This window comes from Phaethon aethereus (assembly GCF_964289735.1).
Source record: "Phaethon aethereus genome assembly, chromosome: 11".
Classification (NCBI taxonomy): domain Eukaryota; kingdom Metazoa; phylum Chordata; class Aves; order Phaethontiformes; family Phaethontidae; genus Phaethon; species Phaethon aethereus.
In genome coordinates this window covers 4,400,036-4,544,214 of record NC_138587.1, presented here as the reverse complement: position 1 = coordinate 4,544,214, position 144,179 = coordinate 4,400,036, and the positions used below count along the sequence as shown (strand labels likewise).

The window sequence follows — 144,179 nt, the reverse complement described above, 5'->3', positions numbered from 1 at the left end:
GCCTCAGCCTGGCCCTCTCCGTACTGCTGTTTTAGCTGGGTGTTAGCAAGAGGAAGCCTTGCCTCTTGCAAACTGGCTATTTTCAACCACCGCCATCAAGTCAAGAAGGTGGCTGCTTTGCTTCGTGAGTTTTGTGAGGGCTATTGCTGGTGTAGCTGTTTGGGAGCAGAGAGACCCAGCAACCACCTGGGTATCTTTTTATCAGTTCTTCTTGGTGTCTTTTCAGGAATAATCTGAAAGAAAACTTGTTGAAGGGTCAGACATACTGAATTAAAGAGATAATACTCTGGTAGGTTGTAGATTACAATCTAGTGTAGAAGTGAAAGCAGCAGCGTATGAAATTATTGTCAGCATTTTGATTCTTTTCCCCAAGGTTTCTCATTAAAGGCAGGCAGATCTTTTCAGTTCATGTACAGTCTTTTCCCTCATGAGTCGCAGCCTCTTGTGCCTGTGCCTGTGGGGGTGTGATCGCAGGGACGTGGCCTGGGTTTGCATCTCGTGGAGGCAGGACTCGGTGCTGCTGTGGGAGGATTAGATGGTAAAGCCAAATCGTCTGTCGGTGTGGAGGATGCTCTCCTACACCTTTTGTATGTGAACAGGTGGGACAATTGGCACACGATAAAGATTTCATATTCTTTCAAAGACAGTTGTTTGAAGGCTTCATAATAATACTCATAGATTTGTGAAGTAAATTGCTTGAAGATGGAGTTTCTATACTTTTATTAAGAGTTATATTTTCCTCCTGCATCTCTACACTCACGTGGCAGGGTGCCCACGGGGAAGAAGTCACAGGATGCCCTGTGTGAGGGTATGGTCCAGAACTAGCTGGAACCTGTAGTCACCAGAAGTCTTACAAGGGAGTGAAGAGTAGCTGCGTTGTGTGAGCTGAAAAGGTTGAGAGAAGCATCAAAACTGTAGGGATTGCTGAGCAAACTGAAACTCCAGCGCTGTAATACTCACTTGTCACTAGAAAAGTAGTTTCTTCTTGTACATAGTGAATTTTTTATACTGGCTTGATAAAATATGTTTCCCCAAAAGTGTTAGCCATGAAAAAAATAAAATTGCAATGTTACACAATAGCAATGCTCTTCCCCGAAGTGCCTTGTGCCTGTTTCTCCAAGAGGCTACGCCTGGTTGTCAGTTTGATACAACTTCATAGCAATATCTAAATCCCTAAATTGTTTACAAGGTCTTTGCTATCATAGAAGCGTAAAGATGAGGGATGAGTTAATCAGCGAGTTGCTAATTTACATTTAATCAGTAACATCCTTAATAAGTACATGTTATCAAAGGAAAACCCATAAATTGCTATGCCATATCCCATTACTACGTACAGCAATCAACATTCACACTGTTAATAAAATAGATTGAAATTTTATTATCATGTCTTGAAATAAGCTTGTATAAACCTCTGGCCTGAGTTATTTCTATTGTCTTCAATTGATATGATAATGTGGACTCTTTTCAAGGCCTTTACATGAGGCTTTTTTTTCAGACTGGAAGGTGAATTTAATTGACACTTTCCTGATACTCAGACTTGCCTCATCCACGTGGCTTACACATGAATTTTCAATTCAATTTCAACTCAAATGGGAACAGCCACAAATCCGAATACCTTGCTGAAGCTGCACAAAATGAATTATGTGGATAACAATATTTCATCGGGCTTGGAACTTGGCTGCGTTTTGTCCAAAGCAGTAAAACTGTGTAAATGAATTGCTAAGTCACTGTAATATTAATGACTTGTATCTCATCCTTTAAAAGCAGGATGACAGGGGACAGAGGAGAGAATTGCCTCTCACCTTGGTGGAATTTTTCCTTTATTTAAGCCTACAAACAAATATTAAAAAGAAAAAAAATTCCTTCACAGGATTAGGTAATTTCAAATATTTTCTGTTAAAGATTTTTGTAAAATACAAGATTTGGGGGAACAACCTCTGCACCTTGGGATCTCTCTCCTTCCTTGCTGTAAGATACTTTTGGATTGGGTTACCACTGGAGCCTGGTTAAGCTCAGATGCAGCGGCAAACCAAAACTCCGTGCGCTGAACTCCCCATCGTTTGCCCATTAAACTGAAACCTGCCAAAAAGCGAAGCGGCGCAGCCAGGATGTTCCCAACGTTGGGTTCAGGTTCACCATGGCTGCTGGAGCTAACTGTAGGGATTGCTGAGCAAACTGAAACTCCAGCGCTGTAATACTCACTTGTCACTAGAAAAGTATTAGCGAGTATTATGGTTTCCAGGGGAGCAGAACTGAGTCCGGACTCTGAGCTTTTGAAATCTGTAGCATGAAAGCCCTCCTTGGGGCACACACACTGGATCTTAGCAGACCGCCTTACCGCAGTCAGCCCGTTCAGTCAGCAGCTTGATGTCTGTGTCTTGTGCAGCCAGCACCCTGCTGTAATAAATACGAGTACTGCTGCAAGTATGGTTTCCTTTAGCTACATGTTTTAAAACCTTGTACCATCAATAATATTTTTTTCCTGCTTTTTCTGATCAGTCCTAAATTCAATAAGGCTTCTATGGGAGCCAGTCTGACCAGCGCGTGATTCTGTATCAGCCAAATTTCCGTTGTTTGTGCATCCCTTTTCCAAACCATTTCCTGGATTAACTGAAATTGTTTCGGTTGAGGTTTATAGACTGCAGCTTCGTATATTTTCCAGAAATTCTCATCAACTTTTTCTTGACGCTTCATGAAAATGTCATCACTAGATTCCCAGCCTGTGTTTCTAAAGAGCGTGTACAACGAGGGCTGTGATGTAACAGCAACATACGGTTTTGAATGTATGATGCAAACTCTGGGCTTGTAGTGGAAAAAAGTGATGTTACTCGTAAATGTTAAACACCGAGTATTTTCAGCTCTCGCTTTATAAACTTAGATTGGCAGCTAAGTGGATTGCAGTTGTGTAAAGGAAGGTGTATTCTAACCGGTTTTGTTTCTGTCCGCCCACTTATCATGCAACCTTAGGGCATAGACCAGAGTATTCAAATATGATGTAGGGGATGTCATTCTAAATCTGGACTTTGCGGTGGGAACCCTGCTGCCACATGCTGTCAGACAAGAAATTGGTTGTTTCTCTTTGTGGCACAAGTGAAATTGTGTTTCTGACCTAGTTTTAAAAAGCTAAAACTTCTAATTTCCGAATTTTTACTTATGCTAACCATCCAATTTCAAGCTCTTTGCATTTTCTCCCTTAAGAAGATGATAGTTTCATAACTTCTATTTCTAATTTGTTTTCTTATCATAACAGGTCTGTTGAACATCTGTTTGGCATTTCATTTTTAATATTTCCATAAAATGCAAGTGTAGGTAAATTGCAGGGTGTTATGATGGCTTGCATTTATTGCAGGCGGGATTCGTGGAATTGGAAGGCGCATCAGCGAGTGAATTTGAGTATATGATTTTGTATCCCAAAGCATTTAAACATGGACTTTAAAACAGACAGCTGTGGATATAGATGGAGGACTTCAAATATGATTCAGAAATGTTTCTGTCTGCAGTTATGTTCTGTGCTGGAGCATTGGCAGAGCAAGCGTTGGGAGCCTCTGGGGTATGAGCTGTCGTTGCAATGGGTGGTGTGTAGTGTCAAGTTTTCAGAAGCACGTAGTTGATATATGAGCCAAAGGGCAAACTCTGGTATCTTTTATTTCAGGCGTCAAGTTAAAGTGTGAATAGGGATCTGTACATACGCAGCTGAGGGCACCTGAGTTGCCCAACTACGGAGGGTGCTAATACAACTTCTATGTCCCACTTTTGAACATGATCGCGATGACTTTGCCTGGTTATAAAGGTCTTGCTGAGTGAATGATACCATTACAGATACCCTTTCAAAACTCTCCTACACTTTGACCAGTTATGCTGCTATAGAAGTTTGTCCAGGAGGCACAGGTTCCCTCAACGGGCATAAGCCATAACAGGGAGAGTGCTCTTACATTGTAAGAAGTTCATGCTAGAACTCTGCTATAGCTTCACTTCTGTGTGGTTACAGACCACATCTTTCTAATCAAAACTGATAGACAGTAGCGGTTCTAAACCTAGACCAAGTCAAGTTATATACAAATTAAGGACTCCTGGATCCTGCTTCACTTATTTTTGAAAATAGAAGTTACGTTACTCAGGCATGTAAGTAATTTTGAAATCGTCACCTGAAGTCAGTAAATCTGCAGAAAAAACATAGCTCTGGGTTTCTTTACAGTCCAGCACTAGCAGGACACAAAGTCAGTTGGAGCTGGTCAGAATTTCTTTCTCTGCCTGCCCTTCTTATGGAAAGGTAATGCTGCCTAAATCCCACGTTCCTGGCAAAATCATGATAAAGAGCACAAGAAAGCTCTGCAGCCTCTTAGGAGGGGGAAAATGTTTAGATAAGCTTTAGGTAATTTTTGTCACTGGTCCAAATACCATGAAAAGCTCCTCAGCATCCCTGATGAAACCTGCGTTCAGTTATCCAGCAGAAGAGGGGTGCTCGAACCTTGATGGCTCTAGAGCGTTTTTTGAGACATGCCAGAACTGGTGGAAGTCTGACAGACTTGAGTCCCATTTGGTCCACTGAAAGTTGCCTTCTTGATGTCCGTCTTGAAATATTTCCATAAATCCTGTGAGGCCTCGTGCTGGAATTGGGGGGATGTTTCATCCCTCAGTTTTCCATCCCTGGCCAGGGCTGATGCTCCTGGCAGGTCATCGTCCATCGGTGGTGCCCGTGAGACGGCTCCTCTCAATGAGCTTCTCAGCAGCAGCCAGCAGCTGCCTGCAAGGTGGGGATTTTTCTTTATTTTTCTTTCTTTGTTTTGTTATGATGCATTAGCAACGTTTGGTCAAATGTCTTCTGTCTAATATTGTTGTTAATCGTTGTTTTCGGAATGGCCTTGCGGCTGTCCTGCCGTGCTGTTGTGGGTGCTGTGGTCCCGCTAATGGCACGGATCACACTGCTGCTGGCGCCGGGTTTCCTACATAATGGCACCAAGGGGCCTCTTCTTACTTATGGGAAAGGAGTCTTTATGGAGGGAAACAAATGTACTGTGATTGCACCCCTGAAGCTCCTCTCTTCAGCGTTCAGTCTCAACCTGCCTGTAGGACTGACTCTGGTTCTTACACACGGGAGCAAAACTGCAGTACCAGTGATCCAAGGAGTAGCACGAGTCAAGGCTGTGAAGTTCAAGTGTGCAATAGTTACCTTTTACTCAATACGGAAATCTCTTGCCACAGCCCTCATTGCCTTCAGATTCAGGCTTTCCTGCCTTTGCCGTGGTACCACCTCGAGTGGCCGTGGGAGTGCACCTTCTGTACCAGCTCGTGTGCAGGACAGCCTGTCTTCGTGTACTGCTTAAAAATAGCCCATTTGCCGTAAGTGATATGTGCTTGCTGTTGGGGTGCTGCTGCTCTAGAAGATAGTACTAATTAGAATTCATCAACATATTTAGCCATGCATTTTCCTGTGACAAGATACCTAAAGGTAGAAAAGGCCTATCTAAAATAAACTAAGGCTTAGCTGAGCGTGGTGGCTTGCAGCGGTACGTAATCTGTGCAGATCCCCGCTGGGCAGACAGGAGCAGTCTCAGAACAGGCCGTGTTTAAGTTTAATACAGCATTACTGCTAATGAGCAGTTACCACCATTAAATGGTCACCTGCTCCCCTTCAGACATTGTGCAGCTGCGGTTAGCTGGCACACGGAGTTTGCTCTCAAGCTGCTTCAGGTTTACATCTAGGTGAAAGCAACATGTGTTTCCTCATGCTTTCCTCATTTTCAATGGTAACAGCAGATCCCTGCACCAAACATCCAGCCGTACGCTCTTCTGGTGCTAAATAGGTTGAGCTCCTCAGGCACACGTTGAGGCTGTAACGTACGTTTTAGTGTTCGTGTGTCTCTGGTCAGACGGTGCCTAAGGCCTGTCGTTTAAAGCTTGGCTTACTTTTATCTTTTAATGCTAATGCCCAATATCAAGGAGCACTTATTCTATCTTTTCAATAAGGAAGTGGTACATAAATCCAGGAGATGAAAAGGGCAGGTGGTAACAAGTGAGATTCAGCATTGGCTTTTTCCACGAGGCTGACGGATGGATGGATGGATGGATGGATGGATGGATGGATGTCCCCTCCTGCTCGTAGCATCAGTTGCTGTCCAAAGCAGGACATCAGCATATACCTATACTGGGGATTTTAAGCTAACGTGAACTGAAAAGTGCTGCAAATATGTATTGAATTAATCTTTTAGGTGGTATTGGCCTGATCTAGAGCTTCTTGAAGCCGTTGAAAAGACTGCCTTTGACTTGAGCAGGTTTGGATGAGACCCTGCAATCTGGAAGAGCTGAGTTCTTTTGTGTAGTTATCCTAACAAATAAAGCTGAAACGAAAGAATACTGTCAGTGTTATAGATGGAAAGTACTATTTAAACAGAAAAAGGATCTTCTTTCTCTTTGCCTTTTTTCTCTGATTTCTCATGGTCACTATAGCAACAGGAACCAAAGAGATGAAGAACTGGAAAACATGCACTTCACTATGACAAGTTCAATTTACAGCCAGCTCAGCAATGTAACAAATCTGTGTCATACTTAATGAGAATCTATGCAGCAGGTAACGGATCGGTGTAAGATTGCGATGTGCTACGAGGTAGGGAAACCTGAGTTTGACTGGATATGTTAATGAGTCTTCCTCATTAAAGAGACGAGGGTGAGTTGAAACATTATAATTAAGCCTGGACTTTTGTCAAGGCGGCCCCAGTCTGTCATGGATAACATGAATTTTACATTTTGGTTTTTTTAACTCGCCTGTTTTTGACACTTTGGGGGGGTCTCTGGGTATGAGAGCAGTGGGGATGCGGCACTGGGCTGCAGCAGGACCGCAGCGCAGCCTTGGCACGAACCTGAACTTGCGCTCGGGGAGGGCTCCGTGTGAGTGGGTCAGCAGCCTGGATTCCGGAGGGATCGTGGGCATTGCAAAAAGCAGTTCATTTGTACAAACAGCTAAACTGTAAAAACGTAGCTCAAAGGCATTGCTTGCTTCCGAGAGGAAGGCAGTTATGGCGTGCACCCATGCGTGTTGGGGCAGCTGCGATCTCCCAGTGCCGGGAACATGGCAGGACTGTCCAAACAGCAGGGTGAAGAGCTTCATCACACTTGAAAAATCTGGCTTAAATTTTTTTTTTTTTTTTTGCATTTGTCAAACTTTGATTTACATTGCAAATTTAAATGGAAAGCTCTTTAGTGTAGGAGCTGTGTCTGTGTCTCACTTCAGTAAATAAACTGTCATTTTGGTACTTGGCCACAGGTAGCCAGCTGGCCCTCGGTTCCCAAGTGGTTTACGAGCGTTTAGGTGCTTTCCCACACCAGGACTGGCAGCAGGGCTGCCCTGGTATTAGGGCTGCTGATGTACAGCAACTATGTGAAGACGTGAAGCGGCACCATCACTGGCAGCGTTCAAAAAACGTGTAGACGTGGCACTTCAGGGTATGGTTTAGTGGGCATGGTGGTGTTGGGTTGATGGTTGGACTTGATGATCTTAAAGGTCCTTTCCAACCTTAATGATTCTGTGCTTCTGTGATCAGAGAGGAGCTCTAAGAACGTGCTGCACGCTCATCCCTTCGCTGTCCTGCAGTGACAGCGACAGGATGCACAGGGAGTCCTGAGTATCTCCTGCTCTGAGCTGAGCCTGGAGCCCTCCTTCCATAGGGCCTGCACGCACGTGGCTTTTAGCTGGCAGTTGTATCAATTTTCTGTACCCAGGTAATAGTAAGGTTGGCCTGGGTAAGCCTATAAAAACACTTGGGGGGGGGGGGGAGAAAAAAAAAAGTTTCTCATTTTGAGTGAGAACCGCTTGGATTTAGGCTTTCTGTGTAGTCCTGTCTGATTCCATGTAATTTTTGTTTAATGCTTTGTTTCAGATGGTGTCTGTAAATTGTATAGTCTGTTCTGGCATCCAGAATAGATAGCAGCAAAGTAATTTGGGTTCTACAGAAAGAGACTGCAGGCCAGTGAAAGGAAAACTAGCTCTTGCAGGGTACCTGCTAAAGAATCACAGCTCACGAGCTTTTAAAAATGCTGTGAAATAATATGCTTGCCTGGTTACTAAAGCTATTTGTGTTGGAATTGCTATTAAAATATTGAGTTAAAGTGTACATAAGCCATTTTTATTTTTTTTATACTAAGCAAGTTGAAGTGATAAAATCGGAATGATTTTTGTTTCCATTTTGCTAACTGCTGAGGTTATGGCGTTTGCAATGCCAGGATATTTATTATTGTATTATTATGCACAGGGCAAAAATGCGCTGGGAAGGCATTGCTTCACGCCGTGCTGGGGGACAGGCTGAAACGGTAGATTGCATGTGATTTTTTGGGCTATCCGTCTTACCCCGTAGAGCTATCGTGGACTTTGGTAGAGAATGGTTCTGTTCAAAGAAAATCAGGCATGTGCGTTGTAGGGGGGACGCGAGCCTCGCCGGAGCCCTGGCTGCACGCAGGTACCTGCGCTGCACCCTTGAGCGTGGGACCCCGCGGCTGTGCCGAGACCGCTCGCCCTGGAGGCTCCTGTTACAGGAGGAGACTATTTCATTAATTATCTGTTTTTCTGCACCCGGCCTTGCTGTCAAGTGCAATTTTTAGCTGTTTCAGCCAATCACTGTGTGCATGTGAATACGTTTCCCTACGGCTTTGCGTGAGAGCCGGCGGGTGAGATTGTGCCCGTCGCACTCGGCCACCCAGGATCGGCCTCCACCGAGAGTCGGTACCTGCAAAAAGTGCTGTGGATGTTCCCTTCACCTTGTGTCCTTCCCTTTGGCGGATAGCTGTGTGGCTGCAGGCGCCGCGCACGTCACCCATCCGTTGGTCTCGTGGTCGAGCGCGCGGGGCTGTGGGAGGGTGTCCATGCGTGCTCCTCTCTCTAGGGTGGCTCAGAAGCCTTACAAAATGCGGACGTCAGCAGGAAAAAGTCAACAGAGTTGTTGGATTGTGGAAGGAAAAAGCACCCTCAGATAGCCAGATTGTCCGAGCTGTTTATTTGCGTGGTATACGAAGGCTTAATTTCATGCTCGTTATTGTATAAAAAAGATTTCGCCCAATAACCCTTTAAAACTTTTTGTTTTCCATTTTTTTTCCCCTCCTGCAAACGCCCTGATTTTCACTTTGCTGATTAGGTCATTTTGTGCATTTTTGACTATTCTCTCCAGCACATCTCTCCTGTCTGTCCAACCCCCTTTTCCTCTCGCTGTCTCTGTGTACTCCCCGTTGCGAATGCGAGCACTACAGATCAAAAGGACAATCAGCTGGAGAACAATATGACAGCAGGTGGGTATTATTCTCTCCCCTCAGCTGTGACTCAAATATGTGTCAGTCGCCAAACAAAAACGTGTTTCAGCTTAGAGGCAAAAATAGATTAGTACGTGGGCAAATCTGCAACAACAGATTTTTTTTTCTCTCCACAAATCTGCATTTTTTTTTTTTTCCTAATGCTGCTTTTATGCATCTGACTTCTAGCAGCTGTAACTTCTGTTCCTGGTGAACGTACATAGATTTTGTTCAGCTTGACCAGGTGTTACTGTTGCAGTAGCGGCTGTGATGGAGCCATTCAATGCTGTCCAGGGTTGTGCGTGCTGTTAACAGTATGGCTTGCTGGTAGGACGGTACTGGGGCAGAGGGTGGTCTCTCTGGGGTAAGGAGTATAATCAGAAGATGAGGAAGGGGATTCTATCAGAGCATGGTTAGACCAAAGGTGGCTTAAAAAGTTTGCCAGGGAAGCAAGCTTGCCCTCAAACTGTCAGTCTATCAGATACGAGGACCTGCGTAAAATGGATCATCCGGATCCCGCACGTAGGGCTGCCTCTCCCGCTGTCCTAACGCTGCCATCAACCGAACGGAACAAACGCTGAACTCTCTCCTTTGGAGCTGCTGTTGGTCGGGAGGTGCGCACCGGCGTGACTATGTGTTTTGGGTTTGACGCTGGATGCGGGAGGAGGCGATAGCGTCCCACCGTCCCTCTGCGGCGTCCATGAACGCTGCTCTCCTTTGCCTGTGCTTTGTAACTTGGCTTCTTTCCGTTTCCGTGCCTTGTCTGTCCATGCAAATGGTACCGCTTCGCCAAAATTCTGGTCTTTTCTTTCTGCCCGTATTTGTGCAAGCTGCTCTTTCCCTTATGTTTGGACGACAGTGACCCCTTCTCAGAAACACCCGCTATCTCAGCCTCCCTGTCCTGCTCCGTGGAGCTGCCAAGGTGTTTTCCACTCCGGCTGACCTCATCGCCTCCTCTCTGCTTACTCGCATTTTCTGCTACAACACACTCGGAGTCCTTACGCTCCCTTTCATTTCTCTTCAAAACTCTTCTCTTTCCTATTTTAATTGCAGAATATATCGCATCTCTGCCTCCCCTTTCTTCCTCTTCATCAGTGCTGCTGCTTTTCCCCCATAGAAGAGTTGACACTTTGCTCAGAAATGCTCCTCTTGCCCGTTGAATTAATAGTTTGATTTCCTTCCTCCTCTTTAGTCCATGCCCTGGTGAATTTTTGTTCATTTTACCTTATCTAATGAGTGTTTGATTTACTTAAACAAGCACTGGAGCATGGACTGGGACCCCATGCCTCCCCTTTCCTGGATGAATGCTCTGAAGAGGGGCCAGACAATCGTGATAAAAAAAGATAGTAAAAATAAAAATCCCTCTGAATGGCACAACAAATCTTCAGTTATCCTGTACAAAGCGCAATAGCTTCAGCACAGTCTGCCGGCTGGCAGCTGGGGCTGTCTTTTGGGAAACGGAAGGTATTTTGAGTCCAGCAGCAGAAAAGAGAGGAGAGAGCCCAAATTGCTGAGCTGTTAGATGAAGGCAGCTCTGCTGTAACACACTGCTGATCCCTCTCCCTCTTCTCATGTTTTAAAGAAAGGTCTTTGCTCCGTGATACGAGGAGTCGGCTCAGACCTGCGTATCCTGAACGAAGCGTTTGGCTCCGCGCGCTCCGCGTCCCACAGCTGACCCCCTTTCCCCACTCGGCAGTTCCTCCTGGCTCAGCAAGGACCTACTGCAGGTCATGTTTTTGGTTCCCAGCTGCCCCAGCACACGGCCTGCGTATTCTCTTGGGCAGGTAACTCGGGCGCAAACCCCCGGGGAGCATCCAGATGGCTAAACGAGTGCTGTGCCACTCCGTCCCGGACCCCGCGAGGGACATTGTGCTACGTTCACGTTCGGGGTTTGAGGGAGGCTTAATACTATCTTGGAGCCTTCTGGCTGCGGATGACGATGTTTCTTGCGTGACAGTAACATTAGCCAAGTTGATTGGCCGGGGAGGGTCCCACCTTCTGGCGCTTGACCCTAAGGAGCCAGCGCAGGGCTGGGCACCCGCAGGCTTGTTCCTTGTCTCCAGCTGTATCATCTGCTCGGTAATGGCGAGAGTACCTCTCCCCACAAACCCAGCCTCGCCTCCGCAGCTCTGCGATCTTTCTGCCTAGTGGCCCCTTCCCCTCCTGGGATCAAACCCCGTTACTACTTCAAATCTGCAAGGGCGTAAGGAAGGCTTCATCGGCGGGGTTTGGGCGTTGAGGCGGAGAGCCTTGTGGCTGGAACCCCACGCAGCGCCTTGAAAATCCCCCTTCCACCATCCTCTGTCCTCTGCTCTTACCTCTGCTTGACGTTTTCGCTTTCCCCCGTTGCGGTCCTCAGCCTAAAATAACTGAAAAGCGATATAAACAGTCTTATTTGTCTTAGTCCGGGACTACCAGCTAGTTCTACCCTTAAATTCTCTGAGGACTTGAAGGCAAATATTTTCACAATATTCCTTTTTTTTAGGTGTGAGCAGGATAAAGTTTTCTAATGTATATAAAACCTTAGATTGCTTTCTACGCTCTCCAAACAGGTGATCACGCAGCCTTCCAATCTTTCACTTCTTTATGGGACATCATCTTGTGCCTCTTCTATTTTAAGGATTTCTTAAAGCAAGTGCTCCTTCTCTGCTGTGCTTTTATCTTGCCAAAAGCTCACTGCGTCTTCTGTATGCCTCAGGACTTGACATACCTTGTTTTTTCTGCAATTACTTTTTTGGTTCAAAGTAGCTTTGTCTTTAAAAATGTAATAGGTACTGAATTTGTTTCATTTTTATTAAGAGAATTAACGAGTAATAATCCCAGCAATAGATGGAACATTGCAGCTGAGTTATGCTAAATGTCAAGATTTTGAATTTTTGTCCCATTTCAGGAAGAAAGAGTCCAAAATGTCAAATTTTCATGGCATAAGCAAAGCTTTTGGATATATGTTTCTTAAAAACACTTTACTAATTACTTGTATGTTTTACTTTCCTTTTTTGTTTATATCAGCAATATCTTAACAAAAGGCCGTGACATTTTTTGCTTGTTCTTGAACCTTGTCTTCTAGTTGCATTTAGTTAGCAAGATACTTATATGTGTCTTGGGATATTTGATGTTCCGTAATAACAGCTTTATAATATTTATCAAAGTAAATTGCCTTCTTACTAAAAATGAAACAAGCAATTTGGGTTATCATACCTCAAGGTTTGTTTGGTTTGTGGTTGGTTTCTTTATTTGCCCCTGGCTTACATTACCCAAAAATACAAAAATCCAGACTGATAGGAGGTGAAGCTGGAGCAGTGGTTACTGTCCTCATCTCTCCCACCAGGTCTGGTGTCCTGGTTTCAGCCAGGATAGAGCTGGTTTTCTTCACAGAAGCTAGTGTGAGACTGTGTTTTGGATTTGGGATGAGGAACTGTTGATAATGTGCTGATGTTTTGGGTTGTTGCTGAGCCGTCAAGGACAGTCCAGCTTCTTGTGCTGGCCTGCCAGCGAGCAGGCTGGGGGTGCACGGGGAGCTGGGAGGGGACACAGCCGGGACAGCTGACCCAGACTGGCCAAAGAGATATTCCCTACCATCCGACGTCATGCCCAGTACATAAACTGGAGTTGGCCGGGGGGCGGAAATCGCTGCTCGGGGACGGGCTGTCGGTCACGGAGTGGTGAGCAATTGCTGTATTGGGCCTCACTTGTTCTTGTACATTCCTTTGTTGGTATTATCATTGTTGTTCCCTTCTTTCTTTCTGTCCTATTAAACCGTGTTTATCTCAACCCACGAGGTTTTTCCTAATTCTCTCCCCCGTCCCACTGTGGGAGGGAGAGTGAGCGAGCGGCTGCGTGGTGCTTAGTTGCCGGCTGGGGCTAAACCACGACATCTGGAAACCTCAGGCAGCCCCCTAAAAATCAAAATAAAAAAATAATCCCAAATAGTACCACTCAAGGAAAAAAAAAAAAGCCTTCTTGACCTTCAGCCTTCTTTTCTCTGTCCAAATCTGTGAAAAGCAGATAAATCTCACGCAATTTCTAGACGCTAAGTTTGATGAAGGAAGGAGCCATCGGAGCCTGCATCCTCACCAACTCCTAAAAGTGTGTGTACACTTCTGATCTTTTATACGTTGCTTTTTTTTTTTTTTCTTTCTTTTCTTGTGGCTTTTTGTTTAGGGATGGCTAAGCAGGATCTTTGCCCCATAAAGAACACATAAAAAAAGAGAAGCTGAAAGTGAGCCAGGGAGCTATGAAGTGGAATAGGAAAATGGTGAGGTTTGTTAATCACAAATAAAAGTACTCAGGAGTGCAGGAAGAAGACAACTGTGTAAAATCAATCATTCAATCAACCAAACTACCATGTGCTTTAATGGCATTCATTCAGAGTCACTTAATAAAACCGTAAAATTAACAACTCAAATAATAAGTCGGCTCAAAGAAGTGAGTTTTCAGCAGGAACGTAGACAGCTAAAATAAGCTCAGCACAACAACGTGTCGCAGCCATGAGCAACCCAGCCGAAGAGGAGCGATGCCTCTAACCCTTGAGTTGCTGAGAACTGGCCACTACGCTGGTCTGCGCAGAGCCTGACAGACCGTCGATGTAGATGTTCTGTGGGCTCGGAAAGGGGAGCAGCTGTGGAAATGGCGTGAGCTGTGAGACGGGGCCCAAAGGAAGGGCTGGAGGTCCCTGGCCACGCCAAGAGCAAAGCCAAGAGGTGCAGAGCCGTGTCTTTGCGGCGCGTTGCCTGGTGCAGGTGTGGTCCCGGTCCCGCGTGGAAATGGGATGCGGGACAAGAATGGGAGAGCACTTGGTGTGTTATGGGAAAAGCAACGGGCACGTAAGATCAGCCCCGTCATCTGGCTTCTCTGGGCTGCACGTTGTGAAGACAGTTTAGAACCAGCTCAAAAAGGGGCTCAAATTCAAGAGAAGAAGAAAAGGTATTTTGGCTGCTCTGCTTGGCATCTGCTCCTGCAAGGGGAGACGAAAAGCCTGGAGGTTTGGCAGAAAGAGGTTGCAGTGTTCTAAAGCAAGCGTTTAAAAAAGAAGAGGGGCAAGAAGGGATGGGTTTTGGCAGAAAGTCAGTGGATTTGGTCAAAGTGCAGCTACTGGTGGAGGCGAGAAGAGGAGGGGTGGCGATAACCTTTGGCGACTTGCCTTTGGTGCGGGGGAGCCTGTGACATCGGCCGTAGCACTGCGCCGCCGGCTTCCGTAATGCGCGTTTGAGCCATGCAATACCTCGCGCTTCCTTCAGGCCCGTGTTCTCCGACTCCTGCGATTGGGTGAGGAGCTCAGTGTTATTCTTAAGCATGTTTCTAATTCTCATAATAGACAAAAACCTGAACAAGGTAGTCTAAAGCCAGGAGGCAAATTTAGAGAAATTGAAAAACATTTAGCTAAAATCCTCATAATTTGGGGGCTTTGTTCATGTTTTTTTAACACTTCTCTCAAGTATTTAATCTCACCCCTCAGTCCTTCTGCAGTCATCCTGGTTTACCCATGTAACATCCATTTGACTGTAATTATAGTCCTGTTGTTCAGCTTTTGAACACCGCCTCAGACATTGTTTTGGCAAGGGGAGTTTAAAATCTAAAGTGAGAGTTAATCAGCAGCCAGCTTGAAGTATTGCGGAAAGATACCAAAACTCCTTGATATTCGTAAGAACTCTGGTGGCTGCTTTATGTGCCTTTTAAACCATGCTGTGCTTGATGACCTTGTAATGATGAAGTCTGCAGGGAAACGGAGACTGAATCATCACTTCTGAGACTGATGGTTTCAGCGGAGGCTGACGCTCTGAGCGCGGTCACGGAAAAATAGCTGTTATTCAAAGGTCAGTATGTGGATTTGGCATGGGGCCCAGATACCTAAAACATCTGCAAAGCTGCTGCGGTCGCTGCCGATCAGCAGGACGCAGGAAGGGGTGGAGATCCGGAGCCAGATGCGCTCCTCAGCAGCCGCTTTGCCCCCGAGTGGCTGCGTTTCGGGGGGCCCTGCTATTCCCACCCGCGGCTCTGAGGATGTCCCAGGAGTGACGTTAACACGAAACCGGTGCCGTTAGCTGATCAGAATCGAGATTACTGCAGAAATTTAAATCAGAGGCGGGGGGGGGGTGTTGTGTTACAGTTGAGGAACTGAGTCCCAAATCCTCGTCAAGGTTCAGGCATCCAACCCCAGCTGATTTACAGGTAGATCCCAGCTCCTCTGCGAGGGCAAAGCGTTGCCTGCAGTTTTCTCCTGAGCACGTGGCATTTAGCATTACCCGTGCGGCAGCATAATGAGACGCTAAGGTACCAAATGGGGCTCAATCTCGTAAACCAACCCTTGATTCTGGCATCTTTGGGAAGAGAAACGGCTGCTTTATCCTGGACCACAGGCGGCAGCCTTGACCTTTCCTGGCATCTAGCACGTTCCTGGCGTTCTTCAAATCTCTCCCTTGAGCTGCCAAAATTGCCTGATGACACGCCGCCGCCACCGAGCTCTCTGCCGTGCAGATGAGTCGCCAGCCTCCCAGGTGCCTGCCTAAAGGCTGTACTGTCCCTCCCGGTGCCAACTCCTCCATCCCGCATCCCTGAAGTCCAAACCCCCTGGAGCTGCCTAAAGCCCCACGCAGGGAGAGCTTTGGGCATGCTGACCCTCCGTCTCTGAGCCCGGACCCAACGGGAGCAGCAGGGGAATGAGTTGCTGGTGTGGCAGGGCTGGACCTGGCAGCATCCCAGGGGGAAAGTGAGGGCAGGGAATTGGGAGCAGAGTCCCCACCGCTGCCAGCAACACGCCCAGAGGGAGACCAGCTGCTCCGACGTGCAGCCGCCCGCCGGCGCCTCCGGGGAGGGAGTCCGGGTCCCAGACAGCCACCGGGGAAGGCCAAGATGTGTTACCATGAAGGCTTGTTTTTGGCAGTGCTGACTACTTTCTGGTCTTGAAATTAAACAGCCTGGGTTTTTTTCTGTTTTTCAAAAGAGAGCTGAAATATTTTGGATACTTGCTTATATGATTAGCTTTTAGCTGCTCTGGATGCTGTGGCTTAATTATTCTGCGTTCCACTATTAAATAATTAGAGCTGTCTTCTTTACTAGCAAATTTTCTGTTCGCTGCTCCAGGGTGATTTGTTTGATATTAAATTAAGTACCCAGGGAAAGTAGCATCCAAGTGTCCCAAATGCCAGCAAAGAATTGGTTTTGTTTGTTTTGCCTGGGCAGTCTGGAGATGTTTCCAGGATGGACACTAACTGTCTCTTGGTTTAAAATCCCTCTTTTTCCCCAAACAAAAGCTTTCTTCTGTTTTTTGGGTAGTTTGTGGTGGATTTTTTAAAATATGTTTTCTCTTTAATTCTGTGGTGCCTGAACTGTACTTAGAGTTACTTCCAAGCTGAAGCTTGACTTTTGCTTTTTTTTTCTTTTGTCTTTGGCCCTGCAGTACTTGGATAAGCTGCGGTGAGATTTGCTTCCCTCTTGGGACGTGTGTTGTCAGCTCTTCTGTCAATTCATTGAGTTGACTGTTTCGTCGTGTTTTGGGATCACTGTTGCAGCCACAGCTGCTCAGAAACGCTTTGATGAGATTTGTAGGGAAAAGGGGAAGGTAAAAGGAGGGCCAGGATTCAAATCATGAGGGTCAAAATCATATTTTACGAAGGTTGTGGGCGGAGAGGAGAGTCCTTGTCCCACCTCGCTGCCCTTGCGGGCTGGTCTCTGTCTGCGCCGTTGGGCTGGTCTTGCTTTGTGTTAGTAGTCGATTGTGGGGAATGGATGAGTTGGGGGCACAGGGAGGTAATGACGTGGTAGAGCAATTCTGAATCCCTGCCCTGGTAGGGGAAGCGGTTTTGTGGAACCCTGCGTGCGCCTCCTCTCCGGGCTGGGGCCACGAACCTCTGCCTTCACCTCCCTGCCGGGTGCCAGCTCCTTCGGCCTCTTCCCATCCTCATGCAGAATTAGACCCATCATTAAAATATGAATATTTTTTGAAAAACCCAATTTTTTGTCGCTCATCCGGCAACTATAGCTCTCTGTTGACAGAAACCATACAAATAAATTTGGTCAAGCACGTTTTTTATTTTAGATGAAGAGAAAAACAAAGCAAGAAAAGGAGTCTTCTCTAGAAAGGCTTGTGCCCTTCATTTATAAGGGTCTGTGCAGAAAACAACATGAGAATAATGTGGCCGCCCTTTTCTGCTAAGGTCAGAAGCTGGGCTTTTATACCAGGTGCAGTAAATGAATCAAAGACATAATATTGACATAGTGGAATAGGAACAAAAACATTGCAATACCATGTAAGACCTCCTTTCCCTCGCAGTGGCCAGCGATAGCTGCTTCTAAGAAAAATACAGGGAAATATATAGGGGATTTTTTTTTCTCCTCCCACGTAGAAATTTGTTACCTTCCTCTTTTTTTTTCAAAAAGAAATCTTTTGCAGTATCTGTTTAGATGCCTGGGAAGGGGGAGGCACTCATGTCCTACTCCAGTAAGACTTGGCAGGGAGTTCAGAGTTTTATAAGCAATGTGCTTACGCAATTATTTTTAGCACATTATTACCAGGCTGCTTTGGTTTATTTAATATACGATACTGACTCCTTCCCCATCCAGCTGCGAAGCCGCTCTCGCCGCCGGCCATGCAGGCTGGGCTCGCACGGCTGTCCCGGTGCGGGGCTGCCTGCTCCGGGCTGCCGCCGAACGGCACCGATCTCTCCCTTGCCGTGCGCTGAGCCCAGTGTCGGGCTCCAGTGCTGACTGTTCCTTGGTCTCTTGAAAGAATCTTCCCACTCCCAGGTATAGCTTTCTGGTTTCTGGATCCCACTGATGTAGCTGTCAGAGCTCCCAAGCAAAGTCCTGGAGAGTTACGGGGCGCCGCTGAGCCGGGATAACGGATTGCCTGTGTCCTCTGCCCGTGACAAATACAGGCTTGTACCCCAGTGAAATACGTTTATGTTAACACATTTTTCTTAATTTGCATTGGGCTAAAAGCGTCGGTACAGGCAGCTTAGTGAAATGTGGTTGCTTGTTAATCCATGGCAACTTGATCATGTGTCTGGGCACTAGCTGTGCTGGTCGGGTAATTTACCGTGGCAGATATTTGTTGCATTTATGGTTTTCAGACAACTGATACTGTTTAGCTGGAAGATAAACATTTCAACCCCAGACAATGATTTAGGAGCTGTGGGCAAAATTTATGGGAGTTGGGTATCTAAACTCGTTTAAAGATCTTGCTGCATATTCCTATTTCTAAAATGTGGCAGTGGGCCAGTTTTCATATATATAAAAATCTATCTATCTATATATATACACCTAGAATTTAAAGGCTTAATTTTCTAGTCCCATTTGTTTGAAATCATTTAAAGAGTCCACATTGCTTTTAGCAACTTAAGATCTTAGTTCCTACAGCTACTTCCGAAAAAAGGTTAAGTACGGTAATCATCCGGAAAAGACCCAGAATTGAATTTATTTGAATGGGCTCTTTGAAAACAGCTCCCCTTTCTGTAGCAGAGAAATTTTTAAAAGTACAGCTGTATGGAGTGATACTGATAAATAAAGAACTTTTCTGTGAACTGTGTGGCAAAATGAACAAGTTCTGCTTTTTCCCTAGAGATAAAGAGCTTGGGTAGGGATGCACGAGCTTGGGCGCTCTCTTAGGGGTCTCCAGTGCCTTGGATCCATCCCCAGCAAGTTGCCGTGGACAGAACTGGGATGAGGGTGATGGAGGCTGCTGGGTGCTCGTGGTGGAGCCCCACCACACCCTGGCACCGTCCAGAGCTGCTGAAATTGCCATGGCCAGACTTGCTCTTCCAAAAAGTTTTCTTTGAGTTTGGTGCCAAGAGGAGGATTTGCCCCAGAGGGGGGGGGGGAAGCTAAAGTTGAAGAAAACCAAGTCTCTTGGGCTAGATGGTTTTACATGTCCTTTCTGATCCGTGGGGTTGGGAAAGGGCTCTCTTTGACTGCATGCCATCGACCTCTGCACAGTCGTGTCTGTGAATTGCGAGAGATTGCTGCCGACACTAAGTAGAGAGAAATGTGACTTTTTTATTGTTGTTTATTTCTTAATCAACCCTGTGTTAAGCCTGTGCATACATCTGTCGTCAGAGACCCTCTTCCTTTTGCACTTAATGGCATTTCTGCCGCCAACCCAAAGATTGACTGTACAGGACTGGCATTTTTCCAGTGTCAAGTTTTTCTTCTTGTCAGCTTATTCTCTTCTTTCTGTCCTTTTATTTTTTTTTCTCTCTTTGGTGACGGTATTTCTCTGTTTAGCTTCTTCCCATGCTGGACTCCTCCACACTGAAAACTCTGCGCAGGGACTTTGCTGCGCATGGTAAGGAGAGATAACAAAGCGTGGTTGAGAGTGGCTTTAAATACTCAAACACATGGGAGACATTAGCTAGCAAAGGAAACTTTTTACGGTAAAATAATCTACAGTTCAGTGAATTTATGGAAATAAACTTGACTGCAAGTTAGGCTGGAAAGGTGTAAAAGTGTGCTGGAAGGAGGGGTTTGCCAGAGGAAAACTGCATAAAATGGCTACTCCAGAGAAGGAAGAGGGCAAGGTAGCGGCACAGTAGGACGGGGTGGAGGAAATACACGTCCGTGCCCCTCTTAAGTAGGGTCTATTAGATGTATCTTTATCACCCTTTTGTTTAGTCCTCTAGGCTAGGTCATGCAAAGACCTCTGCTGGGCGGACTGGGAGCTGTGGGTCCGTACCAGCACTTCCCGTTGCAGGTGTGCTGGTAGAGAGTCGGAGGTGATGCACAGGCTAGCCCAGGTAACGACAGACGTGAGGACACGTGGCATGGATTTTGTGCTTTATTTCATTGCGTATTCATACATCAGTGCCTTTCATTCATACATGAGGGTCCAGGAACTCTTTTTTCCCTTTATAACAGCTACAGCAGCGTTTGCTGCTGGCCTGGTAGCCCTTGCAGCTCAGGTCTTCACTACTTCTGATGCCTGTACCAGTAGGCTGAAGTATGCTTGCGTGTCCTGCTGTCCTACCTGCTTCCTGCTGTGCTGTCTATATGGCAAGCCTCGGACTTGGACAGGGTCTGGACAGAGGATCTGTCTCCTGTGCAGACCCTGGATGGGGGAGGCTTTTGGGGTCTCTTGAGTCTGCAGGGCTGGAGTATGTGTATCTGGCTTTTCTGCAGCCCGAGTCTTTGCTGCCATGTCCTGGCACGGGCCATGGGTTTTGCAGCCTCCACGTCATCGGCTGGAACAGAAGCCTGATGTCCTTGCCGCGTGGAGCCCACCGATCATGAGGACAGCAGCTCAAAATGGTAAGAAGGTGTCTAGGGGAAATGGAAGAGGGGAGCACCTTTCAGGTTTTAAAGATGAAACATCCAAATACCACTTGTACCCAAGTTTTTCTGTCCGCTTCAGATAACGTAGCGAGCAGGCTGACAGCGTGAGCTCAGAAGACACCATGTCAGTATGTTAATTCACTCAGACAAAAAAAAAAAGTCTGGCTTCGACTTTTTTGTCAGACCTTTTCTGACTTCGCTTTATTCCGCGGGGCAGCCTGTCCGGAGCCGCACGGATCCAGCACCGCCTGTGCTGGTTCAGGCTCAGCGTGAGCTGCTGTGGCTCTACTGCCTTGACAGAACTGGTGTTTTCCTGTGACGAGATTTGGCCCCATCTCCCCCGGCTCCGCGCCGTACGAAAGCTGCCGGCAGGAGACGCGCTGTTTAGATGACACTGAGTTGTTTTCTGGGAAAGGCGCTGTCGTAAGTGCTAGCAGCTTTATTGGATGAAGTTAAATGTATATCATCCTAAATGATGGCGGTTTGTAGATCTTTACTTTGGCACATTATGGAATTTATGGGGTGTGAACCAATTTCGGAATCGACAGCGCAGAGATCAGAAAACGCTGTTGTACGTTTGGAAATGCAAAGCAACGTGCGAGGGTTGTGCTGGGAGAGGTGCTGTCGGCTCCTTCCCCGGCTGTGAGGGAAAGCGGAATTGTTGTGGCAAACGGCGACAGACCGGCTGCTCTGCCAGCTGGCGAGCGGAGCGGCTCGGTCAGTGCCTGTGAATTACCCGGTGAATGATTCAGCTTTTAATTGGGTGCAAGTGCTTATCAGCCCTATATGGTTATGTAAATATCATCTAAACAGAAACAAACGCTAATAACTGGAGGTGGCAGCAGCAGCTATGATTAGATCACATTTACATCAAAACGACTAATTGCCTGAGCGCGGGGTTAGTGAGTTCGCACCCGGCTCGGCGGATTTGCACCTACGATGGGTTACGGTGTTTTCAGCCGCGGCGGCTGATGGCGGCTGTGTTCTCTCCCAGGTCCTCCCTCTCCGTCGGGTTCCCCTTCTCACACAGCCAGCGCGGGCGGTAGCGAGCCGCCGTCAGAGACACGCGGCCCCACTCTGGGCCCACACGCCGGAAACATGGGCTTGGCAGCCCTGGGGAGATCCTGGTCGTCTCCTCCGTAGTGCCGCTCGCAGGGAGGGGGCTGCCCGTAGCGGGGAGCTGAGGGGTCGTACCCGGGACGCTGATGTGCCATGTGTCGGCGCCAAAGCCAGCTGGCTGCCAGGTCTACTGTTAACTCCTATTCAGTCAATTCTTGCCTTTGTGGGTTCCTTCCTGGCCTTGTCCCAGTAATGTGGGGGAGAAAAACGACTATGCACTGACGGAGATGGTTTGAGTTTGGCCTTTGGGGGATGAGATCTCTGCTGCAGGTGCTCCTGACGGTGGGAATATCTCTCTTGTGCTTGTTTGGGTTGAGATGGTGAAGCAATGATTCCCTCTGGTACTGCATGGGTGACCTTTTTCTTAACAATGGGAGCTTTCCGTTTCCAAAAATGGCGATGAAGTATTTGAAGTGTGGCAATTTATGTAAAAATGAGAGTGTTTAATCCAGACAATGAGGACTGGCAGCAGTATATTGAAATATTGGGCTGGTATTTTCTTGCAGATAAGGCTATAGATAAGAACAGAGATAAATTGATTTTCCTTAATGTCTGTGGCAGTAAAAGCTCTCTCCTCCGAAAGACTTTCTTACACTCTGAGAAACTTGGAGACGAAAGAAGGCTTGCAAAATAACTCGGCAGAGTCCTTACTGCACCTCGGACCCAGCAGACGGGAATGGCTCCTGGTGGGGCGAGGAGGAAGGGCGAAACCAGTGGTGTGTATGCACCAAGATTAAATAAACTACTGATTTGGGAACGTCTGTGGAGTTATGATGTGGACAGTTTGGTATTAATAGTGAATTCAGAGACAGTTGCTAGCAGAAAAACTTAAAATCGCCCAAACCGGTAAAATTAGCAACAGTAGAGGAAGCAGCAGAGATTTTAAAAGCAGGCACTTGGGAAGCAGGGACAATAAAACTCAGTAAACAAAACGCAAAGCTGTTTGGAAGGTGGTTAGGCTCTTGAGAGGTGTTTCCACAGTGGAAAGCCTCATTCTGCATCTGTTTGTGCATTTAAAATGGCCCAGGGCAAGATTCAGAGGAGGATTTAAGCGTTGCAGCTTAGTTGAGTGCAACAGAATTTAAGCCTTTGTAGAAAGCACATCCTCACGTTGAGCCTGCAACTGCCTGCTGTATGCAGGTGTGTGAGTTTTCTTTAGTTTTATTACATTTAATTACAATTAAATGAATGAATAGAGCTCATGTTTTCCATGGCTGTGCTATAGGCCACCTCCAGTCTTCCGCTCTCAGTAGAAGAGAGTCTGGAAACATGGAAATACTGCATTTATTGTTCAGCTTTACCTTGGCTTCAACACAGCACCTGTAGCTGACAGCCGGCCCGGCAGGAGCTTTGCCCGAGTGAAATCTCAGCTCAAAGCTTTCTTTTCTCAGAATGCTCCAATACTGCAAGGATTTACCTTGAAGAAGCAGCTGAAGAACAGCTTCTTTCAATTTTTGGCAGTAAATAGGTTGCAGATTTTTCAATGAGAATAAATTATTCTAGTAAAAAATTCTACAAGAAACTAAGTTGCTGTTAAACGTGGATTAATTTTTTTTTTTTTGGCCCCTGTTTACGCTATGTAAGGAAGCAGCTACCACCTAAACGTGCAAATTAAAATGCTTTTCACGTATATTTTTCATGGTGGGCCTTAGTTGCTGTTTCCTTTTCTAGAGTGAATGCTTTCACCTCTTCTCCACCCCAATACCTGTATTGTATTTGATTTTCCCAGGGCCAGCTGCCCAAGCCGTATCCCAGACCTTGCTACCCTCGGTCACGCAGAACAGAGTCTGAATTCCTGAACTGTCCCATCCATTCCACTGAGGCAGTTTATAGAGGAATCGTTGCAAGAAAAATCTATATTTTCCCTGTCCATCCAATTACCTTTGTGAAGAAAACAGCTTTTTTCTAAAGTCTTTAAAATAAATTAGTGTAATGCTTTGGTTTTTAAAGCCATCAGGCTTTAAGATTTATAAAGGAACCCAGAGCTTATTCTTTTCCAACAAATTGTCCCAGTGACAAACCAGCAGTGACTGCCCATAATGAATTTTTCTCCAAGAAATCATGGACATAGTCTCATTGCTTGACTGTAGGTGGTAAATACAGAGTTTAATGGCTCAATTGTTTAAAATTATTTGCATGGATACACAACTGTGCGCATATGGCAGTTGCATCAGGGCAGGCTTAACAAGGATTGCCAGGCGTTTCTGTAGGCGCTTGCAGCGTGCGCTGGCTGCTCTTGGGTGCTGGACAGCAAGGTTGTTCCTCTCGTTGCCTTCATCCGTCGTTACTTTAACGTGTTTGCTTCTGATTGCCAACATATTGCAGAACGTTAGCTCTAAATCTAGCACTTTCTCTGAATTCCTGCTGCTGCCTGGAGCCCCTTTCAAGGCTCCTCAAGCCTCACCCTCCACATCTCCGCACACCGGCACGCTTAAAGAGGACTTTTACGAGCGCGTTGCATCGACCCCTGAGCGCGCGGCGGGGAGGGTAAATATTGCGTGCTGGCCTTTGGTTCGAGGTGCGTTTCTGTAAGGTCGCGGCTGTGGTTATCGCTGCGGTCTCCAGCCAGCACATCACGCGTCTGAGCGTTTCCTTAAGAACGTTCTTCACCTACGGGTACAAAAGTCTAAATTTATTAATTTCTAAGACTTCGCTTCCAAGAGCAGGAGACCTCACTTCACTCTCTGAGTGTCCGGCTGTAAGACCAGCTGAAGTCCAAGGGGTTCCATCGCTACGTTGAAAGTGGCTGAACCAATCCAGGTTACAGATGGCTCCAGTGAACTTCGCGGCAATTCTGCTGTGGTAAATGTAAATCCATAGTTGCTCACATTTACAATTTAATTACTCGTTGTTATTCTTATGTTAAAGAATTAGTTAGGTTGCTTGAGAATAATGTACTTAAGTCGCATTACATACATGCGAGCACGGTTTTGGCACTGATTCTGAGGTCGCTATGTAGCTGAGTAGTTGCCTTGAATTTAATCAACAGTTTGCCTGCAGACTCAAACCCCATATTTTTGTTGTAGGCTTCGGAACTGTGACATTGCTGTGTGTCGCATGACAGCTGTCATTTTTATATTAATAGTATAATCTATTGAGAGCTTTGATACAAGCACTGTAATTGATGTGTTTATGACAAAGAACTGTAGCATTCAGCGCCGGAGGGTTTAGCGCTGCGTCTGAGCAGCAGTTCCCTAACATTCCCATTTATTTCTCTCACACGCCTTTACCTTGTTTATTCACATCCCGAAATGTCAAGAGCAGCACACCTCGGTGCAGGCCACTGTGCCTAACAAGACGAGATGCAACTAAAATGACTAAACTCAAGTTCCTGGGCGGAGGGGAAGTCTGCGCTGGTGCGACTATTTTTCTTCTGAACCAAGTGGTTTTAACGCGGGTTGTTCTGATGCTGTGTCAAAGGATATTTCAACAGGCCTTTGAACAAAGCGTAGCTGGCTGGTGTCTTGGCGTGGGCGCTGGAGTGACTTAGCAGAGCTGTGGAGCTGCGGTGTCCCACTGAACCGTTGGTGTTTTAGTGGAATGGCAGGAAGGCAAGATCCAGGCAGGACGCAACACACCGATCCCCTTTTAAGTGCCGTTGGGAGGGGACGTGTGGGGAAAGCGGGGTCAGGAAGGAGAACACCGCATTTGCTGCAGTTACTGCTCACGCCTGACCTGGATCTAGGCTCAGGCTTGCTTCCCAAGTCGTCACTTGCCGTGCCCATTAAACACGGGCGGGTCTGTGGGCCACTTCTCCAGAGCCTCCAGGTTCTGGGTGAGGGGCAAGCCAGCCTGATGGGCAGCGGGCGCAGCATGGCAACCCTGAGGTGATTTAGGAAGCTGCTTCTGACCATCCCTTAGCGGAGAGTTGCCATTTTGCAGTTCAGGCCACAGTCTTAACTACTCGAGGGACGCAATAGCCAGCAGCAGCAGCCGGCGGCATTGCTGGTGGAGCCCAGGATGGCAGCCGAGGCAAAGCGCTTCTACTGTTAATCTGAATTCTTCATACAAAGCGGCAGTTCAGAAGCAATTAGCATCCCTGCCAGAGCTTGGCTGCAGCGGTGCGGAGGGCACTGCCGGGGACGTGGAGGGTCTGCTCTCCGTCTGTGCCCCACCAAGCAGTCACCAGGCTCACGGGGAGGAACCGTGGCCCACTGCCACCGTCCTTGGCTAACCAGACCCCCATTACGGAGCGCTTCTGCCGTGCTTGATCCCAGCATCCTTGCGTGGGCAGATAGTGGGGGTGTCCCCCTCTCCCTCGCCGGGAGCGGGAAGGCGGCCAAGCCGGGCAGAGAAACGTGTACAGATTTGGCAGTACGTGGCTTCCCAAACGCACCAGGCGACGTAGCCGCGCTCGGTTCTCCTAATGTGTGTGTGGTTTCTGGCACTCCCTCCAAAGGAGCGTGCTTCCAAGGAGGGGCTCTCGGTCAGGGGTACCATCTGTTGACAAGGGTATTCGCTCCACTTCATGCCCTCAGGCCTAATTTGCACATGCAAAATCGTGACCCCGTCGCACGTACGCTACTGCAGGCGAGACTCTGCCTCGAACTTTCTGAAAACGAAGCCAGAAATGTTGCTGGTTCTCCAAACGATGCGTGTTGGTGCCCTCTCGGTGCTGGGCCGGGGGAGCGCTCGGGGTTCAGAGGCAGTGCTGCCGTACAGCCAGCCGGCATTACGCAGCGTCGCGCCCGCGCCCGACCCCACGCGTGCGATTCCTGTTGAAAGCGACGTCAATCAAAATCGCTAGTTTCTGCAATGTTATGACACCTGCAGATCTATTTGGAAATAATCTGACATGCAAGTATAGGTTCCTAACTCAGAAGGGAGCAAAGGAAGGAACAGAAGATTGCCTTTGTGCTGGATTTAATATTTACATCTCAGACTTTGCTAAATAGGTTTGTTATTTATAGCAATAGCAGCAGTAATATTCATCAGTTGCCATGGACATACTAAGCTCACCAAATACAACGGTGAACCACAGTCTGCACTGGAGTCATTGTAAAATGCTTTCATGCTGAGTGAAATAGTTTGTATTAGATTTAAGAGTAAAATGCTAGGTTTCTCTAGTGCCATTTCTGGGATTTCAGATATAAAAATGGAAATACTTTATTGGAAATTTAATGGGAAGAGCAGTGCTGTGTACAAGAACCCTAAAGAACTTATTGTCACTAGGCAGTGTTCAGGTTCACAATTTACAGTGCTTAAAATGCAGAATATATAATGAGAACATCTTGAATTCCATTAATAAGGATCTATTTTTGCAGAGCTGAAAAACTACATGGAAAATAAAATTTCTAGGTTAACTCTTCATGGAAGCACATTTGGGGGCCAGCTCCTGCTTTCTGCGTCCTTGGCATCCTCATTCGGAGCGGTCGGTCAGTGTGTCTGACGTGGCAGAGGAATCGCGCATGCAGACCGCTGCTCTGATCAAATCCTCCTGTTCTGCATGTGGGGAAGCAATCCTCATTTCTGAAACGCCAGACCTCCAAAATAGGGCTAGAGATGCAAATTTTTCTTGGCTGGGATAATTTGGGGAAAGAGAAGACAGAGAGAAAGAGAAGACAATTATCCAAGACTTTGTAGACAGAGCCTGTGAAAATGGTTAAATCTGGGCAGGGAGGTCTCAGTAGATATCTACTGGTTATCCACTGAACCTGGCCTTCCCCTTCCCCTGCCCAAAGAACAAATCCAGCAGTAAAAGAACAACTGAAAGCTGTCAGGCTTTAATACCTATAGATAAGGTCATTCCTTAGGGGAGACTTGCTCAAACGCATAGTAATATAACCAGGAACTGTAAAAGACACTGAGATATATTAGAAGATAAAATAAACCAGACTGAAGTTCAAACACAGAAAAATCTAAGCTTTATATAGGGAAAGGTAAAATGTTTCCACAGATGAGTAGAGGCTCTGGAGTGAGGAACTGTTAGAAAGACCTGGGAGGCTGGTTAAATCTCTGGGGATGAGAGTTTCAAGATTTACATGATACAGATGATGGAAGAGGCGGGTTGTGAGAGGGGACCCATCCGAGGTGAAAAATCACCCGCAGGAGCAGATCTGAAGCTGAGCTCACCCGCTGCAGTAGTCGTGGGGCCTGAAAGGGCAGGAGGGACCGAAGCATCGCTTCGGCCAAGTGGCGGAGCTGCAGGCGACGGGAGCTTCCCAAGAGTAAACCTTAAAAAAGAGCCGCTTACTGAAGTGGAGACTCAGTCATGGTGTGGCACAAGCGCTGAAAGACAAGGCTGTCTCTGGGGCTCTGGGACTTTTTCCCAGTTTGCAATATTTTATGCTAAAATTGAGAAAGTTTGAACTGGATTGTGGATAAAAGCATCTATTTTGACGGCATTGCTCTACTGAGCCTTTTTGGATTAATGTTGTTCCTCTGTTGTTGTTGCTGTTTGTCTTTAACTTGCATGTTTTTTATAATGCAGCATCATACTGCAAATCCCCTCAGTGGGACCGTGGTTTGGTGTGAGCCTGGTCTGAAAGCTGCAGCTGAGAACGGCACATGGTTTGCTAACGTGCCGATACATCCATCTCCACTGGGAAATGAGCCTAGCGCGCGCTGGTTTTAGCTGGCCAGCCTTACCCCCCTTCACCACTGTGCGTGTGTCTGAAGCAAGCTCTAGCGCTGGATTTCCATACCATCTCAGTGGGTTCATCCTCTCTCGGGGCTCAGATCAGATCATGTTAGTACTCTCCCAAGTTTTGCAAGGCTGTGTTTTTGAGTGCATCCAACAGCCTTTTGCATTTAATCCAGTATTTGTGTGGGAGCCAAGAAACTACAACCCATGGTGGTGGGAACGGGGCTCGGCATTGCTGGCTGCGCTGGGAGCGTCCGGTTGCTCGGGGGCGGTGGGTGGGAGTGCCAGCAGTTTGTAGTCGGGACATAAGTACTGTTTTTGTGGGAGAATCTGCTGATTTCTGAGAGAGCTGAAGGCTGCCAGGACCTCTCAGCACTGGCATCAGGGCGGGTTATGCTTTGGGAACATAGTAAAGGAAGAATTCAAGGATCAGTCTTGCCCGTGAAATACCTGTATGTAGTCTAATATTGTAAAATTTTAGCAGTTCTATGGTTCAAGACACAAAAATGATTATGAGCTTGACTTGGTGAAAATGAGCTTCTTAAATGTAATATTGCAGATGCGATTGCAGAGTAGGGACTGTTACAGCCTGTTAATAAAACTTTTGGTACGGCTAAGCGATGGACTGGCCTTTGCAGGTTGCATATTGCTCATATTCCTATCCGAGCTCTTTCCTGCTGCCAGAACAGCCTGGGAGCCCGTCCTTCTGTAATAGTTTTCTTTTTTCTTCTTCTTCTTCTTCTTTACCTGAATGGAGGCATGACAGTTCTCAAATAGACTTAGATATACTGCGAATATTTTATAGTTTTAGCATGTATTGTTGTGCACAATGTGTAATTGTATTTACTTGCCGGCAGTAAAGAAGTTCTAGGAATGAAAAAGCCCCACAACACTGCTGTATTCTCTTCCTTTTCGTACAGTGCGGTGAGGGAGAGATTACTTTCCTGAGATAAAATTGCAACATATGAAATCCCACAGTGAGCACTTCAATGCGTTTTTCTTACGGGAAGACAGGTATGAACAAGAGTGGGAAGAAAACTCACTGTTGCCTTTATTCACTTTGCTTTTTCTTTGCGTGTTTTTCATTTACAAACTTTTGCCAAGCGAAAGGGATGTGTGAAGTGGAAATGGAGGGAGAACTGTTAAAAATAATTACTTCTATGCCCTTAAAAGCTGTTCTGGTTTTAGTTTATTTAGGCACGTTGCCCTACACTTCAAGCAGGAGGAACAGTATTTGAAGGACCGGCAGGATTATTTCTAATCATCAGAGCTGTGGGATTAGCAAAACAAGGAGAAGACACAGTGCGAGCGATCCCTCCTTCGCTCCGCTTGCTGCACCTCGTTGAAATGTCCTACTGCACTTCAGGGTGTCTTCGTGCAGCAGAGGACTCCAGCAGGACACGTTTCCCTCCCTTGAGGCTGTCTGTAGCTGTTCTTTCCAAATACAAGTACATTTTAGCTAGACAAAGCACGCTTTTGACTCCAGTTTTAGAGCTCGCCTAATTTCAACTATCCTGCAATATTTAGTTTAGCTTTCCGAAGGCAAGGAAATGCCAGCGGTGTGGAATTTAGTAAAAATTGCTCCTGTATAAGCAGGGATGCTGTGACTCTGAAAAAGAGACTTACTGAAACCTCTCTGGAAGTAGTGGAGACATCGGTGAGGTCCGTGTGTGTGCTGCTGTTTTAGCCTAGCACGATGTTTCGTATTCAGAAAGCTTAGCTCCAGCTATTGCAGAAAAGTTGGGGAATTATCATTTTCAGATAAATCTGTATCTAAATTGTATTTCTTGGTTGCTAATTTTACTAATTAAAAGATCTGTCACCCATGCACGGCCTCAGACAGATTTAGAGTGGGAGGATGACTCTGTTTAATTTAACGAGGAATTGTAGATGAACCGCAGGTTCTTGTCGGAGTGGCCGTGCTGTGGTTTGTTGCTGTGCTAGGGCCAGAGTGTTCCAGTGGTGAGGGATGCTACGTGCGTGCTGATGTATTCGGGCAATAATGCAGATTCTTACCAAAGTGTTTGGTGATGCCGTCGCTGAGCTATAGGGTGCCGTTGTACACTGGAGGAACCTACGTCGATAGGACAAGGGGTAATGGCTTTAAGCTAAAAGAGGGCAGATTCAGACTAGATATATAAGGAAGAAATGTTCTAATGAGGGTGGTGAAGCAGCGGCACAGGTTGCCCAGAGAGGTGGTGGATGCCGCATCCCTGGAAACATTCCAGGCCAGGTTGGACAAGGCTCTGAGCAACCTGGTTGAGTTGAAGATGTCCCTGCTTACCGCAGGAGAGGTTGGATTAGATGACCATTAAAGATCCCTTCCAACCCAAACCATTCTATGATTCTAATTCATACATTTGCTTTGGAGCTTCGGTGCGACCATAAAATGTACAAAGCAGCGTTTGCCTACAGCATTGCAGTTTAAGTATCGTGTTTTTCATGCAACTTCTCACCAGTTTTCTGTTTGTGCATCTCCTTGGGGAGGAGGGAGCGGAGGAGAGGGGCTGTCGGGAGCGGAGCAGCAGAAGAGGTTGCAGATGTCCGTGGGAGATGCGGCTTTGTAGGAAGCACACCGCCGCTTTCCCTGCGCAGGAGCGGGGCAGAGGCGTATGATGCCCTTCGTCTCGGGAGCAGGACGTCGCTGGCACTGCGGGGAGGGGGCCGCCCCGTCTCCCGGGGGTTTTTCCAGGCGGGATGCTCTCCTTCATGCCCTTGCTGGTGTTAGGCACGCAGAGATCTGTGTTTTCTGCTCTGCCTCTGCATTTGAATGGGAAACAGCATTCCCTGTTCACTAATGTGCATCATCGATCTTTCAAAGATGCTTGATTTCTGTTTGATTCTTAATTATTATAATAGTTAAGGCACTTAACATGCTTTAGTGATTTACTTCATTTAATTGGATGTAGTGATTAGAATATCTTTTATATTACCCTCACTGCAGTTTTAATTTAAGATTATAATCTTGTGGTTCTTTTCAGCTCCTCTAGCTTTCATTTAGATATTGCTTTTTCTTTTCTGATTTCATTTTGTTTATTCGTTTTTTTCCTGCTGATTCGGTAAACATGCTGCTAGAATGATTTCTTAGGAAACCTGAGTGTGGTTATAAATTCTTTCATTTAGTGCCGACACTAATGAATTAAAAAAAAAATATGAAAATGATCCATGAGACTGTACTCAGCCTCTGGAGTTCTCTGTTGCTTTTTGCAGTCATTTATTAGAATTAAAAAAAAAAAAAAAGAAATTATCCTCTTGATGAGGCCTAGAGGGAACATATGAAATAAGGAGATGGAAAATGATAGTGTAACATCCTCTTTGCGTGTGTCGTGTCCTGCCTTAGTAGATGGTTGATACACAGATTAAGATTTTGGTTTTATGACCCAGCGTGGGAGATTTTGGTGTTACTACCCGGTGTAGGAATCGCTCTGCTGAAGGGAATTGAAGTCCAAGGCTGTAGGTTCAGTCCCTGTTGCCCTATGCTGGGGGCACCAGCACAGGCACTGGGGAGGAGGATGGAGAGGAAAGGGTGCTGGGAGCTGGGCTGAAAAACCTAATTCTGTGTAATTTGGGAAATGAGCAAGCGCTCCTCCTGGAGAGACAGTGGTGGATTCTCCAAATTAGTTGGAAGTGTTAGAGTAGCATGTTCTCGTTTCCTCTTGGTGCTGCACAAAATCACACAGGTAATCCAGCTGGCTTGTCTCTGTAGAAATATATAGTATTTGTATTTTGTTTGTGCTACAGTGCCAAGTCCTAAGCGTCCTCCGTATGACTATCAGTGCCTCTTTCAAAGGGAAAGGGCTAACGCAGCTACAGGCACGCACATGTCTCTTGGAGGATTTACAGCAGGAAAGAAGCGGATGCTTTGTAAGAAATTCCCATTTGCAATTAGGTTAAGAGGTTTGGCCATCTGAAATACATGGAAGTAGTAAAGCATTTTATCTGCTTTCTCTTCTCTTCTCTGGCACAGATACTGCTATTACAGCACCAGGAATATGTTTTTTTGCTTGAATTCCAAAAAAGAACTACCGTTACAAAAAAAAAAAGAAAAAATCCTTATCATTAAAACGTAAGAGTGATCCTGCTCAAACAGAATAAAGGATTAGGTCCCCAGGGCGGTGCTCCTGATCCTGCCCAAGCGGCCGCTCAGGGAAGGGACATGGGGCTCGTCCCCCTCCGTGCCCCCCAGCTCCTGTGCGGTGGTGCCTGGGGCTGGAGACCAGCTCGAAACAAAGGGCCTCTGCCTTCTTCCGTCCAAGACAACTAATTAGGTGAAAGCCATGGGTACATGCAGGGCTTCAGAAACAGGATTTGATGAATTAGTTATTTAGCTTGTCTCATTGCACTCGTATCACCTTCCTGGACCATGTGAATGCACCTCCCGAGCCAGATCCTGGTGACTTTAATCACTGTGAATTGAACTTTATTCTGGGAAGTGTCCCGGTGAAATCAATTAAGTTTTGTGCAGAGCAAGGAGCCACTGAACACGACTGCGGGTACCAGAGCCTGGCCCCGGGTGACGACCGCATCTGCTCTGGGCGTACCGGCGCACCACAGCGCCCGGCGCGGGGAGCGGAGGCTGTCACTACGTTAACGTGGAATATTAAAATGGCTCCAGTGCTTGGATCTGCCCAGTATCAGGCCTATAATACATGTCCTAAAGCAGTCAAACTGTTGTTATGAGTGAAAAAATATTAACAAATCATTGGTTATTTAAACAGCGTCGTTCAGGGCTCATCTGGCTAATGAGGAAGAAAAAACTGAACTGAACATTTCTTTTCAGTTTTACGAAGACATGTGAGATCAGCTGTTCATAGGAAGCTATCAGTGTACATACCTCGTTAGCTCCCTTGTGTAAAATTCCTTATCTGCGTCTTATTAGTCTTTCATTAATTAAAGCTACAGGATTCGCTATTTTTTTGTTAGCTGTTCTCTCAGCATGAAATCTAGCTAATTCTTCTACTATTGGAAACAAAGCTCAAAGATTGAAGTTTATTCTTATTGTGTTCTTTCAGTTATTTATTTCATATTGCTGTCATGCATGGATGAATTTATATGGTGCTCTGGTGACCTTTAGAAATTCTTCTGATTAAATGCTGTTCTACTTCATTATGACATTTCTGTACTTGTACTACCAGATTTGATGTGTACAGCTTAATAACACAACCAGACATGAATGCTAATAACTTTACAATTCATTGCATTGCTATTTTTTAATGTAGATGAATTCTAAAACAAGTTTCTCTTGCTGCAGGCTTACATGAATCATATAAATTAGAAGGTAACAAAAGAACATATTAGCATTTGTTAGCCTGGATGCACAAATTTTGTAGTAACCGTTTTAATATGTACTACAACTTTTCCAGCCTCAAGTTTAATACGTACTACAACTTTTCACCCGCGATTTTTCAACAAGCATCATAATTTAATTGGTTTCCTTCTTGCCTAAGGATAATGATTTTATACTGATGGAATCGTTTATTAGATTCTAAGGATTATACCGATGTTGCCTGTTTTATATAGAGCTAAAAAAAAAATTTAAAGCTATTCAACTGTAAAATACTTTTACACAAAGGCTACTGTAAGTCTGAGATAGATGAACTAATTATTATGTTTAGAGTTGTTGTTAATATCCAGCATCCATAACTGGAGCTAACTTTGACGTAGCTCTGTGCAGTGGGTCTAGAGCGCTTTTGAAAACCCAAGAAGCCCCATTGCATGTCCTTGAAGGCTGGCAGATGGTAACGTGGCGCTGCTGCCGCGGCGGCGGTGCCGCGAAGGCACGCGTTCGTCGAGGTCGGACGTGGCTCCCTACAGCTATTCGCAGAAGTTACTCAGAAACCTCCTCATCTAGAGACACATCCTCTGGCAGCGGGACGAGAAGCAGAGGAAAGGTGGAAGAGGAAGGCATTACCTTGGGGTTCAAGTGCCTTTGCTGGTAGGGACCTGGTTATCATTTCAGTCTGTGTTTGGAAGGGCTGTCCGTGCTCTGCCACACCTTCCTACGTGTTAAAACAGTTTTTTAACTGGTCCAGAATAGGTGAGAACCAGCTCACCTACACCTGCCATTTTCTGTTGGCATGTCCAAGCGCTGCTTCCTGCATGAATGGAGGGGAAAGATGGTCCAGGTTAAGCATAAATGATGAATTTCTGCTATCCTGGGAAACATCAACGTTTCCCAGGTAATTACACTTCAAGCTGCAGACGTAGCTGTTGAATTAATTGATTTTGCACTTAGGTCCTGATGTGCAAAGTGGGTGCTGGTTGGAGTGGATGTGTCAAAATAACATCTTCAAAAGTCTCAGTGATAAAAGACATTTATCTATATGCATTGAGTAATCAGCATTAGAATACAATATAAATATCCACAACCTTTAATCAGACAAAAGAGGAGGAAAAACTTTATTATTGCCTTTAAACATATTAAACATTTTTGCAATTTTTACTTGTCAAATATAGAACCGTCTGGAACTGAAATTGAGCAAGTTGTCACTCCAACTTCCTTAAAGCTGGAGGTTAACCTCAATTAAAAAAAAATTAAAATCATGTTTCTTTAAGCATCCATTTAAAATAATTTTAAGTCATAGGTGAGAGACCAGTCAGCATAACTCCAATGGACTGCTCTACTGCATGATTTTAAAAAGCCTTCATGCTTCACTACTGTGGATGGATGTCACTTCTAAGGTCATGAAACATGATTGCTTGCCTACACTCATGCTTCAGTCAGTTTTATTCACTACAGGAAACAAGAGTATGGAGCAGCACCAATTGTAAACTTGTACTTACTCAACTAATTGTATACAGAGTGATCAATATATGAAATCAAATGCTATGTCCATGGTGCATTAAGACATTAGCAAACTACTGCGCTTCTTGGCTACTTTAATATGCCTCGAGGTGTAGCACACCACTGCAGTTATGTGCGGTTTCTTACTAAGCTGAGATGTAAACATGTCTTTAAAAAAAAAAAAGAAGCAGACCTAAAGCTAACAGAGCTGCATTGAATTCATCTCAAATACATGTTAAATTTTCTTGACACCATTACCCTTTGCTTTGGAAACTTCAGAGTATTCTTTGCTAATAATTACAATAAGGAAAAAAAGCCCTGTAAAAGAAACAAAGAAAACTCCGTGGCGCATCTACTTTCAACCTTTTGCTCTTTGTCCTGGGTATTCTCGGCAAAGGAGACAAAATCCCATCAAGCTTTCTTTTCAGCATTGCACAGCACTTTATACTATTTCCTATGCTCGAGTTTTTTTCTGTAACAACAAAACAAAGTAATTAAGATGGTTCTAGCAAAGTTACATCAAGACCACAGCAGGAGACGAGATGTCTGGATTCCAACCCAGGCTCTGCCACTGATTTATTGAACAACCTATGCTAAATTGTTTAACCTATTTTCTGCTGATTCCCCCTCTTTAAAGTGAAGGGGTTAAGCCTTACCTACCTGTAGCATCAGTCACGATGCTTGTTGGCTTGTATTTGTGCGGTGCTCTTGAAACGCAGCGCTCCATAACGCTGCAATGACGCACGGCTGTGCCGAGACACGAGAGTGCACAGCGGGGAGTCGGTCCTGGCTTGGCTTTGCAGATGGTGCTGGCAAGTCGTCCTTCTCACCCCATCATGGGAACAGGGGACTTGGACTCCCCGTTGGTGTGTGCCCATAGCGGTATGACGTGGTGTGAGCTGCCGCGTTCCTCAGCAAGGAGACAGCCTCGGGTGAGCACCTCCTCTCGTCTTGGCTGAAGGTGATGTGCTCGTGCAACCCAAGGGAAATGTGTCCTCCTGCCACAGACAGAAGCGTCCCTAGCAAATCCTGGGGCTATTTCCAGCTGCTTGCTGGTGTTGATATGGACCTGGCTCATCCTCTATGAGGGCAGAGTGACACCACGGTGCCGAGTCAGTGGTGAGGCGCCAGTGAGCTTCAGCAGGGTGTCAATTCACCCACTGTCTTTTAGCTCAAGTTCTAAATCTGCGTGGATGCTTGGGTGCAGAGCAGGCGAGAGGGCACGGCCCCCCGGCCCTGGTGTGTCTGCTGCTTGTATCACGTTCATGATTGGCATCAACTTTGGGGTTTTGCTCCCCAAAGCTTGACTTCTAAAAATTGACCAGATTTCCGCAGATCTCTAGAGGAGTAGAGGAGTAGAATCTGTTGTTGTTGCAGTAAAACCTTGTTATAGACTTGGTGTTACCTTTCACGAGGGATCAGTTTGTGAAGCATCTGTTATTGCTGTGTCGGAGAAGGTGGAAAGCAGAACTGAAGAGAAGCTTTCAGTTGAGTTTGGGGGGTCAGGTATAACTGGCAAGTTGCTGAAGACTTGCCATGTGCTGTAATTAAAGGGCTGCTGTCAAAGGCCAAGCAAGCATGAAAGTGTACCTCCCTCAGCTGCTATCCCCTCTGGTGAGCTGATCTTAATTTTCAATGTTTGATGGAGAATTGAATTTTGAGATGGAAAAGGGAATGTCTTATTTTAGCGAGACCTCGGTATCTCGTTTGCGGGTACCCAGTCTGCGCAGGCATGGGAGGAAAGAAGCCGGGTCCTTGATGTGTCGCTCAATCTCCCAGATCATCATAAGGCCTCTCAGGCTGGGGAAGTGACCGTGCCCTTGGTTTTCGACATCAACCAAACGTGCTGTACCACTGGGTTCACCTATGGCCGCGACTGGGATTTCCACTGGGATGGAAGCTCAGCTAGGTGGGGATAATCCAGGTAAATATAGAGGTTTCCAGGACTGATTTCCTTGGCAGATGTCAGAAAATTTCTAGGAAGGGAGCGCTTGAGTTTCTTCTGCCTTTGGTAGCTATAAAGCCTCATAAATGTAAGGAAACTTGGACCACAACCTTGGAGATGACCTTGTCCTCAGCACAAATTATCCCGCTGGGGAGAGGTATCAAGTATGTCTAATGGGCAGATGTGCTCCTAAGGACACACGTCAACTTTTGGCAGACACAAGCTCTAAAGGTGTTTCTGTGTTGCTGTGCCTGTAGTTCAAACACGCATTAGCTTTGAGGGAGCTGGCTGGCATCCTGTGAGCGGTTCCGCTGCCACAGGGCTGAGCTCGGCGCAGTTGCAAAGTCCATCTGAGAAGCTGAGAGGAACAATAGCGGTTGAGCAATTTCTCCATCCTACAGCTGTGTGCTTGGGCAGGGAGCACGCTGTTGCTAGCCAAAACGGATCTAAACCTGTGCAGAGCTGAGACAGATCGCTCTCACGGGAGTGACTACAAGATCGGTGTATCCTGTGGCCATCTACCCAGCGGGTCAGACCATGCCTTAAATAATATGGATGCATTCACGTGGACTTGGTGGTCTCTCTCTCTCCAAAGCATAGGAATAGGGATCAGCAGTTACAAAATGACAGCTAGAAGAAAAGGTTTATTTTTCCGTTGTTTTCTTTCTAAACAACATTTCGTTTGGTGCAAGTGTTAATATTGACAAGCGTATTTTATAATTTGCAAATGCACATTAGGCTGAGATGGTGCATTATTTTTTAATGTTTAATGCACATAGTTTAGATGGCGCGCATTAATCATATTCCTATTGCCTTTGTTATGTTAATGGGAGAAATAAACTCCTTTTTTTTATTTAAAAAAAAGCGGGTTAGACATTTTTTAAAGATGCATTATATATCAGCAGCTAATGAAGAGGAAATAATGATGACTCTGCACTGTAATATGTATTAGAACACTAATTAGAGTATAGCAGAACTGCTTACGGATGTCTTTTAAACACCTGCTTGGTAATTTTCAGCCCCACGCGTTACTCCATTTAACAATGCATGCATGATGAGAAGACAGAATTAAGACTGAAATATGAAACACAGTACACATCAGCCTTCATTTTTGCCTTTTGTTTGTCCAGCTTTACGTATGTCTAAGAGAGGGTAATGTGGATGGTCACGGAACAGCCCTTTTCCTGGGCTGGGCTTTCCAGAGCCCGGGGCAGGTATAGGGAAAGGAGGCGGGTGCGTTGTTTTCCAACTTCTTTGTGCCCATGCCAAGACATTATGGTTTTTATGAATTCCCGATTCAGACTGTTGTCTTGCATGCATATTAGTCCAGAATGTTATGTATTGTATCTCCAACATCTGCTTATTGTTGATTTAGTTTTGAGTGTGTGTTTTCGAGACCATTAAAAGCTGTGCATCTAGAAATAATGTTGGCCTTCATTCTTTAAAGCTATGTTTTGAAGTAGTCTTCTTTTACTGCAATAAGAAACCATAAATATTTCTACTCTAGATCTTATTTGCTTTTATCTTTTTGTCCATTATGTAAATAATTGAATTATAAACATGAATAACAAACGCGGAGCCCTCGACTTAATAGCCTACAATGAGAATAATAAAAAATTCTAATTATAAAAGTAGTTCCCATATTTCTGTGATGGGCCAAGGCTTCATTTGTGGGCTTTGAACTTGCACTGAAAGAACTACATATTGTCAATAACTTGTTCATAAGAACGTTAGTCCTAAGATAGCAAGCGCTAGCTTTGCATTTTCATACACAAAACATTTCTAAGCTGCTCCCATATTACAGTACTCTGCAGTGAAAACTGTGGGCATAAAAGCATTTACGGTTCTGCACATTTTGTACCATGTAATTTTAAACTTCATGTGCACGGTGGTACCCTGTAGCGAAGCCCCCTTAGGGACGTGGCCACCCTTTCCTTCCCTGTTTTCAGAATGAAGCCTACTCGCAGGAAATGTTTGCGTGGGACAACTTCATTTCTTGAGGCTGGAGCGCGTTGGCTAAGGTTTGGATGGTCCCTGCCTTTCCAACTGCAGGACAGCCCATGTGCAGTTATTTTCAGCCTAAGGCTTAGTGGGTCCTTTGTTAAGGGCTATCGAATTTTGGTGGTTTCATTCCAAATGATGAATGGGGGTTTAAGCTGGTGATATAAAATTGCCATAGAAAATCAAGGATGTGCAAAAATTTTAGTGGTCTCAGACTGATGTACAAGAGCACTGTTTCGGGGGGGGGGCGGTTTAAGCTTCTGTAATAGATTAATAATTCCTGGTGAAGTTTTGTTTGCTGGTTATAGAGTGTTGAGCCTTATTGACAGTGATTCCTCAGTATTCCCCAAATACTGAGTCTCTGTGGTGCTTCAGCTTCTTTTTTCTCACTTCTCTTTCCAAAGGCAATTTTCCCTGACCGAGCCGTTAACGTGTTGTAAGATATGGAGCTGTTTGTGCCTGAAAGCCTGGGCAGACCCCAAATGAGCATGCTAAAGGTGAGCAACTCTAATTCAAAGCTTTTTTTTTTTTTTTATCTTGACCAAGAAAATTTTCAACCGATGCACTAATTCCTGAGATAGTTACACATTTAAATGCAGTACGACCACATTTCTCATAAAGTAATGCATTTAAAAGCAATATGCATTATTTCCATTTTATAGGTGTGTCAGAGAGAATTTTTTCTCTATTTTGGTACTATCTGCCATTTTATGCAACCCCATTTCAGGTGGCCATTGTGGCCAAACGTTTCTATCCCGTAGGTAAGATCAGTTTTGCCTTACAGACGGGGATGCTCTGTACTCTAAACGTAGCAGTAAAGCCTGGGTAACTTAATGCAACACGCGTAGAGAGGATGTAGCTGAGGAGGAGAAGAGTGCTGGGGAAGTTCAGTGGAATGCATGGGTAGCATTTGAGCTCCAGAACGGTAACAAATTCACGACCTGTGCGAGTGTTGCGTTAAGAGGCAGAGCAATTTGGCAGAAACTAAACCCAGTTGCGTTCCAGTCGATCCTCAGATATCAGAGGGACTGGGGGCGGCTGAGCTTAGGTTCTGAGTGATGCCCAAAGTCAGCGTTAGTAGTCCGGTCGCGCCCAACACCTTTGTTGGACTCTCATGGGTCCGCATGCACTACTAACATCACACGACCTGCTCAGCCGGACCCCTCCTGAACTCACATGGCCGCACTCAGAGGTACGGTCGCGTTCAGGGACAACACACTCGGCCGAGTCGAGCAATAGTGCGATTTATTGAAGCAACAGCTGCACAAGTTCTTTGGATCGCCGGTGAGAAATTCACTGTTTGCAAAGCACGTGCAATTAATTACGGTCGGGTTACACACGCGTGGGGTGATATAACAACTCTATAGAGAGATCCCTAAAGTTCCCAGGGATCCACTCGGGATAGCCGAGTGTTCGAATCTTACCCAAAGGCGTCCCAATGCGGGGGAAGAGAGGGTCAGCCCGTCAGCGGATCCTGAAGGTCAGGAGTGATGGTGTCTTCCCTGACATCCAGCTCTTTTCACACTCTTTTATAGTGTTTTGCTTTGCAGGTGGAGCTCGAGTGACTCTCGTCATACATACCTTTATCAGGAGTGGTTCAAAATTCTCTCGCTTCGCGTTTAAAGGCACAGAGTAGGAAAAATTCAGTGCGCACGCTCGTTGAGGGGTGGTGGCACCTTGGGAGGTGGGTAACTTTGAGAGGGGTGTGCGTTTTAGTATTATAATGCTATTCAGTAAGCAAAGTTCACTCCAAGTACAGCATTTCATCAAAGTTGACAGGTCGCTGGCCCAGGGCATCGCGTGTGCAGCTTATTAATGTACACGCTGTGTACCTTTACATTCCCGTGTTCACAGAGCGTGGCCGCGACGTCTCCACTCCGCTCCACCCTCCATGCAGTTTCTCCCAGGGTCAGCACACCAAGTGCCCCTGATGTTGCCAACATCTGGGGTTGCTTAGGGAATTGCCACGGTACGGACTTGTTGTGCATTAGCTGCGTTCCAGCCTGTCTCAATGCTGTTCTTAGAGGGTAAATTTCTGAATTGCCCCTCAGCGATTATTCCACGGCGAGGACCGGGTAAGAGCTGAATGCGAAGGGGTGCGACGTAGCATCAGATGCCATAAGCCGGCGTGATAACCCGGTGTGGATTTTTTGAAGGGAGAGAGGGAAAATGAGAATCCTTCCTCCTCCACCTCCTCCCTCCTCAGCGTGTGGTCTGGTCCTGTGCTATATGGCAGATGTATAGCGGGGCTTCTGGAGGCAGACGTGTGGAATCTTTCAGGGTGCTTTGGGGCTGGGAGAGCTCTCTGGTGCTGGGTGACAGAGCAAACCTCTGAGACTTCGCAGTATCAAATATTATCATGAACGGATGCCCCAGGGACTGCAATAATGGAAGAAGATGCCTCTGGGTAGGAGGTGTACGGGCAGAAAATAACAGAAAACTTACTCCAAGTGTAAGACAAGGGACTTACCTGCATACAGACAAACAAGCAGCTAAAAACCCCCAAAACCCCAAGCAATTTTGTCATGTTCATCGTCAGGATAAGTAGTGGTCTCGGCACAGCAGGTGCCTCACCACTGTCAGCATTTGTGGAGGCAACGGAGCAGAGCATAAAGGCACTCGCGCGAGGGAGCCGGGAGGCCAGAACCCGAGTCTCCCAAAGCCCCAGGTGGATGTTTTGCCTTGCTGAGCGAGTCTGCTCGCTTGGTGACACCGGCTTTACCTACCCCCTGCCGCTGCGTAACGCCGGCGGTGCCCCTGAGAGTCGCGGCAGTCGGTCCCGAACTCGCCCTTCGGCGAAGCGCTGAACAAGTATGGCTGGGACTTCTGAGTAAGGCATGCTCATCTTTACAACAGTGTTCTTCTGAGGTTAGGCTCTTTGCTTCAGCTAGGTGAGAAACTGGCTCTCGGTACCGTGAGAGGAAGAAGAGGGAGGGGAAGGAAGGAATCTTGAAATAGGTCTTCTGAGGTCCCACGACCCGCAGTTGTGCTGGGAAGCCTGAGGGGGTTCTGCCTTGGCTCTCGGTATTGGTTTGTGTCAGGGATGAGTGTGGGTGAGGCGAGAGCTGTCCCCCCCTCTGTCTGCTCCCTCCCTTGTGGCTTCAGAAGTTGTGCTCCACCTCCAGAGGAGATGGGGCCACGTGCCATCTCGCCAGGGCATGTAAGATAAATGACCAGTGCAGAAAAACTGGAGGGTATCCACTCCTTTCTGGGGTTGTATCAGTCTCCCCAGGGGTCCTTCCCTACCAGCTCCCCAGTGCATTTCAGGTGAATCCAAAGATCTTCTATTGCTATTTGATTGCTCATCGGTATCAGCAGTATAATTAGGCGTAAGCCATATTAGCCTAATCACAAACCCTAAACAAACGAACAGTTATTCGAGTTCTTTATGTATCAGCAGGCAAAAGCAAGCCCTCGCCTCTTACCCGTTCTGCATACATAGAGTTTTTCTGCAACTGTCATCAGCACCAGGAATTCGATAGCTGAGACCGACATTTATGTCAGTAAACCCAGTGTGTAGGTCTGCCCCTTTCCTGAGCATTCAGATATGCTGCCACGTTAGTGTTTCTCATTTGAAAGACAATGACAAGGGTAATAATTTTATTCTTTATCTCCTGCTTCACCTGCTCCTGAATGCCGAAGGAAAGGAGGGAATGGCATATTCGGGAGCTCGGTGGTGGTGGTGACAACCTTGCAATGCTCGACCGTTTGTCGCGTGTCATGGGAGGATGAGGAGGAGCGAGAAGCACAGCTGAGCGTCCGTGCCCTGCAGCCCTGCCTGCCAGTGGTGCTGGCAGGGAGGTGGTGGGCGTCAGCCCTGCCAGCCCCTCCAGCCGCACGGCGCAACGCTGCGGGGCGGAATGGCCATGTCAGGTAGGAAACCTTCAGCCTGGTCAAAAGTAAGTTTGATTTCTGAAGATGAGAAAGGTTAAAATTGAATTTAAATGTCTTGAACTTCCCTCAGGGCTGTGTTTTGTGAAAAGGACGGTGGGTTTCGTTCAGTTGCTTTCTGCTCGCGCTCCATTTACATGCCTAAAAAGATTCAGCTGTCGTAGCCCTGACAAGTGCTAAAAAGCTCTTGTTAAGGTCACCGATACCAGAGAAGTGTCTCTCATACAACATCCCAGTGTATTGGGGCCACCGTCACTGGGAACGGGGCCGATGCCAGACACCGTTTGCTACAGACGGGACTGTGACCCCCAACGTCCCGGCACCGCTGAGCCGCTGCCTTGCTCGCTGCTTTTCCCGAGGAGAGCCGCGTAGCGCTGCTCCAGCTAAACACAGAAAGCTCTAAACATGCATGACCTTTAGATTCAGGCTGAAGCGAAAAGATTTGCTGCTAACTAAAAATCTGGGGTTGCTTTCATGTTTCTGAGCAGCCGGGGGATAGATGTAGCTTAACATGCAAATGCAGGGCTTCCTGCAGAACCGCGCTGCTTTTTAAGATCCCTCATTTCACGCTGTTACCGCTCCATGCCCTGCTGCTTCCATGAAAAGAGCCTCTCTGAGGAAAAGTTTCCCACAGACAGAAATCCAACTGATGTGGTAAAAAAAAAAAAACAAAAACAACCCAACAACTTAGAGTTTAATTTCTAAAATGTGTGGTGTTCATCTGCAACCTGGCAATCGGCGTCTTTGCTGCTGGTGTTTAGAAAACAGCCGGTCACTCCCTCAGTTTTCTGTGTGTGTGCTTTGTTGGTCCTCATCTATTTAAGTGGGTTGACCCTGAAGTCAGGAGCCGGGAGCCCTGCCCTGCCCTGGGTGAGCAGAGGAAGATTTTCCCTCTGTGAACGATCCGGCGCCTTTTGGCACGTTTGTTCGTGCATCTGTTTTCTCTGTGTACGAATTACCGCGCTCGCGCAACTTAGGTGTTCTGCACGTGCCGAGAAAGAGGCGTCCAAACGCTCTTTCTCTTACCACTAATGAGAAATGCCTGAAAAGCCCAGGTACAGCAGCTGTCTGGTAGGTCCCTTCCCTGCAGGTTACAGGTGCGACATGCCACCAGCGGAGTCCACCTGCGGCCGTAATGCTTATTTGGCACTTCAAGTATCTTCCTTGAGCCACCCGGACATCATCATCTTCTGTCTTTAAAGCAATGTTTGATGCATTATTGATGGGTGAAATACAGAAAATGGTTGGCGTTTCTCTAGTACCTTACATTTTTATTCTCTTCTAATTTCAAGTATTTCCCATTCTATGCCACTACCATATAATTCAACATTTTAAGCATATTGTTCCTCATGGTGTCTGCTTACGTTTTTAAGCTTGTCTGGTTATTTTGACAACAAGAGACATCACAAATTATGTAAGCAATCTCTCTCCTTACAAGTTGGTCCCAGCCCTGCGCTGCCCCAATAAGAGCAGCGAGACAGAAACTGCTTTAGTAACGGCAGGACGTGTGTGACTGCGCTTCAGCTGCGCTGCGGCCAGAGAACAGAGCACGCGGCACGTTGGAAATGAATTGAAACTGCGTAGAACAGGGGGGCAAAAGCCAGATCCAAGCCTGGCTGTGGTGAGAGACTCCTCTGCGATTTGGGAAGTGCGGTTTGAGGCAATTTAGTCTTGAAGCTGTGGCTGTGCCCGTGGCTGTATGTAGCGGAGCCTAGTTAGCATGCTATCACGGTACCTTCATCTCTAAATGCTGGGCTTTCATCCCAAACATGCAGCTGGGAGTTCAGGTAGGTGTAAGGGAGGGTTCTAAGCCACAAGGCTTCATGAAAATCAGAGATACTGGGTTAAAACCCCTTGGGCAGGGGAAGGACCTGAACCTGTCCCACACTTTCTAGGGCATACTCCAATTAAGTAGGACGTTGGCCACAAGCAGCAGCATCAGGACATGGTTTAGGGGACGCGGTGGCGTTAACAGTTGGACTTGATGATCTTAACGGTCCTTTCCAACCTTAGTGATTCTGTGATTTTGGTTCTTTCTTGAACTCGAAGAGCAAGAGTCCTGCTATTTCCCTTTCCCCTAAAGAAAAAGGAGGTGCTGGGAAGCAATGCCCTGCTCCTCATCTCAGAACCGGGACTTCAACTAGACTCCACCATGACGTTCATATTCAGAGGTCAGCCTCCTGACCCTTCAGTCGCCTTTTTCATATGAACAATCATTACGGACTAATTGATAATCTTGAGGACTGGCAGCAGTTATCTGGGACAGATGGCCTCAGCTGGGAAACCTCTGCCTCTGATAGCTCCAAAATATGACATAAGTCGCATCTTTTCAAGAAAGCCTTTACCAGATGGGTCTAATTTAAAGCACGGCCCTGCTCATTTCTTCCTAGAGGATAGCTAATTAACTGCAGAACGGATAGCTTTGCTCCTCTGAGGGCAGGCAGAAGTGGGTGTTTGATATTGAAACATTTATGGTTTGGTTCCAGCGCATCAGTGAGGAGAGATGATGAACTCATTAGAATAAATATCGACACGTGTATTGAACTTCCCATTATTCTGGATTTACTACAGCTGGCCAAAAAGAGGCCAATTCTTGAGAAATACGTTGTGAAAAAATGTCTCTCATCTCGTTTTTATTATTGCTCTGCAATGGCCGACCCTAAGTCAATTTGTATTATCTCTCATCAGTCCTATTAGTAGACTGCTGCCAAAATTTGTGGTCACAGCTGAGGAGCTCAGAGAGCAGCTCAGAAGAGGAGGTTAAAATAAAGCTCTTGTCTTGCTTTCTGAGGGCTGCCTGCACCAATCTGATCGTTTCTGGCAGTCGTTCCCCAATCAATAGTCAGCTTTGGCATTTGATGTTTGAAGCTTTGGCTTATTTAGCCGGGCGCCTCGCAGTCCTTGGTTTGCTGCTTGGAGGCGTCAGCCCCGGGCTGTGGTGGAATACTTTATTCTCTTTTCCTCTTGTGCATCAAAATGGCTGCGAGAGATTCTTCTCCTTCAGGCAGAAAACCCTGAAAACTCTGGATCTTTTCAATTAGATGCAGTACAAACTGTGTTGATTGCCAGCCTTGTCTCTCTTCTTTTACATGAGCTCTAAAATACCTCTCCTCCTCACTTGAATTAAAATGGCCTATTTTTATATGCTTCTTACGAGCGTGTCTACATGGTAGAAATGATGAGTTCTAGCTTATCTTGTGTTATGTAAATATTTCTGTGCTTTTAGAATAAAGTTTTTCTTTCCCTTTGATCCAGCTTTCTTCTAGTCAGTTTAGCCTTCAGAAAGAGTCAAAAGAGATCATGGAGATTGCCAATGGCGTTATTCCTGAGGAAAATTGGAGAGAGAAGAGAAAACTCAAAATTACCGATATAAACGGCTCATTTAGAAAATGGATGGCTAACTAAAGGAAAAGGTTGTCTTTTGGTTTCTTTTTAAGCAAATTTTTTGCTTAAAATAGCTGGGACCAAATGTAAAAATAGTATCTGCCACGTTCGCATAGTGTTACAAGATGAAAGCGGTGCTTTTCCAGCAGCCTGGGAGGTGGCTGTGCCCCATCCCTGTGCTGTGGGCAAGATCTCCAAATCCCATCCCTTGGGCTGTGGTGGAGGGACAGGTACACCAGAACACGCACACGAAACCGTAGGGACCACCACCAGTGTCCGATACGATCCCTTTCAGCTGTAGTTGGTGAACAGTGTCAATGGAGAAAAGGAACAGTTTGAGTCTGGTTATAGATGTTTTTCTCAACGAACGGGTGTTCCTGATGGATTACTTTTCTTAAAATGTTAATTATGCTTCTTTAGAAGTATGCGGAGAGGCAAAGCAGCTCAGGTGGGGAGGAGGCAGCGAGAGACCCGGGAGAAGCCGCAGCCTGCAGCAAGTTTTTCTCAGTTTGAAATGGTGCTGACACGTTTTGCCTACAAGCACTGAAAAGGGTCTTGAACTTCATATATGCTAATGCCACCAGTCATGGGGCAGAGTACCTTACTGGGACATGGTTTAGTGGTGGACTTGGCAGCGTTAGGTTAACGGTTGGACTCGATGACCTTAAAGGTCTTTTCCAACCTAAATGATTCTATGACTCTGTGGTTCTATAGGAGTGTATACATACGATGGAAAAGCTGTAGGTATGGCTGGAATTAGATGAGTCGGGCTCCTGGAGTTAAGTGGTGAAGCCAGCTTTGGGTTTGTGGCTGAACTGTGCTCTTTTTAGTACCAACTGCTGTGAAGGCGAGGCCGGAGCTTGGTCACGCCCATGGAGACAAGAAGGGGTCGGTGTGGTCAGAGGGGACGAGGTGTGTGCGTCACACGGTTGCGGGGAGCTGTGTGCCGGTACGGCTTCGCTGTACCCCCTGCTACGCCCCAGGGAGGCGGCCGGGCACCGCCGCAAGGTCCCCTCGGCGCAGGAGCCTCCATCTGCTCCGCGCTTGTCCGGGCTGCGCCGCGGACTCGTGGTCTGCCCGCTGCACGGGGTTACCACCGCAGCTGCAAATGCCGGAGTCTCGGGCTCCTCGTTTCTCCAGCTCATCGGTGCGTGTCCGTCTTTGAACAGGCTGTGCGGCACGCAGGACGTCACCCCCTTCCAGCACGTATTTAATGACATTCTTTCAGTGGTGTCAAGTAACGGTGCGTTAAAACCCGGCCCAAATCCACGACCAGATAGTCAAAGTTCTTCGGTCGTGATGGTCAACCATGTGAATATGAATGAGTGGAAAATAGTCTAAAATTGTGCTTGGGTCGATAGAGAAAGAAAGTTGTAAATGACAGAGAAGGGACATGTTGCGTAGCTCACAACTATGAAGGATTCCTGGAGAAAATTAAGAAGATGTACTGGTATTATTTTTATCCTTCCATACCTTTGTGGCTGGAGTTTTAGCTCATTGCTTTGGGCTGTGCTGGCAGGGGGGTGAATAGTCTTTCCAAAGGAAAATTGTAGAACAACTTCAAACTCCCACACGAAAAGGTTGATTCTAGTCTTAACCTGTTTCATAGAGATTTTTAATTGGGAATAAAGCACCACTACTCATGGGAGGAAAAGCAGCAAGCAGTCTGTAGTTAAAAAACGTTCAATTAACAGTTAAAAACGATTATACAGAAGATATAATAGTAGAGGCTTTGTTATTTGGCAATATTTTGGGCAGAAAGAATGATAGCAGAAGGTCTGGCTGAACTCATTCTTCTGTGCCGATGACCGTGACTATTAACACAATTTCCTATCCGGAGGAAAAGTATATGTGGGATTTATATAGGTCTCCTCTGTGTGTTTGCGTGGATATTTATCAGGTCAGCTGCTCTACCGCTTTGAGAAGAGAGGGCGTATATTTTAAAAATGTAAAACAGATGGCAATGTTAAGAAAGGCACGGATGTGAGGGCCAGAAGGAACCGCTGCGAACCACCACTTTGAGTGCGCCTGAAGCCTTCTCTTAGCTCTTCTGGAAACACGGTCAGAAGTAAAACTTGGCTGAGCTTTATGTGCCTCGCTCCTCTCCTTGTTTACAAGGGCTGATCGATCAGTCAAAGTCTGCTGAAATTGGGGTAAGGGTTTCATTAGCCTTGGATCAGGCCCTCAGCATTGGATACTCTGGTTGCTTGAAAATAGGTAATTAATGGCACTTTATTTTTCACGTTTCCAAGGCAACACAAAACCCCAAGGCGTTGTTTTCCGGTACGTGAGCAGAAGCTTTTGGCTGCTGCAGAAGAGTTCCCCTCTGTCTCATACGAAGCTGCTGCAAAGGTACCAAAGCCGTATTTTCTGTCATTATAGTGGATTTAGTAATGACGATCAGATGCAGCTGATGAAATGATCTGTTCTCACTGCAGAAGAACTCATTCAATCAGCTGAGAGCTCTGCTGTTCAAATAGCTAATTAGTGTTGTGACAAGTGTAACTTTAAATGCTTCGGTTTGTTGGCAATGTTAGGAAGTGTGACAAAAATGAAATTATTTGTCTGCTTTAACCATGGCCCTCCTTGGTTTGCTAATGAGAGAAATTCTTGTTAAACACATGTCCTTTTTGATAGACTGCTTTACAGGTCCTCAGTTGGGAAAATGATTTATTATTTGTATCATAAAGTGCATGAAAGAGATGGTTTTCCTTTATTTTCTCTGACTCGTTTCTTTCTATGTCTTTAGCTGATGTAACAGGTCATTGCTTGTGTTCCTGCATAAAATGGAGAGATCCCCTAAAATGAAGTCACCGGGGGGAGCAATCCCAGTGATCGCCTTTCCTGCCTGTCGATATTTCTTCTAGATTAGTGGGCATGGGGAGCGCGTTCAGGTGCTCAAATCTCAGGGGAGTGTTTGCAGCACCTTCTCTGGAGGTGACCAAAAAAAAAAAAAAATCAATCTGCGCTTCTATTCAGGGCTGCAGAGCAGGGAGTTCAGCGTGCCTAAAAATAAGTCCCTGTGTGTGCTTTGAAGTACCTGCCTCGGTGTGCTGTAGCTCTGCGGCAGGGTGGGGAAGACCACCGAGGCCCCCCACGTCCTGGAGCAGGAGGATGCTGCGTTAAGCGCTTGGGCAGAGCGGGGAGTCGCTCCGGAGCACAAGCTGCCAGTCGCTTTCCTTCAAAAGAAGCGTTTTTATGTTTGCATTTTTCTTAACGGCCAGATGTTCGATAGCTGGTTTTAGGTCCCACCTTTGACCGAGGGCATGCAAACCTTCCCTTTGTGCTGCTGGAGGACTCCGATCCTGCACCCTCAGCTGGCAGCGGAGGGGGAAGCGACTCTGCGTCCCTTCTCCACTTGCAGCTGGGTCATTCTGCACCCCGAGGAGTGCGGGATTTGGGAGGCTGGAGGCTGAGCAGGCAGCAAGGAGCTGGACTCTCTCTACAGGGGCTCTTTCCTGATGGACAGTTCTGGGACGTCCCCCTGTCCTAGGAGTTGCTTTGAGTTTAAATTATCGTGGGCTGAATTAATGAACATACTGAAGTTGCATCCTTTCTGTTGGCTCCTAACGGGATGCTTTTGATTCTTCCTTTTTCAGCATTTGCCAATGCCTTGATGTTCTCCCACCCAAAGGGAATTAATTGCCGAGATGGAACGAAGAGCACAGCACAGAGCACAGGCGTGGTCCAGACCTCACAGGACTAATTATGCTCTTAAAGGGTAAGAAAATAATCTTGGGTACATTGGGAAGAAAGTGTCTTAGTAATGCTACGTAGGGTTACTGACATGTCTCCTGTATTTGTGCATTTTAAAAAAAAAAAAAAAAGGAGACTTTCAAACTTTCAAAGTCTTGACCTCAGAAAGGTCAGCAAGGAGCTCAAGAAAAGAAATTTAATACCAAATGAGTTTATCAAGTTTTCTTGACCCTTAGAGATGGGAAAAACCAAAGGCAAGGCGCACATAAAGGTCTTGTGAAACTCTGATACTAAAACAGTCGTGCACGTACTGAAAAGTCCCAAAACACAGAGTTGAAAACCAAAGCAAATGAGGAGCGTGGTATGAATTACAGTAAGCGCCATCGCAGACACCGCAGCATGGCACTTCAAGCTGATGAAGAGGACCTATGGAAGGAAAGGCGAGTGTGACTGTTTGTCAAAATACCAAACTGTTGGGGAGGGGAACTTTTTGATGCACCTAACGAGAGCGCTGTCAGCAAGAGGAAAACACGAAAATAGGCTCAGAACTGGCAACAGGTTAGGGTTGTTTTAGACTGCCGACTACCTGTATTTGTGGAAAGTGTATTTGCACACAGACATACACATGTAGTCCGAGGGTATCTCCCAGACATAGCCGTATTCCTCCGGCGAAGATGAGGCGCTACCTGCTACTCGGGTCGCGCCCGCTGTGCTGGCTGCGGGCGGTGGGAGAGGCGCGCGGGAGCAGAGCAGCTCCCCGCTGGAGGCAGGACAGCGGCCGCGCGGCGCCCGGGAGGACCCGAGGTCTGTCCTGGAGAGGATGTCCAAGGGCAGCGTGGGGGCACGCGCCGGTCTTCGGGAGCGCTGCCACGGGAGCGTCTGTCTGCACCTCCTCATCCCGCAGCCAGCGCTTCCTGGCGGTCTGGCAGTGACCGTCCCACTGACGCTAGCGCGGTGTCCGCAGCCGTAGCTGACCTTGGGGAAAGACTTCCAAGCCGAAGGCGAGACTTCAATAGCACCTCGGAGAAACAGCTCCCGTACACGCAAGGTGCAGGCAGCCTCTGCTCTTCGCTTGCTGGGGCTGTTGAGATGGGTCTTAAGCCTGGAAAAAGACAAATGTCTCTCCCTTCTTCACAGGCTCTACCTTCCGCTTCCCGGCGAGACGCAGGCTGTGCGCGCGCCAGGGAGGCACCGATGAACTGTGAAAAGTCTGCAGGGAAAAGCTCTTTTCTAAGAGGGTAAGACTGATTGCTAGAGATACAGTTAAGTGGTGTACTATCTCCCCCACACCATGTTGTAGCTTGCACAGACCTAAAGAAAAGTAGTGCCTCTCTTTATCAAGCAGGCTTGATGGAACAACAGTAACATACATTCAGTTATATCTCTGCTAAACATATCCTGTTTTATTGCTTTTCAGGAGTTCAGAGCATTAGCATAAAACAATCGAGGAGGTGGTTTTTCCTAAGAGAGCGAGTGCCTGTTTACAAATTCATTTTATTTTCACAATATTCCATTGTTGTTTATTTCAGACGGAAAACTGTCAGATTAATGCACTCCCTCATGCAGGACAGCTTGCTTTATTGCCTGTTATTAAGATATAACATATATAACCTGACAGGCACTGCCCACGTCTGCATTCCACCAGTGAAAGGCAAATTAAGTAGAAAATGGAGATCTCCAGTATTTCTTACAGCTAAAGTGGTATTAGTTTTTAATTCATTTTGTATTCATAGAGGATCCTGCCTTTTCACAATATATCTGACAGAGTAAACTGTCCAGAGAAAAGGGTTTTTTTAATGCTTATACCAGCTACCTAGGAGAAATTCAGACTTTAGAAGTACAGGAGTCATCAGGTCCCCTCTTATAAAGCAGGTGATGCTGCTGCGGGTGCTCGCCCTCCTTGCAGCACCCGCCTCCAGCCTTACGTGCCGTCGGGAGCTGGAGAGGGGCCTGGCTCATCCCACCAGGGGTTCATCTTCCCCGCTCCTCCTCTGCCTCTGCTCTGCTCTTCGGTAGCCTTCAGCATTACTGAACAGCGTGGAGGAACACAGCTACGTTTTTGGATAGGGTATTGAGAAGAATACACTTTACAATAGTGTTTTCCTAAAAACTATGACTCAAGCGTACTACTCTGTCTTACTGGACTTCAAATAACAGCAATTGTAAGTGATAAAGTGCTGGCTATTTTTGGTGCACGTACAAGTAGAAATCTGCAGTTCCAGTCACACAAGCAACATTATTGACATTTTTCATTATCATTGATTTCCGCCCCCCCCCCCGCCCCAGGACCGAATTGCTAAACTTGGTTAGTCACAGAAGCTGCTCTGGAAAAGCCTGCAAGAGGTAGGCTGGCTCAGGGACAGGTCACGTTATGTTTCTTACTGGCTCTTCACCTTTTCCTCCTGTTCTTTCCCAATAGCAACTTTTTTCCAACTCTCTCTGGAGAATCAAGTCAGTTTTATTACCACAAATAAATGTTAACTGAATTAACGTGAGACGAGGAACGAAGTGGGGTCAGTTTAAAGGAAGACTAATCTGAACATTGAGGGAAATGCAGCGCAAGGCAGGTGTCCACCTACAACCATCCGAAAGGGAAAGCCCAGCGGTCTTGCCTCTTATGTATGCGTTTGTAAATGTGTCGGGATTATTAGTAGCCCTTATTGCAGCCCCTGGATCAGCTCTACAGGGGTAGAAACTATGCTTTAAAAGCTGAAAATACGTAGTCCTGTTTTGCCCAGGTTGTCAGTGAGAAGGTTTCACTGCTAGAAGGTCTCTGACTTTATGGGAAGCTACAGTATATACGGAACAGGCAAGCTGCAGGGTGAAAGGCCATGCAATTTAATGGTAAATAAATTATTATAAAGAACTAGCTCTGCTTCAATATAATGACATTATTTATTTGTTTTGCAGTTCAGAGGAGAGGAAACAGCCTAACTGGCTAGACGGGAAACCAAGCCGGGGAAAGGGAGGGGGCTTTTTGTGTCTGGTGCTGCAAAACCTGGGGGCAGAGGTAGAGCCCAGAAGCTTGAGCAGAACCTCGCATCCCTGCCCCACGCATGTCTGAGTCAGCGAGGGCAAGACCGGGACGTGTTCAGGTCCTTACTCCTCTTGTCCCTCCTACCCTGCTTCCTGTAGCAATAGGCCTGGGCATATGGGTTGGAATTTTAGTCTTTTGGTAGCAAAGCTACTGCAAGGGAGACCACTCCTATCCTGCCAAGAAGTGCCAGTTAGCAGAAAGACTGTGGAAAACACAGACAAGGATCTTTACATGCGGCAAATCCCCGTGCGTGCAAATATGTAATATACAGACAAGCAATACTACGTTGAAATAGTCTAGTATCCCTCAATGTAATAAATATTTTATTGGCGTATTAGAAAAAAATGCATACAGATAACCATAGGATACACACACAACTGGAAATTTAAGGATAAATTTAAAACTTTTCAATATGAAACAAGGTACTCGGTACATATCTCATGGAGATATATAACTAGCAATTAAATAATACAATGTAATCGCATGAAAATGGCAATACAGGAACATGGACTAGAATTTTGTGAAACAAGAATAGAAAGATTCACCCTTTGTCGCATGAAACGTAACTATATACTTACTAGTAACACCTGTTTCCATCTCCCACCCACCCTCCCCCTTTGCAAGTGTCTGAAAACATCACTGGTTAGCCACATTGAAAAGCAACTAGCCATTTATAACTATATATGTACAGTATATACAGATCTTGCTTACTTCAACAGTTAGCACATATTTTCATCTGGATGTGATACTAAGAAAGACGCTAATTTTCTATTTGAATGCATATCAAGGTATTTTTTCTACAGTGCTACCATAATTTCATTAATCCTTGTTTTCTCCCTTTATATTTCTGTGTGTTGTAATAATACTGAGATTTAAAAAACCCAGAAGCCCTCTTTATAAGGATAAGCTTTCTGTCACATGAACACTTGCTCTTCCATGTATGTGGGCAGCTCTCTAAAAGGTGTCTAAAAGGCTGAGCTGATTAAACTCACAACCGTAGAAGTCAAATGTACCAGGTTTAATGCATCTTTAATATATTGCTATGAAAGAAAGCATAGATTTCTCTATAATAGCAAGCCTGAAGTGTCTTTGTGTAATTTTTTATTATAACCTATAGCATTGCCATAAACTTAGCAGAATCGTATGACAGCAGTGGGGTGCATTTGAGTGCCAGAACAGGTGAAATAAATAGATTTGAATTGGTTAAAGAGCAGCAGGAAGGAGAGTTAGTTACGAAGGTAACACTGAATCAAGGATGAGTTTACAGTGTGGTAGACAAAAGAGCATGATAGTTTGGGGCTGCATGTTTGAAAGCACCACATCAGAAGGTAGGTCCCTTTTCATAAGGCCGTGGTGCAACTGCATTTCAGTAATGCTGCTTTGCTAGTGAAACACATGGACAGGAGTTCAGAAAAGGGCAATAAAAATTATCCTGAAGAAATTGGTTATGAATAAAGAACCTGGTTAAGAAAGATAAGGTGGGGCTATAAGGAAATTAACTTTGAAGTCTATTGATGGAGAGGAAGGTTAGGTGCTTGGAAAAGGTACATAAATGTACGCTGCAATAAAAGAGAGAGCCGCCTTTGAAACACAGCCATGAAATCATTTCTTAAGAGCAGTAGTGGAAGCCCTGCCTCTTGGTCACCCTGACATGGACTGTGCAAAACAAACATCCCTGCTGTGACTTTTCTTTTACCTCCCAGCTTTGATTTCTTGCTAGATTTAGAATGAAAGGCAGTAAGAAAACTGATCCAATTTACTGGATTATGAACATTGTCTTAAGAATGGCTGCTTAGTCAAGGTGTTACCATCCGATTGAAAGGCCATGTCTCTTGGTTTCATCTTTTGTATGTAGAACAATGTTATCCTAACAATGCAGAACACACCCAAAACAGCTCAGTGTCACTGCAAAAATGGAGCTTCTCACTGGGCTAAGCTCTGCCTCGCAACTCTGACCACAGTACCATTGACTTCCCTCTCTCTTACACTGTATCTGAAGTATGTAATATGTAAACTCCTTTGGTTCAAGTATTAAGGCATTTTTGATTCCTTTTTAAAGGATTCGCTAAACTTTACATGGTATTTCTACTTCAACCTACAGTGAAATATAAAGAATTTAAAAACACGTCAGGATAGAAGAAAAACATGCATTAACCACTGCATTTTTTTTTTTTATAAAAGCACTTTTCTGAAGTAACTGATTCATTTTTTTTTCCCCCAGTAAATGGAAGCTGTATCATCACAACACTGAATGAAGAGTCAAGGAAAATATTGTTGATAGGAAGGTGGACACACTGAAGATACTCAAGACTGATGGACCAGACCCTCTTGCATCCATACCTGTGACAAATGAAAAAGGTCAGGATTAAATGAAAGCATGAGTATCTGCTCTGTCAAATTATTACTCATCCTAGATGCTAAGCAAAAATTATTGTAAATTTTTACTTCTGACAAGCAATTAAATTTCACAAAAATACACTCAATATTTTTAAACTACAGAAATGTATTGCAAAATGCTGACACTATACAAACGGTCTTCACTTTGAAGGTAAGAATAAAAAAAAAGGAGGAAAGTAAAGAATTGTAACATTTTTAATACCAATTTACATGGTAATTTACCAGGTCAATGGAATTAAGTTTGTCATGCATAAGGGCATGAAGATTGTTCATTGCTTTTCTTTTTATTACCTTATTACCGTACAACATACAAGCATTAATTCTTTTTTTCTCCTCAGCAATAAGGACTCAATTCCTCCAAAGACAAGCTGTGACAACTAATGGGTGTCAACTGCAAATTTAGCAGTGGTTCAGTACAGGAAGGCAGAGACGTGTCTCTCTGTACCGTGGCTTGTATAAAGGAGGTTCTGATATTGGCTGGGGACCCTACGTAAGCATGTGAGCAGTAATAGTGATTTAGCTTAAACCTACTAGCTAGTCTGGGAATCAGGATCTGATCGCTGCTAGCGCCATCTCCGCCATCACTTGTTGCTTTAACTTCTATAATGTAATCTTCATTAAACTGGAGCAGAAGTTCTGCTGTTGTCTTGTCCGTGTTCAGCACATTCATATGGGTCTGACTGCTGGTCCTGTACAAAACCTGCAACACAAACCAATCCCTGTAGCACATCATTTCATTTCAGAAACATGTGTGTTTCTTGGAAACAAGGTTTCAGTCTTTAAAAGGATGGGATGAGAGAAAAGATCTGATTTTTGGTTAATATTATAGGGCAGGAATTACGTTTAAAGAAAGACGGTAACATCAATCAAGGTCTTTTATTCCACCTTTAATCTAAAGTGGCAAAATGTATAATGATAACAAATGAATAATATATTCCGTTGAGTATCTTAATAATGTATTGTTCTATAAATTATCCCACCATTTGGAATCTGTCATTATCTAGATCAGCTTCGTATGCCAATACGTAGTTTGGGAAGGAGAGAACTAAGCAACACTACAGACTATGTTGGAAGATGTTCTGCAAGTGCTGAGTGATTGATTCTTCTGTCATGGAACTTAACTGCGTTCGGTGTCCTATGTTTTAAAGAACAGGAGCTACATCTGAACGTCACAGCCCACTGCTCAATACGATCAGGCAAGAGGAGGGATTTAAGAGCAACATCAGCCTCTCTTCGGCCCCGAAGGGTCCCTAGCGCCAAGGCACAGAGAGAGGTATGTCCTGGCAGAGTTAAAAAAATACGTGGATCCAGTGCATTCACCTAGCAGAGTTTCACAAATGTGACAAGCCGGGAAGCTTGGCAATTTCCCATTGCAAAAAAACCAGCAATCCCAACTTCCCCAAAATAACAGCAATAGTGATGAAATGGGGGGGAGGGGGGCAGGATCCAAGCCACTGGAGTTACACCCACCCACTGCCACCCTGGAGCCATGCTCCCTAAGGCCGTGCCTTGCTCTAAAACGCTCTCGGAAGGACACGGGCGTATGGCTCACTTCCACAGCAGCCGCACTACGGCCGGTGCTGGTACTGTCGATGGCATTTGTTGGTTCTTCTCTTCCTGGCAAACCAACCTTTGTTAACTGTACTGCCCTTGCGTTCTGGGATGAAAATGACCCAAGTGCTTTACTTCAGGAAAATTAACCAGCTTTATCAAAATTCAGCTTACCCTTGTGTACTTAGCAATGTTTGTTATCCACAGGGGAACCTGAAATGGTTGTGGGAGACAGAGTACGCAGTTTGAAACTAGATCTACATGGTACGTTTTTAGGTCAGCTGCCGTCTGTGAAAGTAGGTGGCTCAGCTAAGCCGCAAACAGGTATTTCTTGCCAACACAACTCACAACACTGCACAGTCAGATCTTCAGAATAAATCTTTTATGCAAGAATATATCATGTGGGATCCAGCTGTACACAGCTCATCAAGAACATCCTCAGCTATTCTCTTAAATACAGTTAAGATATAACATATTTAAATACCTGTACTTTTGTGCCCAGATCAGATTTAGAGTAGATGTAGCAATGTAATTTCTATCAAGGCAATGATCATGTCTCACAGTAAGTAAGAAGAAAAACGTTTAAGAATATCAGTTTGATACATGCGGTATTAATAAATATACCTGGCCAGCACTGGAAACTATACCCATCAGCTAAAGCTTGGATTATTTGGTTTCTTTCAAAATGTTATACTTATTATATTTGGATAAGCATTATATACATGTTAGAACATCCAATGTTAGAACATCCAAGCGATACAACCTGGATAAGAGGGATCCCAAGAGCTGTCAGTAATGCCCGCAGCTCCTGGCTTTGTTTGCATGAGGAGGAGAAGGCATTTTGTGTACCATTAATGGTAAAAGTACCGCGGTTTATGAGGCATTCTTAGAATACGATTTAAAATCTATAAAGAGGAGACACTACTGAAATGGTCTAGATGTGGTATTGTGCATCCTCTGAACTTACCGCCTTGTGAACAGACAAGAAAAAGCAAACTGTGGATTGCTTTCAGGTATTTTTCTGGTCTGTTTTCACTTACCTTATACCCAGTCACCTCGGACTCGTTCTCCATAGCTCTTACTTCCTCCCAGCTGAGGATTACCCTGGAGTCGGTGACATTCCACATAACGTTTCCTGGCGGTTGGCTGGGTGCTTCAAATATATAACAAAAGCATGACTTTAATTTAATTGGCATTAGTGATTTATTCTACAGTAGGAAATAATAGTTCAGGTAATTGAGTGTCATTACATGTCAGATGCAAAAGCAACTCAAATGCAGCCTCGTCGTTTGTACATTTTATGGCTCATGAGACTGAACTGGAAAAACGGAAGGAAAAATAGAACAGCACATAAATGTTATTTCTGAAGTTGCATTATCTGTTGATGATCCTTCATTAAATATAGCCAGACAAAAGCATATGTCTTGGGACATGGGTCATCAATGAGAACAAACTCTAATGGAACCAATGATGGTAAGAGACAATTTCTCATTTTAGTATATTGCCAAAAATAAGCAAATACTTGACAATAGATTATTTGTTAGACAAATTTAGTCTTAGTGAATATTCAAATCTACATGCTGCGCTGATTTACTTTAACATGTTTATAATGTAAAAATATTTGACACATTTTCTTTGTTGTTCTTTTAAGTCCAGGCGTGATTTTTGAAATGCAGTCAGCACCATTTCTGTATCTGCAGCTAGAACAACAATGGGCTCTGGCCAAGTAAATCTATTGAGGTTTTTTTTTTGTTCATTAACAATCTGAGACTGTTATTGTCAAAAGGACTAGTGCGCTTTTGGCTGTACGCTTTAATGTATCTTGAAACTGCCAAGCTTTCACGGAAGGCGAAGGTAAGTACAAACCTATTAAGATGCCTCAAGTTGGTTTCCCAGAAAATGGGTCATGCAGTGACACAATCGACAATTAAAATCTTTTCTAAATGTGTTAAGGAAAACAATTTACTGTTGCTGTCACCTAGTGGAGGCAACTGCTGCTTAGGTGGACTGTGCTACGCTTAGATGCTGAAGGTTCCGGTATTAAACACTGACAGTGGTTTTAAACACTCCTATGCATATGCTTATGGGGTTTTTTCTCTTTTTTTTTTTTTCTTCTCTTATTTTTAAAATCTTTCACAGAGGTAGCTCCCTGCCTTCTTTCCATGAGCAGTCAGACCAAAACCCACCTGATTATACTTCTTAAAGTAAACACAAAAATGTAAGAGTGAGACTTAAAAGAATTATTCCAAAGTCAAAGTCAAACCACCACTCACAGGTATTTTTTTGCCTTGTTCTGTATACTAAATAGAATTTAACCTGATGCACTAATAGCCACTTTTTGTAAATTAAGAGGAGACTGTTTTATTCCTGAGGCTCAAGTATTACAGCATATATGAATAGTTTTCACAGAGATATTAAAGCTGAATTTCAAAAGAAATGCATTGTTCTTTTAAATCCCAAACAAAATATTAATATGACATCTGAAAAAATGAAGAGTAAGTATATATGGAAACTGTAAGCCTCTATCTAGCACTTGACTTATGGAAGTGATTCAGAAGGCTGCAGTTCGCTTTAGACACCAAAATCTCCATCGCTCAGGGCTGCAGAACTTAGGTCAGATCCTGAACCACCACATCACAGAAATACACGTCCAGTGCTAAGCGTGCAAATAGCTACACGGATTTCTTCGAGACCCCTCAGATGCTTAAGGCTGGTCATATACACCAGTGCTGCTGACAGAACATTTGGTTGTATTTTAAGACTTTCTAAATACGAAATGCTTGTAACATCTCGCTTTATAAGCTTAGGCAAGTCTTTTCCGATTACTTGCCAGTTTATATAGCAATACTTTATAAAACAAAACTACACTTGTTATTTTGGGCTACGAACATAAATATTTCAAATATAAAAGCAAAGACACTTTAATGGTCCAAGACAAAAGACTGAATTTTCAATCTTGAAATATACTGCCAATTAAATGTAAGTATTTGTGTTTCTTGATGTGGCTAATATGTTACTGGGAAGTATCTTGTAGGTCATGTGGGTGAATATAAATGCACTGTGCACAGAAATCCTTCACAGTGAAAAATGCATCAATCACAAATATTCACGTTAAAGTAGAAATTGGGATTGATCAAAAAACATCACACAAATGAAAAATCAGTTTCTACTGCAGCAGTATAGAGAATTATTTGCCTTAGTCAATTCAAATAGTAGTTAGTTAGCAAAATCCTTCAGAACTGACATTATCCTGTACCGCACTGTTTTTGTTTTCTTCATTCGCCAGCAAGATACAGGGACATAATGCAACTAATTTTCCTTTTTAATTATTCTAGATCACAGTGATCTTCACTAAGGGCCTGATCCAGATCAGTGGGATCAGGTGCTCGTCCAACTGTCAGTCACACATTCCAAAGGCAGACGATCACTTAAAAAAAGGACTGAAAAATCACTGAGCTGACCAGGCTGGCACAACCTCTAGTGAGCAGCCAGTAGCCACCAAGATGATTAATTAGAGAAAACTACTCATCGCATGTGTCCTGGTTTCAGCCAGGGTAGAGTTAATTTTCTTCATAGAAGCTAGCATGAGGCTATGTTTTGGATTTGGGATGAAAAAATGTTGATAAGGTGCTGATGTTCTGAGTTGTTGCTAAGTACTCAAGGACAGTCCAGCTTCTCGTGCTGGCCTGCAGCGAGCAGGCTGGGGGTGCACGGGAAGCTGGGAGGGGACACAGCCGGGACAGCTGCCCCAGGCTGGCCAAAGAGATATTCCCTACCAGATAACGTCATGCTCGGTATATAAAGCTGGGACGAAGAAGAAGGAAGGGGTGGAGGGACGTTCGGAGTGATGGCGTCTGTCTTCCCAAGAAACCATTACACGTGACAGAGCCCTGCTTCCCTGGAGATGGCTGAACTCCTGCCTGCCCATGGGGAGTGGTGAACAAATTCCTTGTTTTGCTTTGCTTGCGTGCGCGGCTTTTGCTTTACCTATTAAACTGTCTTTATCTCAAACCATGAGTTTCCTCACTTTCACTCTTCCGATTCTCTCCCCCGTCCCACCGTGGGGGAGTGAGCGAGCGGCTGCGTGGTGCGTAGTTGCTGGCTGGGGCTAAACCACGACAGCATGTCAGGTACAAGCTACAGGCAGTGAGTTACTTCAGCCAATTCATGGTAACTATGCATATAAGATATTTAAACTCTAGCAAATGTAAGTTAATCTGAATTGGTTTAGTCCTCAGTGACAGTGACACTTGTTTTTTGCGTGTAATCATTTCTGATAAGCTAGCTTATTTCGTAATATTGATGATGCGACTACTTTTGGTGGAAGGACGTTAATGATTATTCCAGGGAATTTGACCTTTCAGACAGATTTAATTGTATGTTCTTGCAAGTCTGACAGAAACACTTCAAGATTGATGACCCTGATTCTGAGTTGTATCACAATGCAACAGCACACTAAAAATATTTGTACAAAAGTTAGTGCAGCCTCTGACAATCTGTTCTCCAGCTTAATTTTGCCTTTTCAATAGTAAAGTGGTCTCTTACGCAATTTGTTCAAGGGGAAACAATGGACAGGAAGGATTGTTTTGCATGAACTGTATGAGGATTATTGCATTTCAAAAGCCATGCCCTAGAGAACTTACTTATAAATATGTTATAAAACCCTGAAAAATTCAACAAGTCTCCTTTTCATTCCTTCAAATAACAGAAGTTTTTCTTTTAAAATTCTTCCAGTCACTTAGAAGAATAATAAAGGTTCCATGCAGAAATCATGTATCTTTCTGCAGCTCCACTGGCATAGTTGAGTTTCACCTACTCATCCTGCTAAAGTAGCAGAGGGTAGAAAATGGAAGATCTGTGCTCAATTTAATTGTGTAACAACTCCTCTAGTCTGTATGAAAATTCAGGTCACTTACTTACACATATTGTGAGGCCCAGTAATGCACCTATTTTTCATTTCCCTGCAAGTGCTAACACACCATTATGTGTCTCCCCACTTTAAATTCAAGATACTTACGTGTCTTTTTTGTGGTAGCATTTACTGTGGCACTAAAGGGACCTGCTCCTGCACTGTTATAAGCACGGACAGCTGTGTAGTATGCTAAGTTGCTCTTCAAACCTGTTATTCTTATTGATGTCTCATTCCCTGCAGCTTTTACTCTGTTTGAAGAGTCTTCTTTTCCACCATTATTCCAGTACCTAACCTAGCAGATGTAAAACAAAACCTTTTAAAATCTTGCATGGAATGGACTGCTCACCCACCCAAATGCATTGCATTTGACTCCTCTAAGTGCATTTTTTTTCCTCAGCTGAAAAAGGTAGAAATACATTAAAAATGTCAAAAATATATTTACTATGTAAAAAAATTCTTATCCATCTGTCTTTCATGCTTGATGCTCTTTTTAGTATGACTGTAGGAAAAAGGAAACTGAAATATTAGATCTTGCTTGAATTAAAAAATGACAAGAGGAAAATCATTACTTCATCTACAAAGTAAACAAGTTGACCTCAGAAAACTATCTTACCAAATAGTTTCTTTGGAAGTAAATGTAATTCTGAAAAAAATATGTCACTTTGAAAATACTGTTAGACACATGATTATCAGCACAGGAAGCAAAAAACACAATTTCATTCTGTGTTGTTTTCAGATACTTAGAAGAAAATATCCTTCTTCGAGGTGTAGGTGGGGCAGGAAGAAAGCAAGGTAACGCAGTAATCTTTTGTCAATTTGTGCTGCTGGCCTGCAGCCTGCATGGCTCTTCTGGCCTTTTACAAATGGGAGTGTATTTTAAATGAGCTTACTTCGTAGCCCAGTAACGTTCCACTACTCATCTTCCAGGGGATGGCCGTCCAGGACACCTCGATGACCGAGGACGACAGACTCGTCGCAGATACACCGGAGGGGGCTATGCTAGGCTCTGTATTTGGAAATCAATAAATGAGAGAAGATTAGCAGCACTGGTGACTGTGGAAATGAACATGCTCATATTCAAAGTGATCTCATTTACATTAACTGTTGCTATATTCTCTGATGAAACATCTCATGTTAAATATCTGGAGGTAGCTTGGTCAATCTGGAGATAACTCCATCACATACCTTCTTCAGCTGAAAAAACTGTCGTTACTGAACTAAATGGCCCTTCTCCTTTATTGTTATAGACACCAACTTTGACTTCGTATGGTGAAAAGGGCAAGATGCTTTCGTTCCTAAAGACGTATCTCGGTGTGTCAGGAGACGTGACTACAGTCTGTATCCATGTTGTGGTGCCAAAGGGGCGGAAAGCAACAACATAGCCAAACCCTTCTCCATTTTGCAATTCTTCAGGAATAGGCTGTGAGAAAAGCCACAGATGACAGAAGTCTGTGATGTTACATACAGCACTGGACACGTTGGAAGAAAATAGCGACAGACTAATGTACATCATTATAACCAGGTTCTGGAAGTGCATTTGGGATCATTCCATCAGCATATTAACTCTGGTACAGCAGAGCAAAACGTGTTCCTTTGACCCTATTTTAAGGCTTGCACTTCAAGAAGAGAACAACTTTTAGGTATATTTCTTGTTTTCCAGTAAGTATACTGTTTCAAGACACTCTTTAATATTTTTTTTTTCCCCAATTTCTGGTCACAATCCATAGTTCATAAAAAACCCAGTATTTTCTTAGCCAATTACTATAGAATCCAATACTTTGTACAGTGGCTCATACCGTCCTCTGATGTGATTATGAGTAGGTAACCACACAGAGTAGTATATGTTACTAATAGTATGCCAACATTTTTTTAACTCGTTAAAAACAGGCCACGTAATATAAAGTAGTAGCTGATGGTTCGTATTGGCTAGCACAGGCATCCAGAGTTAACGGTAAGAAAGCAAGAACTGCAAAGCTCCACTGAAAAACATAATTCTTTGGCTCAACCTTTGAACAATACTCCTTCCTTTTCCCCTGCCCTCCTGCCCCGTTTAGCTTAACATTTGTTTGAGAACAGAAGCGAATCTCAGACAAACGAACCGAATTTCCTACTGATTGCCACCTAGCACAGTAACGCACGAAAGCACAAGAGGGAAGGCAAACGTGCACATTACAGAATGTTACTGAGCACTTATACATCCTAGATGAGAAGCTGCTGCAGCCAGGGAAATTCATCTTTTAAGAAGAGTTTGAATGAAAACAATCATTCTCTGAAGAAAATTGCTTGCCAGAAAACTTACATCCCATGTTATGACCAGTTCAGACCTGCTGCCTCCTCCCCCACTGACTTCAGACGGGGGAATTTCGGGAACTGTGAAAAGGAAACGCAGAGTTGTCTATGCAGTGTAGGCACAACAGTCGACATCATGCAACGTTAACCCGGCTGTATGCATATCGCTTTTGCAAATCAAGGTAAATGCTCCCGAGGCAGGGGGGAAAGCCCCAGCCCCATCCTGCGTTCGCCGTGCTGCTTTCCATCACTGGGGCAGGCTGATGTTTTTCTGAGCTCTTTAAGAACCTCGCTAGCTGGCAGACTGAACCCTGTAATGCAAATGCTTATGAACTTCTACAAATTGGAGGCATGCTTCCCTTTTTTTAATAGGGTTAACTTATGCAAACGTATTGGGCAATGGCCTTCTGCCAAGTAAGCTCCTGGGCTTTTAATTGATGTGTTCTTCTGAGCCACATGCTTAGTACATGGAAGGTGTACACTGATCTAACACTAGGAATGAAAAAAACCCATCAAAATTAACCTCTTTCCATCCATTAATACCTTCAGACTCTGCAGCACTGCCTGAACTGACAGACTTTGGCATACTAAATACAGTGTAGATATATTCAGATGTTATGCTTCTGTGATGTTCAGTATTGCAACACAAACTGTCCCACGGCTAAATGGAACAACAACGAACAAACTAGTTACAGGCTTTTATATTCAATGGCAATTCCAAACTTGTTTGCAGAGGGCCAAGGATATAAATGCTCCTGGCTTATTTATTAATATTAAAGATTCTTGAATTAAAAACAAATAGAAGAACCCACTAACCTGCCTCTTCAGTTCTTACTTTTTCTGAGGGTAAACTAGGTTCTCCACCTCCTATTTTGTTACTGGCAACTACACGAAATTCATATTCAACCCAAGGATTTAAATCCACCACTGTGGTGGTGAATGTTTTTCCATCGATCACATCTGGAACTATTAAAAACAAAAAGAAAGAAAAAAGAAACTAAGAACATGATGTCCCTGGTCGAAAACATTTTAACGGAACCCGTAACAAGAATTGTGTTTTTACCTGTTGTAACTCGCTGCCAGCCAACTGAGAAAGGTGTCCTTGCTTGTATGGTATAAGTGGTTACTGGGCTGTGATTATCCGTGCCTTCTTGCCAGGAGATCTGAGCCGTGGTATCAGTTATTTCATCCACTTTCACATGTTCAGGGGGCCCAGGTGAGCCTAGAATCAGATTGAAAAACAGACAGTGTTTTGTAAAGCCAGTACCCTGGAAACCACTAACACAGCAGTACGGATTCCCATTTTATCAGCGCTGTGGGAGGAAGAAAACAATTCAGATTGGAATAAGAATGCTTGTAATTATTATTTTACAGCCACTAAACTTCACTCTGATAATCTAATTCTTAAAATACTCTGAACTGCAGCACAGATGACAGGGTTTTGTTTTTTTCGAGAACCTTTGTTCAAGACGATCCCTCTATCTTTCCAACGTCTTTTACTTCAGTCCTCCATGTCCTCTTTTAATCTGCTAATACATCTCTGTAGTCTGCCGATTTCTTATCTACAGCTATTTTACTGTATGATGCACTGTAGCAATTTTTCAGCACAACATCTGATCAGCACCCTGAGCAGCCATTCAGTCAGGCAAGCTTTCTGCTGCCTTCTGGAAAAGCCTGATTCCAGGCATCCTGGCAATAATGCTGTTTTTTGTTTCATCTGCACTAGCAAAGGGCGTTGAAATAACTCTTATTCCCCCTCGTCAGTGACTTGAAGGACTGTCAGTGAGAAAAGATGTAAAGTCAAGATTTATTATATCCTTCAGCTCTTAATTTCTCTGGGAAAAATTAAGCTCCATCCAAAAATTGAGCTAAAATTCTCCCTAGCTGCAAGGCAGAATCACATAATTCACGTCGTAGATGAACTGGGCTTTGTAATCTACAATATCCGTTGTTTCTGTAATCTACAATATACAAAAGTTAGAAAAAATAAGTCATGGTAACTGGAGCTGCGATTTACCTCGTACGATAAGGTCTGCTGCAGATGCTACGCTATCCACTTCTGTCTTCACCATACAAACATATTTTCCACTATGTTTCAGCTGGATGTTTCTAATCATTAAATCTCCTGATGCACTCTGTCGAAATACAAAGTTCTTATTAATTTAAATGTACTACCTTGTAATTTAATATTAAGATTGTATTTGTAAATGGGAAAGAAATCAACCAAAAATGTTGAAGATAAAGTTGCTCAAAAATTGCATTGGCAGACAGCCTGCAGGATAGCAAGTTATTACGCATCAGCTGCTCCGCAGTAATTGTCTGTAAGCGTTTTCCTAATAAACATGAGGTAGTGTCCCTCTTTTACAGGAGAAGCAAGCTACAACATGGTTAGCTTGTACTGGGAATGTACTTCCTGACTGCTGTTGGGAACCATGAAGAAAGTCAGTGCCCTGTGACCACCCACTTGTCTCAATGCCCTAAAAAAAAAAAAAAAAAAAGGAAAGCACGGTTTCGATGGCCATTACCCAGTCTGACTTGTAGACAGAAATTGTAAGAGTAGTTATCACAGATTCTTAAGTTCAAATCTGCAACTGACAAAGCTGAATTTGGTCCATTTTACAGACTATTGCGAGCACATTTTTATTTAAAAGTTGCACATTTTGGGCTAAATTCCCCAATTTTACAAGTCTAAGTCCTATTCTTTATTCTTCATTGAGTATTTAATCTTTGGTAATTTTTTTCCCCCCATTGGTCTCTCTCATGCCATAGCATGTGGTTGATCTCCTGAATCAAGGGAAACATACATAAAACTTGAGTGATAACTGTAACTTCATATCACAGTAGGGCTCTTTGTATAGCATTTTTTTTCTACATCACTAAACCTTTGGTAGCCAGTGTCACTTCAAAAAATCTCCCCTTTGTGTCAGCTGAACTAGTGCTTTATCCCAGTTCACACTGTATTTTCCAGGTGAAAAAATCTCAGTCAGATTTAAAATTTCAAAAGCTTTTTCTTTTTTTTTTTTTTTTTAATTCAGTGTTTCATTTGAGGACAGAACCCTGTTTTGTGGGTATTTTTAGCTACTCTGGCCACATGACTGATTCTTGGGCACACAGCAGTTTGGGAGAATGGGGAAGACATGATTCTGGAGTTTATTTTAGTCTTAGAAAAAAAATTTAACAACCTTTCCAACCATTTGATTATTTTTCTTTGTATCATGCTCACACCCATTATTTTGGCATTACGATGTCTCACTTCTTTATTCAGCACGAGCTGAAAACAATTCTGCCTGATTCCCTTCCACATGTGTATAAACACCATGCCTGGTCTTCTATGAAAGCACAGATGTAAGCACTTGCAGGACAATTCAGTGCTGATTGCCTACAATGCATTAGAAGTTGAGTTGAAGGCAATTTAAAATCCATCTGCTTGTTTGGAAGTGGACATTCAGGGAATGACCGACAGTAGCAATGCATACTCACAAGCAAATCATGTTCTTTATGAACTTATTTTAGCAAACTGAATTTAAAACATCTCAACAAAGGGGACTGTCAAATTGTGTAATTTTACTTGAAATAAAACGCACCAAAAATTAACACTGCATTTAAATTATTTGTGGATATTGTGGGGAAGAATCCCAAAGCACTGGGGAAAACACAGAAACCCACAGCAGCAAAAAGCTACAGTTAGAAGGCACCCTCACCTCCCATGGCCGCAGGCCATCAGCGGTATCCACATTCTTGCCTAGCCAGATTAAATCTTTGTCAGCGTGGACGAGTCCAGGTGACACAGTAAGGTCACCTTTCTTTCTCCATGCTACACAGAATACAAATAAAGAGTAGTCCATGCAGTATGAACAGCTGCTGAAATTGCTTTCGCTTCTCCTGACTGCGTAACGCTCTCAGCCATTGCTGGGCTCTATAAGCAGGTGATACCCGAAACAGTTTAGAGGCAATCTGTTCAAAATTTTGGAATCTGCTTGGTTTGCCATACTCTTTGTATAAATCATCTGCCTAACAAACAAAAAGAGCAGTAAGACAGTGTTACATCCTATATTTTCCTAACCATCTGGAAGACCAGGTGGTGGTCCCATAACATTCCCACTAACTACTACATGTCGGAGACCTCTGGCACGCGTGACAGGGACTTCCAAGACATCATTACACAGAATCTATCCATTGAAAAATTATGTTCCTTTTGCCATGTTTATGACCAAGAAAGCTGAAGCTATTTTTACACAGATATTTTCCTTTAACAAATATACACTACAACTATTAGAAGGCTTAGAATGTATTTATGCTTATTTACTTACCACGGCCTGCATATAACTCCGGATGAAATTATTCCAGTGACTTTAATGTGATACAAAGCCCATAAAATATTTCTATGGATTTCTTGGTAACCTATGAAGTTTTCTACTAACAAGCTTCAACCCCTCTCTCGACAAATAGGAGTTTAAAAAAAACAAACCATAAATGTCTATATTCCATAAACCCCCCTAATTTTGTCCCTTATGACAAATTTCCAAGTAAAACGTTCTAGATTCAGAGTTCTGAGTTAGTACTCACCCTGGATTTTTCTTCAGCACTGACTGAGAATTTTTTGTGGAAAAACTACTTTTTGATGCTTTTTCCCCTCAAAGACACCTAAACATGGCTTTGATTTGGAATTATGCCTGTGTTTGTTTTAGGAAAAAGCTGGAATTTTTAGTGAGAAAAAATACTGCATTTCCTAATCTGCTTACAAAACCTTAATTGAGCCAGTAAAACTGACAGATTCAGATTTTGGAGTGTTTTTAACCTTTCCTTTCTAATATTGCTATTTGTATATACAACCAGCTGGGCGGAAATATTACTAAATAAATAAAGTCCATATAGCAATACTGGAAGGTAACGGGCTATGAAATCGGAGCATTCCCATTACAGCTTGACAGATGGTCAGTTTGTAATTCTCAAAACATTTCTGGGAAAATGTACATGATATATGAATATCTCATGGCTCCTACAAGGAAATCTCATCATCTCCACATGCACTTGTATTTAATCAATTGCAAACTGCAGAACAATCTGTGTGTTTTGTGCCTACTGATTAAATGCTAAATCTTTTGTGGTTTTACAGGCCAAAAGAAGAAAGTTAGGCACTGAAGTGTCACGGTTTCACAGGCAGTAGCGTCTAACCCACAACTACTCCTCTAGAGCAGGAGATCTGTCAAGAATATGTGAAAGGAAACTTTATGGAGGTTTATAATGGCCACTTTCATGCTGATGCTCAGCTGTTTGTTTTGTTATCGCTGGGCCATGGCTTGCACTGTAATAAGACCTTTTGTTGTAATTGATTTCATTCTCTTGATACATCCTTTCTCCGTCGTAATGCTTTACTTTTCATGTTTTGATTAGAAGGCTAAATTCTAAAAAACATGAATGTCACTCCTGCCTCCAGCATCACCTCTGCGTCCTGCATAGGAAATATTTCATGAGATACATGGCTTGAGTTGTAGCGAGGTGGGTGTTGGTCTCTTCTACCAAGTAACAAGTGATAGGACGAGGGGAAATGGCCTCAAGTTGCGCCAGGGGAGGTTTAGACTGGATATTAGGAAAAATGTCTTTACTGAAAGAGTGGTCAAGCATTGGAACAAGCTGCCCAGGGAGGTGGTGGAGTCACCATCACTGGAGGTGTTCAAAAAACGTGTAGATGTGGTGTGTCGGGACATGGTTTAGTGGGCATGGTGGCGCTGAGCTGATGGTTGGACTTGATGATCTTAGAGGTCTTTTTCCAACATTAATGATTCTGTGATTCTAAGTTCCTCAATCTGTCACGCTGTGTTTCATGTGATCTTGGGGAAGATCGTGTAGGGCCAAATGCAGAAACACAGGTAGGAACTTACAGTACTTCAGATCTAAAATACAAGGTGTCTGTACAACGGGTTACGGGCAGCAAGCTAGCTGAGTGAATGATTTCTCTCCTACACAAAAGAAAATGCTACATGCTCAAAAGAGAGGAAACATCCTGATTTTACCATGTTGAAAAAAGAAGTAAGCCTGCCTGTGCTGCACACACCTGTAAGGCAAATGAAAAGGTGGTGTTTTTGCAACTTACCCCTCCAACCTTCTCAAAATGAGAAGCGTCTTTCTTGAAGTCAGTGAGCGTTCCATTGAAATACCAGGTAAAGCTGATGTCCAGCACAGGATCATGCTGAACCTGGCAAGGCAAGACGACGCTTTCCCCGACAGTGACATCCATGTTGGAAGGTGCCAAAGTAATCCTTGTTGGCTCTGTTGAGAGCAGAAATACCAGTTATTGTATTCCTGTATTGCTGAGCTTTGCTTGCTGGTAATGTTCTACCGCGTTCTTCAAATCTGATTAATGACAGTCACTTCAAATTATGCAGCTGGACTATAAATGCTACTGCCTGACCCCTCTTTTGGGAGCATTGTGTCCTTGCACATTTACCAGTGGGAGCTACTCGACACTGAAAAGGTAAATTTTAACCTGCTGTGTACAGGCCAATACACTTTACAGAGCTAAATGCAATGCAATGAAATTACCATTCAAGAGTGTGTGTGGTTCTCGGCAGTTACATTCATGTTTTGGAGCAGGAAGCTGTAGTAGCAGCCACTGGAAGATTAAGAGGTAGGAGCGAGAGAAGGAGCTAATAAAATCTGAAAACTAAAGGACATCCACATAGGGTAGAATGCATTGGATATTTGGGTCCATATATCATGTAGAACATAAACAGTGTCATTAAGAATAGCTGCTTGCTATTCGAGAATCACACTAATAGAGAAAAATTTCACATATTGTAAATAATGGAAAAATAAAATTTCATTCTAGAAATCCTTTGTATATAATTCTATTATTTGTGTATAAAGGGGCATGAATCATTTAGGAGCACAGACTGAAAATCTGAAGCTGTTAATTCACTGAACAAAATAATTCTGTTTGGATCTATGAGATATATAGGAAATGGAATGCAGTAGGATATTAGATAATTCTGAGTTTGGAAAATCTTTCAGCTATTCCAATCTTTATAAAAAGAACATAATGAGAAAAGACAGTCTTCAGCTAAACTTCACAGACCACTTGTCCTTTTAACCCAGTATCTCAGAAAGCAGTTAAGGAACAGATGACTTAGAGGAAGGGGCAAGAACCCTTTTAATAGCAATTATGTTTACAGTTTGCTTTTGAAAGACTTTAGATTTTATTGCCCCTGGAGTCCCTGAATGCTCCTGCAGCTGGAGTTTCTGCCACATCTTCTTCCGTAAGCAAACAGCATATAGTTCCTTAGGGCTAAACAGACTGTGGATTGGAATATAAAATTACCTCAAGTATTTTTAATTGCCATAATTTTTTTCCCCCACAAATTAAGAAAAACCCAAACTTAAAAGCATAATTGCATTATTTAGTATTTAGATAAGTGAGAGAGAGGAGGAAAGTGTTCAGAACTCCCTCACATCAGAGGAGTATGTTGGTCAATGAGAGCAAACCCCTCAGTCTCTTTCCTCCCAACTAATAAAAAGATCTGTAACAAATAATATCCTTTTATCTTTATATATAAAGTATATAACTTCTTACACTCTTTACTTTCCACCACATTTAGTATTTTTGCAACAAGCAAACTCAGATGCCACATCACTCCAGACTTGTGTTGCAGAGTTTGCAGTTCACCTACCTGTAACTATTAAGTTTGTTGAGCCACTGGCTGTTCCAAACTGGTTTTTTGCCAGGCACGTGTAGCTTCCAGCATCAGCTTTGGTCACATTGGCTATTCTTAGTCCTCCATCCTTTAATAACATGATTCTAAAAAATCACGATGAGATTTTAAAAGTTGCAGCATTGGTCTGTAGACAAAATGCTTTAATACTCACGTTGTTACCTTTGAGACATCAAATTGCATCAATTACCAACCTGATGTTTGAAAATTTTGCAGCCATACCCTGACAATATACAACAAATTTGAACCCATCCATATCTTACTCACCATTTCGGACACCAGTAGAGCCCATGTTTAAGATATGCATATGTGCAGATAGATACATGTTGGTATGTTTGTGTGTGTGAGAGAGAAACCCCACATTAACTCCATCATTTGCAGCTGCACCAATTGGAGCTAGAAAAATTTTCAACAGTATTATGCAGTTTACCTCATGCAGTCTTGCATGGTAACTTTGAAATAACTATATATCATCATCCTGATGATGCAATCGTATTTTTCATAAGCAATCCACATTTGGCACTTTTCAGGGTTCATAGATACAAGCCTAAGACGCTGCATCGAAGTCAATAGCTCATTTGCACAACTGACTCCATAAGGCAGGATTCAGCCTGTGCAAATAGAAACCCAGCACTTCTTTAGAAAGCAAACTGAGACTTCACACTGTTGCAGACTTCTGTCTCAGTTATCTCCTACGCTGAGCAGCAGTGACTTGCAGACATGGTAGAGGTATACTTTGTGGAAGGACTTGAAGGAAAGAAGATTCCCTCCACCCTATACAAACTTCACCAGTGAGAATCATACCTAGTGGACAGATAGCATGGAACAAAACAGAAAGGTGCTTATAAAAGATGTGGACGAAAGACGACTTGCATTACCGATACAGACAGAAGAGCACCAGCATCCCAACAGTAGAGATGACATCCTAGACAACAGCACTGAAGGGATGTAAAGGTAAGGCTAATTTGACTCCCTCTTTCCTTATTCTCGTCCTCCCATCTGTCGTATCCTTAGATGCAAGACCTTCTAACAAGTCTTCCCTAAGATAACCTTGAGCAGCTATATGTAAAGATGTCCAGAATAATTAACAAAAAAGTAAACAACATTTCCTGGTACACCTAAGTCAAAAGAGCTTCAAAGTTTCTCGCTCAGATCCCATCAATCCATTTCAAAGGCACCAAATCAATCACAGCGAGCCTCTTCTGTCATTTCCCCAAGCACCTTAGCTAGAAGGCATTTTGGAAATGCCCCAAACACCCACATCTAGATAAACAGAATCAACAGAACAGCAAACAACATTAACACTCCAGGTGAACCTCTAACCACATTAGTCCTACACAGTTGTCAGAATCAGTAGAAGCTGAGGCAGCAAACGTTAGGAAACTTAACATTGCTGTCTTCCCTTTCTCAGAAGAGTCATGAGGGTTTTGCCTTCTCACTTGCACGTACTTCATTATTAACCTGCTGCTTTATTCAGGAAAAAATTAATACACACCCCTGCTACTCTTTTTAACATACTTGAAGCAAAATAATATCAATGGATCTCCATCATTGGTCCCAACTGAGATTCAGTTCTCTAAACTTAAATACATATTACAAAAAGTTGATGAAGTCCACCGCATTAGGTGGGGATTGGTTTCACTGCCTTTCTTCTCAAAACTTGTCCTACGCATGGGATAAGCGGGATGCTCACTTGAAAGAACAGGTTCCTTGCTCATCTGGCATTCAGGCACTGTATCTAACAGCTCAGTGCGAGCAATCCTCCGTGTGAAACCCCGGCATGTGCTACGGCAGCTGATGAAGGGTAACACAAGCTTGAAATTGCTGGACTGGCTGCAGGGCAAGTCTTGAAGACTTTTAGGGCTGAAGGCAGGGACAGCAAAGACACACCTGGTGAATGCACCACCTCAGATTTAATTACCCTGCTGAAATAAAAGTTGGCCCATAAAAGGTATATGCTTCAGTAAGCTGCACTGTCATTAATTATTTATATTGATTTATATTATAAATAATACAGTGTTACCATTTTGGGGGGTTTTTTTGGTTGCTTGCTTTTTGGGTTTGGGGGGGGGGTGTTTGTTTTGTTTTGTTTGTTTGTTGTTGTTTTTTAAGCAATGTGTCTGAATCCATTATTTCAGAGAATAATTAATTTGGTAAATAAGGGCAGCAGAATGTAACTCTAGACTTCGATGGGTTCAGTGCTTTGACCCTTCACCCTTAACTTTGCTGATCCTCCAAATCCATGTTCACTAACCGCAGAGCATGGCGGTGGGAGTCTGTCGTGGCTCTGTAGCTATGCTGCTCCTTTCCCTTACCAGCAAGTTCACCAAATCCTCAAGGCCCCGTGGGAGACTGCACTTTAAACATCTGAAAGCAGGAGTCTGGATTCCTTCCACAGCTGCACTGATACTACGCAGCCCTTTACAATGCAACATACTCTAGAAATAAGCACACTTTTAACTGATTTTCTTAATTACTCCGAATTGCATTTTGTATTTTCTTAAAAAAGTTGTTGCAATGCCCAACGCTGCAGCTGAAATACATTTCCTTTGGGCAAAGGTGACAAATAATGGAATTAACAGATGCAAACTGTACGTGATAACAGGTCACTTTGTTAGAATGACAGACAAAAGCATCTTATGTGGGGGAGAAGAGAGTTATAAATAGATAGTTTAATCAGTTTAAATCTTTTAACCATCTTTTAATCTTCCAAAGGGTACTGAGGTACCTAAGCCAATGTGCGGCCTTTGAGGTATATTTTTAAGTATATATGAAGCACATATACTGTGCTTCATCAGTGTGAGCACAGCTGACCTTCCTCAGGCTCATTAAGTTGTTTTGGAAAATTCCTGAGCAATATTTGACTGCACTTTATATTAGATAGAACATGTATAAATAAATTAAATCTTACAATATGGCTTATAAGTATTTTAAATGTGTTAAAGACAAGATTAATACCTATTATAGGTAATTAAAATAACATCAATAAAAGGTGTTAAAATATACCAATTATGGTTGCAAGCAAGATATTGCGTTGTTGGACTTTCTAGCTATCTGCATATTTTGCAAAGGCTTGTACTGCATTGTCTATTTCGAAGCAGTTTCCAGTAAAAAAAATGCAAAACCAAATAAAAACCCAACAGTGTTGACAAAGCCTGAGATCAAACAAAGGAAAAAATAGGATTGGGGCGTAAACCAGAAAATGCCTGTTGTTTAATTGAAACGAATCACATTTAGAGTGCTCTGAGCTATCTGCAAGAAGGTTGCTTAGAATTATTAAGGAATAGGCTTATTAAAACCAAGATATAATTAAGAATCACGGGTTTTTTTGAGAATTAAAAAAAACACCACCAACAATAAATCAATTCTAGAAAAAATTGTCAAAGTAAAATATGTACTGGTAAATTAAAAAGATAAATGCTTTACTTTTTCAATTACAAAACAGTAAATGCAGCGCAGCCTATGAAAACACTAAACCCAGAAATAGCTCTACCCCTTGCTGCTGAAACTTTAGACAAACTGAAGCTTCTAGTATACTTAAAATTATTAGATATTCACACACTGTGATAAAATAAATGTACTGTGGCTGGCCTGCTGCCAGGAAGCGATCTAGATCTCTAACACAAAAAAATAACACATCCTTTGGCATTCCCTGTACGTACAAGAGTTTTTCCAATACATTTTGCTGAAGGCCAGCAATTTGCAAAGAGAATTCCATTTTCAACAACCTGCACACTTTTGATGCACTGGCAAATAGCAGAAACTTTTAGCCCTGTAAAATAGAGATATCTGGCAGAATAACGCTTTGGCACATACTCATTTGCACAACTGGAGACCAATTTAGGACCTAACGGGTCATCAGATCAAAGCGTCGTTGACAAGAAATAAAATAATAATCTCATGCTAACTCTTGAGCAAAATTGTAGGAAATGAATCCTTGAGAAGATTCTTTTTTTTTCCAGTAGCCAAAGGAATGGCATAAAAAAATAACCTAGAATGTCTTAACTCATGGCTATGCTTTTATGCTCTTTGACTGATGTCAGCAGAATGGGGAGAGGGATTAATCAACTTCAGGGTTCCTGACTTGAGAGGCCCATGTTGGTAAAACTGTGAGAGTCTTCCTGTCCCACCCAAACTAGGAGCATGTGTTTGGCATTACAGATCTTCCAGACAGCTGAGGGACTTCAGTGGGGTTACATTCTCCATCAATTCCGCCCAGTGTGTCAGATTTTATTCATGAGATCATTTGTTATTAGTTATTTTAGTCCTAACCGACCATGGAGAAATACAACTGTGAAATGAGCGTATGTACTTCTCATACTGATATTTTACTACTATTACAGACTGCATCAAATCTTCATGTTTTCACATGTTGACATAAATATCATCTGGGACTAGAGGGCACGTCATGCTCCAGGATGCCAATCCAAGACCCGTCAACTTCAGGTTCTGTAACGTTAAGAGTATTCAAGCGATTCTGCATTCACTGTCCCCACACCTACTTCTTAGGGAACTGGGACAGTATTATCTACAGGTTTATATAGTATTACCTTACTCACCAAAACCCTGTTAAATTGAACTGTTGGTGCCGTGCAACCACATACACAAGGGCCAGCATATACCTCAGGATCCAAGACCACAAGGCTGCCACCTGAAACTTGGTGTCGCTAATGAAACTGTTAATGAATGCAAATTTGTTCATCTTCCTGTGACAATGCTTTATTACTAAAATAACAGACATAATCAAACTAAGTAATCACTGCCTTTCTATTTGTCAGATTATTTACTGGAAAAGCCAACTATTTGAGATCCTTATTGACATGAATACACACAAACATTGCTTTCCAGTTCATAACACTTTAGTACAAAGGAACAGTGGAAAAGTGGGTCAAAACCGCCTTTGTATACATCAATCAAATTCCAACTGAATTAAACCAGATTAATTAACAAGTCAGCCAGCAAAAAAACCCAAGCTCCTACTGAAGTACTGGTAAGCAAATGCATAACTTTCCACATCACAGCATTTCAAATTGTAATGCAAAAGAAAATAAAAATACTTAACTCAAACTCTAGGGAAGATGAAACTAGTAACTGATACTTCTAAGAATCATCCAAGATTTTAATCAGGAATTACTTCTCCCCTGTCTTTCCCCCTTAATTTGACATCACTTCGCCACACTTAAAGATGTTAAAACTGGAGGGTTTTTTAACAGAATTGTACTGAAATGTCTTCTAGTGAAGATGAAGTTTGCAGCATCTTTTAATCTTTTTCTAGTCTTGGTAAATCTAGAAACATCTTGGAATAAAGGTGGATTTGTTTACAGATGAAATACTATTCCACATGATCTCAAAATCCCTTGTACTAATCTGTTTCCAGTGAGATATTTGAGCCAGGAGCACAAGACCCAATACAACCAACATGCTGCAACTGTCTAGTACTATATATCAATTAAAATCATATACATACATAAAAAAATTAAGGAACTCTTTAAAGGGGTTATCTAAGGTTGCAGCATATTTTGGTACGTCTTCTGTTTCTGATGACTTAAACTAGCATCAAGTGTCTTTTGGAGGATAAAAGAAAAAGAAAAGTTCATCCATCTGGAGACAGAGGTGCCTTTCAAGACAGAAGGTGGTACATGAAGGCAGCTATGGTTTGCATCCTCTGCTCGCTCTACCTGGAGACCCTGGGAAATATGGTCTGCTGTCAGTAGAGGCTGCTCCAGATTCATTTGGCATAAACAAGACCTGGGTGGGGCTTAATGACTGCCGATAAAATATACTTCAGAGAAATTTTTTAAAGGCCTGATGAGATGGTCGGCAAAGAACAGCCTAAATACAAGCTGCTCCCAGTGTGGTGGTACACACTGTAACCGTAACGTGGGGTGAAAACTGGCCTGTGCCAGGTAATTGGGTGCCTTCAGTACTTGATCTGGCAGTCATCAATGACAAGAGAATTCTTGATTATTATGCTCATTATGTCACCCAAAATTATTTATTTCAAAGGTCTAAAACTGCATTCTGGTGGGAAGCATTTCTTCCTTTGGTACCCAATTAATTTAATTCCCATTTTCCGTCTTCCCTTCTGCATGTTCTACAGTGACCCCTATGCTTCCACTTCTCTCTGCATTCCACTGCTCTTCACTGTCTAACTCTCTTTATTCAAGATATTCTAAAACAAACAAAAACCAAAAAACCCCCAGACTGCAAAACTAACAAGAAGCAAGATTGCATTTTTCAATGAGTGATTTCCCAGTCCAGAGCTCATGAATCCATTTTGAATTATATTTTCTTCCCTCCACAAGACATATCATATTCAGCTCATTTGATTAAAATTTACTGAGTCATTATCCAACTCTTCTACATACTGAAAAAGCAGCACCATTTAAAAATAAATTAAGAATGCAAGCAACAGTGCCATCAAAATGAAAATATTTCAGGCTTTACTAAAGTAATGTGGTCAGTACCTCCAGCAAAACATAAGCTCTCTCAACGACAAAATATTAAGAATTCAATGAAATAATGGAGTATTTGTGCTTCATTTTTATTATTCAAGTGAGAGTCTTCTTAAAATATATCAATTCTATCCATGTTACTGCACCTTATGTGACATTTTCACTTTTATAGCTGACACTAAGGACAAGCTCCACCCTTATGCTAAGCCATGTTTGCTCTCTAAGCCTTCCAGGAAGCCTTCCCAGTTCAGGCACAGCCCAAAGTAGCGTGGTCTAACCACGATATCTGTATCAGAGTGCTGGTGGTGGAGTGTGCTGGCACATCCTCGGAAGAGGACACGCTCCAACACTTGTGTACATTTACACGAAAAACAAAACATTACACTGTCCCCGTTCTCTAACAACGCTGAATAACTCCACTACACCACAAGCAGACCTACCAAAACCAACAAGAAGATGATTTTAACTCCTCAAGGGAAAACAGATTTGGGAAACTATATATGTATTTATCCATGTGGGAAATAGTGCAAGAGCTGTTCCCTTGCAGGAACTGACTGCGGGAGATGAAATACCTTGCTGCACTCTCTGAAGACCCTGCTTGCTCTTTATAAGCAAATGGCAATTGTACGGGAGGGGAGTCGCAGTCTCTGTCTCTCCTAAGGAGCCCTCTGAGCCTGAACCCTACCGTAGGTCTGAGCTCCACATGTAATTAAGCTCATTCTGCTGCCCCTACCTCTCCTATGTAAAGAGCGTGCTGGACCTCTGCGGCCAGGATTTCCCCTTTTGGGAACTCATTCCTCCCTTCTTCTGCAATTAAAAAAAGACACCCACAGACTTCTCCCTTAGAAATGTAGTTAATGGGTGAAAAATGTACTGCTAATTGGAAACCCTCTCCTGAAGTGCAAGAATTGTGGAACTGCAAGAAATTCATGAATTGCAATTATTCACAGCAGACAGTAACGAACACCAGTGCTTTCTGCAAAGAATTTCTGCTTTTCTCTGAAGGCAAGTGTACTTCATTTAGGTTAATTCAGGATTATTGGCTCATTATTATGGTTCCTCTGTAAGCCATTTACAGTGTGCTGTGAAAAATATAGTAGGAGACACTTTGGGCCCTATTTTGGAAATACCTGCTCTCTGCAGAACCAAAAGCCGTAATTTATGATAATAAATCTAAGCAGGGAGCATCATGTATGCTCAATACATTTTCAGAAACTGAACATTGCTTTCTTTAGCCTGGTACCATCACCACGTGGGTACTGCTTTTGAAGGGCAAGCCAAAGCAACCATTAAGACCAGATCTGTTGCCTATTCAGACAGAAAGCTCACAAAGCAGTGCAGAAGTGGTGGCTGGAATGCTCTTCTCCTGGACGTGTGTGGAGCCCTGCAAGGTCCAGGCATGCCTGGCAGCTTTGAGTATCATGAATCAAACCTACCTGAAGGCTGATGACAGGTAGCTTCAACAAGAGACAGGCAGGAACGGGACGGATGCCATTCCTGCCTGCCTTTTTATGGAAATAGTACAGGGACAAAAAAATAGGAATTTTCCTAAATTGAGAATATCAAGTGCTACGCACATGTGTACATGCTTTACAAAAGTGACCATAAAAATAAGAACAAATGAGGATCATCAAAAAGTAGCAGGTTTCACATAAATTTTAGAGATAGTTGTGGGCCTGTGCTACAGACTTATTTATGAATGTGATATTATATCCTTACAAGACGATGGGAGGTTTCACATAGAAAGAAAAACCTATTAGGCTTCTTTTGAATGAGATTTTGCTTGCTTGCTTGCAGGCATGCAGCCGGCTAGCGACTCTGTGGTACCGTGTCAAGCTCTATGATGAGAGGTGCCTGATCTTTTGTCAGATTGACAACACTTAACACCTGAACACATGAAAACTATTGTGTTCCCTGTGAAGAAGGAGCCGGAGCTGCACAGATCTAGATGACAGCAAGCGTCCCAACTTTTTGGGTACGAGAAGACAGCTCTAGCCTAACAATGGAGCAAATAACGGTCTCAATCGCAGTTTCTAAAAGTTTTGGTCTGCCAGGTAGCACCTTCTGCGTTTAGAAGTTTCAAAACAAAACCGCTACATGGTGTTTTACTGGAATAGGACTAGAAGAATTTCACCTGGTTCAGAAATACCTTCCCAATGATAGGTTAAGCTTTGTAAAACCTAACACAAAGAGGAGCAGGGGTACGTTCATGAAATCACAACATGCTGCCAAGGCAATTCTTAAAAAACAAAAGTTCAGTTTCCTCAGTCTCGTGTCTGGACTTTTGGACACTTCCGCAACACCACTGTCCCTGAACCATCCTGCTAAGTACATGGTGATACCAGAGTGTTGCAAGAGGAACGCTCGCAGTCACGCTGTCCTCACTGCTCCCAGGCAAACCCTATGCCTTTCTGCAGCTGCTGCTGCGACCACAGTCTGTCACTAACTCAGATATTCCAGCAACTAGCTGCAGAAAGGCTGACCTCAAGGCAAACTAACCTCCCAAATAGTTATTCTGCTCCTAAGAGTTTTTACAGCCTGTACTGAGTGCTGAAGTGCTGCAGCTGGAATAGCCTAAGTATCAAACCGCCTAGTTTCATGCTAAATCAGATATGTAACTATCTTAATTACACCTTTCATCCAAGGGTTTTTTTTCCTGATCCAGTTCGCAACCTGAAACGCCTGGTCTATGCAAATATTGAAACTTAAACCAGAAAGCTTAATCCCTAATGTTGGAGAGATGCAGTAACTGAGGATATAGGTGAAACAGAGAGTCTCCACTGAGAATTACTAACACCAAAACACAGCCACTACCATGTCAGAACTAAAGCAATGGCAATATACATTACCATTGGTAGATAAAGTTCATGGTTGCTTGAAAAGAACCTGAAAGTGTATTCTCATTTTCTTTTCCTGTTTTCATCTGCTATCTGGATCCCCCAATTATTAACTCCCCCCCCCGCCACATTATCACCATGGCTGTAATATGCCTGATCTGCCTCCTTGCCTGCATTTTCAGAGTATCTTGTTGAAAGGCTTTTAGTACTCTTTTATGGGCTTTGTCTTTCCAGTTTTCTATCAGTACCTGGTTCTTTCTACATCAGGCCAAACTCTACATTACACTGCAAATAAAATCTGGCCCTTGACCTTGAAGAAAGCAATACACAGCTACAGTGTTCAGACACAGTAACAATTAAGACCCAACCAAACGACGCGCCTAGGTAGACAGACTTTATAACTATTTAGATCTACAGATGACACTATGCATAAAAACACATAAACAAGCTTTTTGTAAGACTAAAACAAATAAACCAATGTAACTTGATACCTTTCATTTTCGTGTAGCTGCTCACCTCCCTTCTTCCAGGAGCATTTGGCCTTAGGGGAAGCTTTGGGTTTGCATTCCAAATCAACCGTGCTGCCCATTTGAACCTGGATCAGTTTCTTCATTGGATTCTTGGAAAAGTCTGGAGCAGAGGCTAAAACAGAAGGGATAGCAACAGTGAAATAAAGCACCTTTATTTATATTAATGATACTACTATTTAGCACTTATGTGACACTTTGCAGATTCCAAACATAATTAAAACCCTTAACTAGTTAGTTCAAACGGATCTTCTATTGGACAATTACGCGTTTCTCCTCCTATGTTACAAAAGTAAAGGTCTCGGTTGTGCAGAGTATGTCACCTAACGAAGCATGCACAGAAGATCACACCGATTTCATGTGAGCTGAAGCTCACTGAACCCAGTAAGTGCGAAGCACACGCCTAACTTTACGCTTTGCTGAATATAAGCATAGATGACTTGTGTAAGTCCAGGGAGGACGGTCAACACCATCAGCCTCATTAAAACGCAAGGAACTGGTTGTCTTCTAGTTTCATGTGAGAATGCATGTCAGATCAGATATGTTAGATGACACAAAATTACAGTGCAGCTCATCCTGAAGGGGTATAGTTTGCATTAACTAACAGTTAAGAAAAGGCACATAGCTTCTACCTATACTAACAATGAACTTCAAAAGGAAATGCAGTATTTTAGGAGACCAAAGCTGACGGAGCAGTCTGCTGATTGCCTGCAATCTTAACAATAGAAAGGAAATAACTCATGTCCCCAAAACACACTGTTCTTACAGGCTTAGTCTGGAAATCAGTCTATGTTGGAGGTAGAAATCTCACAAGCGTATGAGTGCATAAGGCAGTCACAAGTTCAGCGTCTCCCTCAAACAAATGGCTGTCACCATTCAAGCACACACAGTTTGAATGACCGAATGACAATCCCTTGTCCCCTCGATCCAGAAAGGCTGCACACAAGAGCAGCCTATTGGTTTTAAATGACATGGCTCCCCCAGGAGCACCGGAGCCGCGGTGCAGAAGGCAAGCGCAGCTGAGCAGCAGCCTCCAGACCACGTGAGCCGTTTTCATCTTCAGGCCTGTGTCCAAGCCCCCATCTCTGCTCTTCCCCCTGATTAATAATTTAGCTGTGTTCTGTTTTAAAGCAATGAATGATTGGACTGCAAATCCTCTGGAAGCAGATGAGTCAATTGCTTGGCACTGCAGATAAAGGTATTAGGTTGACAAAAATGCTTATGTCAGTGATAGCACGTGAGTTAAATTTGAGATCATGATGAGGTGGAATACGAAGCAGGTGAAGGGGATGTGGAGAAAGAGGTTTGGGTTTTAGTGAAAAAGGAAAATCTTACCTACAACTCTGAGCTCAGCACTCGAATAGATGACACCATGTTTATTTTCAGCTATACATTGGTATCTGCCAGAATCTGTCAGATTTAGATTTGATACTGTAAGTGCACCATTTTCAATTTGGATCCTTCCCTGAATATTAAGAAAAAAATCTTTATTGATGATATATTTCCTGTGAAAAATTTAAAACTAGTAAGAAATATAAATATGACAGCATAAATACAATAAATGGGATAAATGTAACAGCATAACCACGAGAACAGTTCTAAAATAAGTGATATGACCGCATCATGGTATGGCAACAGTGATCAAAATGGAGACTTGGCAACACAGTGTGTGAAATCGATTCGTCAAACTTGCTCAGTTTCACAGAGGCTTTGCAATCTCAATACGCTTGTAATTTCCCCAGAAATATGGACAAAATCATACTAGGGTCCTCATGACAGACCAGAGTATCCAAACTATACAGATGGCACTGGCATTTCATACTATTTAGAGATTTCACACATGCCATTTGCTAATGAGCTCTCCATAATAGTATGCAGAAAAAATTCTAACAGTCATTAAACGAAAACCACATATTTAAGTGCGCCTTAGAGACAACACAGCTACTGAAGTATAGGGATCTTCTCATCTTGCTTATTCTTGGAAAGCGGTATGAATTACTATAAAAAGTGACTAATTTGAAGGGTGGAGTGGCACGAACTGGTGAGAAAAGGAACAAGCAACAACATAACCAAAGGAGCTTCTCCTTTGGGGAAAATCAGAGAAACAATAAAGAACAAACGAACAAACTATATGCTCAAAAATATTTTCTGTTTGGTGGTTTTTGTTTTTTGGGGTTTTTTTTGGGGGTGGGGTGGGGTGGGGTTTGTTTGTTTGTTTTTTTACATCTGGCCATGGCTCACCAGGCCTAAGGCAATGGTGCTCACTCTCTGCCGTTTCTTAAGGGCGTGTACTTACAGTTGGCCCCACTGCAGGGTGACTCCGGCTATCTATGGGCAGCCAGGACAGCTCAGCTCAGGTCCTTCCTCGACAGGTCCCCTCCCGATTTATTGCAGGGAGCTCAGTCAGTTAGGCAAAGGGCAAAAGCAGCCCCAAAGAGGAACAAGCCTGCGTCTCCATGTCTTCATCCTCTAGCACCCCAAGCTGCTCTTCTTACTCTTCCTTACAAAAGATTTGTTTATGGAGAAGGGGAGCTAAGTGGAGCAACCCCAGAAAGAGATTTTTGTGGAGGGGATACACAATGAAGAAGGATTACTGCAGTGAAGGAGCTGAAGACAACTGATCACGACATACAGAGAACTCCTCTTCTGATGTCTCCTCAGCAGCAGCTTTCAAAGAGTTAATCCTATAGTTTACAGCCCTTAAATAGGGTAAGTCACGCTTATGCCCTTACACAACACCAAAAGGGAGGACACCAATGCTCAAAAGTGGAAAAATGGGAAGATCGAATGACAGAAAGTATTTTTGTACTTACTGAGGTAAAAAGCGCATTACCTTAGTGACATTGTGTGATATGGTAACAATGCTCTTAAATCACTGAGATGAGATTTTGTACTCCCTCACTTAACCTGTCCACAAAACACTGCCATTGCTTTTAGTGAGCATATAACTATAGCACTCTGAATGGTAAGAAATGTTTTTCAGTGCTTGGATCATTTTTCATAGCCATCCACTGAATTCACTTGAGCAGTTGCTCTTTCTTCTTCAACTGTGAGTGCCAACATTGCGTACAACGCACTGTCCAAGGGCAAAATACCTTCCTGCAATGGGATAGTGCCCTTAGTTTATATTCCTGATTACCTGAACTGGGCTGTTTTCCCAATGAAGCAGTGAGAATTAAAATCAATATGGGTATCAGATACTTTTCTGCGTTTGATCTGGGAGACCAAGTATCTCACCTTCTAAGTACAACCTCTTTTCCCTATCACCAAATGCACTACTTTCCATTAAAAACAACTGTATTAAAGCAAATACCTGTGTTACATTGCTGTTACTATTTCACTCTTTACTTCAAGTAGTGGTGTCCTTAAGTTTGAAAATGTTTTCTTACCACCTTTAATGAACTGCTAACGGCAAGTATAACAAAATCATTTTAAGTTCTCTATCCCTCATTTATGGTTGTTAATGTGTAACTTAACTTCCTTCTCCCATCTTTCCTTATACAGTTATTTACAGAACCATAGAACTGTTTAGGCTGGAAAGGACCTTTAAGATCATCAAGTCCAATCGTTAACCTAGCACTGACAAGTCCACCACTAAACCATGTCCCCAGGCACCACATCTACACGTCTTTTAAATACTTCCAGGGATAATGCCTCAACCACTTCCCTGGGCTGCCTTTTCCAGTGCTTGACAACACTTTCAGTGAAGAAATTTTTCTTAATATCCCTTCCAAACCTCCCATGGCTCAACTTGAAGCCATTTCCTCTTGTCCTATTGCTTGTTACTTCGGAGAAGAGACCAACACCCACCTCACTACAACCTCCTTTCAGGTGGTTGTAGAGAGCAATAAGGTCTCCCCTCAGCCTCCTTTTCTCTAGACTGAACAACCCCAGTTCCTTCAGCTGCTCTTCGTAAGACTTGTGCTCCAGACCCCTCACCAGCTTCATTGCCCTTCTCTGGACACGCTCCAGCACCTCAACATCCTTCTTGTAGTGAGGGGCCCAAAACTGAACACAGGATTCAAGGTGCGGCCTCACCAGGGCCGAGTACAGGGGTACAATGACCTCCCTGCTCCTGCTGGCCACACTAGTGCTGATACAGGCCAGGATGCTGTTGGCCTTCTTGGCCACCTGGGCACACTGCTGGCTCACATTCAGCTGGCTGTTAACCAAAAACCCTAGGTCCTTTTCTGCCGGACAGCTTTCTAGCCACGCTTCCCCAAGCCTGTAGTGTTGCATGGGGTTGTTGTGACCCAAGTGCAGGACCCAGCACTTGGCCTTGTTCAACCTCATGTAGTTGACCTCTGCCCATCGATCCAGCCTGTCCAGATCCCTCTGTAAATCCTTCCTACCCTCAAGCAGATCAACACCCCTGCCCAGCTTGGTGTCATCTGCAAACTTCCTAAGCGTGTACACGATCCCGTCATCCAGATCATTGATAAAGATACTTGTATGGTTCTATCACCGCTTTTAAATCTCCATTTAGCTGGAATACTTTTGTACAACATAATTTGTCTTTATGTTTCTGGTATTGCAGCTTTGGAAGTTTTCATCTGGATGCTCTTGACAAACATATGAAAAACAGTTTAAAATATTTCCCGTGACTAATTACATAACTTTTGTGAACTGTTGTAGTTGTATGAGGTACTGTTAATTTTACATATCATCATGTTCTTCAAAACAGAATGTTACCTCTACTGACAGCTGGTCTCCATTCTTCAGCCACCTATACGATGGTTTGGGCTTCCCACTTGCTCTGCAATCCCAGTATAAGGTGTCCTCTACAGCAGCTTCAATGTCTTTTATAGTCTGGATCCAGTGAGGTTTTGCTGCAGATGAAATACACATCAACAACCAAGACCCTAACAAGTTACTGCTCCATATGGGAATCAAATGGTTGATTTGCACGGCACTCATCACTCTTCTGCATGAACTGGTTTGTACCACCAGAGATTCTCACTGGTTCTGCTTCAAGTCACCTAATGAAAGAAATTACTCACTCTTCCTTTTATACATTTTTATTGCAAGCAGTAAACCAAAAGAAAATTGAGATTACAGATCACTAAAGCTGAACTAGTGAAACCGATATTAAAATCGCTAATGATCAAACAACACAACTTTAAAATGGAGGTAAATGTAAGATAAAGAAATCAGTGGTGATACTAGAATTAAATAATTGATACAGCTAAATCATCTAATTAATACTGAAGATAATTCTTTAAGTCCTAAAAAAAATGTAATGGTACGTCAGCCTTTGTTCTGGATACCGCTTGAATTGTTTTCTAATGCTAGTCAGTACTTAACTGGATGAATACATGGATGGATGAGACTGTTTTTGAAAACATTACTATTAGCACAGTATTTGGGTGACGCAAACCAGAATATGGCTTTAAGAAAGTCCAAAAAACTACTTAATTTTTACAGAAATTTTGATGTATTAAGATCATATATCCTTCAGAATTACCTAAAATACAATTAAAACTGTAAAGATAGAGTTTAAAACATCTGTTGCAGCTTTCATTGGGTGAACAAAAAAGCTCACTTGGCAAGTAAACATCCCTGCATGAAAGACAACAGTAGTTTATTCCTTTAGTGCTACTTCACACAACAGCACAACACTGTCTAACAGCTAATTCATGTGAATTTTCTTTGAATTTGTTCAATTTACTAGAAAATTTATAATCTCAATATATGCTATTTCTCCAAGAAAAAATAAATTCTGGACATCGCATATGGAAAAAGCAGATAAAAAGTAGGACGAAACCTGGTTGCAAATATATAACTAAAGGCAAAAGAATTTTTTGGAGTCAATTTGATTACCTTAAAGACTTTCCTGAATTGGTAACTTAGGAAACTCATAACACTCTAATATCAAAACAACTAGGAAAAAAAAAAAAGTCGCTGGTGATACAGGAAAGTATTATTATTTAATAGATGAGTTTTGGAAGCACAGAAGGTCAGATTAATTCCTGTTGAACTTCCCACTACAATGGAGTTACACCAGCAATTAATTCAGACCAGGGAAATTAATGACTCTCCTATGGCCACATGGGAAGTCTGCAGCACAGCTGAGAGCTGAACCTGTTCCATTGCCATAGGCACAAGACCAGCAGACCAACGTTTGGATGAGGGTTGGTATTAATTTCATTTAAAAAGATTCATTCTTTTCTAGTATACAAATTTTCTCTCCAACATATATTCCGCAACACAGCAGTAAAATCTCAACATGATCATGTACAGTACCATACTTTTATGATAAATCATAAATAGTATTAATCATTGTTAAGTATATATACTTAAGGATTAACTTCTCACGGAGGAACTTGCTGAAATGTATTCACTGAGAGATTAACTTGGGAGGTTTTGGAATTCAACCAATATTTGCCGACAGTGAAACCCTCTGTTATTTCTTTCGTTTTGCATGTCCCTTATACCCTACGAGGATTAACACCTTTCACTGATTTGGGGATGATATATTTTTTACAGTCTCTTTATCAAGGTCAGCTCTAAAAGACAGGATAACCTGATCTTTGTGTCAGACAAATGTACTATCTTACTGATATTAATTTTGGTTAAATCTTGAAAGTTAATGCTACAACACTGGAGTTCAAGAGCAAGCCATCTCACATCGTCATTTGATGTATTTGCCCCACATGTGTCAAGGGGATGAAAGCTCAGGACTCCATGTCAGCATACTTCCTGCACTTTGCATACCTAAATATTTATGTAATAAGCAACAGTGATGAATTATTGATGGATCCATAAATGTGCACTATTTCCCATCTGCTGCCTATCTCCACTTGAAAGTAGGTTAAATATAGTCCATTTTGACGTTCAAGATCTTTGATTCAATTCCATTAATAAGAAAAACGTCTATACCATAAGTCTTAATTTTAGGACTCCTCATGTCAGATAGTCTCCACAGGAGGGCTTTCCAAGTCTCTACAGTAGATATGATAAACCAAGTCTTTTTGGAAAGCATGGGAGCAAAACAACCACTCATAACAGAAATGAACAGAACAGAGTTTCCTAAGCCACCATGTGAGAAATCTATGGTGCTTGTTCATTTGTAGGAGTGCTGACATAGACTTTAGTGATTTTCTTGAGGGAGCCTCTTTTTCTGTTCAAATTACTGATGAAGGAATCTGGCAGAAAGAAAAATACTGTTTTCAATCTTCCACATCTCAAAGTCTTTAAAAGTGGCTACAAAAGTATTAGAAACTCTTTGAAAAAGAACACTTCAACTAACCAGTTCAAAATTGAAAAGGCAGTAATTTTAAACAGAGGCTAGCTGGGAATATGCCACTGAATACTCTGAATCTTGGCCAAGGTAAAGATATCCACATTGCAGCAGCTGAGAAAGTGCAGACAGAAGGTCATGTATCAGTAGATCTACATATCCCCTCAAAAGATAAGCGTGAATTTCCAAGTCCAACACCGCCCTTTTTATTGAGCTCTGCCTGACTGTACCTAAATGATTCTGTATATACGGCTTTATTCCTCTTGAGGCCTAGTCAATGTTAGAAAAATGATACCTGTTTAGAACATTTGGTTCTACCACCATGGCCACATCTGTGCTCTTGAAGTAAGACTAATAACTTGGTAACCAAGCCTCATTCTCTCATGGAGCTACTGCATTGGCTTAGTGTATAACTTAGATCTTCCTCAGGAGACATCACTCCTTCTTCCTTAAGCAAGGAATAGGCAAATAGGCAACATACTTTCACTGAGATGAAAAAAATACTATGTCCTGTAAGTTGAGAGTTTGGAAGTTAATTTTAATGGAGTTTGTAGTGCAGGGCTTGAGACTGTGACAGGAATCCATATTGTGTGGCTATATTGAGAATTCTTAGGAACTTGCTGTGTAATCTTCATGAAAGATGCATACAAAGTTCCCTTAGGACGAAATACTTGTAGGTAACTGGTTTTCTAAAGAAGGTTAGCCATCAGCCTCATGGTCAGTCACTTGGAAAAGCACCAGACTATTTTGCTTCAGTTGTTTTTTGCTTAAAATATTCCTTGCAATACTTACGGTCCCACAGGCAAGAAGTGATACAAGTGTGTAACCTCATAAAATTTATCCCAGTGAGAAGACTCAGTCATCTTTTTTTTGGTGGCTACAACCACCCTTTTCTTCCAGCTAATTACTCCAGGTAGGTCTTCCTGAAGAAAACAACTGTTGCTTCATTACACCCTAGGGCATCCCTATAGGCCATAAGGAAAGCAAGAACCAATTTTTTTTAATTGTTTTTAAGAAACCTTTGCAGTGACTGTTCTGGGGTTTGATGTGAATGAAGACCAACTGCAATGAGTGACTGCAATGAAGCTCTTGGAAGCAATGGCTGAGGAATTAGATGCTTTTCAGATGCTGTGCTGAGATCTAACTTGTAAATAATTTGTGCGGTAGCATGCATGTCAACACGTATTTTTATGTATGATTTCCTTCAGAGTAGGAAACTCCAATAAAAATCTCATTCTAATTCTGTAAGCCATAGGAATAGCATAAAGGAAAGGCAGAGCTTCAGGACCATGACTTTTGTCTAGACATTCTGCTCTCTCTCCGAGTACCGAGATCTGCCATGCCTCTGCTTGGAGGCAGAAGACTACGGGAAGCTCTTCCATTACAGTCTCTAATTGGGGCTTGCTCCTAAGCCCCAGTCTGCTTATACACATATCTTTACTTTGAAATTTACAGTCTGAGAGCTGGGCTGGGAATCTCCTTTGAAAATATCTTCGGACAGCTCAGCAGTTCGGCAATAAGTCACAGTCAAAAGGGACTTTCCATAGCTCAAGAAAAAGCAGCTATGAAGCATACTGGGGGAAAAAAAAAAAAAAACAACCGGAAAATGTAACCTTCATTTTTTTAGGTAGTGCATCTGAAAGTCAGGTATGACACTCATACTGATGCCTACAGCACTGATGAACCTTATTTTATCTCAAAACTCCAAGTGACTTTAAGCATGAGTAACTTTTTTATGATAAAACAACTGGGCCTAGAGAAGCATCTAACACATCCCTGAAGATGTCCATTATTTGACTTCCATTCAAAAATAAAAATGCTCTCAAGCAACAGGTAATTGCTACATCGAGGAAAGTTTTACTATGTAAAAAAGATGAACAATTTGTCTCTGTAGCAAGGCAATTAAATTATTAGACAGCATCGACAATTAAACTCCAGGCTGATCAAACTCAGCAACTCCTTGATATTATTTAGTCATTTATAGTTTTGTAGTTATGTTTTGAAGACATGTCCATGAACAAGACAGATTCAGGCTATCAGACAAAAGCTTTAAGCAGTGAGGCCCTTCCACATACATGAATAATGTATTTTCAGTATAATTTTGGTGGTACATTATTACCCAAGTAATTAAACAAATACAGAAGTATTTTTTGAAATACTAAAAATGATCTTGAGTCTATGTATTTCTGTGAGGTTCGCCTTTGCGAACTTGGTACTGTCAAGCCTGAAGTCCATTAAATCAGCATGTGATAATTGAGAATGTATTTTCTTCAATTATACTTTAAATTAATTTCTTTACGTATCTCTACCATGTTACATGTTTAATTGCATCTTAAAATACAAAGATGTTAATTGTTTTATCTCTTCTCATTTTTCCATGCCATGAAATGTGTCTCCATGGATTCTTTATTATTCTATTATCTCTTTATAGAAAGGGCTAGTAGCAATAACAAACAAATATACTAATAAAGTGAAAGCAAATCATTTATATATTCAGGTTTTATATTAAATCAAAGTTAGATAATCTTGTCCTATTTTTAGCACATGCTGAATTCCCCTGAGGAGAAAACTGGCATTAAACAAATGTTGGAACTGTACAAAGGGCAAAAGACTCAACATTTGATGTTCGGCTTTTCTTGATAAAATCCTTCATGAGAAAGAAGGAAGATTAATAGGCTGTTAGTAATGTTATGAAAGAACCCAAAATATCTCTCTTACAGTATCTATTTTAATTATCAACTTATATTTAAAAGCCACAATGAAATTAAAAAAAGACTCATTTTTTATAAAGAGAGTTACAGATGTGCACAGAATTTCTAAGCCAAATTTATAAGCATTCTTGAAAAAATGACTATGGATACAATTAAAGTTAAGCCTATGTTCAAGTGCTTCGTGGTTTTAAGACTATAATTTATTATTGGAAGAAGAGGCAGGATAGCATAGAAAAAATAACTTTTTTTTTTTAATCAAACCATTTAGGGACTGAAAAACCCAATTTTCAGAATTCAAATTTTACAGTTTCAGCTCATAAAACAGATCAGGAGAATAAAGAGTGTTTTGCATCACAGCAGAGCAATTAACTGTTTCAAGCTTTTGTTTAGGACTAGCTTTATGTTTCATTTACAAAGAATCTTTCAAATATGCAAAGAAAGGAAAACCTTCTATTTTCCAGTCAACTGGAAAATTTTTGTCTATTTTTTTCTTCCCCAAGAGATTTATTTTTCACATTGTTTCACTAAGACAACTTGGAAAATGTTAACCCCAATTCTTCTTATATTCTTTCTTGTGTAAGCCAGAAATGTGCTTTGCTCTTTTGAGGAAAAATAAGTATTTTCACTGTTGAAATAAAAAAGGAATTTGACCATTTGTAATGTGTATATTTTTCCGTATATGATTAGCAGACATGTCTTACACATCTACAAATAAAAAGTTTTAACAGCAGCCATCATCCACTAACATTACCACACAGATCTGAGTCATCTTTGCCAGAGTTGGAACTTTCTAGCAGATGGACGTTTTTTATTCTAAGTCATCAGTATATTGCATTAATTTCCCCCAAATCCTCATCTGCTTTTAGAACAACTTCCTTAAATATCGATCTTTTATTTGAAGACTGAGTGGCATATGGTTAGGTTTCTTTACCCGACAGATTTCTAAGCTTTGATATTAGATGCAGTGGCAAGCCATCAGAAAATATTATCTTCAGTTATAGAACATTATTAACCCACAAACAGAATGAAAATCCTTCAGATTATCAAGAAGTGTTAAAATGATCCTATCCTGAACACAGACTTGTTGGCATTCTATTTGTGACAACAAAGCAAGTAACAAATTAAGAAAGATTACTTAAGTCTACTTAATTCTGCAGAATGGGTTTCATTAAGCAGAACAAATGAAATGAAACAGTTGGAGTGCCATTAATGCCATTACAGGTCTCATTATTCTTTTTAGTCTAAGCATCCATATTAGGGATGAATCGAATATGGGCAGATATTTATACTGAAGTATGAACTCTATTTGAGGGTTCAAGTCCCTTTCTGGATTTGTAATGAAAATGTTCACACTGATTTGTCACAAAACAGCAACTCGCTCGCTTTTATTGATCAGCGACATCCTTTGTTTCAGCTCTGTGTCCTTTAATGAGCAAAATCAAACCTGGGAGGCAGGTCAAGTATCTCAAGATTGCCCACTGCTGTAATTACATTACAGGAACTAATGAACAAATCTACTCTATTTTGTATATAGCTTACACTGACGTGTCTTCCAACTGCCCTGATTTAAAACTGGAGTAGGAATACTAAGCCAAACTGATATACAAACCACAAGTTGTTTGAAACTTTCAAGTAGTGAATAAAAGTCACTTTATAAAATCAAATGCCTAGTGCGAAGCTTGGAATGACAGATGACACTGGCAGGTGAAGCATCTTAGCTCGCTGGCCCTATGTTACTCAACTTCCTTATTTCTTAAAAAGTTGTAATTACAACTAGTCTGTGGAAAATTCAGGTTGCTCAAAGTCCCCTGTCCAACCCAACATTGAACATTTCCAATGATGGGGCATTGATTCAGCATAACTATTAATTTGGAAGTTGAGCATGGAAAAGTCTCTTTTCCTTCCTCCTCGTAAAATCTGTTGTGCCTTAAATTAAAATCTTCGTTGCAGCACTTTGTGTTCTAGTAAACAGCAGCTTCCCATACAGCAGTAGTAAATGGAAAGAACATTTGCTAGAAGTTGCACAGTAGCTATGCTCTACACTTTTACACAACTTAAAAAAATAAATCTTTGCTCAAATATTCATACATGAGGAATAGCATTCCAAAGCACAGTCTGAAACACTCTTTAAATTGCCATTTACTTAAAGAAAATTATATTTGCTGAGATCTGGCTTTAACAAAAATTGTCAATTACCACTTTCTTGCAAATCACTCTAGCTTTAAAACACCACCAATGTGCTTTGCCGATACTCATTTCACTCTATAGCCTTAAATGCACAAGAGACTCTCTCTGTTTCCAGTTATTAAATTTCATATTATTTCATTTCCTATGCTGGATTATATTCGCTCATTTATTTACTCATTTGAAAATAAAACTGGCTGTTTTGAAAGCAAAGGATTGACAATATCCATCAGTAATCTTTTCCTAAAGCAAAATAAAATTTCTATTTCTTGCAAATGTGAGGCCTAAATGATCCCCCAAATAAATACAATTGACTGAAAATCTAAGGTTTCACCAATGGACCAATACGAAGTGTTTAAAAAAAACAGTCTTTCCATCATAGATAAATAAGCACAAGCATTTTCTACACTACTCTTAGCAACCCTGGTGCAGAAGTTCCCATTCTCTATGAGTAGTTAAGATGCCACGGCTTTTTAAGTACAAATGCTCGATGGTATTGCAGAAGCTATAAACCCAAAAGTACCCTAGAGTGGTTTATATTTCATGTGGAAAGAAGGGTAGGAGAGAAGAAGAGAGAACGTTTCCTACCATAGTAAGTGAGACGTCCTCTTGCAATGTTTTTTCCTCTCGAGTTTTCTGTAATACATTCATATAGTCCTGCATCCTCCTGCTGGAAATTAGGTATTTCAATCATGCCATTGGATTTCCTCAGCTTTATTTTACTTGGAAATGGCAGACCATCACTTCTTCTCCAGTTAATCTGAGGCACAGGGCTTAAATGAAAATAATGGGATTTTAAACAGCTTTAGTTGAAGTACTTGACTGCCAAAATTAGAAACTTAAAAGTATTTTATAATAAAACTCAGAAGTGACTAAAAAGCTTGTGCTAAAAGTGGTGTTCATACTGTATATGACAGATGGTCAGACACTATGGCAACTGATTTGCATGTACTGTTCTGTTTCATACGCTATAATTTGTGGTACCAAATTTTTTAATTAGTATCTGTGTAAATGTCCAACAATTGTAAAATTTCTTGTAAATCAGTACTAGCTTGCCCTGAAGGCGGGTGATTTTTACCAGTGACTTCCACGGAAGGAGAATCAAGGCAAGTCTTTTGAAATTCCCATCCTACGGCAGCCATTCATTCTTCGATTTTAAAACTTTCACTCACCTAGCTGGGGAACCAAAGCAATAGCATCTGATTAAGTTACCAATCTGGCGCTTAAAATTATGAACACCTGACAAAGTTGTCTGCAAATAAACCGCGAAGTGGTAAGTAAATACATTTACAGAAACATAAATGCACTCTCAGATCATTTGTGAAAGAGAAAAGATATAAACTGTGTGTGAAATATCATTCAGAAGAGGAAAGCATTTTAATCTTTATTTCAGCTATAAAGGAAGAACAATATTATGAAAGCATCAAGTATATTTAACAGTAAAATTGAGACAAAATTTTCACAGGCTTCAACATTTCATTCTACACAGAGAAAGCGGAGCTAGGTCAAAGGATATATGCAAAACTGCACTGATCTTAATTCAAGATACTTGGAAATGAAATATAAATCCCTGTGTTGCCAATGTATACATTTTAATTCTAAACAAACCCCAAAATTACTCCAAGACTCTTTTCCAAGGCAATAATGATGATGATCGAAATAGGGTCTTTAGAAAACACCACCACCGACTGCCAGAACACATCTCTTGTGCAGGTGAACCCTAATGTGCTTCAACATTCAGTATGGGTGAAGTAAGAAACTTACTTTCCTAGTGCAAAGCATTCCAGCTTTACAGTTGAACCTTTAGCTGCAGGAACCGTCTCAGGAAACTGAACTTCTATTTTGGGTTCATATTCTCCCATCACACCTAAACAAGACAATTGAAAAAAGTAATTTTTAATTTTTAAAGCCTTTTTTCTGTCTTTAGCATTACATCACATTAAATGAAAAACGAAGTTTATTTCTCTTGCGCTCCATTTATAAAGAGAAGCATAGGGACTACCAGTGAAATCAGTCAGACTTAGGAGAGGAAGAGGAATCTACAACTCAAAATAGTTTTTCTTATAAAGCAATCAATATTCAGAGAATGCATGAAAGGGTACACTGTAAGAAACAAAAACGTTCACTGACGACTAGATGTGTTATCTATTCATGGTATAGAAGGGAAGTCATACCATCTGTGCGCAGCACTAAGGGAGTTGGTGACCCAAGAACTTGGCTGTTGGTCACAGTGCTGGTTACAACGCAGGTGTAATTTCCTACATCCGACGGCTCGACTTTGGCTATGTAGAGGTGACCGGTCTCTTGAGACACAAATCGCCGACTGTCCTCTTGTACAAACGATGGATATTCATTGACAATCCAAGCAAATGACAATTCTAGTTGTTAATAAAAAAAGAAATAAAGGTATTTGGTAGGGTTTTTCACATTTTTTTCTTCAAAGATCAGTTTATTTTATTACTGTATTCTACAAGATTGTATTATATACAATGCTGTATTATGTAACAAACAGGAACAGAGAGCCAATGACTGAGAAAAATAAATTTTAAAAAGTACCAGAAACAAGCGAAACAAAAGGCGGCAAAACAAGTAATTTTTTCCACCAAAGCCGTATCTCGTCCCGCAGAAGAAAAAGGTGGAAAGAATTCAAAGTGTTTTATGTGAGGATAGATTTTTATCTTTTTTTTTTTTTTTTTAAAGAGATGTAACATGTATGGAAATAGGAGCAGACAGAAAAAAACAAGACCAAACTTAGCTAAAATGGAAACGTTATCCATTCAGTAGCTACTTAACAACCCAGCTATATACTTAGTAGATAGAAACAGTACAGGAACATGCAAGTGAAAGGAATGTCAAAGAATTCCCAGTAGGAGTCACCATATAGCAAAACTATTTAATACAAAAATCCATTAAAATTTCATTTAAATAAAATGTCTGTATTGTACGGCAAAGTAACCCTCACCACCATTCGTTATGGTCATTTGAAAGGAGAATAACACTTCAAAAGGTAAACTAAGAGATTTGGCAAAATCTGTATTAGAATTTGTATTTTTCTGACCACCACTCTGAGTTCTTTGTGTCTAATTTTAATTGGCAAAAGCCCCTTCCTGTGTGAGGCCATGTGCTTGTCTCATTCATATCCTACAGAATCAAAGGAAATTAATTTTTAATAGTTTTCCAGGCAAGAAATAATTTTTCACCCAAGTGCTGCTGAGCTGAAAGTTTATAAAAAGATTACAGCTTCTGCAAGTGCTAATTAGAGACGATTATAGCTTGATTGACCTGCCTTCATGTTAAAATACCTTGTAGCATTCGCACTGCCCCTACAAAATGGAGATCATCCCTTTTTGCACAGGTTTAATTTGAAAGTGCATATATTTGATGCAGTCATGAAATGGAGAGCAGGCATTTTCAGAAGCCTCGCAGTATGAATATGCACTCAGGAAAGTGCTAAACCAACAGGACAATTTAACACAAGGTAAGATTGTGCAGATGAAAAAAACATTCAATAAATGAAATTATTAAAATATTTATGGACTGGCTAATGCAAAAAAGGCATCAAATGAAATGGCTTATCATAATTGCAGTTAATTTTCTTCTATCAATATTTAAACTCCTTCCATTAACGTAATTTTGCAGGAGCAGCGTGTATGAACAATTAACAGTCTCAGGACTTTTCTCAGGAGTTAAACTTTTGTCAATATTTGGAAATATTTATGGTTGACAACAGCCATCTACCATTCTGGACTTGCAGCATGTCTCCCCAGGTGAAACAACGGCTTTCACTAAAAGTTTCTTCTTACATAACATGAGAGGTATAATTAATTTATGGTAAGGAAGGCCAACAAGGATTTTCCAAGAAGATAGGGTAGTTAATGCAGTGGAAAGTAAAACCCTATGATCTAGCGTGACCTCAGTGGCACAAGAGTCTCATACGCAAGCCAAAGAATATTTATACAGTCAACAAAAAAAATTCTCCCATCTTACAACACAAATACCAAAATGTAGTGTCAATGGTTTGCTATTGAATTGAGAGGGCTTGTTGAGTACGCACTGTGTAGCAGGGAGGTGGCATCTGTGCGCTGTTCTGGCTGTGGTCTGATACTATTCAATATCTATCAGACACTTCAACTAGAAAAAAGTTTTTAGGTTTTTTTTTTTTTAAAGGAAGAAAAGAAAGAGTACACCTGAAGAGTTCTAAGGGGACTATGACCTCTTTGAGAGTAAAGATTGTATAGTCTTGCTAAATGGGAAAGACCAAAAACCAAAGCATGATTCCATTTCTATAGAGCAGGTGGGCAGAGAGAGCGATTACAAGGCTGAGGAAGAGGCTGTAGACCAAGTTAGGTATCAATTCAGGAACTGTAAGAAAAAAAAATAATTTACATTTTCAACTCTACACCTAACTCAGACATCCACAAGATACAAAAGTGTGGGAAGCCAGGCTTTATTGGTTCTGGTATTTACCGAGCTACTTGTTTTCCTTAGCTCAAAATATTATTTTATCCTTAAAAAAACAAAAGAAAAAAAGACCTTATTCAAAACATTCAAAGGGGATGGGCAGATCTGGATATGCAGCAGAAAAATAAGCAGTTTGATTTCGTTCCTATTATATTGGGTTAAGTCAAGAGTAAACTCATTGAAATCAGTCATTATGATTATGAAAGCCACACAAAGTGTATTCCAGTTTAATTGGATCCTTCAACAGCGTATGAATAAGCACTCCTGGAAACCTAATTTTCATCCAACATATATTTTCATCGACTCTCTAAAAAAAGGAGCAGGGTATTTCTTTACCAGTGCCCCACAGCCAGCATCTCATTTTATATTTATTGTACTTTACAAAATTATATTCTTATTTTCCAAAAAAATTCATATTAAACAACTTGTTTTGTGATTTATTATGTTTACACCATTTGCCTGTTGCTGATCCTAGGGCACCTCAAGGGACATAAACTCACTCCCTTTCTGTCAATTACAAGTTTTCAGTTGATTTTCTGTTATAAATGGAAGTAATATGTCTCTCCTGGGCTTCCTCCAAGATCTAAGCCTTTGCTTTCCGATGCATTTTTTGCTTTTTTGGCAGCTGTACCTGGATAAGGTATTGGAAATTACAGTTATTACTCAATTTTTATTTGTTTACTGTATCTTGGTTGGCTCCTTCTCTTTATTTTGCATTATTTCATTATTATTTACTGTGCAGCCTACAAGCCACAACACACTTAACATGCTCATACTGTTCTAGGCGCTTTGTGCGCCTAAGTGTTCGATTAAAAATTGCTTATATAATTGCTTGTCATTTTAAAAACAAATTCTTACAATATTCAACAATTAAATCTGCATGGCCTTTGAGGTCTACCATAGTCATTTCCTGCCATCTATGAGCCTTAAAAAAAAATTTTTTTTTTTTTTACATAGAAAATGAAATGTTGCTAAAAGGAATGTAAGGGGGTAAGCCCCACACATTTAGTAGTTTTTAACTGGGTTCAAAGTGAGGCCTTTAAACTCATGTACATGCTTTTGAAAAGATTGCTTTTAATTACATTACACATTTCCTCTAGGAGAGGCTGCAACACATCAGTGGGAGACCACTGAATGGAACGAGGGCAATTAAATTCTGTTTAGAAGAAATAAAAGAGACAACAGTAGTTGTGGATATCCAAAACTATAAATTAATTCAGGAAGTCGGCAAAGCAAATGTTTGGGGGGGGGGGAGGGGGGGGAAGTAGGGCATATAGACTCATGACCAAAAGGAAGACAGCTCACAAAGTTTATTTCATCCACTAAATGTACAAATTCTGAAGGTCATATCTTGGTCCTTTTGTTCTGGACCATCACTCCTATACACCTGCTTAATATATATCCGCTAGCCCCACAATCACACCTAAATGAGATTTCTGAAATAGCCAAAAATAAATGGTATGAACAATATTGTTCTGAAACACATTTAAACTTAGGTTCAAAACTGATTTGATTTCAATTAGTGAAGTGGATGTTTCCATAAATAATCCTGAAACGAAACGACAATACTTGATTTTGAGTGCATCAAGCTGACTGAACAATAGAGGTTTTATATTTTAAAGAGAAGAAGGTTCATGTCAATCATTGATACCCACATCTATATTATTTCATACAGTTCCCCAGTTTAGATTTTACAATATCCTGTAACAGCGATACAAGGGAATCTGCAACATCCTGGTATTTTCTGTCTTCAGCTGGCACTCTGACTAACAGGCAGGATGGTATATGGCTTCTAAAAAACTGTTTGGAGGAAAGTAATCAGAAAATTTAGCAGTGACAGAAACTGCAATTAAAGACATGGAAATTTGTAACAACCAGCTATTTTGAATTATCTACCTTAGAGTTAAAAGTAATGGAAAAAGTAACACTGATTTGGAGAGGATAATGACAGATTCCATAATTAAGGAAGAAACCAATTAGTTCATCATTTGGCCCAGTTTCAGCTCCAACTGTGATGAAATGACCAAAAAAATGGAGAAAAGCCTCTCGCTTTGTGGGTGAGCATCACTCGGGAAGGAGTAAGCTCTCACGGTGCAGACATGAAGCAATGGGGTGTGGTTTTGTGGGGCAGTCACACAGAAATGTCACTTTGTCAACGCTGCTGGGGACAGCTCTGTACGGCTGCCTGCTCAGGAACCCCTAGGGAAGTGCAAACAAATTATTTAAAAGCAGGAAATTAATCTGCATGCAGTAAAGTGCATTAAACTCCCAGAAGACACTCTTAAACTAGATGTAAACTGTCCTTAGTTCACTGCAGCTTAATCCTTAGAGGATTGCACTGCTATGGGTTTATGTCACCGTACCTGTGGATGCGAGTGCCCCCAGCGGGTATAATGCATTTTATCTTACATACACTCCCTTCAAACTTCGCATCAACTACTTTTCTTTTCTTATTTAGACAAACTCTAGCTACTTTATCGTGTTTAGTTCACCGCCTCAAATAGGCCGTCCTTGCTTTGGCAAGCCAGCACAACCAGCTGCAAGGCTATGCTTGGTGCTTGGACTTCAGCCAAAAAAAAAAAAAAAAAAGAGAGGTAATACTTTCTCTCTGCCATAAAATAAATCACATCTTTTTTTTTTTTTTTTTTTGGCAAACATTAAAGGTTGTTTTACAAATAAAAATCTTATGCACTGTAGGCCTAAGAGAAGGTGTTTACATAGTCCAAAATGGGATGTCCTAACATATATGTAAACTGGGTATCATGATGTCATTAGATGCCACTGTCAAAAATTATATTGTTTTGACAATGAAAAAACTGTTTAGAATTTTACTGGAAATAAACTGCACATAACTTCAGGGTTATGTTCCTGAGCACATTAAATGCCCAGAAACTGAAAAACCGCCCTAAGTGTGTTCAGACCCAAAACTCGGATGGTGTATTTCCAAGAGGCATCCTGAATTGTCTGCATGCAAGTAGTTACACCACGGATAATGCAAAAGTCTTTAGCTATTTACAAAAGCTGCAGTCACACTTCAGAGTACAGTCTATCTATAAGCTGTAGGCCAGTAGTTTACTTTTTGTTAATGTTTTCTATATAAAAATGACAATTACAAAATAAACCTCTACAATAGGGCTTGAATTGTGGCCACCAGGGTAAGGTGAGACAATGAGTATCTGGTTGAAATAGTTGTAACATTGTCCCAACTTGGGGAAAAAAGTTTGGAGATTTATAAATGCTTCTGAAAGAAGTCCCCCCAAACTCTTCAGAATAACTTTCTTCTTTTGGCTGAAGATATATTTGTTTACACAAAACGTAAATTGTATGATGGGGATCTGAGTCCAGCTGCAAAAAGTAAAGAACGTATCCTGAGAACTCATTTTATTCCAGAGTATAATGGAAACACCCTGATTTGAAACTAATGTATACCATTAATCTTTTTGACATAAAAGGTGAATTATTTTGTAGATAAAATATAAAAGATCAATTTTCAGCATGCTGTGCAGGTAATTAGGCATGCAGCTTCTGTAGATGGAATAACCCAAAACGATGAGAGCAGTGTGAGAGACCTATATAATATCATGCAATTTCAATCTACACATTTAATGAGAATATTGAAATGTTTTAGCTGAAATTGCAAGTTTCCTACTTCAGGCTAACACCTAATTTTCATTTTTAAATGGTATATGGCAAGAGTCCACTCATTTTCTGATTTTGAAATGAGCTAGCGTGATGTAAAGAAGATGCAATTCCTTAAACAGAGTTGCAGCTGTTTGAGTTATAATATATGAGTTATATTTTTCTCTATTGCCCTTCCACCTACACCACAACCAAGACTGGCCAAGTAGAAGTCCCACAAACTAGCCGGTTACCTCTGCACTGCTGCCACAGGTGACAGAGCTCCAGCGATGTAAAACAGCCCGCTAAAGGTCTGTCTTTCTCTATACTCGACAATTTGTACAGTTTTTCCTAAGTCTTTTGAAGCAGTGTCCAAAGCAAAGCACACCACTGGAATTAAAACATAAACACTTCTAAGCTCAGCCGTGGGAGGCACAGATGTTCAAGACTTGGCAGCGTTTTTTCTTTATTAGTACCACAGAGAAACTCACGGTAAGTACGTTTCCAAACAGCATACCCACCGGAACAGCATCTCGGCAATATGGCCTTGCCTACTGTCTGCCTTTTTTCACCCAGGTCTCTCTTGTCACATGTGGGATTTAACACTAGTTAATGGTCAAGTTTCAAACCAAACGTGACCTTGTAATATAAAAGTGCTCCTTAACTGTCAGGTTAAATGTTCCTTGGTGCTCCGAAGGAAATCCAGATGCTAATGGGAGAGTCTAACAAAATGCTTTTCTACATTTGGGTTCCAGTGCTGAATAAAAACCCAATTTTGCTTCCCCTGTAGCTGTGCGGGATGATGGATTAGTTTCTCTTTATCACATTTCTGAGCTAATTGTTTCAGACTAGCTGTGTCATTCGAAGTGTACTGGCTCCGATCAAATTGTTCACACTCTAGAAGTATGCAGAAAAGTAAGAAACTGCTTTAGGAAGCAATATTTAAATACATACCCGCTAGCCATATCCATTTCAAATGACAACTTGTTCTTTTAATCACCTCCCTAGAACTTCACATTTAATTGCTCAGAGCATTTCTAAGAACTCTGTTGTGCCTTTTCAATAGTTGAAAGTATTTTAAATTGCTTCCTGCCTATAATAATTTTGAGGATAAAAAGATGATAGTTTAGCTTATTGCTCAACTAAAACACATCTGATTTCTTCTGAATGTTAAATATTAGGGAGATAAACCAAGGGAAACTAATGGAAATACGCAAGAGTAAATTTTCGAAGGAACACACTAATGTTTATAGGTTGAAGTAGTAATTAGTGACAAACTTCATTTGTATTTTAGTATTCTTGCACTCATTTAGGAGAAGGTACTTGGTAAACCTCTGTGAAAAACAAAAATTAATTTCAGTACTCTTGTTAAGAGTGTAATGATCGGCTATGACTGTGTACTGGGACTGCAGCCATCTCCCTCCTGCCTTTTCCTAATCAATTATCTTATTTCAAAGAAAAACTCAAATATTTTAGTAGAGAAGAGAATAAAGAGCTGGAGGAGAAAAACCCCACAGTAACAATTCAGGGATAAAAATAATCTTGGTAGGGGGCCAAATCCAGTTATTTTCTCCAATTTTCTCCTCTTTTTCCCAGGGCATGCCTGAGATACCTGGGACTAGCTAAGTTAAAAGGCTCAACCTGAACATTTTTCTTGCAATTTGGTTCTTCCTAATCCACTTCTCCCTCCTTCTTTCTATCCCTCTCTTCGTCCAACAAATACCCCACCACCAAGAGGCATAGTCTCCCATTAAAATACTCTTGTCCCACATTGCTGCCTCTTGCAGTTTATTCAGGTTCAGGAAAGAGGGATAATGAGAGCAGATATCAGCAATAAAGTGCACATGCCGTAGTCTTTCGGGGTCTTCTGCAGCGCCCACATACATTTTGCTGATGAAGCTTATGCAGTTTTAGTTCCACCAAAGTCTACTCTTCGCTCTATCCCACAACAGCCCACATTGTATATGCTACTACTATACGTACTAAAATCTCAGTGAAAGCCAAACATACTGCAGCCAGCAGGAGCTGATCCAATCCGATGCAAAACTCCTTGGGCTTTAGGTAAAATTGTACCCCTCACTGCACAGACTATAGCTTCTGACATGCTCCCTCCCCCACTTATGAAATGAATAATCTAGCTTTAAAATACCGAGATTTAAAAATATTGTCTTGTTTTCCGATTTGTATACTTGGGAATGCTACTTTAAAAAAATACAAATATGTATGTACAGGATTGAAGCCTAGAATCTTTCCTTAAAAACAAAATGATAAAAAGCTGCAATATTCCCATAATCATTTTGCAGTGGGTATTAAAGATGTACTGCAAAATTTATGAGAGCTAATATTACTGATCATAGTTGTGTCCAGGCTTTATGCTCTAATGACTACCTAGCTGTGAAGCTACCCTTCACGATCTAGATACATCTCTCAAAGATGTACAAAAGGGATAGAAGATCAAATAGCTAAGAAATAAAATAGAAATACTAATATATACAAATGTTCGGTGTCACTGATGTGCATAATGAAAGATGGAGTTAACAAAGAAGAGTTCTGAAAGAAATTGGAGTGATACCTTCCTTGTCCAGTTTGCCTTTTTCCAAACTGGAATCATGCATCTTTTGCTACAGGGCTAGTTACACCTCCAAGCTAGCTGAAAAACGCACAGTGTAAGGTAGCTGCAGAGGTTGCACAAATACATAAATAAAGATATACCAAGGTTAGTCTGGTTTACTTCAGCCCGGAACACAGGTTTATCAAAAGAAAAAGTGCTTTAGGAAGACTGCATTTGATAAAGTGCAGAACAGAGAGAGCGTCTCTACAGCTTTGGTTTGTTATTGGTGGTGAAAATAATTCTCTGACAGATAGAAATCATTGTAAAATCCAGCTGTGAACATGTGTTATTGTCCCTCACATGGACCAATATAAGTGTCTCCCAGATACCATTTGATTTCAAACTGTCAGCTGAAATTTGTGCAGATGATGATGATGACACCAGCAGGACTATTGCAAAATATATTTTTAAATAAAAATACCATTTCTCCTTGGCAGATTGAGAACAGCTTGAAAACACTATGAAACCTTTTTAAGGCCATTGCTTTTACAGTATTCAACATACTGTTTCTTTAGAACACATTTTTGTGCAAAAACCTCATAATGTGCCTACCGCAAATATGATTTATTGTTCATGCCCAGACAGGTGTCATCCACAATCTGCCACAAAAGCAAAAAGTAGAGGTGCAAAACCAGGATGCTTTACACCTCCTGAAAACACACTGATGGGCAGTAGAAAAGAAACCATATTCTCAAGTTCTATCAGTTTGGTTTTGCTTTGGTTTAAGGGTACGAAATGTTTCCAAAGCCAAATAAGTAAAATCAATTCAATTTACAGTTCCCTGAAACTGTAAATACGAAGCATGTTGATATTCAAGAGTTGTGGTAAAGAAATAATCAAAGCATCAGAATATTTCTGGCATTTGAGATACTTTCCATGCCATGTTATTCATGAAGCACAGTCTTGCTGGAGCTTGCAAGTCTCCAAATGGCAATACAAGAGACATAAGCAAAGTCTACGACGCATTTGCAGGTCTAAATACTAATTTGCAACAGACATGACATTATTCACTGAAATACTTGTCATACCAAGCAGTAAGCAATAAAATTGGGATCTGTTTTTCCATGATCTAATATCATTTCAAACCAACATGTCACAACTTTAAAATAATAAGCTATAAACTAGATTGATCCCTATCCTTCAAATACGGTCTCATTTATCAATTAAGTCTACATTTATCAGGGCATGACAGTAAGAAGGAGGATACCTTCTTGCTCCTATATGTATGTAGAAATACCCTTGCCGTATTGTATGAAATAGGGACACAGATCATACGAGGCCACTCATGAATATAAAGACAAGTAGAATTTCCTTGCAATTTCCAAGCAACAGCTTGTTGGCTCCACAACATTCTTGCCATTTACTTAAGTTTTGTGGATTACGGTCATATTCCACATAGTAACAAGATAACAGGGAGTTACAACATAAAACTAATGCCTAGTTTTTCCAGGCAAGCCTGAAGTCCTTGAAAAGTCTGAATAACCATCAAGCAAATCTTCACTTCTACCATTAAAAATCATCTTTTTCTCTGTGTAAAGCAGCACTGAAACTACCACAGACAACATAAAAGCACTATGCCTCATTGCTTTCTCCTCTCCCAAAGAGCAGACTATACCTCATAAATTAGTAACATTTCCTGAAGTCTGGTATCAATTTTCCACGGTCTAGTATAATTTCAAACCAACATGTCACAACTTTAAAATAGTAAGCTATAAACTAGATTGATCCCTATCCTTCAAATACGGTCTCATTTAGTACAGTCAGATTAGTAAAACTGATTGTACTAAACAAATATACATCACAATATCTAGCAAATAGAAATACTATCTTAAGATAGGCTACATGTTAATCAAGATACACATACAGTAGTAACAGTACATAAAACTCTAAAGGAACTTGTGGATTTGCTTTACTCTGGGCTTTGTCACTCCTTAGATACTGATTTTGGAACAAAATCAATAGTAGAGGAAAAACATTTTTATATCTCCATATGTCTAGCCTTTTCCATTCTTGGCAGAAAGGAAAACATTAGCATCGCATGAATGTTTTTTAACCAGCTGCATGCTAAGTGTGTCCAATATTAAGTTTTCTGTGTTGAGATGTTTGTCATACTGACAGTCCTTTAAAACCAAAGATGTAACAGTAACACAGTAAGAAGTCAAAATAGCTGTAGAGAGTTCACTAGAACTTAATGGTCATAACAATAGGAGGAATAATCACAATTTAATCAAGTATCTTCTTGAAGGCTTCTTACAGCAAATGTAAGAGTTGGGTGCAAATCCCCATCAAGATAGCAAGAACTTAGAAGTTGCATGACATGGCAGAACACAACAGAACAATATTTTGGGGGCTAAAAAGGAAGAGAAACCAAGGTATTTGAGAAGGTTTTTAGAATTAGTGTTGTCTGAAATTATTTGATAGCTCAGTACCATAAATACAGAATCAAAATTAAACAAACAAACAAACAAAAAAAAATCACATCACTGATCTGGAAAGGGCTGAACAGCCCCCCTCAAGCCAGGTCAGCTGTTCCTAAACTATCCCTGCTATTCCTAACAAACTACTTTTGACTAAAGAATGGATATTTTATCTAAATCTAAGTCACCTTACTATAGGTTTATTTTAGTGTAGAAAGGAGATGACGGAGTTTTTGCACCTTTCTCCGTATCTCCTGAAAACTTTAATGGTTAATCCTCCAACACTCAGACAAATCCAAGGATTTTAAATAATTCTGGTGCCAATTCTCAGCTCCATTTGATAATTCAGGGAGCCTTCAGCTCTCTCTTTGCATGAATAACACAATTAGTGTGGGTGCTGTCAATTATATCCCATCTGCTGACTGATGAAGAAATTCTCACCTCTTCTACATGTTGATATGACCACCATTCTTAGCAATATGAGCATGTTTTGTATCACCTCCTGTTTAACACCTCAAACTCAAACATTGCAAACTCAGTGTGGACTTTAGTCAAGTTGGCAACCATCTCTGGGTGCACACCCATGCAAGGGATGCAAGTGTAAGAATGGCTGGGGTAATTCAGACTTCAGACCGCATATAGAAACAAAATATAATAGTACTAATTCTTACAGATAGCTGGGAGAATGACCCATTTTCACAGCAGCTGAAAAGACAAAGCTATAAAGATGATTTAAGAGTATGTATCAGTTTAGAGAGAAAAATTCTGCAAGCTCAGACAGTTGTAAAATTGCCACTTCATGGCTGGCTGTGTCTGCTTGGACTCTGCCAAATTTAAGAGGCTACAATACCTATATTATTGTATTCAATGTTTAGCTTATATTACCTTGTCTTTGCAATCAAATTTAATGTTTAACATCACAGCCCTTCCATAATAAGACTACGTATCAATTAAAAACAAATAAAACCAGTTACTTTCAATTATTACTTGAGGCTCAGCAGCAATTAGTCAAAGATTGAAGATGCAGAATTGAATGATAAAACGTACTTGCAACTTTCGGTTCACCAAAAACCCATATAGCCAGTGTTTGCACGTCCCTCAAGACACCAGTGTTTTAAATTATGCCAGCATCATTACATTACACTACCAATGTCTTGACTGCAAGAAAACAGGCAGATACTAGCATAAATAAAGACAACAATATACTCTTTGCAATTGTGTAGTCAGAGAAAACCAGAATCACTGAGGCTCGGCAATTGTGAAATTGGCCAGAATTTAACTCCAGAAGATACTCAATTAATTCCTGGAAATATCATAAAAATGAGACATGTGAAGCGCACAGAGATTACCAGAAGCTAGAAAGGCATTTCAAGATAAAAGTAAATCCTCCTCAGTACTTTTCTCCCCCCTTTTTGGTTTTGTTTTCTTCCTCACTGTATTTACTTGAGAAACCAGGTTTCATTCTCGCTCTCTCCAAAGGCTCTCCATCTGCCTTTCCAGGGAGATGTTCCACCTTACAGTCAATCAGCTCTGGCTGAAGCACGCAGCCTGGAAGGTCCCTTACCTCCTGCCCGTGGTGGTGGTCCGCAGAGCAGCACGACTCCCTGCCCCTCTCGAACCGACACCACGCTTCTCATTTTCGTCCTGGAATTTTCAAGATCTGTTTTTGAAAGAAAGGTGAGCTGGATATTAGGAAACAGAAAAGACTAAATATACAGGAGCTTCAAGTTCTCAAACCTTGATATCAGATCTCTTAGTAGGCAACTAAGTTCAGCAATTTCAGTCAATCAGTTGCAAAAGAAATAGCTGTTCAACATGAGGGAGGATGACAGAATTAGGACTGAAGTGAACTAATTTACAAGAACATAATTAAACAGCTCTTATGGCTAATTTTGTTCTTATGTGAGGCTTATGTTATCCTAATTTTGATAACCAAAAAGGAGTCATAAGCATAACTTGAAAATAGGTCTTTAAGCCACTGCTTCTTCTGAAATGAAGGCCCTGATGAAAATAGCATCAAGATCCTTCTAAGCTCCCCTAACCAACCGTAAAATAATGCTAACACCACAGCTATTCAGAAAACGGATATATCCCTCTTCAAATAGAAAAGAAACCCCTCGACCATCTCCCTGCGGCAGAACCCCTTCTAACATGGCCGAAGGCAAGCACTGTGCACCTCGGCGTGTTGACCCAGCGCTCTGCTCTGCCTGGCTTCAGGTCTTCTGTGATCTTTTTCAGCTGTATAAGTGGGAAAACAAATGCTACTGAGTATATAAATGCAAAATTGCAGAGCAGCAGTATTTTATCATAAATTTAAATTAGCTTTCCCTTTAACTGGTGACTCAAGATCCAAGAAAGTATGGCCTCATTATATCCTTGAATTAAGCTAGATATAACGTTCAATACAAACTAAGACTGAGGTATTACACTAAGAAAGGTTTTTCCCATTAATAAACCATATATTTTTCCATAATAAAACCAAAGAGAAGACAATTAAAAAAAAACACCTTTGTTTATAACCTTGCAAGGGATACTAGCACACAGTCTTTAAAATAAGGCTGTCTTTATAACTAAGCATAACAGGAGTAGCAAGTTGACCAACAATAGCTATTTCCCAAAATATAATATTTTTTAATATTGAAAAGCAACAGCTGTTACAGTCAGAACACTGAACAAGAGTGATTAGAATTTCAATGTTTCGTTTTAAAAAAATACATTTAATGCTGCAATAAGATATTGTTGTATTATTCTTTGTTACTGCACATAAAGCTCATAGGAGAGTTTATCAAAATGGCTGTTCTCAGCTTTCCAACTGAATTTCGGTGCAGGTACATCTCAGGGCCTACATCTTCATGCACAGAATAAGATTGGGTCCTTCCACTGGACACTCTGTGGAGGTCACATACAACCACAGCCAAATCGATTCCACTGGGAGATCAAAATAGCATGCCCTGCAATTTGTTTCAGGCCTTTTAAGCATCTTTCTCTTTTCTCCATAAGAATATAGATTCATTAGCCACCCCTAACACAACTCCCCTGAGTCATGAAAAGAAGAACCAAGAGCTGACAGCACCCTAGAGGACACACAGTGTTCTGTATTAGAATGAAAACAGCTATGCAATGTGGATTTTGAAGTTTCCAAGAAATAAAATCTATTTTACATATAAAATGAACTTAGCCCAAATTTTGCCCTCTTACATCACAACCTCTGCGAGTCATAAATCTTAAGTAATACACGTAATTTCTGTAATTAAAAAGAAATGGTTTATCACTGCTTTCTATGCACGTGTTCATTTATTGCAAATATAGGCCTTCAGAAACTCGGTTGTCTTTGTGCTGTCTGACACACTGTAGGAGCAGGACGGGATTGGGCTGGGAGCACATTGGGAAGGGATGCGACCTGTGGGACATGCCGAGGCGCTCGGAGAGGCACGTCCTCCCTGTCCCACAGGTACCCAGCAGGGACCAACTGCAGCTCTGTGGTTTGATCTGTTGCAATGTTGTACTGCAGAAATTATTAATCACTGCTTGTAGATGAAGACTGGGGAACAGTTTTTTGGGAAACAAGAAGCAATGCAGAATCTATCAGAAAATGAAGAATATGAGCCATACTACAATGAAAGAATAACTTATCATTAATTAGCAGGAAGCTCTCCATCCTACCTTCCAGAGTAGTTTAAGTACCAGACTAATCACACAGCTGCAGAAATATCATCACTTAATTCATTTATATACTTGTACATTCTCTTTACACATTGTCTGGTGCCACTTTGAAAATAATTAAAAATCACCATGCAAAACAGTAATAGAGTTCTCTATTAGCATTATACAGTGAAGTCTAAACCTCTGACCTTGGAAAGTACTCCTGCTAATATACGAGATTTTCAGATGTCGGTAACATACTTAAGAGTATTAAAGGTCAAAGCCAGTCCTGCTTGGTGGAATATCAAGACAGACTGGTTTGAGGTTTTTTGTTGGTTTTTTTTTTATTTGCGTTTTTGTTGTTGTAGGGTTTTTTGTGTTTTCCTTCTGTGTTTCTTGTTTTATAAAACCAGTATCCCAACAGCAATAACATTAGGCAGAAGTGCTGCATCGTCTAACAAAATTTGCCATTACATGAAATCACTGGGAAGGAACATTAAGTTCTCAGAAAACTGACAGGCTAAATAAAATACTGTAAAAGGTGGGCAAATAATGGAAAATATTGTTTACTTTTCCAGATCAATTTGTATCTCTGAAATCAGAGGCTCTTATCCTGCTGAAACATCTTAATAGATAAAATATAACTGGAAACAAAGAATGAAGATAAGAACAGAAGATAGTTTTGAGAAGTGATGAGTCAGACCAGGGCTCACCTTTCAGCACCCCATGGGATGACAATATCCCATTCTTTTGTTTGAAAGAAAAGGGCAGAAATATATAAAGTATTTCTTCATTTTATCTATTGATCTATGGATTGTCTTATCATCAGATTTTTAAAGCTTTATCTACTTTCTCAAACTGGTCACCAAAATAAAGCATTTTAATTAGTTTCTCTTGCCTGCATCTTTTTACTTCTTACTTGCATTTATGATGATTTATTATGCACCACTTTTATATCCTTTCATGCGAAATGCTACTATCCTGGTAGGAAATGAGCAACTTTATTACTCAACTTTACCAGGCAAAGTCTCTAATCATAATGGTAAAAAGATTTTGGTAAAAGTGTTACAAAAACTTGACTACACAAGGAGAAAAAAACCACTCCACTTAAAGCCAATCTCAAACTGTGTAATTTGCAAAATAAATGTTTTTACTGCCTGTTTATAGTTTGCCATATAGAAGAAAGTTTAAAATTAGCAACTGAGACCTTTCTGACTCCTGAAACAACATTTTCTTCTCCCTTCCCCTGCTAATACATATATTTGCCTCGTTGCTTTAGTACCAAGTACCTAAAGTTACATCAACTGAAATACACATGCCATTGCAAGAAAATGGAGCAAGAAAATGTAATTCAGCTTTATAGAAAAGAGTCTTTTAGTCTGCCCGAAAAGGAGAACAATGAAACGTGTTCTTGCACATACAAACAGCAAGGATATGAAAACTACATATTCCATCGGGTTCTCTCCTTCCATTTAATAAGCTAACTTTTGAGTCTCAAGCACGTTGCTAAGAGAGATTTCAAAACACGCGGTAACAGTAATTTGACAATCTTACCTGTAATAACTGTTTTATGCATTTGGAACAGAAGCATTTAAAAGTTCATGTGACACCCATGACAATTAGAAGACATGGATTTGTGAATTCATGAGGGGAAGAGAATAGGCTACCTGAAGCATCCGTATAAGGGAGACAAACCTTGCCCTCATCTGATGTCAACACGTCAGAAAGAATAAGAAAATAAGATCTTCATCTGCAGAATGCGTGCCTGTTGACTGCACTCACTGCAGTTCACTGCAAGTACCTTCTAAAATGTTTCTGGTTTCTGTAATCTTGCATAATCAAGGAATGTAAGCAAACAGATCATGCAAGATCAGATCAAATATTACACCTATGCTTTGAAAAGAAATAGAACACCATGTTATGAAAAATGCAAAGAATTTTTTGACAAAACTGCTCCAGACACAACTCCTAGCTTGTGGCAGCACTGAGTTGTATCCCACTTTGCCAAGAAACCTGTGTGATGTTTCACGCCTAGTCACATGTATCTGTACACAGGATCTTCATAAAACTAGGAGAGGTTGCTAGAAATAATTCCAACTTCTAATTATTTTTTAGGGGGTTTTTTTCTTCTTTTTTGAAGTAATGCACAGGACACATTCACTCCCTGGAGAGGAGCAGGATTCAGTAGGTTTCCAACTCCAAGTCCAGTGGCACCCAAGCATCTTATTACACTTACATCAATTGCTATTTATTGTTAACACACGTTTATTAGCAATTCTACCATGTTTTGAAAACTGCAGAACAAGGGTTCATGCTCTACAAACATAATTGTCCCTGAAGAGCCACAAAAATATTTATTCCATTACTTCATTAGACTCATTATTATTCAAAGCAGCCGAACTTCTTAAATATAATTTATGTATAATTCTGTACTGGTAGGATGTTCAAGTACCTAAATGAGCCAGACAACCAAATCTTAACTGTTTTCTTGAATAGGTAATTCTGAAGTGGGGACTTTGTTCGATGTCAGCACATAATGAAGTAGTAATTCACAACCCGTTTGCCCTGGTAGAAGTCACATTATTAAAAAGACATGAAATACCAGTCTCTCAGCTCTTAAGAAAAAATAACAGCCTCAGTGTGTTGTAATAGCTATGTTGGTAACGACAGCTTCTGGAGAAAACAGAGTAAGACAAATTTTTTTCCTTAAAAAAACCCAAACAAATCTCTTCACCACCACCTAAATCACCTAGGGGCATAAGCAAACCTTCTTCCCCACCACTCTATACCCCAAAATTGGCTATGCCAAGGCATTTCTGTGACCATGTATTTTATACTTCTTTACAGGTACCAGAAACCAAATGTATTCTTGGCATAATTTTAAGCTTCCTAAAAATACTTGTATCCGCTCAACAGAACAGTTGGGATACACAGCCTGCAGACATACGGCACTTGGGAAAAGCACAACAGAGCTGCACACAGAGCGAGTGAGACTTTCTGCTGGCTTCTCTGGGCTTCAGAGCAAGCCTGGGAGAATCATGCTGGGCTGGGAAGGAGGGATGAGACTGAAAATTATCTCCATAATCATCAATTATTGTTGGGAGGTAGAAAGGAGAGAGGAAAAAAATATTCACCGTGCAAAAGTGAACATTACTCAAAGCATGCAAAGAATCGGGGTGATTTGTCAGTCCAGAAGATGTTCACCAGCTACCGGGGAACCAACTCCACAGTTTAATATTTGTCAGGCTGGTGTTACAGGGAAATTATATTATTTCACAGCAACCTCTACAGAATCTCTTAATGCTGTGACACACTGCTGAACCTTCATTTTATAGTATAACATTTATCTGTATGAAGGTACCAGTACAGCGGGTTACAAACACACTATAGAGTATTTTTAAATCCCTGCTGCAGTAAGAGGAGCGGCTCTGGCCCCGCGAGTGTATGTCTGCAGCCCCGAGCTGCAGCATTGCTCATTCAGGTTGAGCCCCAGCCTGACTCCTGAAGCCCCGGCCCTTTCATGTCCTCAAGGCTCCAGGACTGGGCAAGCAGAAAGACTCGCTGACTCAAGACACTTTTTATTCACAATCCAAAGCACTACTTAGACAACTTTGAGGTTTTTAGTGTGAAATACTGCTCCGGCCTCTGTTCACGTTACATTAGTCTCATTCAGCAAAGCCCATATGAGTTACAATCTTGTATCCGTAAACGTATTGCCAATAAAATGCCACAAACTTCTATGTAGAGTGAGCGGCTCAGGGATGAGACCATGCAGGGAGTTTCCATTGCATGGAAAGCAGAACATCTAACGATCGAGTCGTGCAGGGATTAATGGGCTGCTGGAGCCAGCAACGGTGAATAGCACCATCCAACAGCATCAAAAAGTTAGTTACAAAACTCTCAACCTCTTTGCCTCCCCTTAAGTCACTTGGGATGCAGCAAAAAATGCACCAGAAAACAATTAAACACTCTTACAGCAATTAAAGGACAATAATTTAAAAGTCATACAATAAAGTGTGTTATAGAAAAACAGATAGGAAAAGGTAAAAAGAAATTGGCAGTGATGTACTGAAGTGCGGTGAACATGAGCCACCAGCATGGGAAGAGGTACAAGAGTCTGCAGTAACGAGGGAGAAAGAGGCACAGAGAGATGAGATGCTTTTGTGGGTTGTGTGGAACAGAAGGAAGAGACCAGAGACAGCAGAATAAAAAAAGCAGTAGAGGACCATCAATAGCATAAAAGTTGAGTCAACATCTGATGAGCAGGGTTGTTTGTTTTGGGTTTTTTTCTTTTGTTTTTTTTTTTTTTAAACACGCTTTGCAGCAGCAAAAATGCGCTGATAGAACTGGAAAAACAGCATTGTAAGAGAAATGTGTGTTTTGAAGGAAAGACATTCTCCAATAAATATTTCAAAAAATATGCCTTCCATAAATTCATATTATCTGGGAATTATCACTGAACTCAAGACAAACACAGCACTGAACAAAGCAATTCAAGTAACTTAAGAAAGAGGAAGGAAGGATGTTTGCTCAAGGAAATTATCCCACAGCCAGGTTCTTGGATGCAACACAGATTTTGCCCCCCTAAAGCTTTCCTAAAACAAACCCTAAGAATATGCTGACAGTGTATAAAGCACCTCCATCACTAACCACTCGTGACCACAAAGCAGGGTTAGTGGTGAAGAACACCAGGCTATTCACATTTTAGTGAACAGATGTCTAAATGCTTTGCCAGGTCTACTTCTAACTACCTGAAGGTTGGTTTATTTATTAAGTGGCAGTATTTCCAAGAAGACTTTCCTCAATAAATAAATAAATCAATGAAAACCATCCTACAACAGCTCATTTTTGAAGCACTGGGAACACGCTGATGACAACAGGATTTTTTTTTCTGCCACTGACTTCACTCCTTTATCTTTCCAAAGACAGCCACCTTCCTTAAAGAATGGATGTATTCTCCCACAAATATCACAAAATACATCTGGGTTGGCACCAAAAAATACTGCCAGGATACGGGTAACCAAAATCTGTCATTTTCCGCATCTCACTTGGTATGGAGCACCTGGCAAAAAGCCCCACTGCTTTGATTAGGGCCATGTGGACTGTAGCACATGTAAGGATGACAAATAACAGATAGAGCAGATGAGTAAGTGTCCTATGAACAGATGTCTCACCACAGCTGCTGCTTCACACCTAAAAATACACTAACTGGTTAGTCAGCATAAAAATTCAACATTCACAGGCCTTCAAAATATTTATAATTCTCATCAAAATGTGTGTCCTATCTGGGTTAAGCAAAATAATAGGAAATGCACAAGTTTATACAGAGCTGCAAGCGTAATGAGGTATGCCATTAACTCCAACATCGCTAATTAAAAACACTGCTTTGGAGGAAATCGCACCATCTTTATGGAGCTGCTCCAGCTCTTCAGAGTGAGCTCCAGCTCAGGCTCTCCAAAGCTCTGTAAGCCCGAGATTGCGTTTTTTGCTATGATTAAACCTCTGAAGTAGGTTTATCTGTTTATGTCTGTCCCCCTACCACCAGCTTTGCAGCCAGCAGGCATCTGCAATGAAACAAGCCATCTCCCCATCCACGAGCTACGATACTAGAGTAATTTGCCTAGAAGAAGAAGAGAGCAAACCGCTTAACCCATGACCTACCCTGCCAAAATCACCTGTGCAATTTTCTCTTCCAGAATCGGTTTGGTTTCATCTCTAGCTCCAGCTTGTCTTGGGTATTTTTAACTTGACATGCTGGGGAGCCTGAAGAGCTAACACTAACGTATTTCTAGCCTTTGTTTTTATTTTAATAATTCCCAGTATACTGTTTCTCGACCTAAAACCAGATGGGTTTGTCAGGTACATTACGCCTTAACTCTTTAGCTTAATAAGTCAAAGGAATGCAGAGAAGATGACTATTTCTATGTAAGTCATTTCAGTAACCTAACTGAAGTAAGCCATACAGGGGATAGAGCGCAAGCACAGAAATTAATACTGTATCGAGAACAATATTTACAGGAGGAGAATTCAGAGGAAATTAAAACTTTTAATTTTATTATCAGAGTTACTGGTAGATGAAAAATGCACAGGCAGAAATAAGAGTAATACATTTTCATGGTAGCACATTTGCCTGGTTCATGTAGAGGAAGAACAGTTATTTTACTGTATTAACTATTCACATAACAAGTTTTAGCAAGAGGTAAGTGAATTTTCACGTCTGACAAAATAACTCAGTATCCTGAATATAGCATATGCTACTGACATTAATTGCCTCTGTGATGTTACAAGCTAACATTTCTTCAACAGGGATTTAATACACTCTTCCTTGGGTGCTCCACTACAACTGCAGCAGTATCTAGCCGAGTACAGAGATGCTGCCACAACATAAAACAGATTCTGGAAAATTGCTGCAAACATTTATGACTATAAATCTGTTCGGTTACCAGCTAGGATTAGACTACATTAACAGGCTCAGGAGGACAGGATAGATAAGAAAAATGATCTGTTTCTGTCCAGGCACCATACAGCAACACTAAAGTTGTAGCTTAATGGATGTTCAGGAGCACATCAAAAGCAAACCAGAATATATTTTGTTCATTTCCTTTACAGTAGCCAAAAGTGGCTAAAGCAGATGGTCTGTAGTTACTTTCCTTACAGACTTCAGGGAACAGGGATGCAGTGACGTGCATTTCTTGCCATGATGTCATTTGCAGCTGACAAACAAAACTGGTCTTTTATCTTACAGATAAGGTAGGAAAAATAAAAGAAAAAACACATAATTATGATGCTGACAGTGGAGATGTTTAAAACAATAAAAAATTGCCAGATTCATATGAAAATGCAAAAATTAAAAAATAAAACTTGATCTCTAGGAGACAGGACATTGTGCAGTCCAAGCAGCAGAATTTTTCTTGGACGCTGAAAATGAAAGCCAAATGATGAAAAGTTTCCCATGAAGCTGTATCTTCAACCTGTGCACGAGTTCTTAAAAAACTATTTAATCAAATGCTAGAAAAGGCTGCATAATCTTAATTCATTATTCTCGTGCAAACATATGACTCTGTAGTCCCTAATAAAATTAAAAGAACATACTGAGGTTGCAAACTCAATTACTTGGAGTTAGAAAATGCCAGAATTAAGGTTGCCTAAGAACACAAATATCGGCCAAGAAAACACACCCGAAACAGTGAGATTTCAGCACCAAGGGCTTGGGACGGGAGTGTGCGTTGGCTCCTGTTGGCTGGGGATACGTTGCAGCTGGGAAAGGCACCGAGGGGCGTTTGCCATCAGGAGAGAAACCACCAGGAAAGTTACAAACACAGGTCCCATGAAGCAGCCACCCAGACTGAAACCCACTGCTCCAGACAGCCCTAGTCCCAATGCCACAGTCTCTCATGGGGTGTCGGATGCTTTAGCTTGAGATGCAGTTCTTATATGTTTCTGTCATTCCTCACACAGCTTTGTCCTTGTCCCTTTCTCCCCAGTGGCCTCCCCTTCAGCCCATGCTTCCCCACCAGTTCCAGTCTCCTCAACTCTTCCCAACACTCAAGCTGAGGAATATGCTGAGCCTTTCTTAAAATCCCTTTATCCCCAGTCTCATAAAACTCATTCTGCCAATCCCTTACCCCTCAATTATGATCATGATACTAATTACAATCAATTAAATTGCTCTAGCTTCTCCCTTTTCTTTTCATCCAGATGAATTTCGTAGCTTTTGCTGCTGGGATCGGAACACAGGAAAGACTGTCTCATCTCAACAGCAATGCCAGACTCCATTAGGTGAATGTTATAGAGAAACAGTAACAAAAAGCAAGAAAGGGGAGCGATCAAGAGTTTGGGCATACCCCCGTGGTAAGACTTCACATGTCTAGGAAGACCTAGAAAGGTATTTTCTTGCTTATAGCTAAAGTACAGGAAGAGATGCAGTGAAGCTGGGAACCTTCAGGGAGCAGAATTTGATGGAAGCGTTTCTTAAACAGCAAAGACAAAGACTAAGAGTCAATTCAACCAAAACAGCCTAAAGGCCATCTCAAGGCCATCTAGTCTCATTTTGGAGCTGCTCAGTATGGGGGGTTGATGATTTGTACCAGTTTCCCGCTATTAGAGCGGCCAGTTTCTTGTCTTATCTGGAAACTCCTCCTTTCCTCAAGTACTGCTGAGTGTATTTAATTAGTTTTTGAGAGTCTGAATGTTCAGTGGAAGATGTCAAATTATTTTGCACCTAGTGCGAGCTGCAGCAGAGATCGAGTGCATGGCAGCTCTTGCTGAGCACTGACTTCGCACTCCTCGTAGGAGGTTTAAGGAAACCTGATGAGCAGAGATCTTTGCAGTTGCTCCAACACGCACAGCGAGACACGTTGCAGCAGTTCTACTTATCTACGCTGAAATATGTTTCCAGTGTAGGCAACTTTCTTACACTTGTACCCTCCCATCAACAGACTCGAAGCAGTCAATAAAAGAAATCATTTAGAGCGTAGTGAAGGCGTACTGGAGGAGTAGCCACCGCGTTCAGCGGCACGCTGCCCACTCCCCTATAGCATTTTCACCGGAGTTTCTCCTGGTATCATTTCTTCAGTAGGACAAACCAAAGGCTGGCGTCAGATAAAAATCAAGTTAGGATTAAAACTCCAGACAGTTCAGAAGAAGCAATAAGTTACTGCATACTGGAGAAGGGTTTGATACAAGGGTAACTGAGTAAAATTGTATTGTGATACCCATGAGATCAAAACAGATCACCTAACAGTTCCTTCTGATCTATCATTTTAGAAAGACATGAAGAACCTATAGCACAGTTTATTTTCTCAAATCTAAAGCACTGTAAACACTACCTTTTATCCTACCAAAGAACTGCTCTGTTCCTACCCGGTACACAAACACACACTAATCGCCCTGATCAGAACTATAGACAAGGTCTACCCACTGCAATTAAGCCAAAATTTCATTTGTTCTGTCACACATCTACTTCTGCCCTTCATACCCTCTACAGAATCAAAATGGCCTTTCCAGTACACGTGCCAGTGCTTCAGCCTGGTTATAAAATCTCTCTTCCAATATTAGTCCGTGCTCTGACCCAGATATAACAGAGAAATATTTAAAAAACAAGCAGTATAATCCCCGCACAGATAACAAATCCCATCTTTTGGTTTACAAAAGCAGGAACAATAACGTTTACACAGTTAAACAGAGGGGTAAATAGCTGATAAAACTGCAGTTGGTCTTGCTCAGAATGAACTGCGATTGTCTGGAGGAAGAACAGGAGACCCTTGCAAACATGACTTGGAATAAATTAAATTCACTACACAAAGCAATGATTTGTGCTAATATTTCAGTCTAACTTGATCTACTTGGACACCTTATATAGTGATAAATCAATGCAATTCAGGGTATATGGCGGGTTAGTACCACAGTGTGACCAAGTGTCTTGCTCTCAACTGAGAACAGTTGCAATGCATAGCAGCCCTTTTCTAGATCTAGACTGACATTGTCTTCTCACGGACACTGTGACATGAGAAATGGATTTATCCTTGCCATGGAGTCAGTAAATTCTGGAATCTGGAAGTATGTTTAGGTCCCACAGTTTAGACAAAACTCAGAACTGGAATCTCTAGATAGTTTTTTCAGTAAAGACGGATTTATTATGATGCAAAAAGGTTTCTAGAAAGAAACAAGATAGCAATTCCACTGAATCCCCATCAGAAAAGGTAGAAGAAAAATACAGGATGGATATGACAAAACTGGCTTAAAAAGAGGCTACAATTACTTTGAAATGCAAGCAAACAAAAGAGTTATGCACAAAGATGAAAGGATACATAAGAGTAGCACACATTATTACGAGCTGAAGTTACAAAATACTAAGGAAAAAATGCTACATTTTTTAACCAAAGCTGAAAAATTCTTCTGAAAAGAATATGAAATAAAAGCAGAGCAATATATGTATTAAGAAATCAGAGGTTTAAAAATAACTGAATGCAAAGGAGTGTGAACAACTGATAAAGAAATGCAAAACACAACTGTTAATATCAGATTATTCATAATCAAAAGCATCATACTGTACACTTATTTGGTATTCGGGGAGCCAGTGTAGAACCAATCTCTAAACCAAGAAACCCAATAAATCACTGACTATTTCATTGTTTAACCTCATTACTGGCTAAAATAACATTACATACAGTAGAAGCAATCAATACAAAAATCACTAGGCAAATACAAATCATTAGATGTTACAATGACGATAGGCTCACATAGAGAAACTGCACTCAGCGACATGGTAGGTGCCTTCTTACACACCAGGGTTTCAAACAGAAGTCCTCAAGACACCAGTTTCTGCCCATCATCTACAAACTCTCATTCTCTCCATCAGATCTGCAAGATCACAAGGTCATCTGCACTGTCTGCAAAGTACTGATTTAATGCAAACATTAATATGAAGTTGAGGGTTGTTGGGGTTTTTTTTTTGCTTGTTTTTTGAAATGGTACCACTTGCAAATGATGAATGTGTATGGACACAGCACTTACCAAACTTAAGTTATTCCCATACGTCATTAACATTTAAATGTGGTTTAGCTGGTTTTGGGTAAAGAGGTTTTGACTTGCTTATTTCCATGGTGAGTGGTATCAGAAAAAAATAATCTGTATAACGTTTCAGTAAAGAGCTACAAAAATAAAAGTTCTAAGGGAAATAACTGAAATCATTTGAAATTCAAGTGGTAAAAAGGCCTTCCAGCTAACTGCTGAGTTCATCTTTCCAGTTTGCTCCATCGCCCAAAAGCTAGTGCAAACAGATTATCTACAGCACTTTCTTCTTTGCTCTTCTTGCTGCAAGACAGCGAAAAAAGAAAATGCAGGGATCATTTGAGCACATTAACCTCCTTGGAAGAGATGGGAACGAGACAAGATCTTTAGAGAATTGCATTCTGTCTGCCTCCGCAGTAATGGCATTACACTTGACTGAAAGCAAAATTACGTGGAAGACTGTTAGTTTACTGAAGGGTCAAAGAGATGACAGTTGTGGCAGGCGGTGGTAAACCTTTAATATGCCATGATGTACCAATGTGCACATCCTTCAGTGGATGAATAAATGTGGCTGAACAAGGGATTACACCTGAGCAAGCAACTGCATAGATTAATAAATTCAACATCAGACCATTCAACAACAGAAGCTGCAGGAGTGGAGAAAAACAACTGTCTGGAAATACCTGCCTGTTCTTCTGCTACTCCGTTCATAAAAACAAGCATAATCCCAGTGCTACTGAAGAGAGTTTAACAGATTGAGACATGTACATACGGAGAAAACCCCCAAAGCACAGTGGGACCTCAAATCTTTGTGTTGGTATCTAAGCAGAATCGTTAAGTGACAGATGCTCTACGTGCAGATTGATCTGCAGTCTAAGCCAAATTGCTCCATGTAGGGTGATGTAATCCTCAAAAGTATATTGTTAACTACAATTTAATAAAAAGCCATGGGCTGAGAAAATACAGTTTCATAAAAAAGAAAGAAGATCTCTCACTGCACAGGGCTGAGAGAGGTAATAACAAGAAAATAAAAAACAGGTACTGAATGTCCTCTCATAAGCAGGGAGAATTTCCTTGCTTATTAAATGAGACTCCCCACAATTCACAGCATGTGCTCTCCATCACTGCTCACTACCGTGTTCTACCATCACTGCTCACTACCACGTTCTACTAGAAACACTTACTGAAATATATTACCAATACAAAAATAAAGATAGAAGCAACGCAGTGTAATAGGAGTAGTTCTGCAAGTTCCATTGCCCTGGTGTTAAAATACCTGCTTTATTTAGTAAGTAGCTATACTAACAGTAAACATCAAGAAGCAAAGTAGGCAGGTTGGCAGCAAAGCAGAGCCCTGAAAAAGTACATTTAAAGTAAGAAGATACACAGTGATGACATTTGAGCAGTTATTCTCAATCCCTCCTAAATCCAACGTTTACTGTGTTGCAGCCATGGGTTACTTACAGTTAAAACTTTTTATATATTTATATATTCATTGAGTGTTACTGTAATTCCATAAACCATAAGACAACTGCACTTATTATGCACCTTTTAGCAACACCATTTTTTCGATTTCAGAAATTCTCTCTGTAAAATGCATTCAGAATTATTACTTTAAGTATTTATTTCAGTTTGAGACAGCTCCAAATCCACTAGTTTTATTAGCTATGAAAGGTGAAGTATGACACAGATGACACAGATAACACAGATGTGTTTATGTTGACTGATTTTATGTTTGATTTTCGTAAGTTGTAAAACTCCAGCTGAAAGATCAAAGCATTAAATTCCTACTGAATATTCCTATCAACTTCAATGGGCTTTAGATCAAGCCCTTATGTGGTATTAATGTAATGTCAATGTTTTTAAGTATTATCTTAATATTAACTGTAGCATGCTAAATGGGCGAAGAAGACCCCATTAGGGTAATTCTGACAAACAAAACAAGGGCTGAAATTCTTTCCCTAGCAATGATTTGATTTTTCAGTGAACATAAATTTTTCCAAATAAACCCTATTCCAGAGGTTTAAGAACAGTCCTCGAGTGCAAAAAACCTAAGGAAAGTCACAACTCCCTGAAAAAAACAAACAAAAGAAAACACAAAGGGGGAGGGAGAAGAGGGGGTCCGCAGGAAATGCCAAAATTACTAGTTTTTTGTGAAATTTCTTACACCTACAGAAGTGAATCTAGCACTTCAAAAGGCTCCTGTTAAAAAGATCTCATAATGTAGGCATAAAGTCTAAATACCTAAAAATATAATGGATCATATTGGTTTAACCTTTATGTATATTCTGTAATTGAAAGAAAACTTCTAGGTTTTAAAAGCCTTAAAAAAAAACCCCCAAACAACCAATGAACCACAAAGCCCCCAAACCAAAACGCCTTCCCCCCAAACCCCACCACCAAAACCATCAAAAAACCTTACAATGTAAGCACCCAGCTAAACCTCTGCTTGCACCCAGCTTTCTCTTAAGAGATTCCAAGTTACGTGAGGAGCAAAAACACGGTAACGTAAGTCTTATCTGCACTGAAAGTGGCACTGTTCTTTAAGTTATATAAGCCATAATGTTGCAGGTCATTAACTCTGTATTTTTGCTTGGGCACGTAGGTTGGTCTTGCAACTTTCTGGAAGACAGCCTACTAAAACAGCATGAAAAAGTTTAATCCTCATGAAAAAACTACACTGAAAAATGATGTAATAAACAATTTTGGGTTAAAAAAAGATGGTGTATATATACACATATATATTCCCTTATTCCCTTCATATATATACATATATATTCCCATATTCCCGTACTTCCCATGCCAGAAAGTCTCTGCTCTCCTCGCCACATTCCCCTCCTTCACAAGCTATTCATGCACAAACTTTGCAAGATAAGAGACAAGTAGATTTAGATAAAAAAAAAAAAATGAGTGCTATGGGAATAAGATGACAAAACCTGTTACTTAATCCAACATAAAAAGGATAAGAACTGGAGAGAACTCAAATAGAATTGAAACTGTCACCCCAACTGATAAGGTTATGATCTGCAACAAGTGCTTTTTCTCCCTCATTTACTCTATGCTTCTATGTAATTTCATTTTCTCTTCAGATACTATTCAGAGAATACAATAATTCATTTTAAGATCCAAAAGACTTAAAAAAAACCCCTAAAAGTAATATTTTCCAATGCGTTGCTTGTTATTGTCACTCACTTGTAAACTCTTGTGAAAGCTGAAATATGCCCACTTTGCGTCAATGCTATGGATGTAGATTCAGAATTTAGGACGATTCTTTAGATTTTATATACAAAGTATATATAGAAAACAGATTCAGACATGCAAATTACTTTAAACTACAGTCGACGGTCTGCAATAAAATTTTACACAGGTTAGTAAGTAAATTCAGACTTAGTTTTTTCCATAGCTGCAATCAAAAGCAATTCTTACAAATTTTGCAGGCAGAAAGAACTGTCACACCACCCCCTCTCCCCAAAAAGTCAAGGCACCATTAATGTCAGTGGTTTACACCTCAGAAAACGCTGTCTCTTATCAGAGCTTGCTGGACGCGCTTCCCAGCTAGTACAAAACATCACGGGAAGGAATGAATCTGTCCCATTTTTAAGCTGTTCATACCGGATAAGTGTTCCTTCACATTTTGAAAAATGTGGGGAAAAATGTATTTCTTTCTATTGCACATCCCCACAGGTGCTTTGACTCATTAAATAATGTGCCATATGATCTCCCTACACAGTGAACCATAAAAATGAGAAATGTGATGAAACTTTAAAAGACCCACTTCATAAAGTCTCTACCGATGGATCATCTCTGGCAACATAAAGATCAGAAAGTAATCTGGAAGGAAATAGCTAAAAAGATTTCCTGAACACACAGCAGAGCTTTAGAAGACTGGCTCTTATTTGCACTTTAGCTCTTCCAAGCTATGCAAAGGCCTCCTAAAAATGACCAAAGAGCAGATCTGAAGCTACTTTAAGATGCCATTACAGGACTTCTGTTGGGGTACATTCACACCAGTGTGAATCAAATCCCGTGACTGGTACTGAGGCTGTTAGTATCACAATTTGCCCGTTATCTTCAATAGCATCAAATTTGCCATTCAGCCATTTACCAATAGCAATACCTTTATCTAACTGTATGGAGGTTTTCTACATTGCTTTCAGAGTTACAAGTAGTTGTATGAGGAATCAGGATAAAATATACACTAATTACTTTGACTATGCAAATTAAGCTGGTTTTAATCCAGGTTCAAAACATTTTGAAGTTCTCATTCCACAGAAACTGCTAAAGGCTTACACTACATGGTTTTGTTGCTGCAGAGTACCCCAAGATACACTGAATTATTTTGCAAAATATATGCCTTGTGTGCAAGGCGTGACTTGCAGTTCACTGGGGACAAGGTGCCATTTCAAGTGTCTCCAATCTGCCATGGTGGAGGAGTGGCAAGGGAGCTGTAAAATTTTCTGCTTATTTACAAAAAAGCTCCTGACCTACTCCATTACCTCTACCAAACAAAACTGATGACAATCCAGCAATTCCTCACACTTTGTTCTTCTTAACAAAATGATACGAGATGGGAACAAATCCCGATGTGTGTTTAGAACAACGCAGTAAAAGTCTCAGTTTTCTGACTCTTTTCACATAGAGACATGGGACTGCACAAAAACTCACAACTGTCATTATGCTTTTTCCTGGCAATTTAAATGTTTAAGTCATCCGCACAAGGTTACAGCCATCACAATTTGAACCCAGGTTTCCTTAAAACCCACAGCCCTGTACCATCTGCATTAGGCTACTCCAGGTTGCTCATTTGCACCCCAGGGAAAAACCTCGATGGCTTCAGTACGCAGAGTTCCTTACGTTGTATCAGTGCACAAAATTACTCCCTACCTCCCTCATCTTCACTAAGGCTCTCTGTTCTCCTAGGCTGGATTAAAATACTACAAATACTTGTAGTGGCTGGTTCAAATAAAGTGGTTTCTATGTTCAAACGTTTCTCCAACGAGTTCTCAGGCGCTGAATGTCTGATCCTTGACCATGCAAGATTAAAGGATAGGCAAGTACAATGCATGTACCTACAAGCCACCTTCGCTTTCCTCCTCCAATACAGCCAGCAGCACTTGTCTAGAAAAACAAAAAAATCCAACTTTCCTTCAAAAAGACATGTGCTTCAAATGCTTTTGACTTAAGACACTATTAAAAAGTCGACAAGGAAGATGTAACTATTTCTCCCATTCAAGAAGGAAAAAACATCATGCTCCATTACACAGCTATATTTTAATATTCTGTTTCTACTTACGAAAAGTATGTTCAATTCAGCATAAGTTCCAATTCTATTACACAGAGGGGAATACAAACCACCTTCAATTTGCTTAAGTATTCAAACCTGTATATTAATACAGTTCAGGTTAAACTTTCACTTTACAACCCTGTGTTATTTTTTAATTAAAAACCCTGCGTGAAAATTGTGTTCTGATCCCTGATAAATAAAGGCTGCCGAAATAATATCACTGATATGTACATGTCAGCCACAACAGTTAAAGGCTGATATTACCCAATGTCTTACTAAACAAAAATTGAAAGCTTAGCATAGGCAAAAATAAAGTTCCACAAGAGGCTACCAGCAGGGTATGTAGAATTCCCCAAAATTAAGTGTCTAAAAGCATTCATTTGGAACATGATCGTTAAAAACAGGCACAAAGTGAGAACGCTTTCTTCTAGAAGACTTCCTCACACGCGCCACCAGGTACTCGGGATAATTTCTAGTTTTTTCCTGGATATATGCCACTGCACAGCGCCATGACTGCACAGCGCCATGACTGCACAGCGCCATGGAGGCAGCTTTGTTCACAAATGACAGGTGTTTGAAGTCATACTACAAATAAATAGCCATTTACTAAGTGACAGGCAATGATCTATTTACAAGGAAGCTCAACACATAGAAGTCCTAAGGTTCTGGGAATTATCACCATTCTTATGACATCAATATTTAGGCTGTGGATTTGAGTAAGTAGTGTTTTAGGCGTTACTGTTCAGTTCAGACAAGCTCCACAACATTTTACAAAAAATATATCAGAATTACTTATTATATTGTATTGTAGTTTAAACAGCTCTAGGCAGAAGAAGTGTATAAATTCAGTTGTGCCAACGTCATACTTAAAAAAAAAATTTTGTTGCAGGATAAATCACTTGAAGATTTCTTCTCGATTTGCTATCTATTTTGCTACTAGCCAAAATTTCTCCATTCAGATTTGAAGGTATGTAAGAAGTTCAATGAATGATGATAAAGACAGCATTTGTCTTGTCTAAATGAAACATTAATTGTCTGGAGGTGAGGATTCAGCTTTACAGTTACACAGTATTTCCATCAAGATGGGGGTGGTTTTCAAGGGAAGGGTTTTCTTCCGCTTGGAAGTCAAATCAGAAGCCAAGTAGACTCTTCAGAAGTATCTACGGTCTCTCTTTAAAAAGAGTTTTAACATGACAGCATTTTCACAGTTAAGAAACTGAATATTGTAACTGATAAAGAGTATGCCCACCATTGAAATACAGACTTCTGTAAATCCTCTGAACTTTCATGAATTCCATTCAGTCAGTGACAGTCATTTCATTGACTTGGACTGTCCCAGGTTTATATATAGCTAACAAGAAAAAGCAGAAGATCCTGATGAAGGGGACTATATTTCGTCCCTCAACTGCAAGTGAGCAGATTAGCATCGTTCTCCATTGCTGCTCACTTTCTTAGTGCCATATTGACCAAGAATGAAAACAAGCCCTAAAAAGCCTTTCTTGAAATCAGTGTGCTCCATTGGTAGGCTGAAAACAGAAAAGCTTGCAATGGTAGAGCACAAGTGTTGAAGACTACCACAGCTGTATTAAAAGCAAGAGTTGCAGCGGGAAGGCAGAGGTGAGGTTTACACTGGCTCACAGCAAGGGGCGAGACTGGGTGTCCAATAGGCTACCACCGTCTGTCAGTTCATAGGCGAAAGATGCCTTCAGCAGGGCAAATTTCTTGCCTCCCAGAGCTTACGTACCAGGCTGTTTGCCATACCCTTTGTTCACCATAGTAGAGGAATAGTTAGGCTTGACAGTACAATGGGTTTAAGTGCAAAGGGATATCTACAATGGGTGCCTTTTCAGATTTACAGCAGCAATTCTGTTTTCTGATACTGATCTGTATGAAGCACCCATGGCATCAAAAAATTCATAGAAAAGCAGAATTCTAAGATTGTTTCCTCATTTTGTAACTAATTCAATAAGCAAACAAAATTTTCTGTCAGTGTAATGAATCTTGTTAGCAATATACAATCAATCCAAGCTAAAAAATTGTCAGTCACTATCAGCAGAGATGCATTTTAACGTTATGACTATACATGCATAATGCACAAAAAGGTTATTGCTATTGATATGCAGTGCCATTATGCATTAAGATACAGACTGTCTCTGTCTGAACGCCTTAACTCCTAATGAAAACTGAATTTTAACAAGAGCAGTATCATAGTAGTAAGTGATGATAGCTTTTTTCCTCTCTACAAACGGATTCTCTCCCATACAGAAACCCCTCACAGAAGACTAAATCAAAATTACTGCAAGTTTCCAAAACGTGTATCTGTTTTGCTCAGGGGAAGGTATTGTTGGCATTCTACCGATGTCCAGGAAGCCTATACTGAGAATTACACATTTATGACTGCAAATATACTCTTACGTGGGATTAGTTTCAATACAAGAATTCACCAGAGACACATGAGTTATTTCCTCACCTACATCAACAATATGTTGATGTTTGGTACACCCCTTGTCTTCAAGAAATACTGAAGCCAAAAAAAGCACACTCTTGTGCCTTCAAGAGATGTTTAGCCACAAAGAAACAGCACCTCTGTTTTCAGTAGTATCCTCTTTGAAGATGTGGGGTCAAAACAAGAACCTGACTGAGACCCTTTGCACATGCCCAAGCAAGCAAATCACCCACCACCCCTAAAATGGTATTCCAGGTGTGGCAAGCCAAGCTCTTCCTCTGCAGAAGATATTTCTACTTTCCTCATGGCATGATTTAGGAGTAACAACAGATCAGTAAGAACATGGAAAGCTGTTTTCATGCTCTTTGGAAAATAAAGAATAAGAATCATGCTTTCCAATTTCATAAGTTGCCTAAACTTAATACTAATAAAGAGTGCTGTGGATCTGGTACACGACATTGCTGAGCCTGAGGGCTTAACAGAGTTTTTCCTGTATTAGACTAAGACAAAATGAAAAATTGAAAGTTAAAACGATGAACACACCTGAATTAACATAAAGAAATACATATAACATGATCTAGTTTTAAACTCAAATGGACTATTAAGAAGTTAGAAGAAAAACCTCCCTGTTGACAAATTTCAGCATACAGTCACAGAATAACAACCAGACTCCAATGTCCAAATAGTTTCTGTACATTACAATAGTTTTTTGGTGGGTTTTTTTTTTTTGGTTTGTTGGTTTGGGTTTTTTTGCCAGGGCTTGTAATGGCTGGAAGAAAAAGTTCAATGATAATTTTTTGGTTTGCCCTATTTAGGTAAAGTGCAGTCAAGATAGTCTTAGGATACACTATTTGTAGTGGCAACGAGTTAGAAGCTTGGCAGAGAAGGTTAGTCTGAGCGGATTCTAGAGGTCTCAGCCTGGCCATGCTGTTTGAAACGTGCCCTTTCATCTCCTGAAGAACAAAAATTTTACGCATTTACACACACAGTTCTCCTTGTTTTATTTCTTTGAACTTTCTCTTTATTCACAGCTTTCCTTCCCCTTCAAACACCCTTCAAAAGTTGTTTTTCCTCTAAATTCTCAGGAGAAACTTTAAAAAGACATCTTTCCAGGGAGAACAGAGCAGTCAGTTTTAGCAGTATAAAATGTCTGAAAACAGTAGAAAATTATACAGTAGAAAATTACAAGAAAGCAAAAAAGCCTAATGCCTGTGCTCACACCCATGCTGCTGTGAAAGGCTGGGTGAGCAAATGCTCAGCACTTGTGCCAGCTGGGGCTGATGGAGGCAGCCCACCCCATGGAGCTTACTCCTCTGCTCCAGTTGAGAGGTGCGATAAACTGCAGCAGGAAAATTAAGTCCAAATTAGCAAGAGCGGTAAGAAAAGCCAGCTGTCATGCAAACTGCCAAGAAGCAGTTTACACACTCATTATGATAGGTGTTTACCTTACTTATCTTAGATGTTCACCATATTCACCCACCACTACAACGGCAGTGCATCGCACTCTGCAGCGCACTTACCCTCCTGCATTCCGGAAATGAAGGATCTGCTATTCGGTTCACCAAAAGAGTAAGTGAAATCAGCTGGGTCACTTGGGAGGGGGAAGCTATAGACGAGTCAGGCGAAGTTTAACTCGCCTGGAATTGATGACTTCACCACAAGTCACCACTTAGCTTTGCACTTCAACTGTTCATGGTTTTTTGCACATTTTGTTCTTTTTTACCTTTGAAGTTGTTCTTCAGAGTAATTTAGATATAACAACACTAAAGTACGTTTTTTGAAATTCCTTTCCTAACAAGGTAGACATTTTTCTCACTTGTTTGAAACTCTCTCTATATATATTTAATGTTAAGTAATCACCTTTTTGCTCCCCAAGGTAAATGGACAAAAAGACTGCAGGATCATTAGTCATACAAATATAAGCACACACCAATAAACAGAAGCCCAAGGGCCTTTTTTTTTTTTTTCATTAGATACTCTCACATCCCCACTTTGATGAACGGTGAAGATTCACATAGGATAAACAAAAAGCAATTCAATATAGGAACGCTGCAATAAGGGAACTAGTTTGAAATACATTATCTGTAAGGACAGAGAATGTCAAGATTTATGAGCCAAGATCAGCAGCATCTCCATTTCTGTAGCTATGATGTTATTTCATAACACTGAACTGCAGACAGGTCTTAAAAGAGCTGTCGTCTTGCTTATAAGCAGAGCATAAGAAAAAATATTTTCTGTAGAGAGTCAGAACACCTGCTAATCTATCTTAATGATAGGTTAAAATAATATTCTCAAAACTGTTTAACAACTTGTTTTATGTTTACAGTGTGCTCTTACTAAAAATCTGTCTTGAACTAAATTCAACTACAGGATCCCCAAGTGGATTTTAGAAGCATGCTGTTCCAACGGTCCACTAATAATATTCAAGCAACCGAAGCAAACAGGTAGTGTTAGCATCAAACACACACCCAGTCTCCAAATAGCAGACGATCTGTATGTCAGGATTGAGACCTTTCGCAGAGTTTCGAGCAAGATGCATTAGGCAGCTGGAAATGCTCAATTCAGGCTGTTCAGCAAATTACATCTGGCTCAAACTCTTGTCTCTGCAAGTGCCGACTGTAACTCCAAGCAACATTCTCAGTGATGGCAATGTAACAACGTTAAGTCAGGGATATATATCAATTACGGGTGCTAAAGGCTTCCAAACAGTTCTGCTCCATCAAACCATCTGGCTTTTGGCAATGTGAAAAATAGCTTTTTGCCTGACTTCTTGCTGGTCTTCCAATCTACCAGCTCCCCATGGCTACTAAACTGACATTTGGGACATATCCTAACTGAAGGGAGATGAACTGAAACAAATGCAAAGAAGGGCTAGCAGGATGAACTCGGAAAGAGGACATTTTTACACAAACCCAGACTAATTTTCACTTCAAGATACTAACAACATTTTCCTTGTGACTGCAATGGTCATTGGAAAGTATTTGACTCGTAATTAGCTGACTAACAAACACTTCTCTGTTAACAAACTCAATCACAGTCAATGACAACTTCACTATTGAAAATATTGAACTTTGAGAGATGCGGATTGATGAATTTGCCTGCAGCAAACATTCCTTTCATACTGTGTCTCTTTTTGCAGTTGGAACCGTACACTTATTACTAGATTTTTTTCAGCAAGTAATTTGGTCGACGTGGGGTTAATATGGTTTAACATAAGAAACCTTCCATTCATTCCGAATCCTTAAGGCTACCCTTTTTCATAGGCAGAAAAAACAAAACTTGCTTTCATCCAAGTTGCTTTTAAATATGACCCAAAAGAACTGAAATGACATGAAATAAAAACATAAGAAAGGTTAAAGGATAAATAAGCCCTTCAGCAGATAGGTGAAAAATCTTTCATCCTTGTAGAAAGAGGTTTTGTACTTCTCCACATGAACTAGTACCAAGGTCAAAGCGAGCTGAGCAAAGCTTTGAGGGTGTCACACCAATAGTTCTACAGATGTTGCAGCTCATATTCAAAGTATTTGTTTGCAAATCTCCAAACAGTGATTTTTACAGCCTTCTCCATATAACTGCTCATAAGACATCGGTGCCTGGGAGACTAGGAGACCCCAGTGCTATTTAAGAGTCAGCCTACCCTTCGGGGTTTGAACATTACCTCATGTATTACCTCAAAGGTTTTTTCTATTTAAAAAAGAGCTATTTAAATTCAACTCATCAATTCAGAAGATTTGGATGCTTTGCAATTTAAAAAGATACAACTTCAATAAGGGCAAAGTGATTGTAATTTTTCAAAAGAACATTTTACTGCATGTTATCTATGAATGAAATATTGGGGCGTTTTAGCCTTCTCTTATACTAGTTGTATCTCAGATATTTGTTACGATTCAAAGGATAACTATTAAATTGTATAAATGTAACCAAAAACTACAGCAAGATAAAGTTATAGCCCTTATCTTCCTTACATCAACTGAAAAACCTTACAGTAAGAAATTATTTTTAACAGATTAAAAACCAGGCCTTTTAAGTATCAATACTAATCCAACACTAACCTAACCATAAACATAATGAAATCAACTCATTCTACTACAAGTAATATGCACGATGCCAGTCACCAATACAAGTGATTTATTTCATGGAAGTTATTCATATACTGAAGTATTGCAACGTAAATACAAAGACAATATGCAGCAGATCAAAACCAGCAAGACTACACTTTAAAAAAAAAAATTAAGTAGCTAATAATTTGTAATGGTTGGATTTTACTTTTTGCGGGGGGGGGGGGGTGTTTTTACACACACAGTATCCTTCATTACATCAACTAATCACTTTTAAAAAATGGTTTGGCTTAGTCTGTGTTTTAATTAACAAATAACATTTCTCCTTTGACTAACAACTGTACTGAAGAGTCAGCAGAAATCCAAAGTTACGTATGAGAGTTTCAGAAGTGCATATGTACATTTTGCAACAACAGATCATTTCGCTGACATCTGTAATGTCAAATTTTGCCAATAAAGACGCAGCAGTGGTTAATTGGCCTTACAAGTAATTCCCCAATGATAACAGAGACTTCGCAGTAGGCATTACAGAGAGAGGACTTGCATCCTTCAAGTCATTTTAAGACTACAAACACATTTTCAACTTCAGGTATTTCCAGATGCAGCCCAAAAGAGAGGCCCAGACCCAGCTGGAATGGCTCCACTTTCTAGCTAATGCAGGACACTCACAACTTCACACTCCCACCCCGCGCAGCACCGCTGCGGCACGCCTTTGCTGCTGAAACAGAAGAGCTGGAAGTGCAAAAGCAGCACTGAGCACCACTACAGAACACCTCCCCCTAATTCTCCTGTAGGGGAAAGGGCTCCCTGCCACCTTCTCCCTCACTGTTTTGGGATTTCCACAGCTTAAAGGGTGTCACACTTACTGCATGGGTTACGGCACAGCAGTGAGATGGGCCAGACTGACACAGGGAAACCATGGACCCAGCAGCAAGACAGCATCTACTCGAAAGTATTATTAAAAAGGTAGCTTTGCTCCCAGCAGTTCGAAGAAGAGAAAAGCAAAGCCCCCTGTTTCAACCAATAATTCTGTGTAAGTCTTGTATAATTGTTTCAGTGTCAGAAATGCCCAAGACCCCTTTCAGAAAGCAATTCATAGAACAGTCCTGCAAGAAAGATAATTTATATTTTTAAGTCTCTTGGGATTTTCTTTTTTTCTGTAGAAAAATGTTTGGATTTGATAGAGACAATATTAGAACCTTTCACTTCACAGATTGTTTTGACAACGTGGCTTCCCTTCCTTCAAAAGTTTCTGACTAAGCTAAAAGCAAAATACTGGCCTTCCAAGTCCCCATATAAAGCTAAAGCCTTACTCACAGTTATGTTTCCGTGCACCTCATGCAGCAATTCAGTCCTCCCGAGTGCAGCCAGAACATAAGCACCGGTTACAGGACAAAGGGGGACAAGAGAAGAGGCTGGCACAGCACACACTGCAGTATCAGAGTAAGTAATCACGGCTCGGTGACCACACAGGCCAGCCACGGCATCAAGGTCTCTCTCTATCCATCCCTGCATTACGAGCTGTTGCAAAGAAAACGCGTCTATTCACAATACACCCAGGCTATAAACCACTTGATGCACATGTTTCAATGAAAGCATGTGCATATATGCTACCCTCCTTCCCAAAGGAGCACTGACCGTTCTGAAGAGAACGCATGTAGGCAGTTTGGGCACTATCAGCTATGCCTGCTCTTTGCAACGCCAGCAATGCCAACATGCACCAAAATCTCCAAGAGTCAACCCCTGAGGACAGAACAGGGGCCTCTCCTCTCCCCCTCACACGTACATTGGCATTACTAGGCATGCTCAAGCTGACCACATGCTGAATGAAGAGATCACCAAGAGCAGCAAGGAACTTCTACTGCTGCTGCTATGAGCATTGACCTCAATAAGGTAAAGAAAAATGACTCAGAAGAGCTAACGCGGCAGGAGAGAGAAGACCTGAAAAGCAGCTCAAGCTCCAAACACTGAGAATTAGCTGGGTTATTGTCTGGCAGAGTAGTAAAAGCAAGCCTCTGAACTGCTGAATTGGTGCAGTGATAGCAATCAATAAACCCCTTCTAAAGTTTTGACAAAAGCTGCAGCAATCACCCCCAGTTACAGCAAGAATTTAAAGTCTCCAGTTAAAGAAAAACACATATTGCAGCTATTAAATCAGCACACCTACGACGCATGCATTACTAATAACATCCTTAATGTATTTGAGTATCTTCTGCTTGCTTTGAACGCATAGCCCTATGTAGTAACTCTAGAGGAAAAAGGTTATTTTAATTCATTCACTCTTAATATTTTGTATTATTTAAGATATGTATTGCATGCTTGGTTTCTAAACTCTACGTGACTTTTCCATTTCAAAGCCTCTGTGGTTCTATTCCTCAAGCGCAATTCAAACCTGGAATCTGGAGACTTATGTGTAGCTCTAAACTGGAAGTTAAGAGATTATTGTATATTATTACCTCCAAGACAGCCAAGAAATGATACCAGGAAGAGCTGTTTCTGCAGCAGCAGCATCTTCAGTCACGTAAATTCAGTAATTTTGGTTCAGTCTCAGGTGAACTGTACGTTTAGCCTTCCAGGTGGTAAGGTTTAACCTGTTAAAAGAACAAATACAACATTGAATCCTGTGATGATCCCTAAGAATGGGCTTACTTGTTAATGCACTTTAACAAAGTTGACAGACCCTCTAACATTCCTCTTTTTCAGTATGACTTTACCCTGAACAGAAGAGTACATACACGTCTCACATTTAGGTATGCATATGAGGTGTTAGAAGTTATATAATTCAGCAGCAGCAGAGCTGACGGGTAAGTTGATTTTGTAGTTCCTACTTCTCACCAATCTCCAGCACTCATTTATTTGTAACAAACAGTAGTTTTAAAGGAAGAGAGTACATGAGGTGCAATCATACACAAAGTAGTTTAATGCATTTGTTACAAGAACAGCTTGCATTGCACTTGCCTTGTACACTCTGTGCTAGCAACAATCTGAACATGTGCAATAACCGATTTAATTAAAGCCATGTCCAACCCATTACTTTTTGTTTGTTTTCCGTACTACATCTGTAGTCAGTATGCATAACAGCACTGTAGAAGTCTGAAGAGGAAGATCTAGCAGCCAAAAAACCCACCAGTGAGCACACTGCACTCAAGTGCTTCAGGTACAATGACATGCTAGCTTCCATTTCTACCTCTGTTACTGGCTAGATGATAAACAGTTTGCCAAGGTCTACTAGCCTGGGTATGACATGGTTATTTTACTTTTATTTTTCTGTAAAAAGCTTTACAGTAAATTTTCTAAAGTTGTATGACAACTGTGGCATTTATATTTTACGTGTGTCACTTCCACAGCATCATCCTTCTTCAGAGGAAGGAAGGGTGGCTGGACAAAATTTGAGGTTCTGCAGTACAGAGACCAGACCAAATGATTACTTCTGAAATTAGTCTATGGATCAATGCACAGAAATATTAAGGTCAAGAAAGGAACCATTAATTCTGAAGAACCAAATATGAGATGTCTGAACTTGATTTTTCAATGTGAACTGCATTTCACATTACAGTTGAAAGTTTCTAATACTGGGTATCTGAATTTCAAGCTAAGCACCTCAGAATAAGAGATCAGACTCTGATACATCCCCACCCCATGACTTGCTAGGAGAATTTCAGCTCCCCGGAAAAATATTGCATGGCCCTTTGCCACAAGAGCTCTATCTTTTTGCATCCTGCAATCCCAGCTCATGCAGGGCACACCATCAGCTTCTGCAGCAGGCACGTGGCGCTGACAGCAGCATCCTCTCCTCCATACCGTCAGAGGTATTGCTTTCTGATTTTTTTCATGGGTTTCCAAACCAGAAAATAAGCAAACCCCAGCACTCACATTTCTATCAAGTAACAGGTATTGATCACTCAGCAGGCATGTGCTGCCAGCAAAGCTGGTATAAGAAGGAAGCTTTCTGTAGGGATACAGCAATTCCCAAGTTCCTAAAAATGGGGGCAGGGGGAATATCCCACCTCCAAGCACCTCTCTGGATCAGTTTGAGGAACCACACTCAGTTCTCATAGATTAAGAGCTGAAGAAGTTTACCATATGCAACTAAAACATTACTGGTTTTCAAAAGGACTCGTAGAATCATAGAACCTTTGGGTTGGAAGAGACTTTTAAAGGTCCTCTAGTCCACATCCCCCCTTCAATGAGCAAGTTTTCATGTTAAAAAGCCCACAACAGTGCTTTGGCAACATTATAATTCTTCCTTTCGTGGAGCCAAAAAACCCCTAAGCTCAAATGTACATACTGAGGAGATCCCATAAAGGAAGGTAAAAACCCGTTTTGCATCAGATCCACAGTTCAAGACCCTTTTTTTAAATTAAAAAAACCCCACCACAATAAAAACAACAGAAAATGAGAAAAATACTTGTTGAAACAAACAAAACCCCACCTCGTGTTTGGTCACTCCCCACCCCCTCCCCGTGTTTCCAAAGGCCATCTTGCAAAGTCTTCCCCTGAGGAAGGTTATCGGTGGGCATAGACCAGAGGCAGGACAACCAAACACGGGCCTGGCCGTGCTGCTTCCAGCTGCTCCCGCGGCCATCAGAAGTCACGGCTGCACCAGTGCCACACCAGCCTGGCACAGGAGCATTTCGGGAGACCCAAAGTTTTGGGCTGCAATGCTAAATCCTGCTTAAGCATCACCATCTTAGCCCATGGAAACCAGCAATTTTATAGCTGTAACATTTGCCTTGAGAAGAGAGGATAGCTGGAAGGGAAGAAAGGGGAGGAGGTGGAGTAGGAATACTAAAGTAGGTCACCCTTGTACGTCAGCTTTCTTGCAGCCTTACAGGGCGGTGGGGCGGGGGGGGTGTGGAGAAGGGGGGACAGGACAGGACACACAAAGCACTGGAAAAGCTAAATTAATTTGATTTTGTTCTTTAAGTGCTCTGGGCAAAGCAGAACATGATAGATCCATTTCAGGCCAGAAAAAAGTGCTTTGGTAGAAGCTAAAAAAAAAATTGAAAAGTTTTATATGTGGGTATAAAATCATAAAAATGCATCCCAACCTCTGCCTGTATTGTGTAATTTTAATACCTAAAAGATAATGGTAGTTATCAGCTAGCTAACATTGTAAGATTTAAATTACTTCAAACACTTCATTTTCTGTTTTGTAAGACTTTGCTAATCTAGGATCTACTCCTGAACACCCAAAATTCCATTTTTCAAACATGACACCTGGTAGCATTCAAATGCATTGTTTTAAGCCAGATAAACATATCCTTATGCTCAATAACAGGTCAGTTCTTTGCAAAGGAAGATGCAGATTCATATGCACACCAATTGAAGACCAAGCAGACACCCAAGTATCAAATTCTTGAAGTTTTTCCTCAGTTCATTGTTGAGCAACAGACTTCCCATTAAAGAAAATAAGCTAAAAGGAGGTTTTCTCTGCTGATGCCATCCCAGTGTGCTGCCGACAGGTATATGAAGGGTTGGAAAGCACGAGACCCACCTTGGGCTCCCTGCTCTCCCCTTCGGCACCAAGGTTACCTCCACAACTCGGAGGATGGTATTGGCTGCTTGTAGACCATCAGCGAACATTGCTTTGAAACTGCCCCCCCTCCCCCAAGAAGTATTGAGTACCATTGCAGCTCAGCTTTACTGTAACCTTTTTTGTAAAAAAAACAAAAAAGTTATTGTATTAATCTAAAAATTAGATTCCCAGAGGTAACAGAGACAAAAATCCATTACATCAGAAAGGTTGCAGTGAGTTACTTTTCATAATGTACATATTCCAATTATCTAGAACATGGAAATAACGTGCATCAAAGCTATTCACTGCCAATGCAGGGGTTCAAAATCAGATGACAATGCTGAGGATCTGTCACCTTCAAAGCTCCTAGATAACCCTAGTAGTTTTTCACATCATCCGTGTTCAGAAAGAGGTGAGGAAGAGTACAAATAAAAGGTCCCAGCTCCTTGCCATTTGATCGTTGTGTTTCAAATGCGGTCACATCTTACAAATGGAGAGCAATGTAGTATTAATAGCAAAGAGTAATTTTACCTCCCCCTCGCTTTGCAGAAGCAAAGGGGCAGACCCACAACATCATTTTGGTGGTTTTGGAAATAACTGGACTTAAGTTACCTCGACAGAAATTCAGCACTTTGTATTTAAAGGCCAGAGAGATTAAGACAAGCAGCACCTGCTGTGGTTGGAAAAGACTGAAAAGAAACAAAGAGAGTAATAGCCACAGAATATGTAAAAGGAAATATAAATACATTTTTAAAATTAGAAAGCTTCCTAGCATTAGATAGTGCTCTGGTTTCAGAAGAAGCCAAAGATGTTTCAAAACATTAAGAAAGCAAACCTATGAAGTTGTGTGAACACACCAGGAAAAAAAAAAAATTCCTTATTACACATTTTTTTGACTTTCAGAGCTAAGTTAATTCACATGAGTTCCCTTGAACAGTCTGTTGAAGACAATCACAGGATAGCGAGAAACAAAACACCAGATTATGTGTGTGCTTTCATCCTACATGTAAAAAAATTCAACTTGAATTTTCTTCCAAAACCTATGAACTTTCAAATCATATAATATAGCAAGTGATAGACAAGAATGCCTGAAAGAAATAGGAAGTTTGGGAAAGGTTCAAGAGTCAGTAATTTTATTCAGTGACCTTAATTTTTACTATCCAGAGTCAACTCTAAAAAGCAGTAGTTTCATCTCTATATATAGAAATAAAAATTCCACCTTTGGGGAACTTGTCAGATCTGGCTGAGAACTTAGAGTTAAACTTTGAGTATGAGCTGGAGAAACTTGTAGCATCATTGAGTCTAAATTAATCAGAAATTTCTGAAACTCCAGATAGCTACAGAGACCTAGAACTTATTTTTCAGTATTGATCACAAACCACAAAATAAACTGATGTACTGACACTAGAGGTCAGCATATCTTTGCAAAGGGAAAGAATTGTTAGAATATCATCTTGATAAATTATGAGATTAACACTCTAGTTAATGATAAAAGTCATCTCCACAGGGCATACCTATCCAATGCCAGAGTTGACCACAAATTTTATTATTTTAAAATTAATTTTAAAACACCCAAAACTCTCTCTGTTATTTGTTCCATTGATGCAGACATGGTGCCAGCTCAAAATGAGAGCTCACAAGGGATTTCTGTCACTTGAAGGAAATAGTTAATTTAAAGATTCCTTCCAACCCAAACTATTCTATGATTCAACTCTGATATCAGCCAGTCAGCAAATCTAGAGAGTAAGGTATCAGAGTAATTTAATGCTAGAGACTGGAAAGGCTTTGGAAAAAAAAAAACCCAAACAAAAAACCGCAGAGGAAATACTGAATGTTACATTGCCAGCACTGGCAGCACACTTCTGAAAGAAATGCAAGTGCATCCAATACACCTGAAAGACTGTAAATAGATAAGAATTGACCAGTTAAAAGCTGAAGAAGCACGGCAAAGAATAGAGTTAAAAAACCTGCTAAGCAATACTGTGGCTTGTTCCAAAGAAAAGTTTAAAATGGTGCTCCAAGGAAAATCGTGGTTGCTCTGACTCCTTTGGGGTCTCATTAGACCTTTGTTCCACAGCTGCATGGCTGCACCACTCATTAGGAAGCAGCCTTTGCAGGTAGCAGTTGTGAGGCTGCCTGTAGCTCTTCCTCAGCCTTTCTATCCCTACAGGGATATCAACAATAGACAAATCATCCTGATGAAGTTTGACTCTAAGTGCAAAAAGGAAGAGGAAAGTTTTAGAGAAACTTCATCATTACCAAGCACTAAGTAGGATTAAAGCCATCTCCAATGTGTCATTAAGCAGAGACTTGGTTAAAAGCATCATTTTACACAAAATTAATTTACAAAAGCTTAAAACAGAAGAACGAGCAACTGTTCTGTTGAGAGTTTTATTACAGTTTCTCTTGTCTCACTGCATTTATTGACTCTTTCAGCCACGGTCCCCTGCTTCACCAGCCCATCCATTCCTTGCACTTTATCTAAATCTCTCCAGTACACGGATCACACAGGTGGTTCTGATTTACAGAGACTCTTCCCTTGCCCTATACTTATTTTAGTCCCTCCTCTTCCCCCTGGAGCAAAGAATATTTGTAGTCATTGAATGCCAACTCTCCCTGTATACTAATCTTTCTACAAAAAATGTCACAGAGCATCTCTACTTTGTATCTCATTTGTCACAACATTAAGATCCTCTCTGAATATACCAACAGGTTCTCTGAACTCTCTATCTGCAGTTCTTCCATTTAAGAGCTGTAACTACTAACAAAAGTGGTAACTCAGCTGAGCCTTTTACCACAGGGAGTAATTCCATGTCAACTAAAGCAGTAAAGTTGCAAAAAGGAAATAATTAAGGAATTACATTTATCTTAAAGTCCTCAGGAATCCTATTTTAAGGCCACCAACTTCCAGAACTCTGTTCATCAACAACCTGAGAGCCTCTTTATATCTAGCCAGAGGTCTTTACTTTGCACCACTTCCTGAGACAGCCCACCTCAATCAATTTTGGGACACCCATGGGAACACTTCACAAAAGAACCAGCTTTGCATTTTTCCCTAAGTTTTCAGGGGATTGTTTATCAGACTTTAAGTCTTCCAATTTAATCAATTAAGTCTTTTATGCAATAGTAACTCCAGACCCAACACACATGGAAGTCCTATTCGAAACACAGTGAATCAAGTTTGGTGATATATTTAGTTACTATCATTAAAAACGAAATTATGCCTGGTTTTGGCATTGGTAGAGAGAAGGTGTCACACCGAGAGAAGAGGTTAATTTTTCAAATGTAAAATATAGGTATTAAGAGAATTATATAGCTCTTCTCTACATTACTCCAGGAAACATCCACACATCTGTAAATATGAAAGTTCATGAGACAAAGCAGATTTACACAGAAATTCACTCTTGAGACCTTAAAACTTATCTTGATATTATTTGCTTTTTTCTGTCCAACCAGTCACAGCTTGCAATTACCCAGTTTACTGAAAACAAACAAACAGGTATTTGATGTTTTCTTTCCATATTTTGAAAAGTTTCAGCTACAAAAGCTGCTAGTATTAAAACAGAGACCTCTACTCACAGAAGAAACAGAATTAAGACACATACCAGACAAAACACTTGCTATATTAACCACAGAGGCATCAGCCAAGGCATTTGATTTCAAGTGGAAAGAGCATGGGTCCCAATATGGATGCAAGTGCAGATTTTGTCCTTGCTGCTGAGGAATGTCTCTCGAGCCCCAAGGAGCAGACTTGTAGGTTTGCTGCTGTGTTCATCTGTATACGGACTGTGTGTGCCCTAGTTACCACCAAGCTCACTTCCAGTTTCCCAGTAAAATCTTATCTTCAGTGCCAAAACTGTACTTCCAAATCATAGGGGATGAAAGGGAGGGGTGGAGGGTTTTTTTGTCATTGTTTTTTTGGTTTTGGTTTTGTTTTTTGGGGTTTGGTTTTTTTTTTTTTTTTTACAGTTTAACAAAACTTTCAGGCTGCAACTTCTTGGTAAAAATTCCTTAGCTATAGTAATCAGGAATCTTGTCTATTTAAAACACATGTATTCATATTCACCAATTACCACCAAAAGCTAACTTCTGCTGCTACTGTAAACACCTCTATTTCTTACTGTTATACAGGTATATTGCGCTATACTTCAGTAGCATAATACCTACCCAACCCATGCTATACAGCATCAGTGCAACAGCCTCTTGCATTTCAAAACCCTATGATTAACATACTGTAATGTTAAAATTGCAATGCATGTTTGATGACCTGACCTGTGCTCTGTCCATTAGTTTTTCCTTTCTTGGAATAACAGTATTTCAAACCAATAAACAACTGCAAAAAGCCTTATTCCCCACCCCCCCACCCCCCCGAAGAGTGACCTGTCACAAACGAAGTATTTACTCTGTTATTTTCAGGCCCTTATTCCTATAATTTGCATGCCTGAGGCCTTCCCCCTCTAACTTGCCAATTTCAGACACCCTTTTGATAACACATATGGGTCATCACCTTCAACCAGGCATTCCAAGACAGGTACTTCCAGAGGTCAGAAATTCTTTGAACCCCTATGACAAGACATCACAAATCACTTCCAAACAATCTAAGGCTCTAGCATTATGATAAATAAATCAAAGCTTACTGGAGCAGGTTGCCCAGAGAGGTGGTAAATGTCCCATCCCTGGAAATATTCCAGGTCAGGATGGATGGGGCTCTGACCAACCTGATCTAGTTGAAGATGTCCCTGCTCACTGCAGGGGCGTTGGACTAAGTGACCTTCAAAGGTCCCTTCCAACTCAAAGATTCTATGATGAACTATGATGAGCTGCAGTGGGTGGAAAGGGGAGCACCCGACTACCCGATTCCTATTTCCGTAACTCGGATGACCACGATTTTGCATTTGCATTACCAGCTCTCCAGGGCTGCCAGAGTACTTGCGGACCATTAGCACAGCAAGCCTTGGATAGCAAGTGATGCTGCTGATGAGCCAATACTTAGGTCTCTGAAAATAAGACTGACCTGTGGCAGTTAGGGTTACTTTTATTAGCCACTCCTCATCCCCAAGTAAGGAGCCTTTGTATTAACATATGGAGAGTGGTGTCTGGCGAGATGTAAATACTACAGTTATTTCTTTCAAAACAGCTTTGGTTCCATCTCCTAAAATTATAAATTTCAAAAGCTTCTTTTATCCTGCATGGTTGCCCAAACATAACTCATAATTTTCCATCACATACATAATTTCATTTTGATATTCCTTGGCCAGAACAAAGTTAATGCGTACATCTCACCTCGTCCCAGCTGGCATTAACATCCAGCTCCTGCAGGGCATCGCCTCACCTGGATGGGGAGCCCCACAAATGCTGATCAGGTTCTGCTCTGCTGATCTGGCTCCAAGGGTTACCTACAGCAATTGGTCAGAGGTTCCCTCTCCACCAAAATTTTAAGGACTGCTGAATTTCCAATAATTCTATTGCTCACAGTAATACCATCTAGTTCAGATACCATTTTTTAAGCAGAATGTGCCATTCTCTCTCATATTTCTCCCATACAGAAGCACAGTATCTACATAAAACCAGGGTATAGGACAAGCAAGACTCATCCTACCCTTGAGACAAATTTCAAATCCCAGTAACTGAAATTCAGGCAGTTCCATTTACCTGAACTGAGGCATCTAGTGAGCAAAGAAGTGCCACAGAACAACAACAGACTGTCTTTAAGTACTTGCAAAAACAAAAACAACAACAAAAAAAACCACCACAAAACCCAAACATTTCCTAAACTCCCACCCAACACAGAAAGATTTAAAAAAATGAAACAACAAAACAAAAAT

The 144,179-nt window shown here is 41.5% G+C and overlaps 1 protein-coding gene across 1 annotated transcript; it reads right to left on the bottom strand.

Moving 5' to 3' along the window:
* Nucleotides 1–55,131: 55,131 nt before the first annotated feature.
* On the bottom strand, nucleotides 55,132–135,347 carry LOC309408774 (contactin-3-like; the record flags this gene model as incomplete). Its single annotated transcript, XM_082004721.1, has 20 exons — nucleotides 55,132–55,315; nucleotides 55,904–56,072; nucleotides 57,964–58,076; nucleotides 61,941–62,127; nucleotides 62,726–62,841; nucleotides 63,021–63,255; nucleotides 64,135–64,205; nucleotides 64,941–65,090; nucleotides 65,188–65,346; nucleotides 66,142–66,259; nucleotides 70,219–70,394; nucleotides 71,792–71,919; nucleotides 81,617–81,767; nucleotides 82,988–83,117; nucleotides 86,345–86,481; nucleotides 94,376–94,560; nucleotides 95,552–95,654; nucleotides 95,962–96,165; nucleotides 108,459–108,554; nucleotides 135,293–135,347. The coding sequence occupies 20 exons, from the start codon at nucleotides 135,345–135,347 to the stop codon at nucleotides 55,215–55,217; spliced, it is 2,784 nt and encodes a 927-aa protein (XP_081860847.1). The 3' UTR covers nucleotides 55,132–55,214.
* Nucleotides 135,348–144,179: the final 8,832 nt, after the last annotated feature.